Here is a 144,179-nt window from a genome sequence, read left to right on the forward strand (position 1 = left end):
CTGATAATGGCACTTCTGCTATGCTATCTTGCTATCCTGATGTCTCTCTCCTGAAAGCTGGCGCTTCTGGTTGTAGGTGTCCACTGTGTAATGCAGGCTTTTTAGGAGTTGACCTGGCCTAGATATGATCTGAGTTGATGGGTGTCTTGGCCGTAGTTCCTCACCTATAGCAACCTGTATAGCTATAGTTGCTGGTCCTTATGCTGATTGTAAAGCTGTAGCTTTTCAGAATATATGTAATTTTGTCTTTGAAGTCTCTCTGGAGTAGTAGTCTCATAGATGAGTTGGTTCTCTGGTCCCTAAAGCCCTTGGAGCAGAAGCAAGAGGATATGGTTTCTTCACAGTCCTAGCGAAGACTCCTTTCTCTTGGCAGGAAGTAGAACAAGCCTAATCCTATCAAGAGGGGAGGAATGGTGTGGTTATCCCCATTCGTGATGCCAACCATACCTCACATGCTGGTATACAGTACAAACATTAAAGAGGACCTTTCATGGGTTCAGACATTATGAAATAACTACCAGGATATGTAGGGCATAGTGCACTCATGTAATATTGCTTACTATTTTTTCTGAATCCTGCTCCATTCGCCCGCTGTGCCCCCTTGCAGTTTTCCCGGCTGGTATGCTAATGAATATCATCGGTACAGGGAGGAGGAGACTGTCCTGTTTCTTAATGCACGTCTCCTTCTCCGTGGCTGTAGCGCGGTCTAATCATAGCAGAGAGCATCACAGCGAGGGAGAAAAAAACACTCACCTTCTCCCTGGCTGTGACTCTCTCCGCTGTGATTGGACCTCACTAAAGCCTAAAGCCAGGGAGAAGGAGACGCCCATTGAGAAACGGGGCAGTCTCCTCCCCCATGTACCGATGCTATTCATTAGCATACCAGCCGGGAAAACTGCAGGGGGGCACAGCGGGCAAACGGAGCAGTGCCCAGAAAAAATAGTAAGCAATATTACATCAGTGCACTATGCCCTACATATCCTTGTAGTTATTTCATAATGTCTGGACCCATGAAACATCCTCTTTAAATAACATTACAATAGGAACAAACCATTTCCAGAGACCGCCTGTACTGGAGTACTGCACATGTTCTTCAGATGTATGTGGCACTTCTTTAGAGGCAGCCACAGTACACAAATGTGCATAGAGAGGGCAGGAGTAGTACAAAAGGGGGTGCAGCTGCATAAAAGAGGTGGGACATGGCCCAAAAAATTGCTGCAACACCCTCTTTCCTGGAGACTACAATCATGAAGTTTGCAAGTATGGCATCACATTCTTAGTAATTATCTCAAGTTGCAAGTGTTTTTCCCCATAAAACTATATTGAACTCACATTGATTATTATTTCTTGGAATCATAGACAGGACTGTTCCTCTGCATCTTGTTGAGGTTGCTAAAGAGACTTTATTCTCCTAGAAGACTTTGTTTTGTGAAACTGCCAGACTTAATGTGCTGTAGAGAACTGTCATGGGTATTGCCAACAACCCCGCTTGCGGCTACTGAATTTTGCCACGCTCAAGGAAACTTGTCAGCCCATGAGGGGTTAACCACTCAGGGCCATCTTTAATATTGATTGGACCCTGGGCAAGAGTTTACTTGGGCCCCCTGGATCCCGCCTTCCCACACCCTAGCATGCAATCACGCCCTCCACCACAACACACAACACACAAAAAAATATTCCACACACCTCGTAGAGTGTGGCCACTAGAGGTGTTGAGTGGCCACTAGAGGTGTTCCTTGGCAGTAATGTAAATACTGCCTTTTTTCTGAAAAGGCAGTGTTTACATTATAAAGCCTGCAGAGACATGCTATAGACACCAGAACTACTACGTTTACCTGTTGTGGTTCTGGTGACTATAGTGTCCCTTAATATAGAGGAAAAATAAAGAATCAGCACAAAAGTATCAAATAAAATGACTGTATCATTATTCCAAAAATTAAAAAAGCACAACTTCTGACACAAATATATAGTATTTTGCGGATTACTTTTATTTTTATTTATTTTTTACAATGTGCAGATAGTACTGTACTACTAACCCCTCCATCCACCCCTACATACAAACAGGTTAATACAGCTCCACATTCCTCTTACATCCAGTGACGTCTCTTTGATGTAGATGTTTTCTTTCCTCATCTTCTCCTTTCAGACCTTCAGACCAGACCACCATTTTTCAGCCATTTCTCGTCTCTGCAGTTTGAAAAAAAAAAAAATCTTAGTTTACTACTTTTCCATCATCCGCCTATCTTTTGGACAAATCATCCTACCACTCCCAATACTGTGCGGCTGTGCTCCCCAATACTATACTGCAGAAACGTATAAACCCCCTGATAATAGTAGTACCATGCAGATAGTGCCCTTCAATAATTATTGGCACACAGTGCCCTAAAATAACTGCACCCAGCAAATAGTGCGCCTGACATTAAAAGTGTAAACATAACGTCCCTCAAAAATAATTGTGGTAAGCTGATACTGTGCCAATGGGCCCCCACAGTAATAGTGCTCCCAAAAGTCCAACCAATAGGAATAATTCTTTGCTAGAGCACACATGGTAGTAATAGTGCTCCTACAGTGCCCCCAACATGTCCACACTTTGCCCCAGAAGTAATCATGCTCCCATAGTGCCCATACTAGTAATCATGTTCCCCATAGACCCTCAGTAGTAATAAAGCCCATCATAATACCCCCCAGTAGTAATAATTCTCCTTATAATGTGCCAGTGCAAAAAATACCCCCTTTTAATGCTTCCAGTTAAGCTAATGTCCCCATAGTGCCCCCATAATGTGCCAGTAAAAATACCCCTATATAGTGCCCCCAGTAAATGCCTCATAGTGCTCCTCTCTCCCCTTCTTCCTAGTACCCCCCATAATGTACCCAGTATATAATGCTCCATATATAGGGCCCTAGTAGATGCCCTCAGTGTCTCCCATAATTTGCAAGTATACCCCTTCTTAGTGCCCCCCATAGATGAGCCCATAGTACTCCTCTCTCCCCTTCCCATTAGTACCTACCATAATGTGCCCCAGTATAAAATACCCCTATACAGAGCCCCCCATATAAAATACCCCTTCTTTGTGGCCTCAGTAGAAGCCCCCATAGTGTTCCTCTCCCCCCTCCACCTATATAAAATACCCCTTCTTTGTGGCCTAAGTAGATGCCCCCAATAATGTGCCAGTAAGAAGTGCCTTCATAGATGCCCCCATAGTGCCACCCAATAATGTGTCAGTAAAAGGTGCCACCAATAATGTGCCAGTAAGAAGTGCCCCCATAGATGCCCCCACAGTGCCCCCCAATAATGTGCCAGTAAGATGTGTCCCCATAGATTCCCCCAAATATTGTGCCAGTAACAAGTGCCCCACATATGCCCCCCAATCATGTGCCAGTAACAAGTGCCTCCATAGATGCCCCCCAATCATGTGCCAGTAACAAATGCCCCCATAGATGCCCCCCAATCATGTGCCAGTAACAGGTGCCCCCATAGATGCTTCCAAATCATATGCCAATAACACGTGCCCAAAAGATGCCCCCAATCACGTGCCAGTAACAAGTGCCCCCATAGATGCCCCCCCAATTATGTGCCAGTAACAGATGCCCCTATAGATGCCCCCCAATAATGTGCCAGTAACAGGTACCCCCATAGATGTCCCCCAATCATGTGACAGTAGTAGTACCATATAAAAAAAATATATGAACATTTATACTTTCCTCCATCAGGCTGGCAGCAATTCGATGCAGGCTTCTTCCGGCCTGTGTCCCGCGCTGTATGGCTCAGATGGCGTGATGACATCTGTACGGCTCAGGCCGCAGCACTTCCATCTGTTTCGCTGTCCTGAGGATGGCGATACAGATGACTATGGAGATGAGCAATTCCACAATGGAAGCGCTCATCTCCCTGTGCCCTGCCGCAGCCCCCCCCCCCCCCCACATCACCAGTGGTCAGCAGGGCTCAAGAGGCAGCTGCCTTGGGCCACCCGGGGCAGCTGCCCCTTTTGCCCCGCGTTAAAGATGGCCCTGTAACCACTAGAATTTGTTCTGCACCCTAACTGCACAGAGGGGGAAAATTGGTGCCACGTCTCCCTCTCACAGCGGGGGAAAAAAATCTGTTTCTCTCACCAAGAAGGCCCCTAAGATCCAGTGTCTTGAAACTCATATAGTTCTTCAGCACAAGCATAGACATATTGCCCTGAAAAAGCAACTTACTAAGAAAAGCTAGGAAAAAATAGCAGACTATGCCAGGCAGTTGACTATGCCAGAATCTCGCCCCTGACGAAGCTACATGCGAAACCTGGGTCGGGCTGTGAGAAAGACCATTGTTGTAATGACATGCTGAAAAATTACTTTCTTTCTGTGAGTATAATAAAACGGAAGATTTTAACTGTGCTGGTGGTACACTCACTATTGTGCGGTTTATGACATCTTGCAGATAGCCCACGACGGCTTTCCAACCTGCGTGGAAGTATACTGCGATTTAATCTAGAGGTGTCTGTCTTGAGCCGGATTAAGTGAATACCTGCATTCGAGGAAAAAAGCTCTGTGTGAATGAGGAGCAGCGCGGTCCCACCAGATTGACATTTTATAATTGTGAAGAACTCACTTCATTCAAGGAGACCAGCAGTGCAAGTACCATTGAAACCTAGCGACTTATTTTACTCTTTTTTGCATAGAATAAAGACATGCATGCTGCTGGGATGTAAAACAGACAATCAAAAGGTGGAAAAAAGAATTCTTCTCCATGTAGACACCATCCCTGTGAGTGAAAAGCTGTCAAAAAAGCTACTTTTCTAAGAACCAACCTCTGAAAGAAAGAAGCATTGAACTTTTGCGGATGGTGAGGACCAATTTAAAGGGACAATGCTTGGACAGAGACAGTAAAAGTAACGCAAATAAACAGCTGTAAATTTCTCTGCATGTGGTTGGATTATCTTGCTTATGCCCTCACTGCACTATTGAGACAGACTGCCCATTTCATCTACGTCTGCACCCCACAGTTGGGCATTGCAGAAAATATTGAGAGTTATTGCACACCTTTGATAATTTGAAAAGATTGCTTGTATCAGAGGAAACAGACTCAAGTAGAACCACCATAATACCAATCGCTATACACAGCCTTTGGGAAAAGTCAACTTTGTGAGATACTTGAAAACTGTGCCCAATGCTTGTATTTGTACTGTGACAGCTATCATCTGCAGTAAAGAGACTGTTATCTGCTTTAAAGAGGACCTTTCACCGATTATGACACTGTGAACTAAGAATACAGACATGGAGAGCGGCGCCCGGGGATCTCACTGCACTTACTATTATCCCCGGGCGCCGTTCCGTTCTCCTGCTATTCCCTCCGGTATCTCCGGTCACTAAGTTATGGTAGGCGGAGTCTGCCCTTGTTCTTCTGTAGCGCTGGCCAATCGCATTGCAGAGCTCACAGCCTGGGAGAAAATAACCTCCCAGGCTGTGAGCTCTGCGCTGCGATTGGCCAGCGCTAGAGCAGACTCCGCCTACCATAACTTAGTGACTGAAATCCCTGCCTACTATAACTTAGTGAGCGGAGATACCAGAGGGAATAGCGGGAGAACGGAGCGGCGCCCAGGGATAATAGTAAGTGCAGTGAGATCCCCGGGCGCCGCTCTACATGTCTGTATTCTTAGTTCACAGTGTCTTAATCGGTGAAAGGTCCTCTTCAACTAAGCTGGCCTGGTCGTTTGTCTCCACATTCAATCTTGGTCTCTGTTCTTCTACTTTGCACCTCCGTTACCCATCCATCCAACATGAAGGGCACCCCAGTCACCACCAGGCAGGAGACCCCAAAGTCCAGGGTGTGCCGAAAGAAAAAGAAGGGTTGCCCATATCACCATTATAAGAGTATGTTCACATGTGGAAAACATGAGAGAACATGTTGATGAGATATTAGAAAGTAAAGTAAGATAACCAACAGTTGGTGCAAAGGTAGCTAGACAGTATAATGATGTGCTAAATTTTTCATCCACACCGTGATAAATTTGGTACATCTTTACATGTTCTAGTATCAGGGCCCATTTACATGGTCTGATACACAGGGCAATAATCGGGAATGAAACGTTCCTTCCTGGTAATTTCCCACTCCATCAGTTGCATTTACAAGCATGAATCATCTTCTCTGTATAGAGATAAATGATCATTACTACGATCATTCATCCTTATATAGTCTCATTGTTGTTTGTCAGCACATCCCAATGAGATGCCAACAAACAATGATTTTAAGTGCCAAATAACAATAACTCACCGACACGTGAACATTTTGCTCATTTGTTGGGTGAGCACATTGATATGGGTCTGTTTTCAGGAATGAGCTTCTGTAGGGTAACTGGGCCCATGTAAATATTAGACAGGATTAGTAAATCTGCCCAATTGTTCGCTGAACCTGTAAAGAACATTTTTTCATTTCTCATGTAGGACACTGATATTCCTGTTCCCCAGATTAGCTGTAAATTATATATACAGGGAGACATCACAACGTATTGACATTTCACATTGATGAACTGACGTGCTGATAATGCAGTCATTGATATATTGATTCATTGACATTTTGATGGGATATTGTGATAGATATTAAACTGTGTCCAGTACTGTATTTACCATAGGCTAGTTAGATACTTATCTAGGATGGCACAGTGTATAGGAAGAAGAGAGCATTACATAGTACTGCGGTGATCCTATATATACATCCACCTTCTAATGTTACATTTTATCTATATTGAGGGAGATTTGCCAAGGTAAATGTGACAGAATTATGGTGAGAATTTTTTGCCGCCTGACTAGACAGTTTTAAAACTGCATCTAAAATGGGTGTGTCTTAGGCAAAAAAAGGAGTGGCTTAATGCACCTAAATTGGACCAAAATTTTGGACTAAGACACCAAGAGAGCTTTAACAAGAGAAAATAATCCAACATGTCTAGCAAGATGCCCCAATTCTATCTCACAGCATAAACCACTGTAATAAATTTGGCACATCGTCTCCCTGTCTAGTCTAGTTATAGGCGGTAAAATTTAAGACAGTAATAATAAGTCTCCCTCAAACACTGGAAAATGGGGTGCAACAAATTCACTTATTTCCTGGATTTAACTTTAATGGGGTTAACTCGTGAAGGTAATGCATTCTATGTGAAGCCTCCATGGAGTAAACTGGAACCATGTACAGATCTGTATCAATGTACTTCAACAAAACACTCCCTTAAAGGAATAGGTGACACCCTTCCCTCAAGGCAAAGCATGGTCACTCTGTGTCCACTGAAGATAGCCGCTCTTTGAACTAGCACTCCTGTCTGGTTGATAAGGGGGTGTCCAGAGAGGGCATTGCCTCTATAGTGTTCATATGTCCTAATAGATCTTATGGACTTGGGTTCTAACAAGTGGACCACCTCTATAAGTGATTAAAATGTAGACTTCCTCTTACATTTTAATACAATGAAACTTCTTTGAGATTCCCTACCAAAAAGTGCATAAAAAAATGGTTGTCTGGGGGGAGTGGTCCTTTGAAAGGAGGTGACCAGAATTCATGTTTATCAGGGAACTGAAAATTTGGCACATGAAAACTGTTCTGTTCAGGGGGTGGTTTTCTCAAAGAGGTGGTGTTTTGGAGTTGTTTCACTGTATAATTTGGACCCCCAAATCGTTGCTGGAAGATCAGAGTTGATTTATAATTACTTAAGTGTTTACATGGGATTGTCCATAGGGGCTTCTTATCAATTTAAAACCTATTTTGCTGTGAGCAGAGGCCACCTTGTTTATCCTCAATAATTTGACAGGTATGAAAGAATCTTAGTGATCCATGATCCAAGTTCTTCATTCCATACATTTCGTGAAGTTAAAACCACAAATGCAAAAAGCTTAGAAAACACAAGCCATAGAAAAATTCAAATGTCTACAAAACGCATGGGGGAATCTTTTTGCATTGTGTGCCGTAGCTTCTGCCTTGTGATGTTCACTGTATCATTGCCTTGTCTGCCGTTTAGCAGTTTGATGATAACAAGCATCTTAAGATCACACCGAACATACATCATCCCTGAATCCTGACAGTTGTATCTTGCCCTTCTTGCTATGTTGCGTTTAAAGTTAGGAGTGTGTCCCCAGGTTTGACTGAAGATATATTGCTAGTGAGCTCTCATCCTCAAGAACACCCGAGGAGATAATGCTATGGGGTCGTGGAAGGTTTCTGAAGTCTTATTAAATCACCAAAGGGGCTACAGAAAATCTTGCCATCAATGCCATTGTGCATGTTGTACTGCTGAAGATATTAGGAATGTTTAGCCATTGCAGATAGAAATAATGTAACAAAGTACAAGCGGGAATTGCTGTAAGATCATAGGTGGCTCTACATAGTGGAAAGGAAGCGTAGTTAGTATGTATCTGCAGTGCTTTGTAAAAGTATCAACAACCTGGTATTAAGATGGATTTTTTGGGGGTTAAAATCATTTAATTTACACAAGATGCCTGTTGAAGATGCAAAATACCGTACATTTGACTTTGACACAAAGCATAATTAAGACACAAAAACTGAGAACTTTAAGTATTCATCCACCTTCCCTCCCCCCAAAAAAGTCAATACTTTGTGGAGCCACCTTTTTAGCCCAATTACAGATGAAAGTCTCTTGGGTTATTTCTTTGCAGCACCCCAGTATCTGTCAATGTTTTGTTTTTTTTAAAGGCTATATACATTTTTTTTAACAATTGCATTTTACTCATTTTGGGCTAAAAATCTTTTTTTTTCAATTTGTCTTTATTAAAAATATTCAGCTGTTCTGTCAGATAGGGTTAACTGTTTGTCTAGCTGTGTGAATAATACTTTGACTTTCACTAATCAACTAACAGCTGATAAACACTTATTTAAGCCACATTTGTATAAGATTAGTACCATCCTTGCCTGGTCTGTGAATTTGATGTGTGGCCTTCCCTTGTCAGATTTGTTCGTGTGCCACATTCTATACATCTTTCAGAACCTAACCCTGATCTATACTTCACAACTTTGTCTCTGACCTGTTTGTGGAGCTCCTTGGTCTTCATGTTGCTTGCTCATTAGCAGACCTGGGCCTTTCAGAACAGGTGTATTTATACGGGTCATCTGACACTTTGCACACAGGGGACCTTATTCAACTAATTATGTGACTTTCGAAATGAATTGGTTTGACCAGTCCTAATTATTTAGGAGTTTCATAGCAAAAGGGGTTATTACATTATGCCCTTTTTTTTTTCATTCCACTTTAAATATTCAAGCTACTTTGTCAGGTTCAATACATCAAATTTATAGTAATATCCTCTTAAATTCCAGGTTGAATGCAGCAAAACAGGAAAAACACCAAGGGGGTGAAAAATTCTCCAAGGTAGTGCATCTATCCTATGGGAATAGGTGCCGTGTGTCAAGCAAATGCAGCAGTACAACATAAAAAAACACATATGGTCTGGTGAGCCATGAGCGAAAACAAGTACCGGTAGAACCGCAAGAAGAAGGTAATATGACATGTCCACAGTAATAAAGCCGAATAGGTAATAAATAGGATTTTGTATATGGATGTAGTAAAAATAAAGTGTCACTTTTACCTATGTTTCCCGTAATTGAAGACCAATTTGTTTAAATGTAGTTGCGAAGCATATTTTTGGCTGTCAATCCCAAACATTACTGGAGAGGTCTGTACAAGCTTCATTAAATTCATTGTTCAGCTCATTCAAGGTGTACTGACTCTGTCAGGAAGATAATGTAGGGTTTTTCAAAAACATTGGCCCGAACATGGGAAAACTAGAAATGAAACCTAAAAGCCTGATGTAAAAATATTCCATGGTCAAATCAGCAGGACTTCATATTCTAAAAACCACACATAAATGTATGTTCCTATGAAGAAAACATTTATTGGAGAAATTGCTGTGACCAAATGGTGGTTAAAATAGTCAAAATAAGAGATGTTGACTCAATGGAATACAGATAAAAATGTTGCAAAAAAAAAAAGCCATAGAGAATAGTTGGCTACAAAAAACAACTTTCTGTCTAGACAGCCCATTGGCTTCAGTAGGAGCCGTGTAATGCTTAATTTCCCCTGTGGAGGCACTGTAGGGATATTGAACACTTGCCGCTAAGTTCCCTGACAGATTACAACTGATTCCTGGAGACACCATTAGTGGGAATAGCTTATTGGTGTTACAAAAATAAAATACTCACAAATGGACATTTCCATTAAATATAAAAAAAAAAAGTAAAACAGAATGAAAGAAAGAATTACAATATTTTGATGATAACTCAGCCTATGTGTGTGAACTTGACGTCCACCTGAACAAGTTACTGTTTAAATGTTTAGTGTGATACAAAAAGACTAGAGTTCTGTCTGCCTTCTTAAACCACCAAGTATTTTTGTGCCATGCCTGGATGAACCAAGCAATAGTTAGGCCGCTGCAGACAGCGACATTATCTGCGCTACATCTCCTATGTAACGTGTGCGCATCCCAAAAATATCTGTGACATCCAGTGTACTTTTTCCGTAGACGGTGTCCGCTGCGGATGGTAACATTAGCTGTGCTACATTTCCACATCCCAAATACCTGTGACATTCCCTGTAATTTTTTTTTAGCCGCTGGTGACATCAGCGACATTATCTGCGGTATTTCTCCTGTGTAACGTTTCCACATCCCAAATACCTGTGATATTCCCTGTAATTTTTTATTAGCCGCTGCTAACATCAGCAACATTATCTGCCACGTCACGTTTCCACATACCAAATACCTTTTTTTATTTTTCTGTGCATACACCTACAAATCCTACGCTACTGTACGTGTGACATACTTTCAAGCATATATAACATTCAATATGAAGAAAGCAAGCAGTAAGGGACAGGGAAGTGGCCGTGATGCTGATGGTGCACGCAGAGGCCGTGGCTCTGGGCACGTTGAAACTAAGCCTGCTGCCAGAGCACAAGAAAAACAATCATCCATGATACCTAGCTTCATGTCCCAGTTTGCAGGGCGGCGCAGGACAATGCTCTTAAAGTCAGACCAGTGTGACCAGGTGGTCGGTTGGATTGCAGCAGATAATGCTTCCAGTCGGTTAAGCACCACCCTGTCTTCCCCCAAGTCCAGTCTCAAAAGCCAATAGTCTGCTCAACACAATCCTCACCAATCCTCACCCTGATCCTCCTTCCTCCCACCATGGAGAGTCTTGCCAAACAAGTGATCCCTCACTCGGATATTCTGAGGAGCTCTTTTCAGTGCCATTCCTTCATTTGGGCCTCTCGACAAGCCCGCTTGAAGAGAAACATGAGATCTTGTGCCCTGATTCCCAAACTCTTGAGCATCCACAGTCACAAGAAGATGACGGTGGGGAATGGCAATTAGTGTTTCACGAGGTGGATGATGATGATGAGACACATTTGCCAATAAGTCAACAGCAATTAGTGTCTCAAAAGGTTGATGATAAGGATGAGAGACAGTTGTCAATAACTGAGGTTGTTGCTAGGTCAACAAGTCAGGAAGATGAGCAGAGTGAGGAAGTGGAAGAGGAGGTGGTGGACGATGAAGTAACTGACCCAACCTGGGAAAGTGGCAAGCCGAGCGAGGACAGAGGGGGAGGGATCCGCAACACCGCAACAGGCTGGAAGAGGCAGTGGGGTGGCAAAAGGGAGAATGTGGGCCACACCAAACAGGCCAGCAACTGTTCCCCGGAGCACACCCTTGCAGGAATCTCCCCTGCCAAGGGGTAGGTGTTCCGCAGTCTGTCGCTTTTTTGAGGAAAGTGCAGACAACTAAATAATTGTAATTTGCAACCTGTGCCATACAAAAATAAGCAGGTGTGTGAACACTAGCAACCTCACTACCACCAGCATTATCCGCCAATAGGTGGGCCGAATGCCTGGATCCACAATCTGTGTCTGCGGGTCACACCACTGCCTCCTCTTCCCCTGTGTTACTAGCTGGCCAATCCCCTGTCGAAGGCGCAGGCCCGGATGCCTCCCGCCTGGCACCTGGACCCTCGCAAGCACCATCAGCGACCACATCCACTTCCGTGTTCCAGCGCAGTGTACAAATGTCCTTACCCCAGGCATTTGAATGCAAGCGCAAATACCCAGCCACCCACCCACAGGCCATAGCACTAAATGTGCAACTTTCCAAATTACTGGCCCTGGAAATTGTGCCATTTAGGCTTGTGGACACTGAGGCTTCCGCATCCTGATGTCGGCGGCCGTCCCTCGTTACGCAGTCCCCAGCCGCCACTATTTTTCACTGTGTGCCGTGCCCGCCTTACACCAGCATGTGTCCCGTAACATCACACATGCCCTGACGAACACAGTTACTGGGAAGGTCCACGTAACCACTGACACATGGACAAGTTCTTTCAGCCAGGGAAGCTACATTTCCCTGATGGCACACTAGGAGAACGTTGAGGAAGCTATACGCGAAACGCGCGTCGGGGCTACTGATAATCACTCTGGTATTTATTGAATTATTTATTTATGATTATGTCTATTTACACCGCCATTTTCTTGTACTTTGCACGTTGCACTTTATATACTTATATGTACTTGGCTTAGTGTATTGTCCTTATGGTCTGAGGTCAGGATCGTTTCACTTTATACCTGTTTGGGTATCTGTTACTTGTATTGGTCCTTATGTCCTCTATGACCTATTTATTCACTACATGTCCTATTATGTAATCCAGGTTGTGGTTTTCTATATATCCTGTGTGTTTTTTATCCGCTGCTGTATTGTATGTATTTTTATTTATTCTATTGTTGAAATAAAGTGGATTCATTATTAGCTGTGCTATGCTTGTGTATTGGTGCTGCTAATCTAGTTTGTTGGCGTAGTACGCATACTTATTTTGAGCCGTATGCTATAGGTGTGTATAAATGTTGAGAGTAGTAGTAGTAAGAAGGAGGAGTCGGTTGTTTTAAACCAGTTGAACATTTACTAAAGAATCAATAGTCTCTGGACAGTTGGTACAGTTCATCAATGGAAAGCGTTTTGCATAGTATAAGTAATAATAAGTTGACTTGTAATCCTATTATCAGGCAATGGCAGTTGTCAATGGAGGGATTCTTCTAATGCTGATACTTTACAGGCAAGGATCCCGGTGGTTATGCTAAGTTCACAATTTACTGCACTCTGGCACTAAAGATGCTGATACGTATGTATAGTTACTATGAGCTATCCTTTAAGGGCGATCTCCCTTGTGGCAGGCAAACACATCTACTTGATTTTTTGGCAGGATACTCTTATAAATAGGTTTTTCCACTGACCCGGAAGGCTTGTGTAGTGGATAAGGACAATTATGGCCCTAATCATCCAGTTGTGTCTAGGCACTCGCAAAGCTACTCCTGGTCACTTGTGCTAAGGAGGTCCATAAGCTAAGTTTAGCTGTTACCCTTGCTAGGCTCTCTGCATCTTGGTGTATAGACTCACTGTCTGGTGCTTGGTTTCTGTAGTTATCTTCTCCAGGCTTGATCAGGGCTCAGAGGAAAGGAACACAGCTACATGGTGACTTTAGCCTGTCTCTCTCCTCCTTGAAGCTGCTTCTCCTTACTCTGACTACATTCTAATGACGTTCTCTCAGGCTACTTTCACACAAGCGGCACGGACCTCCGGAAGGCTGTTCCGTCTGGTGAACAGCCTGTCGGATCCGTCCTGCTGCTAGTGACCGCGTGCCCCCGGGCTGCTGCTCCGTCCCTATTGACTGCTGCTGGAATAAATGTCGGACATGTCGTAGTTTTATTCCGGCAGCCTCTCGCCGTGTTCTGCCATGCCTCCGCCGGAACTTCGCCTCCGCCCCCATTATAGTCAATGGGGATGGAGCGGCAGTCCGGGGGCACACGGTCACTAGTGGCAGGACGGACCGACAGGCTGTTCACCCAATGGAACAGCCTGCCGGAGGTCCGTGCTGCTAGTGTAAGTAGCCTCAGCTAGACACCCCCCCACTACATATATTATGTGGTGCCAGCACCACCTAGGGGCGAATGGATGTAAATGAACTTGCCAGCCAGATAATAAAGAATACCATACATTGCAATTCAATACATATATATATTCAGATGTTTGAAGTGTCTCATTTACACACATATGTGGGACGCTGCACATGGTCGTTGCCTTTCCAGTCAGCTTCCACTGTTCACAAGCGAGGTGTGTGCACGGATGTCTGACCTCTGTGAGGTTTTAAGAAACTTTGAGGAATCAACACAGATGGTGATCGGCGATAACTCTATTATCAGCGTCACATCCCACTTCTGTGTCTACACAAAAGCTCGCTGCTCAAAATTAAGGCCTACGCTTTGCATGTGGAAGAGGTGGAAATGGGGGAAGACATTACACAGGGTGATAGCCAGACAACTCTCAGTTCGTCTTCTCAGCACAAATTAGATGATGAGGAGGAGGAGCAGGAGGAGCAGGAGGAGACGGTTGGGTCTGCTACAGAGGGTAGTACCCATGGAAGTTTAATTCCATCCATTCAGCGTGGATGGGCAGAGGAGGAAGAAGAGTATGAGGAGATTGAGAGTCATCCTCCTGATGACGACAGCGAAGTCTTGCCTGTAGGGACTCTGGCACACATGGCTCACTTTATGTTAGGCTGCCTTTCCTGTGACCCACGCGTTTTACGCATTTTGGACAACACCGATAACTGGTTGTTCACCCTTCTTGACCCCAGCTACAAAGAGAACTTCTCATCTCTCATTCCTGTGGTGGAGAGAACGAGCAGAACGGTGCAATACCAGAAGGTTATTGTGGAAAAATTGCTCCAAAAATTTCCAGCTGACAACGCTGGCAACAGAGTACGTAGTTCCTTGGGCAACCGAGGAGGGGAGATGAGGGGAACACACAGCATTTCCAACAGAGGCAGGGCAACACTCTCCAAAGTCTGGGACAGTTTCATGACACCTCACCAGCACCTTCACCCTGATGCGTGGCCTAGTGTCACAAGGAGGGTGGTGAAGGAGTACGTAGCAGACCGTGTCAGCGTTCTCAATGATCCCTCTGTGCCTTACAACTACTGGATGTCCAAGCTGGACAGGTGGCACAAACTGGCGCTCTACACCTTGGAGGTGCTGGCCTGCCCTGCCGCCAGGGTTTTGTCAGAGCGGGTATTTAGTGCTGCTGGGGGCATAATAACTGATAAGCTCATCTGCCTGTCAACTGAAAATGCTGAACGACTGCTGATCGACTTAATTTGGGGAAGAGAAAGGGTAAAACTTAAGCAAAAATATCTCTGGTTGGCAGAAGAGGACGGAGGGCTATCGGTTTCTTTCTTTCAGGGGTATTATTTAGCTGCTCAAGTTCAGTGGATAAAGTCAGGGGGAAACAACATAAAATAATTTTTGGAACGGAGCTTTAATGGCCCAAAATATGGTATATTTAGCATATTGGAGACGGGATTTATCATAAATAAAGGTAAAAAATGCCCAATCTGTCGAATGGTGGATTTGTCGTGGGGGAAGATAAAAAAAAAATGTGGGAATTTTTAACACTTCAAATTTTTCACCTCTGTGGGGTAACAGCAATATTCTAGAATTTCAATTAATCACAGATTATAAATATTGGGCAAATCACGGTATCATTTACGCTTCACAATTAGTTAAAAGTAGGATTATAAGAACATTAAAAGACTTATGTCCTGGAATTAGCACAGATTTAATGAGTCAATATCGGTATTATCAGTCAAAACACGCATTTGAAGCCACACAAAACAGGGATTATTTTATCACAATAAATCACGAATTTATAGACTTCTGTAATAAAACACACGACTGCAAGGGTGACCATTTCTCAGGTTTATAGGTTAATAAGGAAGGGATTGGCGAAAACACTAAAGTTTAACAGTGAAGAAAAATGGGCAAAGGATATAGGATTAGATATAATTGAGTGGGGTAACAGCTATAGAAACATTAAAAAGACTACGATATCTAGTAACTTTAGGATTATCTATTTTAACATTATTCAAAGAATATATTTGACTCCAATATTATTAAGTAAGATCTATAAAGAGCGAAAACCAAAATGCTGGAGGTGTAGTCAAGAGCCCACTGACTATATCCATATGATAGGGTCCTGTCCGAATATGCAATCGTACTGGCGAGGGGTATTTAGCTCCTTAAGTGCAGAGTCCTCAGTATCCCTCCCATGTAAGCCGGAAGTAGCTGTCTTAGGGTGTTCGTTATCATCAATCAGTGAAAAAGGGAAAAAAAGGATTTGGACAAGAGGCCTAATGGTGGCAAGAGTTATTATAGCCAGGGAATGGGGAGCAAAAACAGCACCTAGTATCAGGAAATTGAAAAATCTTCTGGTAAAGACTGAGAGATATGAGGAATATGCAGTAGGCACCGCATGATTGACCCAGCCACTGGGTAGTGGGTGGGATGAGTGGGGGGAGGGATTGGAGTGACCATTGGCGACATCCACCGAGACAATCATCGTGGAGGGGAAGGGGGAAAGGGGGGATAAGTCATGCTGGCAGAAGCTGTATTGATGCATTTGGACTCGGCACTGTCAAATCTTTTTTCTTTTTGTTATAATTTTGTGTAAGAAAATTAATAAAGGAACTAAATTAAAAAAAAATAATAAATAAAACACCCTTTACTTCTCGACTCCACCAGAGGAAAGTGGCTGAACATAAAGGCACTTTAAATGTGTCTTTTTTATAATGGTGTATGGTGTATTCCCATGCACCCCTTCCACCACAAAAAAGGGTACATGGTTCAATCTTCCTTTTCTCGTCCTCCTCCTCCTCTTCAATCATATCAACATGCTTATTAGTCTGCCCTCGCTCCTAATATTGTAGAGGGTCAGCTCACCTGCAGGCCCTCGCATATAATGTTTTACAGGGTCAGCTCACCAGCAGGTCCTCACCTACAATCTTATAGAGGGTCAGCTCACCAGCAGGTCCTCATCTACAATCTTTTAGAGGGTCAACTCACCTGCAGGCCCTCGCATATAATGTTTTAGAGGATCAGCTCACCAGCAGGCCCTCACCTTCAATCTTTTAGAGGGTCAGCTCATCTGCAGGCCCTCACATGTAATGTTTTAAAGGGTCAGCTCACCAGCAGGCCCTCACCTACAATCTTTTAGAGGGTCAGCTCACCTGCAGGCCCTCGCATATAATGTTTTTGAGGGTCAGCTCACCAGCATGCCCTCAACCATAATGTTTTAAAGGGTCAGCTCAGCAGCAGGCCCTCACCTACAATCTTTTAGAGGGTCATCTCACCAGCAGGCCCTCGCATATAATGTTTTTGAGGGTCAGCTCACCAGCAGGCCCTCAACCATAATGTTTTACAGGGTCAGCTCACCAGCAGGCACTCGTCCATAATTTTTTTTAATGGTTAGCTAAGCATCAGGCACTCGCCCATAATGTTTTCAATGGTCAGCTAAGCAGCAGGCACTCGCCCATAATTTTTTAAATGCTCAGATCAGCAGCAGGCACTCGCCCCTAATGTTTTAGATGGTCAGCTCAGCAGCAGGCCCTCGCCCGTAATGTTTTAGCGGGTCACCAGCAGGTCCTTGCTCCTAATGTTTTTGAGGGTCACCAGCAGGCCATCAATCATAATTTTTCAAGGGCGTATGATGCCCTCCTTTATGTGTAATAAAGGGTGTATTGAAGTCCCGGTTCCTCATAATTTTTGGAAGCCCTTTCACTTAGTGCATAGGCTTTATGAGTGTAGGAGTCCCACTACCTGAACGATTGTACCACAATGTGAATGAGGCCCTCCATTATGTGATAAACAGGTTGTATCAGAGTGCCTCTTCCTTGTAATTTTTGGCAGCACTTGCACCTTATATACAAGTAAATATAAAGAATGTTTCCTAACAATTTTTCTTCTAAAATCAATTTTATCTTCGGTTTTGTGGGTATTATTGTCAGTCTGTAAAAGTGGCGTACTACTCGGACAACATCGTTCCTAGCAGTGACCTGGGAGTCCAAGAAGCATCCAGACATCCTCCCCATGCTGTTCTCCAACTATTTTAGTGTTGTTTCCATAAATTTCTGACCTTTTCCTATGAACCAGACACCCTCCACTCTTCAGAGCAGGAGGTGCCTGGTTTAATGCTCGGGTTCTCCCATTGACTTCCATTGTGCTCGGGTGCAACACTAGTGGTGACCAGGTATATAATTTCACCAAATTAATCTCAATGCTATTGTTGCCACCATTCACAAACCATTATATTCTGAGCCTATTTCTTTAAAACATAATTTCCTATTATCACATTGAATAGGGCCATGATGGTAATTTAATCGTGATTCGTGAACAAAAGACTCTGAAGGGTCGAAAGATTATATTGGCCGTGTACACAAAGGAACTGGTCACCAGCAGACAGACCATAGTTAAATAACAAAGCAGAATGTTCAGTAGGCAGCAAGGTGAAATTTCAAGGGCTGGAAAGGTTAATGAGACAGAGGTTACAAATATATACAGATATAACAGCCTGAATGTACATGTCAGCATGCAGAACATCCAATTACCATGAAGGATACAAATTGGCTTTGCAACACGGAGCTGGTTTTGGTGATCTATGACTTGATGTTCAATGTGATTGTGTACACTTTGTTTCTTTTATAATAATAATAAAATAATCAAAATGACTAAACTCAGGGATGGTCTTAGGCCTGCATGGCTGGTGAATTTGCCCTCCATGAAGGGGACGCTGCCATCTTTGTAAGTAGTGCAGCATAACCAACCATCCCAGCAACTGTTGCCAGCACCAAGCTAAGATTTTAGTAAGTCCAAAAATGCACTTTGCAGTACACATCACTTGTCCACCACACCTCAGCATCCCCAAGAGAAGCCCCCTCACTTGTCAAGGGTCATTACAGGTTATTAATGGAGACATTTTACTTTGGCCACATGTACATTTTTCATTTATGTTCATAAAAACTGCAGAAAAACTGCAGATTTTTTTATTTTGTATTTCCAAAAATCATGGCAAAAAACTACAATAGACCTCTAGGAGTCTACATGTAGTGGCTTTATTTATATTTTCTTGCAGTTTTCCTCAGATTTTTGGTTTTCACTCTCCCAAGGGTTTATTTATATGTGACACTTTTGTTGCATTTTGTTGCATTTTATTGTCTGTCATCTTTGCAAAATTGGGGCCGAATTTTTCCAAATTGTTCTGTTAAATAAGTGAGTTGGTGCTCCTGCATTTGTCGAAAGTCTCTTTCAATTGCCATTCGGGGTGCCACAAGAAAGCTTGCCCCTATGCAACCTGAGTGTGCCTCTCAGATGATTGGATAAGCTTGGCCATAAGGGTACTTTCACACTTGCGGCAGAGGATTCCGTCAGGCAGTTCTGGCAATCCGAACGCAAATGGATGGCAAATGCATTGAAATACCGGATCCGTCTCTCTAGTGTCATCTGGAAAAACGGATCCAGTATTTTTATTTTTTTTTGCATTTTTAAAGGTCTGTGCATGCGCGGACCGGAAGAACGAATCCGTCAATGCAGCAATTTTAATGGCACTAATACATTTCAATGGAAATTAATACCAGATCCGGCATTCCGGAAATTGTTCAGGATTTTTGGCCGGAGAGAAAAATACAGCATGCTGGGGTATTTTTTTCAGCCAAAAAACGTAAGAGGGACTGAACTGATGCATCCTGATGCATACTGAACGGAATGCTCTTGCCCGCGGCAACGTGTTGCTGTGAGAGCATGCGGTGGCAGTGTCTCGGCCTTCTGGGTGATTGCCTTGACATGGTTGCCACGCATGCTGTTGCCGGTGGTAACGTGTTTGGTATGCTTGTGTGCGCACTTCCCCTTTAAGTTGTAGCCTCCCTCTGTCTGGTGCTTTAAGGGTTAACTTCTTGACTGGGTGTGGTCACTTGGCTTATATCTTCTGTGGTTTCCTGGCTGGAGTGTGTTGTACTTCAGCTGTGGTTGGTGCTGGAGCTCTGCTCTAGTCCATGGTGTTCCATCTGTCCAGTGAGGGCATTCGGGGGTTAAAAGCACTTGCTAGCTTTTTTTGAAGATGTCTATTCTTAAAAGTATAAAGTCTGAGAATACCACAAGTACTCTGTTTCATTGGGGAAGAAGGAGCTATGGGGAATCTTAGGCACCAGGTAAGCTATTCAATCCCTATAGCCAAACTACTAGAATGGAACAGGAATCTTCTCTACCTTAAAGCGGTTGTCCCTGCAGATCTGATAATGATGACCTATCCTGAGGAAACTGGAAATTCGACAACCCCTTTAAAGGGAGTCTGTTACCTCCAAAATCAGTTTCAAAGTAAGCATACCTTCATGTAGGGTAAGTGCTCTGAAACATGAACATACTTTCATTGTGAAAATCTGGTAGGTGCCCACCATCGGTGCGCCAAAAACCTTATTTGCATAAAAATAAAAAGAAGCATTTCTCAGGATTAGAGGACTAGATTTGGTTATGGTTATGTTTCAGGGCACCTACCCGATATGTAGGTATACATACTTTGAAACTGATTTTAGAGTTTACAGACTCCTTTTAAGCCATCAGTACATGCAGAGCAATTCTCTTCTCACATTGCCCTAATATTATTAATGCCATCCTTTTTAATGATTTTATTTTCAGCATTGTTGAATACCTTATGCTTATTGTTTTCCAGCCTATGCAATCCCCACCGGCAGCGGCTCATGTACAAGTTACTGTTCTATTTATCACAATGTTTGTAGCTCCAATAAATTGTCATTTATATTGCCCGACTAACTATGTGTTGTCCAACTTTCCAGCCTCTGCACTGAAACCCTCAGCAAATGGGAGGAGGATGTGTAAGAGCGGAGGGCCTGGAGATTATATGCGACACGTGCAATAAACTCTTATTATTAAACAAATCTAGGATTCTTCCTCCCTCATAATGAGCAAAGTCTGTTGCACTGCTGAAAATACATCATCCTGGGCAATGCATTATTACAGCCTTGCTTGTCCCTTATTTTAGAAGACCAAATGGAACATACATGTTCCATTTTGAAACCAGGGAACAGAGAAATGTTTCCAATGACTTTTTCTGCACAGAGCTGGTATATGGCTACTAGAGATGAGTGAATCGAAGCTGACAAAGTCGAATTCGTTCAGAATTTCAGTAAAAATTTGATTCTGAACGAATGCGAATTTCCTCACACTTCTTGATAACGAATCGCATTATTTACTACAATGGTGGGCGGCTAAAATGGCGTCTAAAATGGTGGCTACACATGTGAGGACATGGGGCAAGGAACTCTGGGAAGGCGGGATGACCCATGATGCCATGCATGCAGCCAATCAGCAGCCAGCCAGCCCTGTGATATCACAACCCTATAAACACGACGGGCATCTTAGATGCTGCCATTCACCATCGTACATTGTTCAGTGACAGACGTGTATGCAGGCGCTAGGGAGAGTGAAAGAAAAACTGTTTAAAAAAAAAGGAAAGATGCGATTTACTAGTACAGGGAAAGGATAAGTGAGAGGAATAATTTCACAGTCAGGGAGAGACATGTGCAGATGCTAGTAGGGAGAGTCATCGGAATTTCTTCATTGTGAAAACCAGCGATTTACCAGTGCAGGGAAAGGACAGGGAGAGGAATCATTTCCCAGTCAGGGAGAGACATGTGCGGATTCTAATAGGGAGAGTTATAGTAAATTCCTCATTGTGGAAACAATCGATTTACAAGTGCAGGGAAACATTACCTGGGGATTCAGATACCTGGGGAGTCTCATAATACCTCTCTGTCATTCCAGCAATTAGTTATTGGGGTGCAAGTGCTATGTTGAAAAGTCTTTAGTGGCTTTTATCTGTGGAAATATATAAATATATACGCAGGTCACTTTTGTTGTTAACTGCACTGATATCATTTAGTGGCCTATTTCAATACAATACAATACAAGAAATATATACACAGGTCACGTTTGTTGTTATTTACGCTAAAATCATTTGCAGTCATTTCTGGTGAAAGAGCATAGGGCGATATTTCAGTAATACACAAATCATTTAAACGCACTGCACGGTTGCATTCATTTCTGGTGAAAGAGTATAGGGGCTTTTTTCATTAAAAAAATAAAAATACATACGCACTGCTGGTGAAAGCGTATAGTGGCCTATTTCAGTCCAAGAAGAAAAATATATTTTCAGGTCACTACTGCAGTTATTTCTGTGGAAAGCGTATAGGGGCGTATTTCAGTCCAACAAGAAATATATATTCTCAGGTCACTTCTGCAGTTATTTCTGGTGAAAGCGTATAGGGGCGTATTTCAGTACTGCAAGAAAAATATACTCTCAGTTCACTGTTGCAGTTATATCTGGTAAAGCCTTTACTGGCGTATTGCAGTATAAAAAGAAATATACATTGGCCATTCGCTGCTGCACTTATACGTAGAAAAACCTTTATTGACGTATATCATTAGAAAAGGAAATATACATTCGCTATTCGCTGCTGCACTTTTATGTAGAAAAATCTTTATTCACGTATAGCAGTAGAAAAAGAAATATACATTCACCATTTGCTGGTGCACTTATATATAGAAAAACCTTTATTCAAGTATAGCAGTAGAAAAAGAAATATACATTCACTACTGCACTTATATCTTAAAAAAACGTTATTCACGTATAGCAGTAGAAAAAGAAATATACACTCGCTGGTGCACTTATATGTAGAAAAACCTTTATTGACGTATATCAGTATAAAAAGAAATATACATTTGCCATTCGCTGCTGCACTTATATCTTGAAAAACTTTATTCATGTATAGCAGTAGAAAAAAAGATATACATTCGCCATTCGCTGGTGCACTTATATGTAGAAAAACCTTTATTGACGTATATCAGTAGAAAAAGAAATATACATTAGCCATTCGCTGGTGCACTTATATGTAGAAAAATCTTCATTGACGTATATCAGTAGAAAAATAAATATACATTCGCCATTCGCTGCTGCACTTATATCTTGAAAAACATTTATTGACCTATATCAGTAGAAAAATAAAAATATATTCAGCGTTCACTGTTGCAGTTATATGAGGTAAAGCCTTTAGTGGCGTATTTCTGTACAAAAATCAAGATATATTCAGCGTTCAGCACTGCAGTTATATGTGGGAAAGTCCTTTTTGCGGTATGGACTAAATTACATTGTGTTGAAATTTTGTATTTACGTTTCACACACTGCGCACTTACGTGACGACGTCCATAAGAGCGGCGCACCAATACAGGGGAATACACTATGCACTAACCCTGCACAAAAATGCAAAATTATTCACACCAGCCCGCATTTATCTATGGTATTGCTTACTGGACACTACTGGGACTTTTCTGCAGCACAGAAACCACACAAGGTCCACGTCTCACTCTTCCAGAGCAGACCTACTTCCTGTGCTACGTCCCGTTCACAGAAAAAATCTTGTATTCTGCCTTAAGCGCTGCACTGATATGGGCTAAAATCGCTTTTTAAATATTTGGGTGGAAAAAAAACTTGTATTCGGCGTTAAGCGCAGCACTAATATGCGCTAAAATTTCTTTTGAAATATTTCGGTGGAAAGAAATCTTGTATTCGCCGTTAAGCGCTGCACTGATATGCGCTAAAATATATTTTGTGAATTATTTATATATAATTAATAATATATACAAATTTCCACCTCCTCCATTAACTTTTTGACCTCTTCATTAACATGGGACATACTAACTTTACCTCCCCCCAGCTACATATATATGTGGTTCCTGCACCACCTAGGATCGAATAAAGGTAAATGATACTGCGAGCCTGTTAAAGGGAACTACAGCATGATATCACAATACATTTGATATGACATTTAGCAAGAGTTTAAGGTGCCCACATATAGCACATAGTAGGACACTGCATCAAGATGAATCAGGTGTGGATCAGCCAGGATTTCAACACAGCAATGCCTGATGCATCAGACTAGATCATCCATGGTGCCACACCAACATTTTGATAAGAGACCATTTTCTTCTGTCTACCTGCCTCAGCTACTATTCTGATGCTGTTACCCACCTGATGCCAAACATCTGATGCCAAGAGCTCCTTCTTTAACCCACCATCTTCAGCGAGTACTAGTATTGCCACCCACCTCCACACTGTCACCTTGCCACTCTGTGGCCTCCTGGTGCTACTATGTCACAGTGCCACTCTGTTGTATCATGCTGCTGCTGCCATGTCAACACCATGTCACCTTGCCACTCTGGCCTCCTGATGCTGCCATCTCCACACTATGTAACCTGGCCACTCGCTGGCCTCCACATACTGCTGCCAACTACATACTCTGTGATTGTGCCACTCTGTGGCCTCCTGATGCTGCCGCCACCTCCAGACTTTGTCATTGGGCCACTGTGTGGTCTCCTCATGCTGCTTCCACCTCACCACTCTCTCATAGGGACACTCTATGGACTTCTCATGCTGTTCACACCCTCCCCACTTCATGACTGGGCCACTATTTTGGCTTTTGGCCTGGCTGACATCATCATTTATTTGACTTTTCTTCTGATCTGTCAGAAGGAAGGAGAAATGAGACGCACAACAGATCCTGTCTGTGTGGCAGCTCTAAGGCCTGTATGGTCCCATCAGAATTGGCTTATGATTTGCTAGCCAAAAGCAGGAGTGAGTACAAACACAGAAGACATGTAAATATTCCAATCACGTGTCATTTGTGTTTCAGATCCATTCCTGTTTTTATTAGCATTAGCAATACTGAGCAAATCCTGACTAAATGAAGGCGTATGCTCCAAAGACAGGATCCGTTTTTTGGTGGGTTATTGTTCTGACGGATCAGAGAAAGGGCAAATTATTCAGTGACGTCAACACAAACTTACTGCTGACACCCTCTCCACTCTGTCGGGGGGGATCTACTTGTATAAGCGTTTAATAGAACAGGTTCGGTAGACATCTATGTGGAATCAGCTGACAAGGGTGTAAAAGGAGTGCGCTTCTTCTTGACGCTAACATCGTAACATCGACCTATAAAGCAGAGTTCATACTTAAGTTATCAGGCCAGTTTTGGAAAATTTAAGTATACTTTCTTATAATTTTAATAAAGTTTTGGTTTAATAAAATTTATATTAAAATAGTTAATACATTTAATAGTAAAAATTTAATGTTGCGTAAGAAAGGAGGGAATCGGCCAGTCTTCTGTTTATTAAATAATGTGGTGCTGCGATGGAGAAAGCATTAAAAAAAATTAAAATAATCTCCACCTGGAGCCGAATCCTGTCAAGATTGATGCAAGTGCGGTATAGAATGTGTCGGCAGATAAGAACCATTTGGTCCATCTAGTCTGCCCAATATACTGAATACTATGAATAGCCCCTGGCCCTATCTTATATGAAGAATGGCCTTATGCCTATCCTATGCATTCTTAAACTCCTTCACTGTATTTGCAGCTACCACTTCTGCAGGAAGGCTATGCTTAGGCCTCTACTAGCGACAGACAATGAGAAGAAGACTAAGCTTCAAGATTGCTTGAGTTGTGAATTTAATCACGATTCAAACCAACCATAGCCCAGTCTCTTCGTCAGGGGTTCCCAGTCATCATGGAATGGAAAGGAGGGCAACCCTTTTATATTTAATAAATTTAATAATAAAATGTTTAATATATTTTATAATAAAAATTACATTTTTCCTAACACAGGAGGAGGAGGACATCCTGTGGTGCACGGAGATGGAGATGGTCTTCGGATTCCCACAAAGACGTCTCAGAAATGAACCATGGCTCCCTAAACCAGCTCCTGGGAAGATCAGGAGCATCCCGATCATCCGTCATCTATTCGCCCCACTTTATTTTGGAAGTGTGTAGAACCAGTGTGGGACCCCCAGGCTGCAGATTGATCATGGAGACACCGAATTTTATAATATATATGGAATCAATTTCATAATAAAATGTTTAATAAATTTAATAATAACATTACATTTTTCTCTTAAGAGAGAATTGGCTAGTCTTCAGTTTATTCAACGACGTGGATGGTGTTGCGATGGAGAAAGCATTCTAAAAAAACTATTCCTCTACATCTGGAGCCGAATCCTGTCAAGATTGATGCAAGTGCAGTATTGGCTGCTCATCCAGCAAGATACTTCTGGGGGAACCTGCCTGGCATGCTTAGGCCTCTACTAGCGACAGACAATGAGAAAAAGACAAAAGCTTCAAGATTGCTTGGAGCCCGGAAGAGTGCGAATTTAATCATGTTTTAACCCAACCAGGGCCCCGGTCTTTTTGTCAGGGGTTCCCAGTCATCATGGAATGGAAAGGAGGGCATCCTATTATATTTAATACATTTAATAATAAATGTTTAATAAAATTAATAATACAAATAAAAAATTTCCAAACACAGGAGGAAGAGGACATCCTGTGATGCACGGAGATGGAGAGGGTCTTCGGATTCCCACACAGAACGTCTCAGAAATGAACTGCAGTGCCCGACAGCAGCTCCTGGGAAGGACATGGGGTGTCCCGGTGATCCGACATCTATTCGCCCCACTGAAGGATTATTTTCAAAGTGTGTAGAACCCGTGTGGGAGCCTCATGCTGCAGATTTATCATGGAGACACCGAATTCTATAATATTACTTTAAATTTTTGTGCATTAGCAATACTGATGGATTACTGACCAAATGCTGACCGAGTGAAGGCATATGCTCCAAAGACAGGATCCGTTTTTTGGGGGTTATTGTTCTGATGGATCAGAGGAAGGGCAAATTAATCAGTGACGTCAACACAAACTTACTGCTGACACCCTCTCCACTCTGTCGGGGAGGGGGGGGGCTCTAATTGTATAAGTGTTTAATAGAACAGGTTCTGTGGGCATCTATGTGGAATCAGCTGACGACGGTGTAAAAGAAGTGAGCTTCTTCTTGCCACTAACATCAACCTGTAAGGCTGAGGTTCACACTTGAGTTATTTGGTCAGTTCTGGCCCTGTGACTGCCCAAATAAGTGAAGTGTGCAGTGATTCTAAGAGCGACGCCTGTCATCTGCATGTCATACTGACTCACAGTATTATTTCACTACCCCAGCACAATCCCTATATGTGTTACTGCAAGGCAAAGTGTTCCACATCCCTATAAAGGCTCTCTATAGCCCAGAAATAGACGTTTTTTAACGCGATTCTCTGCTGATATATTTGTATCGAAGCAAATATTTTAGGAAAATTCGGCGGACCAGCCGAATCAAATTTTTGAGAAATTCGCTTATCTCTAATGGCTACCATAGAGGTCCATGAGCCCTCTATTTAAGAGAAGAAACTTCGTTTCTCCTTCTTATCCTCTAGCATTGTGGTTCACCTTGTTGATAGGGATATGGGATGCGGTGGGGCCCTCAATTCACATAAAAGCCCCAGGCTCTGTCCCTATGGCATGCAAACCATTGTCTTAAAACCATGATTCAGTTTGATTGATCAATTTCCTCATAGGCAGCATGCCTTTTTATCTCTTGTAGACTTACTGTTGTCCTTCTTATGCCTGCTGTTTGCAAGGTTTTTTTGTGCTGTTTTTGTATGCCATGACCCTTGTTAACCTTCTGTTTCCAAAATGGCACACTTGTTCTTTTTCTCATTCCACCCTCCCACTTACTCAATAGCAACACAATAGCTCCAAAACTTCAAGCTTACAAATGTCACCTCACTCTATCATTTCTGAAGAGGGAGCGACTTGGCTGACAACCACTGTATTGAACTGCTCGATTTGAGGTGATCAGCCAGACTTGTGGGCTTCAGCAAACACCAGATGTTGATGCTCATCTGATTGAGCTGTTAATTTAACTGGAGTTTATTGAACAGTAATTAGGAGGAGGTCTATTAACATATAAGAGGATCAAACACACGCAGAGGCAAAACAGCACTGTAACAAAGGGGTAACATGAGGCCAGCTGTGTTTTCCCATAATCTGAAAGTGGAGAACAGTCGATGGAATTAACATGACGATATATAATTGAATAGCTCATTTCTGGGTGTAATGTATTGCTTGCATCTCTAGGTCTGCCAATAAATTTTGACAAAATGCTAGGAATGAAAAAGAAATACAATACCTCATTAGGTGGAAAATGTATTTTCAATTATGACGGTTTCTGATATTTTGGTTGCATTATTTAAAACCGAGAAAATCCATATAGACTGTAATATAATTACTCTTTCTGTATAGAGCCAAGTTAGGACACAGGACTCAAAGGATGGAGGAGGTGGACTTGCAGGGAGGGTGAAGCAGAGATGAGCAAGGGGATTGGTAACGCAGTGAATTACATCCACACCCAGTGTTATATGGATCCAGCACCCATAGTCTGATCTGGGTATATAAGGTACCTATTTGCGGTGGATCCCGGGTAGTTAGGAGTGGGGCCAGCCCACATCTAACCTCCTACGAGGGCTGAGCCAGGGATTGTTAATCTTGGGTTTGCCATCCATACACAATATACAACATGGTAATATAATACATTACATAACATTTAAGAACAAACCTATTTGCATATACCCTCTGCACTGGGGTACTGCAGTAGTAACAATAGGGGTAGTAGTTACTCGCAGTGGCAGTCCTCAGCCTGGCACCCCCCTGGGCCATGCAGTAAAGGGAGGGTGCCTCCTTTCTTTCCTTGGGGCACACCCAACCTACTTAAAAAAGTGGCATAAAACATACATGTGCAGCATGCCGGACCGCAGGGGGAAGCACATGAGGTTCACTGTGGGCCGACGGGTGCAACAGTCCATCGGGTACTCACGGTTAGCAGATGCCTCCCTGGGTCAGCAGTCCAGTGAGGGGGAGAACAGCACCAGATTCTCTGGGGCACACTCTATTACAGGGACACCGGCCAGATGGTGATCGAGGTACCCTTGATGGTGATTGGATTTCCGGGTGCTTATGCGGCTGGGCCCCTGAGTTAGGTAATGTCGTGACGCCAGCACCTTGGTGGTGCAAAATGATGAGAGTGGTTGTAGTATGGAGATGGAAGAATGAGAAAGGGTTCGAATCCAACTAAGAACTTTACTGTAAACAGGGTCTCGACAGCAATTCACATCCAAATATAAACAGTCTCTCATGAATATGGTGGTTGAATGCTGTAAATCCAGGTAACAGGCTGTATATGTGGCTATATCTCAGGCTATAGTAGGAGGTTGTGTACTCCCTGGTATTTAGTCCAGAATCTGGTCCTGGTCTCAGTAACGGTGGTTTTATCATCCAAATCTTCTACTTCAGTGTTGCTACAGATGCCTTTCTGTACTTGCAATAGTAAACGGTGAGGCTGCCAGAAGCTATACGTCCTTCACCTGTATACAAAGGTGCCTGAAAGCCTAATAAAATGGCTATTGTCCTCCTTTGTCTTTATATTGAAAATATTATTTCACTGGGCACCCCAGAAGGGTGAACTATAAAAGCAAGGTCCCACCTTTTGCCTATTCCTTGGCGTTGATAACTGAGATAGGTCCGGGCTATTCTGGGCCATGGAGCTCCAGAGACCTGAGAGGAGGGAGGTCCTCTCCTTCCCCCTGCTCCTCACTCCTCCTTCTGCTACATCTCACCAACTACTTCTCCCTAAAGTAGGCCTGAGCTGAGTTATATATACTATGGTGCTATCCCCATCTAGTGGTGGAATAAGTGTAGTGCACCTAACAGCCTGTTAACAGGAATCTTTATACAAATGTGCAATACAACATGATACAACATACAATATAACAAGATTTGTAGTGCCCACGTACAAGAGTGGGAAGCTGCACATGCTAATTTTCCCGGGATGTCAAGGAGGTTCCCAGAAAAAGGAGACACTTCTGAGGCTTGGTAAATCTCCCCGGCAAAGCATAGTGGCATGCTTTCAGAAAGTAGACATCTAGTACTGTAACTGTATGCAGTTGCAGGATTCTGCATTCTGGGGTATAATAGGCAATCCCCAAAATGGGTTAATCGGCATACAACGAAAGCAACACACAAAATGGGTGGAGCATCATACAAAGGGGCCAGGGATACACAAAAGGGTGGGGAACTGTAGAAAGGGGGCAAGTCCGGTGCGCTATGATAATTGCCCCACAAGCCAACTTTCAAATGGACCTGTAAGAACTGAGTTATTACAATATATAAGCTACTGTCATAGATGGTATAGGCACTTCAAAAGATCTTAAAATTATATATATAAAAAAAAGTTAATTTTCCAACATAGTTAAATAAACAAATCTAAATTTGATTGTAATTGCTAGTTAACTGTTAGTCATGATGGCAGTCGTAATGACTTATGTTGCCCTAGCTTTCTGATCCCTGCGGTGCCATCATGGGGGAACAACTGTAAGTCCGGCTGACACCAAAAGTAAACATCAGCACAGTCTACGTGAATTGAGCAGCATCTACAAACCTACCTAGGGGACTTATGGTACTTTGTATACCCCACATAGGCCAATAATGACTGTCAGGTCAGGAGACAGTCATAAGCTAGAAGATCAGGTCAGACAAAGGATATCAGCACGGCACGGCAGTATTTGGGTGAGTCATGTATTATTGTATAACCATTGGGTTTGAGGACGCTGGGTAACAGCCCTGTCAAAGGTGTAATGGCGGAGATATTGTTAACGTTGTACTATGAGTGCAAGTTCTTGATGCACAGACCCGTAGTGCCCCTTTCAACAGTATCAGAGGATGCATCCTTGAGCGACTACGTAGGTCACACACCCCAAAGGTCAGCCCTGAAAACTGCTTGTCACCCAACATTTTAAGCAAAGGGTACAATATTTATTCTGCTTACAAATGATGAATTCATACGTGGTGGCCCCTGACCGTAGTGGAATGGTTTGGATTAGCTTTGAACCCTAATTCAAGTGTTTCCTCTCATAATTACATTTGACAATGTACTTTTTTACCGTGTTTCCCTGAATATAAGACATACCCCGAAAATAAGCCATAGTGATGGGCATGGCTATGTACCGGCGCAGAGCGGTAAAGAAGACGCGGGCAGCCCTTCTCATCTGCCGCATCGTGACAGCCGCTGTAGGTGCTGTCTCATCTACTGTACCCCATCGTGACAGCCGCTGTAGGTGCTGTCTCACCTACTGTACCCCATCGTGACAGCCGCTGTAGGTGCTGTCTCACCTACTGTAACCCATCGTGACAGCCGCTGTAGGTGCTGTCTCACCTACTGTACCCCATCATGACAGCCGCTGTAGGTGCTGTCTCACCTACTGTACCCCATCATGACAGCCGCTGTAGGTGCTGTCTCACCTACTGTACCCCATCGTGACAGCCGCTGTAGGTGCTGTCTCACCTACTGTACCCCATCGTGACAGCCGCTGTAGGTGCTGTCTCACCTACTGTACCCCATCGTGACAGCTGCTGTAGGTGCTGTCTAACCTACTGTACCCCATCGTGACAGCTGCTGTAGGTGCTGTCTCATCTGCCCCACATCTGTAGGTGACGGGAGCGTTGCGGGCAGCCCCATCAACACGGTCGGCTCCCCCGTCAGGTCCCGTTTGTTCTGTGCCCAGCAAGCTGGGGGAGAAAGTGAAAGTAAAAGTCTCCTCAGCTTCAGTGTGCAGATTGGACCTGGTTCTCACTGGATCCCTGATAAATAAGCCATAAGACATCCCCTGAAAAAAAGCCATAGTGTGTTTTTTTTTAGGAAAAATAAATATAAGACAGTGTCTTATTTTCGGGGAAACACGGTATTTAGTTCCTTATACATAAATTCTAACAAAAGTTACTCAATTATTTGGGGGGTTTCGGAAAGAACAGCTGATCCCACACTATCTGCAGCATCTTCTTACTGCTGAAAATAAGCAAGGTGCTAGCCAAAAACGTGTAGCTACTGGCCAGGACTGGCTTATTCATTTAGCAGTTTATTTTCCCCTGCTGTCTGTTAAAACTCAGCAACACAAACAGAAGGGTTCTTCCCTGCAGAGATCTACAGACGCTTCTTGGCTGCTTGTCATGGTCTGAGGTAAAACCCCATTAGCAGGGAGCCGTTTTAGAGCTATTTAGGTACTTGTAAAATTGTAATCAGATTTTACCAAGTTCTGTTCTGTGCCTTCTGGTTGGTATTTTTCAGTTCCATGTGTGTCGTTAAATAATGAAATTTCGAACGGAGAACAATAATGGATTAAATATGTCTAAATGGATCCCAAATTCAGTTCCAGAGCAAATATAGATTCATATAGAGCACTTTTGTTTGTGGGAATATGAAATGGTGTCCCCTGAAAAAAATCTAAATGGCTCCCCCTCCCCTCTGTGACGGTTTGGGCATCTTTTCCCATCTCGGGAACGGAGGGTCCAATGTGTTTACCTCCTATTTTCTTACCTTTCTCTTTATTCTTGCAGTTTATGTGGACACGTGGATGGTACCTGAGCAGAAGGACTGTCTTGTTTGGTCCCCATAACAGCTATGTGATCCACTTATATTACACGTACATACTTGGTGCATACATACGTGTAGGGCTGAAACGATTATTCGAATAACTCGATTAAATCGAGTCAAAAAATTCATCGATGCAGTTTCCCTGCATCGAGGAATCGTTTAAATCACGTGATCACGGAGCGGGAGTGAAATTAAGCATCTCACTCACCGCTTCCGTGTCCTCCGGAGGCCAGAGAGGCAGGACTGAGCGGCCGGCACAGCGGAGGAGGAGGAGGAGGGAGGAGGAGGAGGAGGGAGGAGGAGGGAGTCTCTCCCTCCCCACTGTGCGCGGCTGCCGCTGAAGACCAGTCTAGGACGTAGGAGGAGGAGGGGAGGGACTGTGGCCACTGCACTACCAATGAATCTGCCGGCCATATCCCACAGGGTCCCCCTCCTCCTCCCCCCCCCATATATCATTGGTGGCAGTTTGCAGTTCCGATCAGAGCCCCAGCAGTGTAATGCTGGGGCTCCGATCGGTTACCATGGCAGCCAGGACGCTACTGAAGTCCTGGCTGTCATGGTATGTTAGTGAGCAGAGAGCAGCGCATTATACTCACGTGCGCTGTGGCCGCCGGTCGCTCCTTCTTCTGTCTGTGCGGCGGATTGCTAATGCTTACAGCATTAGCAATGCGCCGCACAGACCTATGAGAAGGAGCGACCGGCGGCCACAGCGCACGTGAGTATAATGCGCTGCTCTCTGCTCACTAACATACCATGACAGCCAGGACTTCAGTAGCGTGACTCCTGGCTGCCATGGTAACCGATCGGAGCCCCAGCATTACACTGCTGGGGCTCCGATCGGAACTGCCACTGCCACCAATGAGGGGGGGGGGGGGAGGAGGGGGACCCTGTGGCCACCGATGATTAATACTGGGGAGGGAGGGTTGCGTTACCCGAGGGGGGAGGCAGATCAGAGACTGGAGGGAGGGGGGGGGAGGCAGATCAGAGGCTGGAGGGGGGGGGAGGCAGATCAGAGGCTGGAGGGGGGGGGAGGCAGATCAGAGGCTGGAGGGGGGGGGGAGGCAGATCAGAGGCTGGAGGGGGGGGGAGGCAGATCAGAGGCTGGAGGGGGGGGGAGGCAGATCAGAGGCTGGAGGGGGGGGGGAGGCAGATCAGAGGCTGGAGGGGGGGAGGCAGATCAGAGGCTGGAGGGGGGGGGAGGCAGATCAGAGGCTGGAGGGGGGGGGAGGCAGATCAGAGGCTGGAGGGGGGGGGAGGCAGATCAGAGGCTGGAGGGGGGGGGAGGCAGATCAGAGGCTGGAGGGGGGGGGAGGCAGATCAGAGGCTGGAGGGGGGGGAGGCAGATCAGAGGCTGGAGGGGGGGGAGGCAGATCAGAGGCTGGAGGGGGGGGAGGCAGATCAGAGGCTGGAGGGGGGGGAGGCAGATCAGAGGCTGGAGGGGGGGGAGGCAGATCAGAGGCTGGAGGGGGGGGAGGCAGATCAGAGGCTGGAGGGGGGGGAGGCAGATCAGAGGCTGGAGGGGGGGGAGGCAGATCAGAGGCTGGAGGGGGGGAGGCAGATCAGAGGCTGGAGGCAGATCAGAGGCTGGAGGCAGATCAGAGGCTGGAGGCAGATCAGAGGCTGGAGGGGGAGGCAGATCAGAGGCTGGGGGGGAGGCAGATCAGAGGCTGGGGGGGAGGCAGATCAGAGGCTGGGGGGGGAGGCAGATCAGAGGCTGGGGGGGGGAGGCAGATCAGAGGCTGGGGGGGGAGGCAGATCAGAGGCTGGGGGGGGAGGCAGATCAGAGGCTGGGGGGGGGAGGCAGATCAGAGGCTGGGGGGGGAGGCAGATCAGAGGCTGGGGGGGGGAGGCAGATCAGAGGCTGGGGGGGGGAGGCAGATCAGAGGCTGGGGGGGGAGGCAGATCAGAGGCTGGGGGGAGGCAGATCAGAGGCTGGGGGGGGAGGCAGATCAGAGGCTGGGGGGGAGGCAGATCAGAGGCTGGGGGGGGAGGCAGATCAGAGGCTGGGGGGGGAGGCAGATCAGAGGCTGGGGGGGAGGCAGATCAGAGGCTGGGGGGGGAGGCAGATCAGAGGCTGGGGGGGAGGCAGATCAGAGGCTGGGGGCAGGCAGATGGAGAGAGAGTGGTTAATGGAGGCTGCAGGCACCACCTTGGTTTGTATAAAGTTATTGGTTTAGAGAGGGGTTAATGAAGGCACCTCCAAGGTGCTTCCATTAACCTCTTCAAACCAATAACTTTATACATGCCTAATGCCAAGGTGCTTCCATTAACCCCTCCAAACCCAATGGGCATGTATAAAGTTATTGGTTTGGAGGGGTTAATGGAAGCACCTTGGAGGTGCCTTCATTAACCCCTCTCTAAACCAATAACTTTATACATACCTAATTACGTACGTTACTTTAAGTAGCTTTTTCTTATTAGATTACTCGATGAATCGAGAAATATAATCGATAGAATACTCGATTACAAAAATATTCGTTTACTGCAGCCCTACATACGTGTTGCATACTTTGTTATGTACACAGAAAAAACATATCCATATTTCTTGCTGACATACAATTGGTTGGTGACAAAGGAATAGGAGATATGACTGCAGGTTCAGACTACGCAGTTTCTTTGTAGTCTGTTGCCATAGAAATATACAGGTCTTCACAGGAGCTGCAGACACAAAATGACAGAATTTCTTTTTTAGAGGACTGATCACTTTATACCTCAGAGCATATAGTGTTTATGCTTGTAAGGACAGCAATGAGGAAAAAGATTCAAGGATCCTAAGGGTACGACCAGGGGCGTAGCGTTCAGCTTGGGCCACCCTTCACTCAGTGCTTTGTCGCCAGGGAAGCACATGTAGCCTTCGTGCTGCCTGAGACAAAAATTAAAACGTCACCCCCTCCCTCCCCCAAATTCTTGACCTAACCCCTTCCCTCCAGCCAGAGGTGTGACTTGACCATAAAGCACCGGCGTCTTCTTATGTGGCACAAGGCTCTTTAGGCCCCTTCAGGCTCCTGGGCCCGGTAGCGACTGCTACCTCTGCACCCCCTATAGCTACGCCCCTGGGTACAAACATACTGCGCAGTGTAAACTTGGTAATTTTATATTGACACTGCTTTCTGGAGTAAATATATGATGATACTATATACATTTTCTGCATCACATTTTCTGTCACATGCAAATGTCTCTGTAAAAGACCAACCTTGATTCATTTATAAACATTTTCCTCTTTTTTCCACTTACAGAGTTAAAGGGAACTTGTCACCTCCCAAAACCACCCCAAGCCGCCAGCAGTACCTGCGTGTAGCCAGCAGCGTGTTTATGATGATGCCTTTCTTCCTGAAGGCAGATGCAGCAAAAGTACTGAAAACGTTGCTTTATCCGCTGCCCGGCGCGCTTCTCCACACATGCTTGAAGTCACGGAGGCAGCGGCCTCCTTGCTTCAATTCACGGTAACCGTGCCCCCTCTTCCCTGCTCCTTCACTGTGACTGACAGTGCTTATGCACGAGAGTTCGGCTGCCTTTGCCCAACAGCCGGCTGTCAGTTACAGCGAAGGGGCAGCGAAGAGGGTGGTTACCGTGACTTGAAGCAAGGAGGCCGCTGCCCCCGTGACTTCAAGCATGTGTGGAGAAGCGCGCCGGGCAGGGGATAAAACAACTTTTTCAGTACTTTTGCTGCATCTGCCTCCAGGAAGAAAGGCATCATCAGAAACACGCTACGGGCTACACGCAGGTACTGCTGGCGGCTTGGGATGGTTTTGGGAGGTGACAGGTTCCCTTTAATCCTCTGCAAGATTTTCAAGGGTTTAATATTGATGACCTATACTCAGGATAGGTCATCAATATCTGATTGATAACAGTTTGACTACCAGCAACCCCACCGATCAGCTGTTTGTACAGGCTGCGGCCTCTTCACAGCTTACCAAGTACAGCACCATACATTGTATAGCAGCTGTACTTGGTATTGCAGCCCAGGCCCATTCACTTGAATGAGCTGCAGCTAGGCCAGTGATGGCGAACCTTTTACAGACTGAGTGCCCAAAGTGTAACCCAAAACCAACATATTTATCGCAAACTGCCAATATGGCAATTTAACCTGAATACTACAGTCCAATATAGTATGTCTTCTATGTACTCTATCATTTAGCTAAAATAACCTGCCTGCATTCAATGAGCTGCTTGTGCGGTTTAATGTGCGCCCTGCGCCCGGAAAATTCTAAGAAATATCGGTACACCATAGACTTTTTCCAGGGTTCACCACCACTGAGCTAGGCCATGTAACCAAAGAATGTGATATCACTGGCCTAGGAGGAGGCCACAGTGTTCACTAGAATGCCACAAAAAGCTTATTGGTGAGGGTGCCTGAGGTCAGACCTCCACTGATCAGATTTTGATGACCTATCAGAGGGGAGGGCTGGCAGCCTTAGTCCTGGGGGGCAAATGCAGTCAAGTGGGCAATTTATTAGCCCCGCCCATTATTAAAAGCCCCTCCTACATATAATAGGCCACTCCCAACAAACACTGTACCGCTGACATTCTATTGTTAAGGCCTGTCTCTACACATCATAAGGAGAGGGGAGGACGTGTCTGCTTCACATTATACAATAAACAGCAGCCGGCTACAGCCAGGAAGCTCCTCCGCTCTCCTCCCTCCCCAGATCCTGCTCAAGGCCTGTGGTTCCCCCCACCATCTGTCACCCGCCCATGGCCTGCTGCCCCCTTTGGCCATCCTCACCCCGCTCTGAATCCTCCTTCTTACATCCAGTGATGTCACCTTTGTTGTAGACGTTCTCTTTCCTCATCTTCTCCATTCAGACCAGACCGCCATGATGATTTTTCAGCCATCTCCCGTCTCTACAGAGATTGACAAACAGATATTAGTTTCCCACATTTCCATCATCTTCACATCTTCTAAACACCCTTTCCTGCCACCCCCAATACTATACTGCAGAAACAATTCTTGGCACACACTGCCCATACACTAATAGTATAAAGATAATGTCCCCCAAAAATAATTGTGCTAAGCTGATACTATGCCAGGGTGCTCCCCAAAATCCCACCAATAGAAATAATTCTCTGCCAGAGCACACTTAGTAGTAATAGTGCCCCTATAGTGCCCATACTAGTAATCATGTTCCTCATAGCCCCCCAGTAGTAGTAAAGCTCCCCATAATACCCCCTAGTAGTAATAATTCTCCCTATAATATGACAGTACATGAAATACCCCCGCTTAGTGCCTGCAATTGAGCTAATGTCCCCATAATGTATGCCAGTATAAAATACCCCTATATAGTGCCCCATTAAATCATAGTGCTCCTCTTCCCCTTCCACATAGTATCCCCATAATATGCCAGTAAAAAAATGCCCCTTCTTAGTGCCCTCAGCAGATGTCCCTAAAGTGCTCCTCTCCCCCATAATGTGCTAGTAAAAAATGCCCCTTCTTAGTGCCACTATATGCCCCAATAGTGCTCCACTCCCCCATAGTGCCCCAAATAATGCCCCATAGTGCCGCTCTCCCCTATAGTGCCTCCCATAATGTGCCAGTAAAAAATGCCCCCTTAGTGCCACCAAATGCCATAGTGCCCCCCATAATGTGCCAATAAAAAGGCCCCTTTAGAGCCTCCACTTCCCCATAGTGCCCCCAAATAATGGCCCTATAGTGACACCAGATGCCCCATGGTGCCTCTCATCCCTATAGTGCCCCCATAATGTGCCAATAATTAAAAAAAAGCCCCTTTAGAGCCCCCAGATACCCCCATAGTGCCAGCTCCCCCCATAGTGGCAGCCCCCCCCATAGTGCCAGCTCCCCCCATAGTGCCAGCCCCCTCATAGTGCCAGCTCCCCCCCATAGTGCAAGCCCCCCATAGTGCCAGCCCTCTTCCCCTTATAGTGCCAGCTCCCCCATAGTGCCAGCTCCCCCATAGTGCCAGCCCCTGCATAGTGCCAGCCCCCCCATAGTGCCAGTTCCCCCATAGTGCCAGCCCCCCCATAGTGCCAGTTCCCCCCATAGTGCCAGCCCCCCATAGTGCCAGCTCCCCCCATAGTGCCAGCTCCTCCATAGTGCCAGCTCCCCCCCATAGTTCCAGCCCTCCATAGTGCCAGCCCTCTTCCCCCTATTGTGCCGGCTCCCCCATAGTGCCAGCTCCCCCATAGTGCCAGCCCCCCCATAGTGCCAGTTCCCCCCCATAGTGCCAGCTTCCCCATAGTGCCAGCCCCCCCATAGTGCCAGTTCCCCCCATAGTCCCAGCCCCCATAGTGCCAGCTCCCCCCATAGTGCCAGCTCCCCAATAGTGCCAGCCCTCTTCCCCCTATAGTGCCAGCTCCCCCATAGTGCCAGGCCCCCCCATAGTGCCAGCTCCCCCCATAGTGCCAGCTCCCCCCGCAAATAAAAAATAAAAAAACACTAATACTTACCTTCATCAGCAGCGATGCAATGCAGGCCTCTTCCGGCCTGTGTCCCTGCTGTGTGCTGCCCGGCTAAGGCGGCGCGATGATAATGACGTAATCGCGCTGCCTGAGCCGGCATTAGTGCCTGCGGCCTATCAGAAGAACGGGGGAGGGAGACGCCTCTCCCTCCCCTGCCCCACAGCACAGCCATCTGTATCGCTGTCCTGGGGACGGTGATACAGATGAATATGGAGATGAGCGCTTCCACAATGGAAGCGCTCATGTCCTACTGTCCGCTGCCACTGCTGCCTCCCGCAATTGCATACAGGGCCGCGCCGCCTGTGGTGATCGGCGGTGCGGCCCTGAAGAATTAAAAAATATATATATATATTTGTTAAAGACGGCCCAGCGGCCGTTTTTTTAGGGTGGCCTGGGGGGCAATAGAGATCCCTTCAGCACTCAGTCCGTGGAAGCGCTGCAGCGGTAAGGGGCAGTCCCCAATAATCATGTAGAGAAGAATCCTGGCAAACACTTCAAAAGTTTATGCTTTTATCATATCATGCAGAAAATATACACAGGACACGTTTCAGTCCATCCAGCAATTAGTGTTTAGTGGGATTCTTCTCTACACTATCCTCAGGATAGGCCATACATATTAAACTCCTGGGAAAAAAAACTCTTTCAAAGAAAGCCAGGTTGGACCTTGCCCCCCCCCCCCTCCCCCCAAATTAAGTAGAAAACTTATATAAATGAGCTGAACTTAGTCAGTTCTCAAACCTCTGCCACTTTTCCCAAAACATCTGTATGCACTGGAAAAGTGGAACAGAGACTTTTTAAATATGGTGTTCTGTGCATAAGGGTACTTTCACACTTGTGTTGTTGGATTCCGGAACTGCCTGCCGGATCCGGCAATCTGTGTCTGTATGCAAACGGATACCATTTGTAGATGGATCCGCATCACAAATGCATTGCAATACCGGATCCGTCTCTCCGGTTGTCATCCGGACCCAGTATTTATGTTTTTCACATGTTTTAAAGGTCTGCAGATGCGCAGACCACAAAACCGGACCTTTTTTATCCGAAACACTTGAAGTCGGATCGAGAATTAATGTATTTCAATGGAAATTAATGCCGGATCTGGAACTTTGGCAGGAGAAAATACTGCAGCATGCTGCGGTATTTTCTCCATCCAAAAACCATACAGTGACTGCACTGAAGACATCCTGATGCATACTGAATGAATTGCTCTCCATTCAGAATGCATTAGGATTTTCCGGTATTGAGCCCTTTGGACGGAACTCAATACCGGAAAAGTTTAACGCAAGTGTGAAAGTACCCTTAAACTGTACAGGGTGCTTCAAAAACAAGGACCTATTTGAAGCTGCTATATGTCTGCAACCACAAACCATCACAAGATGGTGACCCCAGTTCAGCGAGAATGGATCCACATTTGCGGTGCAGCATATGTTTCAATGATGTTTTGGCATTAATGCGCAAATATGAAAGAGGATTCGTCATTGATGCTGACAATTTGAGAAACAAGGCAACCATGTACTTCATTGGAAAAGTTTTCCCAATCATTTTGCACTCGAGCCCGCTTAATAAAAAGAAATGAAAAAATTTTTTTTAAACGTTTGCAAATTTACTAAAAGGAAAAACTAAATTTTGCAAGATTATAAGTACAAACCCTCTGCTTTCACACTTGAAATTTAGCTCTGGGGGCCTCCCATTTCTCTTGACCATCTCTTAGATGTTTCTACACCTTGAATGGAGTCCACCTGTGGTAAATAAGGTTGATTGGACATAATTTGCTTGTTTCAAATCTGTTTTTATTAATAAAAGAACATGAGTACAAATACAAATATGCTCTCACAAGGAGGATATTTACAAAAGTGGATAAAATAGACAGACTCAGCATACTGGAGATACAGTTATGACGGTTACATCACTTAGTGACCATAGTATCCTAGTAGAAGATGCAGAAAAAGGACGACTAGGAGTTAGTATAGGACCTGAGGTCTATTGGCAGCTGTCTTATTCCAACGCCTCTTAAAAGAAGTAGCGCAATAGCTCTTTGGCAAAACAGAGGCTACATGAACCACTGAGGTCCGGTTGTCTTATCACATTGTGTGCGCTGAGCTCCATAGTACAGAAAGAGTAGAGAGCACAATGTAAACAGAACAATACAACTATAAAAATAAGAAATAAAATAAACAATAAAATAAACAAATCACTCCATAAGTGTCCAGTATACATGTCCTGAGGACCGGGAGGGGGAGGGGTGGGGGGGGGGAAGTTGGGGAAGGAGAGAAGGGGAGAAGTATAGGAAGGGAGGGTGGGGTATAGTCATTGGAGTTTTGAGGCTGCGCCCTAACTGGGGCTTAACAGAGAAGCCTCATTCCTCCACCTCCATTCTAGTGTAAAGAGCTATGTTCTTTTATCTATAAAGTCTAGCCATGGAGTCCACATCTGAAGATACCTTGTTCTGGTGTAGGACTCCCAACCCGCCAAATCCTCCAATCTGCAAATTTGGTGCACTTTGTTAATCCATTGATCTAAGGTCGGGGAGAAGTTGACTGCCAGTGAAAGAGGATCAACAATTTGGTAGCAGTGATGAGTGAGGTTATGAGATAATTTTTGGAGGGCTCGAAGGGGCCCGTGTGAGCCAGAGGAGGATCAATTCCTTGTCTAAGGTGACCTTGGCACCAGGGCAGATCTGGCGTAATGCTCCCTCCAGGTCCGTCCAAAATTGTTTGAGCAGTTTACACTCCCATGGTCACCACATCTCCAGCACATATTATCTGGGGAAACCCCAATTCTGAAGAGATAGTCCGGTGTTCTATACCAACGGGTAACAATTTTCAATGTGTTCTCCTGTATTTTTACACATCTAGAAAACCCATTAGAGTGAAGGAGGATTGTGGATATCTCCTTCTGTGTGAATGTACGATTGAGGGCAGGTTTGCGAATAATGCGGTCCTTAAGTAGGGTTGAGTAAATCTTGGAGAAGAGCATAGGAGGCGGGGAGTCAAGAAGTGTATAGTTCTCTAACCAGGTTGGATCAAGTTTATGATCAGTACTTTTAAGCTTAAATTTGTGAAGTGATGAAAAGAGATCAAACGAGTGTAATCTAGAGAGTAGTGGGCCTGAATGTTGGTTGATCAGGGACAGTAGAGCCACCTCTGTGGGAGCTCTGATGGCTTCTGTAATTCATATGTCAGGAAATGAGTCCCACCATGTTGGGGTATCTTTATTTGCAATAGTTGATGGTATAGTACTCCGGGGTGCTAGGGGAGAGGCCAGACTCTTAGACAAGGATAGGGTGGGGTGGGCTCTGCATACCTTTAACATGCCCCGTGTCATATCACTGGGCACGAGGGTAGGGCTCAGGGGTAGATGTCTAAGCCACAACCAGACTTAATATCTAGATGACAATACCTCTATCTCTCTCGATCTCCAGGTATGGATTTTTCAATTGGGGTTAGCCAGTAGCGTCCAGCGTGCCAGTTGAGTAGCTTGGAAGTATAGCGATAAGTCAGGTAGGGAGATGCCTCCATTGGATGGTTTTTGAGTGAGATGGAGATAGGGAAGTCTAGCTCTTTTGTTGTTCCACAAAAATCTTCTAAATAGTGTTTGAACTCTCGAGAAGAAGGAAGCTGGTATATCTGTAGGCAACACTTGTATCATATACAATAGCTGGGGGAGAACAAACGTGGAAATAATTTTCTTTCTCCCAAACCAGGAGACATATGGGACTTTCCAGTCTTGGAGGGTTTTTCCTATTTTCTGGAGTAATGGAGGGTAGTTAAGACGAAACAAGGAGGTCAGAGCGGCTGGGATACGGACACCTAAGTATTTGATGGCATCTGAAGGCCATCGAAATGGGGAGATTTTTTTGACTAGGGCCAGCTGGGAGCCTGAAAGGGACACATTCAGGGCTTCAAAATTGTCAAAATTAATTTTGAAGTTGGGCACTCTGCCGAAGTCGGCAAATATCTGTAATATAATTGGGAAGGCTTCCAAAGGGTTTGTGATAAGCAATAAAAGATTGTCTGCAAATGTGGCAGTTTTTTGTGTGAAGGTGCCCAGTTTGAGGCCTTTGATCTGGTCAGATTGGCGTAACTTTAGAAGAAGCATCTCCACACACAAAACAAATAATGAGGGGCATAGGGGGCAAACCTGGCGCATTCCATTTTGTATAGAAAAGGGTTACGAAAGGGTGCCATTTATCTGTATTTTAGTCGTAGGGTAGGTGTACATTGAGAAAACTGCTTGGATAAATGGGTCAGGAAAATGAAAGGCTTGTAGTGTATGTCTCATGAACTCCCAACTGACCCTGTCAAAAGCCTTCTCTGCATCCGTACCTAGCAAGACCAATGTTATTTTCTTTTGTTTGGCATGATATGCAGCATGTAGGACCCTAGAAACATTGTGCTTCCCTTTTCTTCCCTGAACAAATCCCACCTGCTCCTCTCTGATAATCTTAGGGAGGAGACAGGACAGTTTATGCGCAAGGATCTTTGCCCACCATTTGAGATCCGTATCTATTAAAAAAAATCGGGTGATACCTACTACAGAGCTTGGGGTCTTTACTTCTTTTATGGATAATTGTGACGCAGGCCTCAAGTGATTGAGGGGGGGGGGGAAGTGTAGAACCGTGCATCAGGGAATTGGACAGTGACACAAATTTAGGGAGTAGGGTCTTCTTAAATGTTTTCTAATATATAATAGGGAAGCCATCTGGTCCCGGGCTTTTCCCAGGTAGAATAGTACCAAGGACCTTCTCAGCCTCCTCCTCTGATATGGGGGCGACCAGCTGGGTCCGGTCCTCAGTCGACAATGTGGGGATATCTATGTTGTGTAGGAAGGAAGTAATCAGGTCATCTATGGGAGAGTGGTCAGAGGTGTCAGAGCCATCCCTAGTAATGGGATGAAGGTGATAAAGTTCTGTGTAGAATTGATGGAACTTTTGTGCTATCAAAGGGGTTGAAGTAACTCTTGAGCCTCTAGTGGTTTTTATAGACGAGACAAAGGTTCTGGTTCTCAGTTTTTTTCAACAAAGAGGACATTACCCTAGTTCCCTTGTTCCCATGAGTATAATATTGATAACGTAGGGATTGGAGGGTCTTTACGGACTATATATTCTAAGAGAAACTAATTTCTCAAGGTCAAGGGCTGAGTCAGATATTTTGTGAGTGTTCTCCAGATGGGTAATTTGGCTAAGTAGGAATGTTTTTCTCTTTTAAGCCAACTGCCCAATGCAATTCATTCCACCCTGATGAAGGCCTTGTGGGCTTCCCACAAAATAGGGCGGGAAATGGCTGGATCTTCATTAGTCCGAAAGTAAGATTCTAGCTTTTGGGTTAGGGATTGTATGTGGGATGGAGTATCTGGGATTGTAGTATTAAGTTTCCAGGAGGCAGGCCGGGAAGATGCAGCTTTACAGAAACGTGGGCTTGGTCAGAAATAGTTATCTGAACTATTTGGGCAGAGACAATGTTAGGGGGAGAAGGAACAAATATATAGTCTAGGTGGTAATAGGTGCCATATGTATTGAAATAGAATGTATAGTCTTTGTCATCTATATGTACTGTGCACCATGCGTCTACCAGAGCCATATCTGAGAGCAGCATTTTTAATCAGATAAGTTTCCTAGAGGTCGATTGAAAAGTGGCGGTCGAGTGCAAGTAGGGATTTAAAACTACATTGAAGTCTCCTCCAAGTAATAGTGTGCCAACTGAATAAGTTTTAATGAGGCTAATGGTCTTCAAGAGCCATGAAATGTGGTGGGTGTTAAGGGCATAAACATTAGCTATAGTTATTGTTTGGCCACCCAGGGTGCTTATCACAATTAGGTATCTGCCCTCAGGGTCTGTGATGAGGGATGTTATTTGAAAAGGTTTGGAGAAATAAAACACAATCGACACACCTCTAGATGCTGAGGAGTGGTACTATGGTACCATTGAGAGTACGTTCTGGTAGGCAATGGGGGAATGTGTCTATGGCGAAAATGTGCCTCTTGGAGTAATAGTAAAATAGTGTCTCTTGGAGTAATAGGAAATCTCCAATCTCCCCACGGAGGTTCTAAACATCTGGTTTCGCTTTTGCAGTGTGTTTAAGCCCCTAGCGTTAAAAGAGACAATATTCAGAGTTGCCATATTAAATGGGGTAAGGTAGGGTGCTGGCGTAGCTAGAAGTACAATACAAACAGGCAGTGGTGTATCTTGGTTTTATGCTGCCCTAGGCGAGACTAAACTCGGGCACCCCCCTAATATAAATTTGACCCACCCCTTCCTGTCAAGGCCAAACCCCTTCCTCTGTAAACCCCATCCCTTCCTCTTTAGGTTCCACCCTTTCCAGTTAGAGCTAGTGATAGTACAGTATTAACCCCTCCCTAATTCTCCCCCCTCTAACCACCCAACGGGTCCCAACCCCCTTACCCCATAAAACAACTAAGTAATTCATGTTTTGTGAATTACTGTAATTTAAGTACTTACAGTTTTTGAAGACAGCAGGCTCAGGGATCAGTGCATTGGTGGCCGGGGCCTGGCCTCAGTTTTCACGGTGACCGTGTGCAGGATCCGTTCTGCACTTGGAGGAGATAAGGCTCACCCTAGCGTTGCCTGCCCGTGACTCCACCTCCGTGGACGCAAAAGGCAGGGGAGGTCGGGAAGAAGTCAGGAGGAAGTAAGTCTTTCAACTCCTTCACTATGCGGCGCCGGCGATGCCGCTCGCATAGTGAAGGATCGGATCGGACAAGGGGACAACAAAAATATTTTGCATATTGTGTAACTATCACTAAGCAAACAAGGCATTTTGCCGCCCCATTGGCAAGTGCCGCCCTAGGCAAATGCCTTGTTTGCCTTGTGATAGATACACCCCTGCAAACAGGGACATAGCTAAAGGCTCACTGGCCCTGGTGCAAGAGTTCAGCTTGGGACCCCATTCCCTTAGTGCTTGTTGGCAAGGGGCAGGGTAGCACATAGCCTTCCTACTGCCAGAGGCAAACATTGAAAGGGCACCCCCTTATGCCAAATTCTTGACCTAACCCCTTCCCTCTAGCCAGAGGTGTAAATAGACCAGCATGCACTTTCTATAATGCCAGTGTCTTATGTGGCACAAGGGTTTTTGGACCCCCTCAGGCTCCTGGGCCCGGTAGCAACTGCTACCTCAGCACCCCCTATAGCTACGCCCCTGAATATAAAGTAACCCAAAAGAACATAAAGGAACTTAGGGTACTTTCACACTAGCGTTAGAAGAATCCGGCCGGATCCAGAAACCTGTATGCAAACGGATATAATTTGTTTCTGGATCCGGATGCGGATCCATCTGACAAATGCATTGCAATACCGGATCCATCTCTTCGGTGTCAACCGGAAAAACGGATCCGGTATTTATCTTTTTCACCGATTTAAAGGTCTGGAAGCTGGAACAGTTTTTCCGGAACACTTGGTACCGAATCCGGCATTAATACATTTCAATAGAAATTAATGCTGGATCCGATCCGGCAATCCGGCAAGTGTTCTGGAATTTTGGCAGTAGAAAATACCGCAACATGCTGCGGTATTTTCTCCAGCCAAATACCGTAAAAGGGACTGAACTGAAGACATCCTGACGCATACTGAATGGATTGCTTTCCATTCAGAAAACATTAGGACAAAACTGAAGCGTTTTTTTCCTGTATTGAGCCCCTTTGACGGAACTCAATACCGAAAAACTTTAACACTAGTGTGAAAGTAGCCTTAGTGAGTGTTTAATAAACATGAGAAAGAGGAGTTTCTCTGGGACCCACAGGCCGTCAGTAATGGCCCGGGGAGCCCCAGGGGGGACCTCTTGTGGAGTGGGAGGTGGGTGCCTCATAAGGCGACGGTCATGCACCTCCACCTCTACATGTGTACAGGTACTTATCAGAAAGAGTCCACATGGTAAGTTATTCAAGCGTGCAGGTTATCATTGGTCAGTCCTGGAATTTAGGCTTCCAATAGAAAAAGGAGATCAGCAGCATATCTGGTGTTTTGGCGTGTCTACAATATAAATAAGGAAGAGGAAAAGATAAAAATAAAGATAAAAAAGACAAACAGCGAATCAGACTCTCTTCTGGACAGCTTGTTCTTTCTAACCACTGACCAGACCTGTGACTGAGGTAGCTTCAGGAAATCAGATGGAGAGGATATGGGAAGCCAGGATGGAATGTTCATAAAAGGAATTTCTAGCTTTTCCCAAGCCTGTTCAAGGTCCTCAGGAGAACGTATGATGATCTGGCAGCCTCCCATTACAACAGCAAGTCCAAATGGGTAGAGCCAGCGTATAGGGATGCATTGCGCTCTGAGAGCTTCTGTGAGGGGCTTCAGGATGCGTCTTTTCACCAGGGTACTGTCTGCTACATCTTGGAATATTAGTATGCGCGCCCCCTCATAGAAGATTTCTTTAGCTTCTCGGGCAGCTTGCAGTATAGCAGTCGTATTCAAATAGCTGAGAAGTTCACAGATAATATCTCTAGGGGGGTTGTCTGGTATTTGCTTGGGCCTAAGGGCTCTATGTATGTACTCAATGACAACCTGTTGGGATCTTTCTTCCCCTAATAGCTGAGCGAAGATTGAGGAGACTGCCTGTGGGATGGCCTCTGCGCCAAATGTCTTGGGTCGGCCCCAAAGACTAATGTTCTTCCGTCTGCTATGGTTCTCCTGGTCCTCAATCTGTAGGAGAGCGTGGTTTATATGATCTCGATAGAAGAGGGTGATTGTCTCCAGCATCTCGCTGTGTTGTATAAGCCATGACTGGAAGTCCTCCAGCAAGGACACTCTGTGTCCCAGGTGTTTCATGCCAGCCTTTATGTCCGCCAGGTCTCTCATCACTGGGGTGATAGCCTTTTTGAGGGCCTTGTATAGGCCGCCCTCCACAGGGCTAGTTGCTTTTATTTTGTCCTGTGTGTTGGTCTGACAGGCTTGACTCTATTCAGAGTCTCTCCCTCAGTAGTTGGGGGAGAAATTTGCTGAATTTCTGCTTTTATTTTGTCTTAATGTTACAATTTTCTTTTACAGGTGCTGGCGTAGTACGGCTGTCCCCTGCCTGGCTGGGAGCGTAAGTATGGGGACGGTCTGGCTGCAGGTAGCCGGTAAGTTCAGACAGGGTGTACGCAGTAAGCGGAGCTGTGAGCTCCCTTCCCCCCTTGTCTCCTCTCCGCTCCGCTCCTCTCCTGCCCACTCTCCTCCTACCTCCTCTGTAATCTGCGGCCGGCCCTGAGATTGGTTCTCAGCTCCGGTGTATCGGACGCGAGACCGGAAGTGCGTCATTGTCACTTCCGGTCCGGAAAAAAAAAAAATCGCCGCCGCGATAAAAATTTGCGCAAATTAGCGCAAATTAGCTGATGGTGCTTGTGGAGGAGGGGGGGAGGAGCGAATTCGATTAAGTTGTTAATAAAACTTCGTTTTTTATAAATGGGTCCCTCAGTGGGGAACCTGGAGATTTTTGGGGGAGGAGCTGTTGCTCCTCCTCCCCCTGGCCCTCCTCTTCCTGCTATATAAGGCCAGGCTGCTGGCAGGGTCAGTGTTGCACTCAGTTCCTGTGTGCAGCTGACCTTGACTTTTGCTGATCCAGTGCTAAGGCCGTGAGAGTACCTACTCTGATCAGAAGGTTCTAGGTTGTTCAGAATTCTTAGAGTCATGACATCACCATCTCAAGGTAAGATTGACGTCTGGGCTTGACCCCTTGGGCGCGTTGAAACCAGTTTTAATAGTGCTTACTTCTTTTCTAGGAAAAGTCTCCCACAAGCAGAAGCACCTGGCTTGTTCCAGTTGTGGCACCCCGTTACCTGATAGTTACGAGCTTCATCGTTGTCCAGGCTGCCGTCCTAGGCCAGCCAATCCTGAGCCGACGGGTATTGATGAAGATCAAGCAAGACCAGACCTCTGTGATAGCCATCATCCCATTCTGGCCAAAGAGGTCTTGGTTCACCCAGCTCATGCAGATGAGTCAGGCAATTATTGGAGACTTCCCCTAATACAGAACCTAGTGTACCAGAACACAGGTCCCTGTCTAGATCTGAGGAGGCTCAGTCTGACAGCCTGGAGACTGACCGGTCCCTTCTAGAAGCTAGAGGGCTTTCGGTGGAGGTCCTGAGAACAATCTCTCACTCCAGAGCGGATTCTACGAATCAGAAATATTCCCGCATATTCAGAATATTTATGCGATGGTGCATGGATAGAGAGGTAGTTTCCTCAGATCCTCCTCTCTCTGAGATTCTTCAATTCCTGCAAGATGGTCTAGACAAGGGTCTAAGCCCATCTACATTGAAAGCTTACGTTGCTACCTTGTCAGCATGCCTTGGTAAGCCAATTTCTCAGGACCCCCTAATTAAGAGGTTCCTTAAGGGTGCTCAGAGGCTTAGGCCCAGCATCCAGAGACCAATCCCTGAGTGGGAGCTCCCGGTGGTCCTAAGGGGGTTGTGCTCCCCCCCCCCTTCGAGCCTTTAGAACAGGTGAACTTGAGGTACCTTTCCCTCAAGGTTACCTTTCTCTTGGCCATAACCTCAGCCAAGAGGGTTGGGGAGCTCCAGGCTCTGGGGGCAGCTGAACCATACTTAAGTTTTCTGCAGGACAAGGTCCTGTTAAGATTTCTTTTCATTTGCGAACACCAACCAGACAATAACACTGCCGGTGTTGTCTCCTACCTCTAACTCTCCTGAAGAGGAGAGATTACTTTCCTTGGACATCCCAAGAGTCCTTAGAATTTATTTGAATAGAACGGAAGAGTTCAGGAGATCAGAAAATCTGCTGATCTCTTATTCGGGGAACAATAAAGGGCTCAAGGTTTCCAAGCCCACCTTGAGCAGATGGATTAAGGACGCTATTAAGCTGGCTTTTACGTCCCAAGACTTACCACCGCCATCCTTCTTATCTGCCCATTCTACAAGGGCAGTTTCTACGTCATATGCGGAAAGGAAACTAATCCCCTTAGAGCAAATCTGTGCGGCTGCCTCGTGGAGCACGCAAAGCACCTTTATTGCCCATTACCGCCTGGAGAATAGGCGTTCTGAGGGAACAGCCTTTGGACGGTCCGTGTTAGATGCTGCTCGTCCATAGGTCAGCTCTCTAACTCCTGTGGGATTATTCAGCTACTTAGTGGTAGTCCTTTAGCCCTCCCAAGATTTGTGTGAGGTTCCTTGCTACTTCCCCACTTGTGCTGCTGGTTAGGACGAAAGGGAAGCGTCAATTTTGACGTAAATTTGTTTTCCCTTAGTCCTAACCGCAGCACACAAATATCCCTCCCTCTATGCTGTTATGATTACTTGTTAAAAAAGCAACTAGCCCTGTGGAGGGCAGCCTATATAAGGAGGGGGGAGTTAATTAATTAATTACTAGAGATGCAGAATTTTATTCAGCAAAAATTCCGCCTGTCCTGACCAGCTTCACAGGGCGAATACCCCACTTGTGCTGCTGTTAGGACTAAGGGAAAACAAATTTACGTCAAAATTGACGCTTCCTCATCATCGTGGAAGACGGAGGAGCGCATTTCGGCACCATCTTTGGTCTCCCAGCCATGGAAGCATGTTTCTTTTGAAGGTATGTATCCATGTCAGACTGTTTGGGAGTAGAGGGAACAGTCCCCTGCTTCTCTCTTCAGATTTCAACCATCTCGTGGGTTATGTGGGCGCAAATTGCTTGCGGTGGAGGTGATTCAGCCAGGAGCGCTGCAGTTATGCGGCCATTACACAGCGTGGCAAGCTCTGCCCCAATTGGACATAATTTGGAAAGGCACACCCCTGTCTATATAAGGTCTCACAGCTGACAATGCATATCAGAACAAAAACCAAGCCATGAGGAGGAAAGAAAGTATACAAAAGATTCTGCTGCAATGTAAGTTTCCAAGAGCACAGTGGCCTTCTTAATTCCTAAATGGAAGAAGTTTGGAACAACCAGGACTCTTCCTAGAGCTCACCACCCCACCAAACTAAGTAATATGGGGTTACATGCCTTTGTAAGATAAGTGAACAAAAACCCAAACTTAATGGAGCAAAGTACAAGGATATTCTAAATGTAAACCTCACCAAGAGTGCTCTGGACCTCACACTGGGCCGAAGATTTACCTTCCAACAAGACAATGACCCTAAGTGCTAAGCCAAGACAAAAAAAGTGGCCCAGCCAGAACCCTGACTTGAACCCAGTAGAACATCTCTGGAGATACTTGGAAATTACTGTCCACCTATAGTCTCCATCCAATCTGACAGGGCTTGAGAGGCTCTTCAGACAAGAATGGCAAAACATCCTCACATCCAGATTACATTTCAATAAATTAAGGCTAGTTTAATATGTGTGGCAAAGAACTCCGGCAGGCTGTTCCAGGGAACGGTCTGCCGGAGTTCTCTGGATCTAGCACTGCCAACTACTACCGCCATCCTGCCGGATCCCATTGATTATAACGGGGTCTGGCAGAGATCTGGCTGCTACCTGGCAAATATGGAGAGAATTATCCAAACAAAAAAATGCTGCATGCAGAGCACCCGGCCACTGGTGTGAAAGTAACCTAACAAAGATGTAGAACATTCTGTTTTCACTTTGACATTATGGAGGATTGAGTGCAAAATGATGGGGAACAACTAGAATTTAAATTTTTAATTAGTGGACTTTTTCAGGATAAATTTGATTCACCGCCTGCTTCGTGGTAGTAAATCGATTTAACCTGAAATAGTGTAAAAAACACAAAAAAAATCATACTTATCTAATCCATATGCTCGCAACAGGCCGGCACCTGCCATCCTGCTGGAAAATCTTTCACGAAATCCCATTCGCTGTGACATATGACATCACCACGCTGGCCAGTGCGATGACATCATCACGGGCCACGTGAGATTGAGCACCAGATCTTCAAGCAAGATGGCGGTGGCCGGCCCGTCGCGAGCAAATGGAAAAGGTAAGTATGATTTTTTTCAATGATTTTTTTTAAATTTAACACTGTTATTTGTATCAGATGTTGCGATTATGTATGAACACGGCATCTGAGGGGTACAATGACGGGGGACATTTCCTGTCATTACACCCACTACCTACAAAGAAATGCGCTTCATGACAAAGTAATTTGTCACAAAGCTAATTTTGGGGGAAAATTTGGTGAAACAGCCGAATCGAACTTTTGAATAATTAGCTCATCACTATTTTTAATTTTAGCACAAGTTCTCAAAATAACAAAATGTGAAAAAATAGAAGGGTCTGAAGACTTTCCGAATGCACTAAATATCAATATATGTGTCCCATTGTGTTATCTTTATGTATACATATGAAGCAATTTTCTAATATATATATATATATATATATTTATATTTTTTATATATATATATATATATATATATATATATATATATATATATGTTGTAGAATAACAGTTTTTGCACAAAAAAATTAATTCCAAAGCAAAACAAGATACACATTTCAAATATTCTAAATATTGACACAAACTAAACCATAGATGATCCTCATACAATCCCCTAAATATTCAGTCCCAAAGCTCTAGTTGTTTTATGTAAATGCCACATTGTAATGGAGACGGGTCATTGATTTATTTGTATAATATTAACATCGGTCTTAGGGTATTTAGCGCTAACTTGTCCTTACGATGTAACCAAAAGTAAACATTTACAGAGGCGATGCAAGCAAAGAATGGCCGCCCAGGGTAGGCACTAGATTATGCATTAAATTGTGCTGATTTCAGGTTTTTTGTTTGGTCTGACAGCAAGCACCTGGTGTATTCCTCTCTGTCCATTCCCTCTCCACATTGCACTCACATCCCAGCCACACAAGGAACGCTCGCCACACTCCCGCAGGTCTAAAAATGCAAACATATGTTACCATTATTGTGAAAATCAGTTCTGTAAGCAGGAGTCTCTTTTTATTCATGACTGCCCACTCCCACCCCTCCTTTCTTTCTATCCATTTCCTAAGAGACATATGAGGTCAAGTGGATAACATTATCATCTCTTTCCCTATGGATCTCCAAAGAAAAAAATGAATTAGCCCCATCATTGATAGGGTGAAATAGGACAACAGCAAGTAGTGACCCAGTGGGAATTCGCAGACTGCAGGCAGCATTAAACCATTTTGAAAGAAAATTACCTACTGCAGTCAGACATGGGCTGGTAGTTGGTCCTTTGAACTGCACATGACTGAATATAACTTCCCGGGGCTGTATGTTTTCCTTTAGGTTTTGAAATGGGAAATCCTTCATTGTAAATTAAGCTGTTGACCAATGTTTCTTTATAAAAGTAATTAAAAAAAAAATTACTTACCAGAGGCAAAAGGGAAGTGAAGATGTTAGACATTAGCATGATGGGACTCTGGGGTAAAAGCTTTTGTTCAGTAGGAGGAACCACGATTCAGAAGCCAATGGATTTTCCTCCAGTCGTTTGTATTGTAAGCTTTGTAAATAACAGTTAAAACCATACAAAAACTGATTATTTGATCCCGCGTATCATTCCAGCATGAAGCTAATGAGACCAATGAGATTAGCAATTATTTCATAGATGGGAGAAACATATATTGAGCGCAGTGTTTCAGAGAGGGTGATGCAATGGAAAGAATATCATTTGTAGGGAGATATATAAAATTAATAGTAACGTTGACTGAATTTGCCCACACACATACAATAAAAATTGGGCGAAGTGGCCGATTTTGACCATTTTGGTTCGTCCATCATGTAAGAATTAAGGAATTTATGAATGAAAATTTTTAGTGGCTGACAGAGTTCATGTCAGCTGGAACTGCTAGTGTATGGAGCGATTAGCCAAATTCAACCGATCAGTGTCTACTTTGTGCAAGTCCACTTTGTTATCCGACAGATGATTGATCAGGGTGGACTGGCCATAGACCCTCATGGCCGATGGCCAGGTACATACCAATCTGATTGTCTCAGCATTAATTAATGCTAGGAGCACCAGGTTCTTATGCACCTGGTCAGCAGCTGCAGGTAACCTCCTGAATTCAGCTGTATCATTGTCCTGAGTATGGCCACAGGGAAGCATTTGGTTTTGCTTGGGCAGTATTTTGTGCTGCACTATGGTATTGCTGGCCACACCTTCTTCAGTCATCCATGACTACTTTGGGCTTGCAGTGGCCCTGCCTATTTGTTTTGCCTCGCCTTCTGTCAATCTGGACTTGCCTACAACATGGATGGGACCAATTTGTCAACCTCTGATGATTGATCAGCTACATTCTAGCCGATCATACCCCTATGCTTGACAGAGCACCCACTAACCTTAAAGGCTATGAACACCTTTGGACGCAAATTTTTTAATGATTGCATGGTACTCATTTTTGGCTAAAAATTATACTTTCAATTGACCTTTATTAAAAAATATTGAGCCTTTCTGTCACAAAGGATTAACAGGTTTTTTTAGTTGTATGACTGGTACTTTCACATTGTGCTGGTCATCTAATAAACCTTATCTGTAAACTACTAAGAGGTCATAAACACTTATTTAAGCCACATTCTTACCAGTAAGATAAGACCTGAGCCATAATGAGTGTTTATAAGGTCATAGAGCAGAGATAAGGAGCCCGTCAGCTCCTGGTCTGAAGGAAAAGACAGAAAATCCAAAGGGTGCCACTAGAGCATCTCAGCTCTGTACAGAAAAAGGATGCCATATTTTTAATAAGGACCAATTTAAAAAATATATTTTTAGCTCCAAATAAGTACAATGCAATAATAATAAATAAAAAACATAGCCTAATGTGTCACAGTTCTGTAAGCTTCTGAATTTGTGTTTGAGTTTTTTTATTAATTTTTTGAGGAATCTGAACAATTTCCAGTTTGAATAATATAGCTTTTATTGACATCAAATTGTAAGCTCTTGCGAGCAGGGCCCTGACTCCTAGTGTTTCAGTTGTATATTAGCCAGTTACGTTGTGATGTCCTCTGAATTTGTGAAGCACTGCAGAATATGGTGGTGCTATATAAATATATATATAATGTAACTTGCATTTCTTTTTATCATTTACATAATAAAAATAATGCTGTTTTTGGAGCTAGAAGATGTGGAAAATTAAAAACCGAAACATTTTGGTAGTTTTGTCAGACGTGGTAAATGTGTTTTTATATGGTCACTATGGTATATGATATATATATGGGGAGCCCAGTGATTGCGTTGTCTTGCGGCTCTGGATCAGAAATGAACCAAGAGCAACAACTGCATGAGGTTTGTAAGTTTTTTTCTAGGCTTGTGCAGTTTTCTCCTCATTAAATTTTTTTTTACAATGGGCCCGATGGGAAAATGGGCCTAGTGTGTCCAAAAATAGGGAAATAATGTTAATGGTGTGATCTCTGTACAGCGCTGCAAACATTACATTTTTTATTCCTTCATTATATGCTTGTGCAGAGATTCCTAATCTATTTTTATTGGTTTAAATCATTTTCTGCATTGTGTAGCCAAGCCGGAGACTTTTCTCACTCCAATTGCAGGGCTACAAATCTCATGTGGTGTTAGCCCTGTCAAGAAGCTGTCAAACAAGCTTGATGGCTTCATTCAGCAAGGGTGCAGGCGGCAAAAATCAGATTAACTCTAGGACAGAGAAATGCAAACTATAATCCTAACACAATGCAAAACAATAGACCATGTAATAAAAAGTAAGGAAAACAATCATTTAGGAGTCAAACTGAAATTTGTGGATAGAGATGTACAATTTTTTTCCAGCAGGGATTAGAACTGGAGCGCACAAAATTTTAGAAAAAAAAGTTGATTTAGGGTTTTTTGTATTTACAAGGAAGAGGAAAATCTTGTGGCCATGTGAAGTAGTTGAAGGCTAGGTTGTTATATTTAGGGACTGGTTTGTAATAAATTCATATTGAGGCCTAGGAGCATGCGGTAATGCCTTTGGTAGAAGTGCTTCATGAAAATTTTCAACCTAGATTAATTCTGTAAAATTCATGCAGTGCTATCTGTGGGCAGCACGATATAGAGCCAGAGGAAATTGATATATAGTTTTAGGAGAAATGATTCAGTATATCTTGTATTTAGTTCATTTTAATCTCTGTTCTTTATTTTTTTGCTTAGGACCCCAGTGGGTAGTGTTATTAGTGATTGTCAGCTATCTGTGCACATTGTCTAATCACTGAAAGGCTGTCTAATCACTGAGTAGAACCGGCCACTTGACTCCTAGGCCTAGGACAATCAACGATTAATGGTGCAGTCACAGGGGGTGAAAATTTGCATACTGGGCCCACCCTCATGACACTTAACTGCTCATTTGCATGCAGATTTAAATGATTTAGATCACTAAATGAAAAGTATCATTGCATTCAGTTGAGCTAGCCCTCCAAATAACAGTGAATTTCCAGACAAGACAGATTCCCCTTAAAGGGGTTGTCCCACGAAAAATATTTTACAGTTTTCAAACCAGCACCTGGATCTGAATACTTTCCTAATTGCACGTAATTAAAAATGTATTATAGCTACTCATTGTAATCTATCTGTATAGCGCCACCTGCTGTCTGCTCTTTTTCTAATTCCTCTGTCCTCCTCTCTGAGATGGACGCACATGCTCAGTTCCATCCTTCAACTGCCACTAGCTGCAGCAGAACGGACACACTCCTGAGAAAGCACACTCCCCAAGCTGCCAGCTCGAAAAAAATCTAGCAAATCAATTGGAGCTAATAATGGGGAGATCTCTGGATCCATGTGAAGCGCAGGGCTGGTTCTAACGTTGTTAGAAAGAGCTTGTGATGTACTATATGATTAGAGATGAACGCATAAAATCCAAGTGGAATTCGATCCGAATTTCAGGATAAATTTGATTCACCGCAAAGCCGAATTTCCTCGTGCTTTGTGGTAGCGAATTGATTTAACTTGAAATAGTATAAAAAACTAAAAAAATCATACTTACCTCCTCCATTTGCTCGCGACGGGCCGGCCGCCGCCATCTTGATTGAAGATCTCGGCCGAAATCCCGTGCGTGGTGATTATAGTTAAGCAAATTTTTTTTAAATTCGATTCGCAGGTTTGCTGAATTTTTCGGAAAAATTTGGTTCTATCCGAATATATTTGCTAGAATTACATTCAAAAACGGCTATTTCCTGGCTGCTAAGAGCCTTCATAGTTGTGTAGAACACTGCCTTGTAGTAACACGCATAGGGAGTCTGCTTTGGTAGTGAAATAGTACTGTGAGTCCGTATGACATGCAGATGACAGGAGTCGCTCTTAGAATCACTGCACACTTCACTTATTTGGGCAGTCACAGGGCCAAAACTGACCGAATAACTCAAGTATGAACTCAGCCTTACAGGTCAATGTTAGTGCCAAGAAGAAGCGCACTCCTTTTACACTGTCGCCAGCTGATTCCACATACAGTATATGTCTACAGAATCTGTTCTATGGGACCTTACAGGCCTTACAACTGCTACACAGACAGGATCCGTTGTGCATCTCATTTTTCCTTCCTTCTGACAGATCAGAAGAAAGGCAAATAAATCATGATGTCAGCCAGGCCGAAAGGCAAAAAAGTGGCCCAGTATGAGGAGGCCACCGAGTGGCACAATGATAGAGCCTGGAGTTGGCAGCAGCATCAGGAGGCCACAGATTGGAACAATGACGAAAGATTGTGGAGGTGGCAGCAGCATGAGGAAGCCACAGAGTAGCATGACGACCAGAGATTGGGGAGGTGACAGCAGTATGAAGAGTCCACCGAGTGGCACAATGACCAAGTCTGGAGTTGGCAGCAGTATGAGGAGGCCACCCAGTGGCACAATGACCGAGTCTGGAGGTGGCGGCAGCATGAGGAGACCACAGAGTGGCCCAATGACGAAGTGTGGAGGTGGCATCAGCATCAGGAGGAGGCCACAGAGTGGCACAATGACAGAGTCTGGAGTTGGCAGCAGTATGAGGAGTCCCTCGAATGCACAATGACCAAGTCTGAAGTTGGCAGCATCAGGAGGAGGCCACAGAGTGGCACAATGACAGATTCTGGAGTCTCTTCCAGTCTCTTTTATCAAAGTGTTGGTGTGGCACCATGGATGATCTAGTTTGATGCATCAGGAATTGGTGGTTGATGCATCACAAATTCGTGGTCTGATGCCACAATCCTGGCCGGGCAAGACAGCTTTTCCAGGGCAAACTCTGCTAGTTGCGGCCACAAATCCAGTTTGGCTGCCCAGTAGTCCAGTGGATCTTCAATGTGGCTTGGCAGGGTGCTGTCCAAGTATGCCACCACCTGCTGGTTCAGGTCCTGCTCCAGGTCTAGCTGCTGCTGCTGGTGAGTAGTTTGTTCACTATGCGGGTGAAGAAATCTGTAGACTCAGGCTGCTGCTAATGGAGCTGGTACTGCTCCTGCCACCCCACCCCTCCCCAGCAGCCATGGCAGTGGAATGTGAGCACAGAGGCCCCCCCCCCCGGTCAGACTTGCGAGAGGATGGACGATGGCGCAGATAGACAGCAGCCAACTCACTACATAGGATGTCTCTGTAGTAGTTCAGTTTGTCCTCCCTCTCAGTGGGTGTAAAAAAGGCCTCCATTCTGGACCGGAAGCGAGGGTCCAACAAGATAGAGAGCCAGAAGTCATCCCTCTGCCGAATGGTGACAATTCGGCTGTCACTACGCAAGCAAGTGAGCATGCATCGGGCCATTTGTGCAAGTGACTCGGAGGGACTCCCTGCCTCCATCTCCACTGCATACTGCCACAGTATGTCTGGGTCATCTGTCTCGCCTTCCTCATCGCCCGGTAGCTCCTGCTCCTCCTCTCCTGTCACCTGAGTAGAAAAACCACCCATTTCACTACACATTGCCGGTGCTCCAATGTCCTCCTCCTCTTCCAGTTCAGACCCAACGGGGCTCATGTGGCCGTGAGATCTAGGCGCCACATCTCCAGTCCCCTGACCAGCCATTGTTATCACCATCTGTTCCAGGACATGAAGCAGTGGAATGACGTTGTTCATCCCGTAGTCCTGGCGACTGACAAATAACGTGGCATACTCAAAAGGCCTGAGCAAAAGGCCTGAGCACTGGCTAACATTGAAGTTACACAGGGGAGTACTATCCGCTTGCATCATCAAGAAATCATTGATGGCCTTTCTCTGTTCATATAGTCGGTCCAACATATGGAGTGTGGAATTCCAAAGGGTGGAAACGTCGCATATCAGCCTATGTTGGGGGACGCCATTTTGCCGCTGCAGCTCAAGGAGGGTGTGCTTTGCAGTGTACAAGTGGCTGAAGTGCATGCAAAGTTTCCTGCAAATTTTTAGGAAGTCTTGCAGATGGGTGGAAGACTGCAGGAACTGCTTGACAAACAGATTGAACACGTGTGCCATGCAGGGCACATGGCTCAGCCCTTCTTGACGCAGCGCCGACACAATGTTCTTCCAATTGTCGGTCACCATCGTTCTAATTTTGAGTTGTCAGGGAGAAAGCCAGGATTCAATTTCTTGACGAAGGACAAGGAGAAGTTCTTCCCCTGTGTGACTCAGTTCGCCCAGGGAAACGAGGTGCAGAACAGCGTGACACCGCCATGCCCTGCACATGTGGTATGCTGGAGGGGCACTGTGACTTGTCTCTGCAGTGGAGGCTGAGGACATGGTGGAGAATGAGGAGGCAGAGGCAGACATTGTCGCAGGACCAACGGCGTAACAACGTGGAGGCGGAAGCGGAGTGACCTGGCAAAGTTGCTGGCTGTGCAGGAACCACATTCACCCAGTGGGCCGTAAAGCACATGTACTGTCCCTGACTGTAGTTACAGCTCCACACGTCGCCGCTGCCGTGCACTTTGGCAGACACTGACAGGCTCAAGAACTCGCCCACCTTCTGTCCTCGGCTAGGCACAAGCCATCAGTTCTCTGAAAGGTGCAGTCCACCACTTGAAAAGGGAGAGACTGCAGCACCAGTAACTTGGACAGGAGCACGTTCAGCTTCTGCACCGTTGGATGCGTGCACGCATACTCCTGTCTCTTGGCAATCGCAATCGGTGATCGATTGCTGACGGAATGACTGACGAGGAGTAGGAGGAGGAGAAGCAGGAGCATCTGGACCATCAGAAGATGGGAATGACAGACAGCTCCCTTTGTCTGACGTGGTGGAGCCTTGACTGGCTGAAATCGGGTGCGTGCCATTTGGTGATGCAGCGGTTGCTGCGGCAGGCTGGACCACCACATCAGAGCCACGGTTCTCCCAGGCCACTGTATGGCGACGCTGCATATGTTGACGCAGGGCAGTAGTGCCAAGATTGGCACCCTTGCCACGCTTCACCTTCTGCCCACTGTGACACAGTGAGGGATTATGTCTGGCAAGGCAGGTATTTTCCTCCCAGCATGTGTGGCTGGGCTGGTTTCCAGCCAGGTGAGGTCAAATACCGGATTGGAGTTTAAGTGCCGGTCCGGATTTTGGCAACACCTGGCTGTCCTTAAATAGGCAGCTGGGATCAGCAGAGGTGTCTCTGTTTTTGGGATCGGAGGCTTTGTGCCGTGCTGGAAGGCTGAGAGCCGCATGCTGAGGAAACAGGCCCCCTAAAGCCTGCTGTGGACTACTGGAGGCAGAACTGCCAGCAAAGTGACTTGTGTTATGTGTACTTTCCATTGTGTGTGAATTAACACCAAGACTGCAAAGTTACGTGCTGTTTTGTGCAATTAGCTTAAGTGTGAATAAACACTGACATTTTGAGTTAAGAACTTGTATTTTGCCTCTGTACTGCGCCCGCTTACCCTTTCTACCAGAGCAAAACCCCACACCACATATTCCACATATGGCCAAGTTCACCTCCTCTGGAGGCTTAACATAAACTGCTATACCGCCGAGTAGGTGATTTTCCCCCCAACAGTCCGTACTAACTTATTGCTACCGCCGCTGGCTCAGTGAATCCCTGCACCACTACTTCCCGGGCAGGTAGACAGGTGGTCTACCCCGGGCACATTTGGCTCCCGACCTCCCACTGCTGCCACCTTGCTGACTCCTGGGATCCCTAGTGACTTGCTTGATCTGCCGCTGGCTCACAGGCAAGCTGCCACCCTCTTCTCCCAGTGATGATGAAGCCCCTTTGTCCCCCGGCTCCCAAGTGCGACCGGCTTCATCATTATAGAGTAGTGTCTGCACATCACTGATGTCCTCCTCAATGGTCTCTGGGCACTCGCAACACCACCTCCTATGCCACTCTCACTACTTGCCCACCTAGCGGAGGAAGCGGCGGATGTCTCCTCCATATCTTGGCTGGCCAGTAGCTGTCCTCTAGTAGCTCGTCCTCGCTGAAAAGTGGAGCCAAGCCCACAGCATATAATACTTCTTTGGGTTAGGGAACAGAAAAGGACAGAGGTAGGTTGAGGACAGGTGAGGGCACAGGGCCTGCTCCTGGGCCATGCCAACTAAGGGTTGTGTCTGATGAACTCATCGACTGTTGGCTTGGGGTGTCTGATGTCACTTGGGATGAAGTGGATGACCGAGTTAACCAATCAAGAACCGCTGGGTTGCTGGTCGAGACACAACCGCTAGATGACACCGGAAGCTCAGGTCTCTTGCTGCGACTTCTTCTGCCACGCTCCCTTACTCTGCTGTGACCTCTGCCTGCGCCAGAAACATTTATGCCTCTGCCACTCCTCTATGCATGGCCTGACACTTCTCTGACATACTTTTACCTGAACTAAATAAATTAAAAGCAAATTAAAACACCCCTAAAAACGACAAAAATATTTTACTTTTTGTACTGAAATAGGCCACTAAAAGCTTTCACCACAAATAAATGCACCAGTGAAGTGTATATATTTTTCTTTCTGTACTGAAATAGGCCACTAAACACTTTCAACAAATATAACTGCAGAAGTGAACTTAGAATATATTTTTCTTTTTGTACTGAAATAGGCCACTAAACGCTTTTAGCAGAAATAAATTCACCAGTGAATTGCGTATATATTTTACTTTCTGTACTGAAATAGGCCAATAAACGCTTTCAACACATATAACTGCAGAAGTGAACTGAGAATACATTTTTATTTTTGTACTGAAATAGGCGACTAAACGCTTTTAGCAGAAATAAATGCACTAGTGAAGTGCGTATATATTTTTCTTTCTGTACTGAAATAGGCCACTAAACGCTTTTGCCACAAATAACTGCACCAGTGAAGTGCATATATATTTTTCTTTCTGTACTGAAATAGGCCACTAAATGCTTTCAATACATATAACTGCAGAAGTGAACTGAGAATACATTTTTCTTTTTGTACTAAAAATAGGCCACTAAACGCTTTTAGCAGAAACAAATGCACCAGTGAAGTGCGTATATTTTTTTCCTTTTTGTACTAAAATAGGACACTGAACGCTTACACCACATATAACTGCAGAAGTGAAATGCGTATATATTTTTCCTTTTTGTACTCAAATAGGGCACTAAACTCTTTCACCACAAGTAAATGGAACAATGAAGTGTGTAATTTATTTTCCCTTTTTGTACTTAAATAGGCCACTAAACTCTTTCAACACAAATGTTTCCCTGCACTTGTAAATCGCTTTTTGTTTTCACAATGAGGTTTTTCTAGCACTGTACCTAACGACTTCAAACGTCTCTCCCTGCACTAAGATCCTTTGAAATTATTCCTCACTATCGATTCCCTGCAATTTGAATAATGTTTCCCTGCACTTATAAATCGCTTTTTTTTCACAATCAGGTTTTCTGTATAACACTCCCTAGCACCTGCAACGTCTGTCCCTGCACTCAGAACGCTGTAAAATGTCTGAATCCAAGATGGCTGCGGGTATTTATAGAGCTGTGACATCACATGGCTGGCTATTGATTGGCTGCATGCATGGCATTATGGGTCAGCCCGCCTTTCCAGAGTTCCTTGCCCCATGTCGTCACAGGTTTATCCGCCATTGCAGCCACCATTGAAGCCGAGGAAATTCACATTCGTTGCGAATCGAAATTTTCCTGAAATTCAGATCGAATTCCACTTCGTCAGCTTCGATTTGCTCATCTCTAGTAGTGATGTATGAAGTCACCACGCCGGCATGATAATGTCATGTCGGGCTGTGCAAGATCTTTAAGCAAGATGGCGTCGACCGGCCTGTTGCGAGCAAATGGATGCGGTAAGTATTTAATTTTTATCTGTTAATTTTACACTGTGTTATTACTCTCTATATATAATGTCTGCTTTTCATTTTTTACATTAATCATGGGATAACCCCTTTAACGTCAGCCTGGATTGGAATAGTAAACTGGAGTGCTGAACTTTACAAATTCCTGGTCTGTTAGATGCGAGGTTTAAGGCGTTGAATTATCATTGCATATGTCTTCTTGCATTTGTAGTAAATTTGCATTGTAATTATGAGGTGTGAACAGAAACCTGTTAAATGTATTATGCAGAATAATGCTGTCCAAGCTTCTGAAGACAAAAATGTTATATTCTGTCATTGAATTAGGTCAGGCCTGTTGCATTGTGGGATGCTGGAATAACGTCTGGAATTGGACATTTTCTTGAAGTTTGTTTATTAAATATGGATTAAGGATTAAATATTAAAGCAGGTTAGAAATCAGATTAGTCATTGCCTACTTTGGAGATATAAATGCTTGGTTTGCAATTCTGTTTTTCTTCATGAATGAATAAAAGGGCAAAATAAAAAGAGATTATTTAAATGTACCTTAAGGTGTTGAGGCATTTCTTTACTTTTATCCTTTTCTTAAATCTTCTCGTGTAATATCCTTGTGTGTTTTAGCGATCCATTGTATTTATATAGTATGACAAAAATCAGCCATCATTCATGACACTTGTATGAGCTGTAACTATTCTTCATTCGGAAATCTAATGCCTCAAATTCTTGCTACTTCAGCAGTTCCAGTGCTGCATTGGAAGGAAATAACCACACAATATGTGTGCAAACCCACAAAAAAAACATGCAAGCTGTGGTCTCAGCATCAATATAACCCAGTATTAGTAGAAAATGCATGTTTTCACCGGAGATAAACAATGAAGATGTCCATGAAGGATCCGCGCTTGGTCCGTGTCTTTTGCTCTCGACAAGTCATCCGTCTTTTTCGAATATGGCAAAAATGAATTCCCTGAACATCTCTTAACAATGATCTATGAAAGTCATGGACCAAACATGGATGGCATCAGTATTGTGTCTGTGATTTGGGAGGGATCCGTAATCATGGGCAAAAATCCTAGGGAGGTCAATGGCTGAAATCTGATTGGCTGTTGTTGTCTTGCCCCTTTTTTTCCTAATTGTGAACCACCCAGAGAGGGTGGGTCAAATTATTAAAGTACAAGAATCCAAGGAAGGCAGCAGGCGCGCGGCAATAACCCACTCCCGACTCGGGGAGGTAGTGAAGATAAAGAAAGGCAGTTATTGGACTGAGTAATAAAAAATTACAGGGAATGTCACTGCGGTATTTTGGATGAGGAAACGTTATACAGGACAGGCCCTGCTGCCATTTTGTTGACTCTAGATAACTTCTGCCTGATATCTTCCCTATCAACTTTCCATGTTCTTTCATGTGCCTAACATGGTGACCACCGGTAACGGGGAATCATTGTTAGATTTTGGAGAGGGAGCCTGATAAACGGCTACGGCTACTACTTCAATGTAAGGCAGCATGAGTTGCGGGTCTGCAGGTGAGCTGACCCTGCAAAAGATTTGAGTTGCGGGCCTGCAGGTGAGCTGACTGAGTAAAAGGTTTTTAGGTGCAGGCCTGCTGGTGAGCTAACCCTGTAAAACATTATATGCGAGGGCCTGCAATTGAGCTGGCCCTGTAAAACATTATATGCAAGGGCCTGCAGTTTAGCTGACCCTGTAAAGCATTATATGCGAGGGCCTGCTGCTGAGCTGACACTCTAAAACATTAGGGGAGAGGGCCTGCTGGTGAGCTGACGCTCTAAAACATTATATGCAAGTGCCTGCTGGTGAGCTAATTCTCTAAAACATTATATGCGAGTGCCTTCTGGTGAGCTGACGCTCTAAAACATTAGGGGCGAGGGCCTGCTGGTGAGCTGATGCTCTAAAACATTATATGCGAGTGCCTGCTGGTGAGCTAACGCTCTAAAACATTAAGAGCATGGGCCTGCTGGTGAGCTGATGCTCTAAAACATTATATGCGAGTGCCTGCTGGTGAGCTGATGCGCTAAAACATTATATGCGAGTGCCTGCTGGTGAGCTGACGCTCTAAAACATTATATGCTAGTACCTGCAGGCAAACAGATGCTGTAAAACATTATATGTGATTGCCTGCAGGTGAGCTGACGCTCTAAAACATTATATGCGAGTGCATGCTGTTCAGCTGACCCTATAAAAAAATTGGAGTTGAGGGCCTGCAGTTGAGCTGACCCTATAAAAAATTTTTAGTTGAGGGCCTGGAGTTGAGCTGACCCTATTAAAACAATTAGAGTGGAGGGAATATATACAATCTGGATGAGGAGTAGGAGAAAACAAGATTCAACCATATACTCTTTTTTTGTGGTGGAAAAGGTGCATGGGAATACACCAGAAGTCAAATAAAAACTTCTTCTTTATTGCACCTTATGTACAATGCAATAACTTATGTGATTACCGCATGCTTTGTGGTTGTGTCTGCTGATGTACATAAGTTGCAATAAAGAAGAAGTTTTTATTTGACTACAACTTCAGTGTCAAAACTATTTCTTTCACTTATTTCTGTTATACTGGGACACACCCAAAGGTTTCTGGACACACGGAAGTACAAAGGCCAAGGAGGTGATCTGCATCTTGGCTACAGAGACTGGACTTGGAGGGTGGTGCTTAACCAACTGGAAGTATTATCTTCAGCAATCCAACCGACCAACTATTCGCACTGGTCCGACTTGGAAAGTGTTCTCCTGCGCCGCCCAGCTAAGTTGGACATGAAGCTGGGTATGGTGGATATTTTTTTTTCTGGTGCACTGGCAGCAGGCACAGTTTCATTGCACCCAGGGCCACGGCCTCTGCGTGCAACATCAGCATCATGTCCACTTCCCCGTCCCTAAGTGCTCGCCTTCTTTATATTAATGGTTTTGTCACTAGATGTGGCACAAATTGTTTTACAGTCCGCTAAAGACACAGTTTTCTAATACAGGACAGTATATGTCACAGATGGCGTACTGCATATGTCACAGAAAGCCACACACTATGGATCGTAGAGTAGGCCCAGATTATTGGAATTTGCAATACAAACTCAGTTTTTGGAGGCAGGACAGTATATGTCACAGAAACACACAATATATGGACACTATATTAGGCCCAGATTAGTTAAATTTGCCCTAAAGAAACAGTTTTTGAATGGCGTACTGTATATGTCACAGAAAGCCACACACTATGGACCGTAGATAAGGACCAGATTTGGGGAATTTGCAATACAAACTCAGTTTTCGTATGCAGGACAGTATATGTCACAGAAACACACAGAATATGGACAGTATATTAGATTATTGGAATTTGCCCTAAAGAAACAGTTTTCGGATGCAGGACAGTATACAGTTGCAAGAAAATGTATGTGAACCCTTTGGAATAATATGGATTTCTATTGGTCATAAAATGTGATCTGATCTTCATCTAAGTCACAACAATAGACAATCACAGTCTGCTTAAACTAATAACACACAAAGAATTAAATGTTACCATGTTTTCATTGAACACACCATGTAAACATTCACAGTGCAGGTGGAAAAAGTATGTGAACCCCTAGACTAATGACATCTCCAAGAGCCAACTGGAGTCCAATCAATGAGATGAGATTGGATGTGTTGGTTACAGCTGCCCTGCCCTATAAAAAACATACCAGTTCTGGGTTTTCTTTTCACAAGAAGCATTGCCTGATGTGAATGATGCCTCACACAAAAGAGCTCTCAGAAGACCTAAGATTAAGAATTGTTACTCCAAAAGCCTTGCTGTTCATCAGTTCACGGTAAGACAAATTGTCTATAAATGGAAAAAGTTCAGCACTGCTGCTACTCTCCCTAGGAGTGGCCGTCCTGTAAAGATGACTGCAAGAGCACAGCGCAGACTGCTCAATGAGGTGAAGAAGAATCCTAGAGTGTCAGCTAAAGTCTTACAAAAGTCTATGGCATTTGCTAACATCCCTATTAGTGAATCTATGATATGTAAAACACTAAACAAGAAAGGATTTCATGGGAGGAGACCACAGAGGAAGCCAATGCTGTCCAAAAAAAACATTGCTGCAAGTTTACAGTTTGCACAAGAGCACCTGGATGTTCCACAGCAGTACTGGCAAAATATTCTGTGGACAGATGAAACCAAAGTTGAGTTGTTTGGAAGAAACACACAACACTATGTGTGGAGAAAAAGAGGCACAGCACACCAACATCAAAACCTCATATCAACTGTGAAGTATGGTGGTGGGGGCATCATGGTTTGGGGCTGCTTTGCTGCGTCAGGCCCTGGACGGATTAGTATCTTCCCTTTCTTTCTCCTATTGCTCACCAGGTGGATACTTTCTTCCAAGATTAATAGCCATGACGCTCGATACGTGGATTGCTCTGAAAATAGAAGTATCTTTCATTAAATGAAGCTGTCAACTTGCCAACAAAATATATATCGTAGTGACATACAACTCCAGACGCGTTTTAGAGCTACAGTTTGTTTTTAAAGTTGACTCATAGTCATATATGTCATTGCCACTTTTAGATTACTAATGCTATATTGGCATTAAAAATCTTGAAATGAGTTGCATACAACCTTAGGAGATCCTAGAATGTCATCCACAACCTTTCAGGGCAATTGGAGCACTTTTGATTTGGGTTGCATGCATTCTGACCTAAAGTGGCGTTTCAGCCAAATGGAGTCTGAGCCAAATTTCAAGAAATTAGAATAGAGCTGCAATACCAAGCACAGCCACTACACAATGTATGGCACTGTGCTTGGTATCCTATGAAGGGGCTACAAAACTTGTTTAAGTTCTGCAACCTCTTTAAACAGCTGACTGGTGGGGGTGCAAGGAGTTGGTTGGACCGTCAACCTGAGGATAGTCTATCAATATTTAATTCTTGGAATACCTCTTTAAGGTATCCAGCACTCCTTCTCAAACTACATGCATACTTTACAACTGTAGTCCAAGATAATGCCTACTTGTCCAATCCTGCTCTTCGATTGGCCAGTTCTGCTCATGTGAACAATGTTGGCCAATTTGAGGACAGCCAGAAACTTTTTTTGGAATACCCAATGCACAGTGTCAATCAGATAATCTGAGAAGCTATGTAGCCATCTTGGGTAGCAGAAGAGAAGCATGGAAAATGATGGATATGCAGCTGATACAATGAAGGGCATGAGATATGTGTTTCGTTCGTTCTCCAGTTAATGTATTTTTTTTTTTTTTTACTTAAACTGAATGGTTGCTTTAAGATTCCAGTTTACAATTACCAATGAATTTTGGCCTAATATTGATAACATAGTTAAAAAGCAGTGTACATACAATGTATATGCTGGGAAAATCTCACATACAGTACACTGAGATATGGCCCAAATGTACAGTGCATTTGGAAAGTCTTCAGACTCTTTTGATTTCTTCTAATTTTGTTATGTTGCAGCCTTATACTAAAATAAAAAATTGAAAAATCAGCACTCAACCCCCCTTAATGAGAAGGTAAAGACAGAAATTTAGAAATTTTACATTGGACACTTGAAATTTACCTCTGGGGCCTCCCATTTCTCTTGATCATCTTTGGAGGTTTCTAAACCTTAATCGGAGTCCACCTGTGGTACATTCAGTGGACAAGACAGGATATGGAAAGACATAGCCCAGTCTATATAAGGTGACAATGCATGTCAGAACAAAAGCCAAGCCATGAGTAGGAATGAACTGCCTGTAGAGCACAGAGAAAAAAATTCTGCTTCCCATCATTCTTAGGCCTCATGCACACGACCGTAAGTTTCTTTCAGTGTTTTGCAGTCCGTTTTTTACGGATCCGTTGTTCCGTTTTTTGTTTCCGTTTCCTTTCCGTTTTTCCATTCTTCCGTATGCCATATACCAGGGCTGGCCAACCTGCGGCTCTCCAGCTGTTGCAAAACTACAACTCCCACCATGCCCTTCTGTAGACTGATAGCTGTAGGCAGACTGGGCATGCTGGGAGTTGTAGTTTTGCAACAGCTGGAGAGCCGCAGGTTGGCCAGCCCTGCCATATACAGTATACAGTAATTACATAGAAAAAATTGGGCTGGCCATAACATTTTCAATAGACGGTTCAGCAAAAACGGAACGGATACGGAAGACATACGGATGCATTTCCGTATGTGTTCCGTTTTTTTTGCGGACCCATTGACTTGAATGGAGCCAAGCACTGTGATTTGCAGACAAGAATAGGACATGTTCTATCTTTTCACGGCACGGAAATACGGAAATACTGAAACGGAATGCACACTGAGACACTTCAGTATTTTTTGCTAAACCATTGAAATGAATGGTTCAGTATATGTTCCGCATACTGAACTAAATAAAGTCCAGTATACTGAACACAAAATACTGTCGTGTGCATGAGCCCTTAAATGTAAGAAGTTTGGAACAACCAGGACTCTTCCTAGAACTGGATGCCCTAATATACTAAGTAATAAGGGGGTGGGCATTGGTAAGAGAAGTGACCAAGAACCCAACGGTCACTCTGGCTGAGCTCCAATGATCTTGTGTGCAGATGGGAGAGACTTCAATTATCACTTCAGGGCTCCACTGTCAGAGTGGTCAGAAAGAAGCCTCTTCTCAGTAAAAGACACATAAAAGTTTGTAAATCACTTGAAATACACTCAGACTGTAAGAACCAAGATTCTGTGGTCTGATAAAACTAAGTATTTAACTGTTTCCCCTCAATTCTAAATGTCATGTTTGGAGAAAACCAGGTACTGCTCATCACCTGCCCAATACCATCCTTACATTGAAGCACGGTGGTGGTGGCAGCATCATGCTGTGGAGGTGTTTAGGGACAACTCTGTGCATGTCCTTGAGTAGCCCAGCCAGAGTCCTGACTTGAACCCAATTGAAGATCTCTGGAGAGATCTGAAAATGTCTGTCCATCGGCAGTTCCCATACAACCTTACAGAGCTCGAGAGGATCTGGAGAGAAGAATGGCAGAAAATCCCAAAATCCAGGTGTGCAAACCTTGTGGCCAGGGGCGTAGCGTGGGGGGGGGGGCGGAGGGGCCGTTGCACCGGGCGCCAAATTGCAGGGGGCGCCAGGCAGCCGAAATTTCAATGAGGGCTACGGGAGCCTATGGCTCCCGTCCCCTCCGTTATGCCTCATAGGCTTCAGGCCACTAGGCCTGAAGCCTATAAGGCAGTAGAGCGATGCAGGAATCGGTCACGATAACCTCACTGTGACCTCCTGCATCGGATCTCGCGAGATGACGCGATGACGCGGCGCAGGAAGGCACAGTTAGGCGTTCGTGACCGCCTGCGCCGGGACGCCACAAGCGGGGATGGAGAGAGGTAAGGATGTTTTTTCCCCCATTCTCCATAGTGGCCCCCATGTGTGCCAGTATATAAGACAGGGTCACCAGTGGATGTCCCATAGTGCTCCCCTCTTCTCCATAGTGCTCCCCATGTATGCTAGTATATAAGATATGGCTCAAAAAGTGCTCTGCCATGTGCGCAATTTTTGGCTTGCCCCGGGTGCTGGCAACCCACGCTACGCCACTGCTTGTGGCATCATACCCAAGAGGACTGGAGACTGCAATCTCTGCTTCAACTAAGTCCTGGGTAAAGGGTCTGAATATTTATGTTAATGCAAAATGTTAGTTTTTCCTTTGTAATAAATTAGCAACAATTTCTAACATTCTGTTGTGGCTTTGTCATTATGAGGTATTGAGTACAGAATGATGAAGAGGAAAAATTCAAATTTTTTAAAATTTTAGCACAAGGACACAAAATAACAGAATGTGAAAAAAGTGAAATGGTCTAAAGAATTTCCAAATGCACTGAATGCATCTGTATGTATGTAGTTGAATATATCGCTCATTACTTTAAGTTAGATATAGAACATACCACACATGCATCCAATTCGATTTGAATTTATGTGTCCATATTTAATAAGTTGTTTTCACATTTAAATAAAAAGTCAATATATATTCCATGGTTCAGCTACGTGATTTCCATTTTCAGATAGTTTTTTTATTGACAATTGTGAGCTAATGAATTGTCTTATGAACCATTGATCGCATTTTGTCAAATTATTTATTGGGTTACATCCCACTTTATCTTCTGGCATTGTGCAACAGAATGCCACTGGAGACAGCCAAGGTCTTTCATCTTTGACCTGAATATAATTGGAAAAAGAAAAAAGGTCACCATGTATTCTCTTGGTTAGAAGATGTCAAATTGTCATTTGTCACCTTCGGAGAAAATATGCATGCATTGTACAGGGCAACACCAGGTCTGTACATCCATGGGAATGACAAATTTCTTAAGAGAAATGAGTCAAAATGTGTAAATAGTTCTAAAACTAATCTTCTGTAGCAAAAGGGACATGGTTTAAATTACTGCCAACTTTACAACCCTCTCCCACAGAGCAGACAGTTCCACTTCGTAGACATTTTTTTTGCATAAAGGGGTTGTCCAGCTGGTAATATTTTCACCTTATACCACCTCACCGATTCCCAGCTGCTCACGTTCTGAGGCTTCTGAGGTCCCCACTAGTGTCTACTTCCTGGTCCTTCTACAAATAGCCAATCCAGTGGCGGATACAGACAGCAGAGGGCCCCTGTGCAAAGAAAGTGCCTGCCAAATTCTCAACAAAACCTATTCCATCCTAACATTACTTATAGCAATACAAAACCTACAGGGTAAGGCTACTTTCACACCTGCAGCACTACGCTCCGGCCACCTGATCCGGCAAAGAATGCAAGGAATTGGCCGGACACAAAATCAAGCATGCAGCGGTTTGTGTCCCGCTGATTCCCAGCATTTTTGCTGGATTGTGGCCGATCTCTGCCAGACCCCATTATAGTTAATGGGGCCGGCGGACATTCTGTCTGCATCCAGCAGTGCAGGAGCATTCCAGCAGGCTGTTCTCTGCTGGAAGAGCCTGCCAGATTCACTAACTCAGATGTGAAGGTAGCCTAATACAGGTCCACATACCTCTCACATCCAGTGACGTCTCCTTTGATGTATATGTTCTCTGTCCTCATCTTCTCCTTTCAGACCAGACCGCCATGATGATTTCTTACAGCCATCTCTTCTCTCTGTAGAGTTTGACAGACAGACATCTTAGTTTCCTAGTTTTCCATCATCCTCCCACCTAATTAACACCCTCTAATATTGTGCCTGCTGTGCTCCATATACTAGTTACCCACAGATAGTTCCCCTTCAATAATTATTGGCACACAGTGTCCTAAAAAATAACTGTGCCCAGGAAACAGTGTCCCTGACACTAATAGTGTAAACATAATGTTCCCCAAAAAGAATTGTGCTAAGCCGATACCATGCCAGGGTGCCCACCAATGTAACAGTGCTCCCCAAAATCCCACCAATAGAAATAATTATCTACCAGACAACATGTAGTAGTAATAGTGCCCCTTCAGTAATAATGTCCCCACTGTGTCCCAGAAGTAATAATGTTCCCATAGTGCTCATACTAGTATTCAAGTTCCTCATAGTCCAACTGTAATAAAGCCCACCATAATGCCCCCGGTAGTAATAATTCTCTTTATAATGTGTAACAATAGAAAAATGCCCCCTTATAATGTGCTCCAGTACATATAAATGCCATGTTGTGTGGCAGTATAAAAAATACCTCCTCTTAGTGCCCTCTGTAGAGCCAATGTCTCCACAGTACCCTCATAATGTGTGCCAATGCCCCCTTCTGTGTGCCCCAAAACAAACTCTTAGTGCCTCCCGTTGAGCCAAAGTCCCCATAGTGCCCTATAATTTGCGTTAGTATAAAATACTCCTATATCGTGCACCAAAAGTGCACCTCCCCTTGTCCCCATGGTGCCTGACAATGTGCCAGTATAAAATGCCCCCATAATGTGTGCCAGTATCATGCACCTATATAATGACCCCAATAGTGCTCTTATTCCCCCATTCTCCATAGTGGCCCCCATGTGTGCCAGTATATAAGACAGGGTCACCAGTGGATGTCCCATAGTGCTCCCCTCTTCTCCATAGTGCTCCCCATGTATGCTAGTATATAAGATATGGCTCAAAAAGTGCTCTGCCATGTGTGCCAGTAAATAAGATAGGACCCCCATAGTGCTCCTCCCCCTCTATAGTCCCCCCATGTGGGCCAGTATACAAAATAGGGCCCCAATAGTACTTCCCCCTCTATAGTGCCCCCCATGTGTGTCAGTATTTAAAATAGGTCCCCCGTAGTGCTCCTCCTCCTCCATAGTGCTCCCCGTGCGTGCCAGTACATAAGATAGGGCCCCCAGGAGATGCCCCCTTGAGTGCCAGATAGGGCCCCTAGCAAAGTGTAAATAAAAAATAAATAAACACATATACTTATTACTTACCTCCTTGCCGCTTTCAGCGATGTGATGCAGGCCTCTTCCGGCCTGTGTCCCAAGCTGTATGGCTGAGGCAACGCGATGACATCATTGTGCCGCCTGCGCCAGCCTCTGATAGGCTGCAGGCCTAGTGCCTGTAGTCTATGAGAGGACTAGTAACACCTCTCCCCTGCCCCGCCGCAGCATCCATATGTATCGTCATCCTAAGGACGGTGATACTGATGAATATAGAGAGATGAGCGCTTCCACAATGGAAGCGCTCATCTCCCCCTGCCGCCATTAAGAAGGGGCCCCCTCCTGCACTGGGCCCTTGTGCAGCCGAACCGGCTGCACAGGCGGTACATCCGCCCCTGAGCCAATCATTGTCCATGGCAGTGGCACGCCTCTAGCATTTCAAGTTTCTGATGTTGGTTATCTAATTTCTGCAGGCATCTCCCTCCTTAGATTCTCTTTTTATGACAAATAGAACCAAATCCCCTGCATAGACAAAGATTTAAACCATAACGTTCTGAGCTGCCACCAAAGCAAGATGACTCTTTACCGCATTCAATACATAACCAGCGTATGGTAAGCTTCTATTCGAGGTGGCTACAGCAGGACTATGCAGTACATTTGAAACTTTGCAGCTGAAAAACATAGCACTATATGGATGTAATAGGAAATTCATAATCACAGAATACTGAACCTATTTAGATAAAAAAAATATATAAAAAAACACAACAAAATGATGTTTAGGGTGGACATTCACATAAGAGCTCTACTTCTACAGACAGAAAGTGGTATAACTAGAGCACTGCATGTATTTAGAGGTCAATATATCCTTCCAGAAGATGTGTTGACAAGTAACTTCATAAATGACTTTCTTCGTTGCTGATGAATGGACTAGTCACTATCACCTTCTATATCTGCCTAGGGGAGTCCTAGGATAAGCAGAATATGATACGCTGGACGACATACATCCACTTTAGGTAAATGTTTATAGGGAACCTGTCACCATGAAGATTCAGTGCAACCTGAAAGCAGCATCTTATAGAGCAGGAGGAGCTGAGTAGATATAAAGATTTGTGGTAAAATATTCAGTAACTTGTTTCATTCAGTTAAACCTCTGCTCTTTCTAGTCTTAGGAGTCCAGTGGGCGGTCCTACTTAGTGACTTACAAGTGGAAATGGTTGCTGAGGCAGCAAATAAAAAAAAAAAACAGCACGCTGCTTCCAGTAAAAGCTATTTATAGAAAAAAAAGTTAAAGCAAATAAAAGCTACGTGTTTCGGTGATGCTGCCTCAGTAACAAGTTCCACACGTTTCTTCCAGCGTTCCTGAAGGTCCGACCGGATCTACAGCGCAGCAGGATGGAACGTCAGCCGCCCGGGGGTAATCTTGCTTCATTCTAGAGTTGTGCCCAGCTTGCACAACTCAATCTGGTAAGGTACAAATTCACCAACATTTTGCCTCAAGGTTATCACATCAGGGAGCGCCCCCTCTTTATTCCTCTGTTTACTTAGTGATTAGCAGACATCTCTGTATAAGTGTGCATATAGAGTTAGCTGTGGACCGCTCACTGGACTCCTAATCCTAGAAAGAGCAGAGACTTAAAGGGAATCTGTCAGCAGGTTTGTACCTATGACACTGGCTGACCTGTTACATGTGTGCTTGGCAGCTAGAGACATCTGTGTTGGTCCCATGTTCACATGTGCTGCACTGCTAAGAGAAATTATGTCGTACTGTATGCAAATGAGCCTCTAGGAGCAACGGGGGAGTTGCCATTACACCTAGAGGCTCTGCTCTCTCTGCATCTGCCACACCCTCTCCACTTTGATTAACTCGTAGGATACCAGCACTGTACATGTACGGCACTGGGAACTGGGTCTCAAATCTCAGCGGCGTACAGCTACAGCGGGCTGATCGGCTGATCAGCTGCAGGGGTCCAGCAGTCACTGATAGCCGGACCCCTGCTGTATGCGCTGGCATCGGTGAAAACACAGATGCCGGCGCATTAACCCTCAGACTGCCGCGGTCAGCGCTGACTGCGGCATGTATGGTATCCTGAAGGGTCCAGGGTGTCCATCGGGTTTCTGCGCTGCTGTTACGGGGACTCAATGGCTTGGACGGCAGCCTGATGCCTTCCTTAGACATCGTGGCTGCCATCCCTGTGAGCCTGTGAGATCCAGCCCCCTGGATCTCACAGGAAGCAGGCTGTAAGTGTATTACACTGGTAATAGACTTACAGCCAATGTATCACCATACAGATGTATTGTAATGCATTGTAAAGAGGATCAGACCGCCAAAAGTTGAAGTCCCATAGTGTCACGACCGCTATCCCAGCAGCAGTCGTGTCGCACCAGATGGGGGGGAAGGGGGACCCTTATCTACGGATGGGAAATAGAACGGCCACCCCTGACTAACCCTAAGCTGGCACCTGTCTGCCCTGATACCCTAGACGGGGTGTGAACCCGTGCGGCGAGCAGGATGCCTAAACCCTCAGTCACCCTAACAAGACTAGACTGGGGAAAGGCAGATGGGAGCACTAGTCACCATCACTCATGTCTAGGAGAACAACAGGGGAAGACACCAACAAACAAACAATCTACAGCAGAGATAGACTTATCCAGTCACGAGCAGAGAAGGTGATCCCAATAACGACAGTCCACGCCGGACAAGAGCTCCACAGCAATACCGTCAAACGATCTCCTTCAAAGGTCAGAATAGCACTGGAAGTAAGGACTATATCTGGCAATGACTGCAAGTGAAACTGAAACTAATATAGTAGCTGGGAGTGGCAGACAGTACTCATCTGAGAAGGATGCCTACAAACTCCCAGTCAGGACAAAAAGGTTCACAAGGCAAAACCCGGATGACATACCCTGAACCACGGAGCAAACTCACAAGCTATCGCGAGTAGCAAGTCGCTGCGACCTTCTCCTCCCAGACCTGTCTGGATCAGTCACTGTCGTGACACATAGTGGGACAAAAAAAAAAGGTAGATTTATCACACAATCAGATATCGGTGGTCAATTACTTGTTATGTAATGGGTGACCCAATAGTGATAAATTTACTACTACCCAATTAGTGGGTGACTTTCCTAAAACTTAGCTTTTAATAGATATTCAATTAAAAATAGGCCCATATACATATATCTCAAAATATCTCATACTAATTCCACAGGATGTCCCCACGCTTTCCAATGACCAACTGCCAAATCATCAGGGGACTGGTATATCTGCAGTGGCAACCAAGTGCCAAATAGCCGTAGTACAAGCTGCGTATACAAATCAACTGTTACTGAATCAAAAGTCAGCTATGATCAGTCGCTGGCTAATGTGATACTTAACGGTCCATATGTTGGAAACCATGGTTCAGGATTCCATCCTGTCCTGCATATGGCAGCGACCAAATTGGTTAGAGTGTACACTTGTTCTGTGGTACCCTGATGAAGCTGGGCAGTCATCGCCGCCTTGTAGGGACAACTAGGGACGCATAGAGAGGCGGGAATTGAAGGAAGCTACAGGGACACTTAGGTGAAGAGACCCAGTACCTGGGTCCCTTTAACCTCTTTCCCCCAACGACACTATATGCTATCCTCCTCTCAGTCTTTTATCTTTCACTATTTCTGTATGCACTATATGCATGCAGATATGTTGCACTATTTTGTGTTATTTTGAGATATATGTACATGGCCCATTTTTTTTTTGAATATCTATTAAAAGCTAAGTTTTAGGAAGTAGTAAAAAAAATATATATTTTTTTAAATAGGGAAAAAAGAAAAGTAGACATATTAGGTATCGCCGCTTCCGTATCGACTGGCTCTATATAAATATCACATAATCCACCCCGTCTGGTGAACGCCATAAAAAAAGAAAATATATCAAAACAGTGCCAAAATACGTTGCCTCACAAAAAGTGTAATACCAAGCAATCAAAAAGGGGTATTTATTTGGTACTAATCAAACCGTCATCTCATCCCGCAAAAAACGAGCTCCTACCTAAAACAATCAGCCAAAGAATTAAAAAAAACTATGGCTCTGAGAAAATGGAAACACAAAAACAAGATTTTAGGGTCCATTCACACGTCCATAGTGTATTGAGGATCCGCAAATTACGGATCTGCAATACACCCGACCGACACCCCTTTAGAAATGCCTATTCTTCTCCGCTATTGCGGACAAGAATAGGACATGTTCTATTTTTTTCGGGAGCCGCGGACTGGAAATACGGAGCTGCGGACCGGAAATGCAGATGCGGACAGCACAGTAAGTGCTGTCCTCATCCTTTCCGTCCCCATTGAGAATGAATGGGTCTGCACCCATTCGGCAGAATTGCGGAGCGGATGCGGACCAATTCTAAGGATGTGTGAATGGACCCTTATTCTGTTCAAAAAGTCTTATGTACCCCAAAATGGTACCAATCATGCCATCATCTCATCCCACAAAAAAATGAGACTCTACCTAAGACAATCGCCCAAAAAATAAAAAAAACTATGGCTCTCAGAAAATGGTAACACAAAAACAAGATTTTATTCTGTTCAATAAGGCTTTACCAAAAATAAAAATTATAGACAAAATAGGTATTGGCGCATCTGTAATAACCTGCTCTATAAAGATATCATATTATATGCCCCCTCATGTGAATGCTGTAAAAAATTATTTTTTTAAAACTATTCCAAAACATAAGACAATCACTTAAAAAATAAAAAACAATGGCACCCATAAACCAATCCATGCCATGTGCCCCCACAGCGGTTTACCACCACATATGGTCTGTTGCGAGAAAGTGGGTGACAAATTATGGGGTGCTTCCTGTTACCCCTTGTGAAAATGAAAAATTTGGGGCTAAAGAAACATTTTATTGGAAGAAATAAAACTTTTCATTTTCACAGCCAAGTGTTTTCCAAATTCTATAAAACGCTTATGGGGTCAAAGTGCTCAGTACCCCCTTAATATAATATAATTTTCTTTAAGGGGTGTAGTTTCCAAAATGGGATTACTTTTTGAGGGTTTCCACTGTAGGGGTACATCAGGGTCTTTTCAAATACAAAATGGTGCCTAAAAACCTTTCTAGCAAAATCTGCCTCCAAAATCCATATGGCGTTGCTTTCCTTCTGACTGCCACGTGCCCATAGAGCAGTTTACCTCCACATATGGGATACTTCTGTAAACTGCAGAATCAGAGTAATATATATATTGAGGTTTATTTTGGTGTTAACTCTTGCTGTGTTGCAAGAAAAAAATTATTAACATAAAAAATCTACCAAGAAAGTGAAATTTTAAAATTTCACCTTCATTTTCCTTTAATTCTTGTGAAACACCTCAAGGTTTAACAAAGTTTGTAACATCAGTTTTGAATAATTTGAGGGGTGTAGTTTCTAAAATGGGGCAATTTATGGGTTTCCATTACGTAAGCCACTCAAAATCACTTTATAACTGGATTGGTGCTTAACAAAATGGTTTTGAAAATTGTGTTGAAAATTTTAAACATTGCTTCTAAACTTCTAAGCCTTCTAACATCCTAAAAAAAATAAATGACATTTACAAAATGATGCCAACATAAAGTAGGCATATGGGGAATGTTAAGTAATAAATATCTTATGAGGTATAACATTCTTTTTTAAACGCAGAGAAATTTAAATTTAAAAAATTTCGAATTTTTCAAAATTTGGGGTAAATTTGGGATTTTTTCATAAATAAGGGGGAATTTATTGACTCAAATTTAAATTGACTCACAAGAAAACAATCTCAGAAAGGCTTGAATAAGTAAAAGCATTCCAAAGTTATTATTGTAACACTGCTTAAAACGGACAAGAATAGGACATGTTATATTTTTTTTGCGGGGCTACGGAACGGACATATGGATGCGGATAGCACACGGTGTGCTGTCTGCATTTTTTGTGGACCTATTGAAATGAATGGGTCCGCATCTTATCCGCAAAAAAAATGGAACGAACACGGAAACAAAATACGTTTGTGTGCATGAGGCCTCTCTCTCACACTCTCTTTCTCTCACTCACTCTCTTTCTTGATCTTGCTTTCTCTCTTGCTCTCTTTCTCTCTCAAAACAGTTGTAAGCAAGTAATAAGGCATTTGGTGTCTCCCAGTTGGGGGCCAATGCCCAACAGGATATAAAGATTTGAATGTTGGCTCCTTTTTGTTTATTTGAGCCTTTATTTCAAAACTGAAAATATAATCTAAATCACAACAAAAGTTTCTTTAATGGATGAGAATGATGATTATTATTTGTCTGCAGGCAGAGAGATGTGTAAGACAGCAGAGTCATTGGGTTGTCAGTCTCACATGGTCCGTTACCAGTTGGAGAGTTTATGACTGTAGGGGTCTTCCTCAGAACAAGAAGCATTGGACATTAGAAAGATGTACAGCTGTTGTAACAAATACTTTATCCCAGCAGCTATTCAAGTCATCTCCCCTACTTGACATCCCAGGTCAGGGTTATCGAGGCCTTTGTCTTGTTTTGTCCCATATCACTATGAATACATAACTTCACAATGGCATTATCGCTTCACACTCTTCCTTAAAGCACTCAGTGGCAGAACATAAGAAAAGCGACACTTGGATTTAGATTTATGTATTGGATACTGCCATCCATCCAACAATCTAACGCCTATAGGGGTGACAAAGGATGTGGGTTGTCGTGGATGGAGTTTTCCCTTTAGAGATGAAGGGGAGCCGTGTAGGTCTGGCAGCCATTTATCCTGCTGCTAGTTGGGAAAGGGGGCGAAGAAAAAAACACCTAAAAATGCCTGATTTGGTCATTGTTTGTTGTACCCTTTGTAGACATTTTTGTAGTGTTTTGCTCATATAGTGGCATCTTCAATGCATTCTTTGTATGCCTTGTTTGGACAGGGAAGTATGTATGTCAATTTGTCTGTAGAACAGAATGGAGAAAATCCATTGCTACATAAAATGCCAAAACACACTGCTTGTGTGCTTTAAAAAGCTACAAAAAATCCAACGAATGTCTAAGGGAAAAACACCAGACAATGAGGGAATGAGAACTTATTTGTCCTGCGTTTAATATCTTGTATAGATTTTCAGATAACATCTGTATCTGCTGTTTTTGTCTTAAAAATGCTGCAAAAAACATCAGCAAAAAAAAAAAATACTCACTGCGAAACTGCCCAAAAACACCAGAAAAAAAGCTATGCGGCAGATTTACTAATCCTATAGATTTATCAATACCGCAATTAAATTGATCAGTTTTGATTTTGCACATCAGGATGCATCCGTTCCATTAGGATGCGGTTGTGTGAAATCAAGACGGAATAAAACGGATCTGTTAACTAAATACCGTATATACTCGAGTATAAGCCGACCCGAATATAAGCCGAGGCCCCTAATTTTACCCCCAAAAAATGGGAAAAATTATTGACTCGAGTATAAGACTAGGGTGGGAAATGCAGCAGCTACTGGTAAATTTCAAAAATAAAAATAGATACCGTACCAATAAAATTACATTAATTGAGGCATCAGTAGGTTAAAGGTTTTTGAATATTTATTTCAAAGAAAAACAATATGGTATCAACAATAACTTTAACAGTACAAAAACCAACTAAAGCGAATATTCGATTTTCGGGAAAATACCAGTTCATGTGAATTTTTATGCGAAAATTTTAATGCGATTTTTTTTGTGAATTTTCGCAATCAAGACCTAGACTTGAGTATAAGACGAGGGGGCTTTTTGAGCACAAAAATATGTGCCAAAAAACTCGTCTTATACTCGAGTATATACGGTACATTGAAAGTCAATGGGTGACGGATCAGTTTTTTTAAGGCTCAAAAAAATGGATCTGTCACCATTGACTTAGGCCTCCTGCACACGACTGTATGGCTTTTTCAGTGTTTTGCGGTCCGTTTTTCACGGATACATCATTCCGTTTTTTGTTTCTGTTGTGCTTCTGTTTCTGTTCCGTTTTTCCGTTCCGTTTTTCAGTATGGCCTATACAGTATACAGTAATTACATAGATAAAATTGGGCTGGGCATAACATTTTCAATAGATGGTTCCTCAAAAAACGGAACGGAAACGGAAGACATACGGATGGATTTCCGTATGTGTTCCATTTTTTTGCGGACCCGTTGACTTGAATGGAGCCATCGAACGTGATTTGTAGGCAATAATAGGACATATTATATCTTTAAACGGAACGGAAAAACAGAAATACGGAAACGGAATGCATATGGAGTACATCCTGTTTTTTTTGTGGAACCATTGAAACAAATGGTTCCGTATACGGAACGCAAAAAACGGCCAGTAAACGGGGGGAAAAAACGGTCGTGTGCAGGAGGCCTTAGATTGTTTTTGTTTTTTCGTGACGGATCCGCTTTTTTCCATTTTTATGACCAGACACAAAACCACAGCTTGCAGCGGTTTTGTGTCCTCCGGTCACAAATTGTAATGCTGCTGGAACGGAAGACGTCCTGATGCATTCTGAGTGGATCTCTTTGCCTTCAGAATGCATGAGGACTAAACTGAAAAGTTTATTAATTTTTTCCCTGGTATTGAGATACCGGAAAACAACAACTCAAGTGTGAAACAGGCCTTACTTTGACACCAAATTTCATGTCAGAATTGTGCTGCAGTTTTGGCCTAACCCTAAGTTCACACCTGAGCGTTTTACAGCGCGTTCAAACGCACTGTAAAACGCTCAACACATGAAAACCAATGCTTCCCTATGGCCCTGGTTCACACTTGAGCGTTTTACAGCGCGTTTGAACGCGCTGTAAAATGCCCGACGCATAAACAAGTTCTTGAGCTTTTTTTGGGGCGTTTGTCGCGCGTTTTGGCCCATAGACTCATTGGACAACACTGCAGTCAATCACACAAACGCGCGTTAAACGCGCGTTTACTATTGCAAAAAACGTGCATAAAAACGCGCGACAAATACGCGCGTGAAACGCTCAGGTGTGAACCCAGGGTAAAAGGTTGCATGTTAGACCTCACTCCCATACTGTGAAGTTACGCCCCTTCTCACTAAGCCTTGCACCCTTTTTGAGTCAATTGAAAAATGTTGAGAAACCATAGTTGTGCCAAATGTTGCCAAAATTGCACCAATTTGCTCCTCTTTTTAGACCTTGAAAATCAAATCAAATTTTTTTTCATGTGAAAAAAACACAAAGCTATTAAGGTTTTTATTTTTTAAGTAGTAATTGAAATTAAATTGAATGAAATGAAATTGTAATAAAATTGGTATAGTTTAAAAAAAAAAAAACCTTCTCTGGCTCTTCTATTGCTGTGATGCGCTCCATGGGACTTTGTGGTTATGGAGAGGGTTACAACCTCCTTCCACCTGACAACTGTCATGTTCTTTTGCACTATGTAAGTTACACTAGCAAGCAATAACTGGGCGCCCAAGTTGACCCGTCCTAAGGCCCATGCACACGACCGTATTTTTTTTTTCTGCATCCGATCATTTCATTTTAATGGGGACGCAAAAATGTGTGTCAACGTGTCTGTCCCACCAAGAGGTAGAACATGTCCTATTCTTGAAGAAAGGAATATCCTGGTGAGCTGACTACATGTGTGTACTTGAACATGGCCTATTCTTGTCCGTTTTCTGCATCAGAATAGGTATTTTGACAATGGGGCCTGCAGGAATTGTGGGATGCAAATGGCCAGTATTCATATTGTGCAGATCTGCGGTTTCCAACAACAAAATATATACGGTTGCGCGCATGAGGCCTTAGGCTGCTTTCACACAGTAAGGCCTCATGCACACGACCGTTGTTTGGGTCCACAAAAACGGCGGCTCGGATGCGGACCCATTCACTTCAATGGGGCCGCAAAAGATGCGGACAGCACTCCGTGTGCTGTCCGCATCTGTGGCTCCGTTCCGCGGCCCAGCAAAAAAAATATAACATGACCTATTCTTGTCCACGGTTTGCGGACAAGAATAGGCATTTATATTGCCGGCGCCCGCTCCATTCCGCAAATTGCGGAAGGCAACACAGGCGCCTTCCGTCTTTTGTGGATCCGCGGTTTGCGGACCGCAAAAACCGGCACGGTCGTGTGCATGAGGCCTAAGTGTTTGGTCAATGATTTCCATCAGTGATTGAGAACCACAACCAGAAGTGTAGCCTCCACAGGGATAAGGTATTTGCAGTTTTTGCACTTGTTATGTGTTTTTGACCCGCACTTGGATTTGGCTCAGAATCATCGATGGAAATGACTGATCAAACCCTGACTGTGTCAAAGGGACCTTAGTCCTCATGGACACAACCACATTAACAGTTTCATAGACCTCTGTGGGACTCTGTTGTGTGTCTGGATGCCTCCAATTTCATACGGTTTTGTATTCTCCATTGGACACTCTTCCCAACCTAGAAACCAATACAATAGAGCATACAATGGTTACCCACATCACCTTATAACGGAAGCATACCTTTAAAGGGGATTTGTCTGTTCTCCTGACATGTCTGTTTTAGTAAATGCTTGCATTCCACATAAGATAACAATTCTTACAGTGTCACATTGTGCCATCCCTCTGTTATTCCTCCTAGAAATCTATGAATAAACAACTGGTTGGGGGGGGGGGGGGGGTCTTACACAATCTTATACTGTCCAATCAGTGCTGACAGTATAGGCAAATATGTTTCAAAATGACCCACTGGACCCAGGAGGTCAAAATAATAGTTCAATAGTCTAAGACTATAAATTCCTGTTTCTGATCTTTTATTTAAAACATAACTTTTATTTAATAAAATAATGAAATAAAAGTTATGTTTTAAATAAAAGACCAGAAACAGGAATTTATAGTCTTAGACTATTGAACTATTATTATGACAGTATAGGCACACGCCCCTCTGACACAGAGAATTGTAACCCCCACAACCCAGTTGTCAGCCTATTTAAAAATAGGAATCACTGAGAAATTGCACTACGCGGAGTTCCATGTAAAAAAGCTCCAGAATCATTATTTCATGGAGAACACAAGTATTTGCTAAAACAGACATTCCAGGAGAGGTAACGGATCCCTCTTAGGAAGCAGTTTTTTTGTTTATGATTGCATTTTACTCATTTTTGGCTAAAAATCATATTTATAAAAAAAAATATAGAGCCATTCCGTCACAAAGGGTTAACAGTTTTTTCTAGTTGTATGACTGGTACTTTCACTTTCCCTTTGGGTCATCTAATAACCCTTATCTCGAATTTACTAAGAGGTCATAAACACTTACACTGAACAAAAATATAAACGCAACACTTTCAGTTTTGCTCCCATTTTGCATGAGCTGAACTCAAAGATCTGAAACATTTTCTACATACACAAAAGACCCATTACTCTCAACTATTGTTCACAAATCTATCTAAGGCCTCATGCACACGACCGTTCAGTTTTTTGCGCTCCGCAAACCGCGGATCTGCAAAAAAACGGAAGCCGTCTGTGTGCCTTGCGCAATTTGTGGAACGGAACGGGCAGCCCATTGTAGAAATGCCTATTCTTGTCAGCAAAACGGACAAGAGTAGGAAATGTTAATTATTTTTTTTGCGGCTGTCCGCATCTTTTGCGGCCCCATTGAAGTGAATCGGTCCGCATCCGAGACGCAAATACTGCGGCTCGGATGCGGACCAAAACAACGGTCGTGTGCATGAGGCCTAAATCTGTATTAGTGAGCACTTCTCCTTTACTGAGATAATCCATCCCACCTCACAGGTGTGGCATATCAATGTGCTGATTAGACAGCATGAATATTGCACAGGTGTGCCTTAGACTGCCCACAATAAAAGGCCACACTGAAATGTGCAGTTTGATCACACAGCACAATGCCACAGATGTCACAACGTTTGAGGGAACGTTTTGCCCATGGAATGAATGTTAATTTCTCTACCATAAGCCATCTCCAAAGGCTTTTCAGAGAATTTAGCAGTACATCCAACCGGCCTCACAACCGCAGACCACGTGTAACCACACCAGCCCAGGACCTCCACATCCAGCATGTTCACCTCCATGATGGTCTGAGACCAGCCACCTGGACAGCTTCAGCAACAATTGGCTTGCATAACCAAAGAATTTCTGCACAAACTGTCAGAAACCATCTCAGGGAAGCTCATCTGCATGCTCGTCATCCTCCTCGGGGTCTGGACCTGACTGTAGTTCGTCGTCGTAACTGACTTAAGTGGGCAAATGCTCACATTCGATGGCACGCTGGAGAGGCGTTCTGTTCACGGATGAGTCCCGGTTTTCACTGTTCAGGGCAAATGGCAGACAGCGTGTGTGGCGTCGTGTGGGTGAGCGGTTTGCTGACGTCAACATTGTGGATAGCGTGGCTCATGGTGGCGGTGGGCTTATTGTATGGGCAGGTGTATGGTTTGGACAACGAACACAGGTGCATTTTATTTATGGCATTTTGAATGCACAGAGATACCGTGACGAGATCCTGAGGCCCATTGTTGTGCCATTCATCCACGACCATCACCTCATGTTGTAGATGATCATGATAATGCACTGCCCCATATTGTAAGGCTCTGTACACAATTCCTGGAAGCTGAAAACATCCCAGTTCTTGCATGGCCAGCATACTCACCGGACAGGTCACCCATTGAGCATGTTTGGGATGCTCTGGATCGGCGTATACGACAGCGTGTTCCAGTTCCTGCCAATATTCTGCAACTTCATACAGCTATTGAAGAGGAGTGGACCAACATTCCACAGGCCACAATCAACAGCCTGATCAATTCTATGCGACGGAGATGTGTTGCACTGTGTGAGGAAAATGGTGGCCACACCCGATACTGACTGGTTTTCTGAACCCCCCTCTAGTAAGGCAAAACTGTGCACATTTCAGAGTGTCCTTTTATTGTGGGCAGTCTAAGGCACACCTGTGCAATATTCATGCTGTCTAATCAGCACCTGGATATGCCACACCTGTGAGGTGGGATGGATTATCGCAGGAAAGGAGAAGTGCTCACTAACACAGATTTATACAGATTTGTAAACAATATTTGAGAGTAATGGGTCTTTTGTGTATGTAGTCTTTGAGTTCAGCTCATGCAAAATGGGAGCAAAACCGAAAGTGTTGCGTTTATATTTTTGTTCAGTGTATTTAAGCCACAGTCTTATCAGTAAGATCAGTAAGATAAGAACTGATCTGTAATAAGTGTTTATAATGTCAGAGAGCAGAGATAAAGAGCCTAGCAGCTCCCCAGATGACGGATGCTTCTAGAGCAGGCATGCTCAACCTGCGGCCCTACAGCTGTTGCAAAACTCCAACTCCCAGCATGTCCGAACAGCCTACAGCAAGGCATTGTGGGAGTTATAGTTTTACAACAGCTGGAGGGCTGCAGGTTGAACATGCCTGTTCTAGAGCATCTCAGATCTGTACAGAAAAAGGACTCCAAATTTTATTAATGACCAATAAAAAAAATGATTTTTAGCTCAAAATAAGTACAATGCAATAATAAAAAAAAATGGCCTCAAATGTGTACATAGCCTTAGCTCCTGAACTACATGGCAAAATCTGTAACAGGGCCCCCACCTACAGTGTGCCCTGCGGCAGAGGGTCCTTCGGTCCTTCTCATACATCAGAATGTTACCTCTGCACCCCCTACAGCTATTCTGCTTTCTCCTGATTATGGATGTGTCCAAAGTCATAGAGGTGATTTACAATAGGATTTATACAAATTATTGCATTATACAAATTAATACATTATTATTATTTATTTTTTTGCTATAACTATTTATCTGCAGTGTATGTACTGAACATATATATTATATATATATATATATATATATATATATATATATATGTATATATATATATATATATATATATATATATATCGGTATATAGAGTGCAGCAATACAGCAGCACTGACATATAAATGGCTCTGAGCAGACAATACGTATTTGTTGCTGGAGCATTTTTCGGCGATTACTTCTCCCATAACTCCTCTCCTAGACAAGAGGGGGCTTCCCCCTAGTGGTTTCATGGAAACATGGCATCTGGAACAAGAGGTGCAATTAATCATTCATTTTCTCCACTAATTTGCTCACGTCTAAAGAAAATTGCAATGTCCCTCTAAGTAAGAGAAGCAGCAGCACATGGCATTAGCAAATCACCTCCGCACAAAGAAAACCAAGCATTAATCATTTTCACATTATTATACAATGTTTAAAGGCTACTGCCGATAAAAAGCCATTTGACATCACGGGACCTGCACACAGAGGAACAGACAATAGACAAAGGGAAATCAGGGGCGTTAGCAACGTGGTGCATTTCCGTACCTGTATCTTAGTAAATCTGGGTGGATTGTACACCGTTTGCAATGCTTTTTGTGGGTTATTATATGGGTATAATTGGGGTGTTTTCGTGCAGGCGTACAGACTGAATCAAGGCGCATTCGGTCTTCACTTGTCTAGTACAATTTATTGCCATTTATTACATTTTACTACAATGAGAAGACGCTGGGATGAATCAATCATCATCATCACCAGGAATATTTAACAAAAGGGGATTTTTATTGTGACATTTTGATGATTGTATGGACGTATATCTGTAAACCACCATAACTTGATATGAATAACCCACAGAGGAGCAAGGCTGATCAGAAGGACGACATGCTCCACCATACATCAGGGCCTTGTGACTTGAAGGGTGTTTCCAGAATTTAATATTAATGGCCTATCCTTGATTTTTGTGGGTCCCACTCTGCAATCAGCAAAGTGATGTGGCTACACCTTCCTACTGTTTGGCTGTGCCTTGTACTACTGTTCCATACCATTTACTTGAATGGGACTGAGCTGCAGTACCAGACACAGCCACTACCAAATGTATGGTGCTGTGCCTAGATAAACAAGGGGGCAGTGGACTTGCTTGTGCAAAGTGATTCCTTTATTTGACTTGACTGATGGGCAGGGCTACTGGGAGTCATATCTCGAATGGTTAAATATTGATAAGCTATCCTCTGGATAAATATGCCCTGGAAAATTCCTTTAAAGGGGTTGGCCACCTTTTTTTTTTTTTATTTGGGGGGGGGGGGGGGGGTAGCAACCTTCCCCACTCCTTGATAGAACTGAAAGGGAAGCAGCCTATTGGGCACCATGTAATTGATCATGTCCCCTGTTGACTGTTGAGGCACTGCAGTGGAATTGTGTCACATGACCAATTGACATGACTCATGACTCTGTGTGCTGTCCGCATCCGGTTCTCCGCTCCGTGGTCCGCGAAAAACAATAACCTGTCCTATTCTTGTCCACATTTTGCGGACAAGAATAGGCAGTTATATTAAAGGCTGTCCATGTCACTCCGCAAATTGTGGAACGCACACGGACGCCATCCGTGTTTTCTGGACCGCAAAACACACAACTGTCGTGTGCATGAGGCCTTAGGGTACATAAACTAATCTGCAAGAGACCCCGTCACAAGTGTACAATTTCATTGTAATGCCTCAAAAGGGGAAATGAAGAATTAGGTCTAGTTCACACGAATGTATGGCTTTTATAGTTTTTTGCGGTCCGTTTTTTCACAGATCCGTTGTTCCGTTTTTTGTTTCCGTTGTGTTTACGTTTCTGTTCCGTTTTTCTGTTCCGTTTTTCCGTATGGCATATACAAAAAATTGGGCTGGGCATAACATTTTCAATAGATGGTTCAGCAAAAACGGAACAGATATGGAAGACATACGGATGCATTTCCGTGTGTGTTCCATTTTTTTTGCGGACCCATTGACTTTAATGGAGCCACGGAACGTGATTTGCGGCCAAATATAGGACATGTTCTATCTTTCAACGGAAAGGAAAAAACGGAAATACGGAAACGGAATGCATACGGAACATATTCAGTTTTTTTTGCGGAACCATTGAAATGAATGGTTCCGTATACGGACCACAAAAAAAAAAACGGACCGTACACTCGCAAAAAAAACGTTCGTGTGAACTAGGCCTTACACGGTACCCAATAGGCTGCCCATATAATGAACAGACAGGTGGAGTCTTCCCGTCAAATAGATGGTGGTCCTGATGAACAAGGGTCTCCAATTTATCACCTTGTAAATGCCTGAATAAAGTAATAAAGTATTGCCCAACATATACAATCCTGGATCTAGGGTTGTTTCGATACCAAAATTTTTATTAGGTTTCGATACCGTAAAAAAGTATTGCGATACTCAATACCATTCGATACCACTCAATACTACACGAATAAAATAAAACACCAAAAAAGCTGTGTGCATTCCGCATTTTATGGAACGTCCGGCCCATAATTGAACAGTCCTATCCAATTTTTAAGGGGGGCAAGGTGACAAAAAAATATTGCGAATCGTGCATTTTTTATTTATTTATTTTTTCTGTTATGGCGTTCACCGCATAGGAGTTTTTTTTAAATTTTAATAGTTTGGACTTTTTATACGTGGCAATATGTAATATGTTTATTTATTGTTTATATATTTTATATGTAAAACTGGGAAAGGGGGCGATTTATACTTTAATAATTTGGTGTGTTTTTTCTACTTTTTTATTAATTTAATAACTATTGCCCTTAGGGGCTAGATCTTTTAATCCCTTGTCCTATTCACCCTAATAGATCTTTATTAGGGTTAATAGGATTTAACACTGTCGCTGCTGCCCTGTGCATAGTACACACAGCAGAAGGGAGCTTACCATGGCAGCCAGGGTATCAGTAGCGTCCCAGCTGCCAAGGTAACCGATCGGCGCCTCAGGATTACACTGCTCGGGCTCCGATCACAAGCTGCCTCTGCCACCAATTACTTTAATACTGGGGGATGGGGGGGCGCACTGTGCCACCAATGATAATTAATCTTTAATACAGATACAGAAGGCGGGTACTGCCAGCACCCACCTCCTGTATTTGTATTAAAGGTTAATTATCATTGGTGGCACAGTGGCCAGGCACCTGCTCTGCTGGCTGCTTGACACTGGGGAGGACACTCAGGAGGAGGAGGCTGCTGCCGCTGCCGCCGAGCTCACTTGCTCAGACGGCGCAGCAGTGTATTCCCTCCCCCGTCCCGCCTCCTGCTTTAATTTAGTGGCACATTCATTGGTGGCAGTGGTGGGGGCAGCTTCAGAGCCCGCTCACTTTCATTGGGCTCAGCATCATAGGAGAGAGAGACTCCCTCCCTCCTTCTTAACTGTCTGTGCGCGCGCCGAGCGCCATAAGAGGAGGGTCTAGTTAGTATCGAAAAAATGAACATCCTGATACCGAATCGATACTGGCATAAAAGTATTGATTGGGTATTGAAAGTTTGATACCCGAAACAACCCTACCTGGATCCAGTCTCTGCTTAGAGAGAACGTTGTTCTGTGCTATGACAGAAAGAGAGAGGACGTACATGTGCTTACTCCTCAGAACTAGGCCTCGGCTCAGAGAACCTTTATCTCTGAGGTTTCTACAGCTAAAACACAACTGATCCAGGAGAAGTTAGAAGCTCCAGAATCTACAAGGCATGCATTGGAGTCAGTCAGCAAAGTATCATACTAGTCTATGGCGGAAAGAGAGACCTTACTGTAGTGAGAGGGAATATCACTAGCATGCCCTTACACACTTTGAGACAGCTTGGCCAACCGTATCTGAATTCTGTACCCCTCAGCACTGGAATTACAGAAACATCTTCTAAGAACCTTATTTCCAGCCTTCAGTTCTGCAGAGAGAGAGAGATGCTGGAGAGACAGAAAGCAGGAATACCACCACCCTCATCAACCCCAACTCTCATCATTGCTCTATACATTAGGAAGATTTCAACTGTGAACTGCTTGGAACTGTGCCTTGACACTGCTGGATGTACTACTACTCCTATCCTGCACTTTAGTAAAGAGAAACTTCTTATTTTTCTACCAGTAGCCCGGTTTCTGACTCCTCCATTATCTGCAGGCTACTTCATCCACACTCCTGCCTCGCACCATGCCAAAGCATCTAACACCAAGGACACCCCAAGGGAAGATGGGCTTCAGGGCCCTAGGAGGCATCTGTGTGCGGATTGCCACTGTGTGTACAGCTACCAGTGCCAGAGGTACTACCACTCCTATCCTCAACTTGCTTCTCCTGGCCTTGCTGCACAGATTGCATCCATCTGAATGAATGTGCAATGGTGTTGATGTGGAAAACAGGATCCCAGCAAGTCCGCCGGAGAGGAAAGGAGTCTTCGTAGGTCCTCAGTTCAGGCTAATGAAGGAATGGGGGGCACAATTTCACATTTTGCTGCAGTCACACATTGCTGATTATGGGTAATGTGCATTGAGCAGAATTCTGAATGTTGCTCTGGGTTATAATACAGATGTAACTCAGGACTGGTATAATAAGTGATGCAAGGTATTTACATAATGATATCTTTTTATGGAGCATATATGTAGATGTCTATAGCATTAGAAGGTTTAAAGCTTATTTCACTTTGAGGTGTTCTTGACTAGATGATGACTGTTATGCCCTTATTGTCTATTTGGTCTGGGTGGTCGGTATGTAGAAGTTTGATATGGAAATATAACCTCAGGGGTGTAGCTATAGGGGCGCAGAGGGAGCAGTCAGATTTAGTCTTAGGGCTTGTTTACACGACCGCGCTGTTTTTTGCGGTCCGCAAAAAAAAAAATGCCGCCCGTGTGCCTTCCACAATTTGGGGAACGGAACAGGAGGCCCATTCTAAAAATGCCTATTCTTGTCCGCAAAACGGGCAAGAATAGGACAGGACTCATCATTTTTGCTGGGCCACGGAACGAAGCAACGGATGCGGACAGCACACAGAGTGCTGTCCGCATCTTTTGCAGACCCATTGAAATGAATGGTTCCATATGCGGAACGCAGAAAACGGTCCGTATACGGAACGCAAAATACGTTTGTGTGAACGAGCTCTTAATGTCTGGTGGAGACCAAAGGTTCATTAAATTAACACATAAGAAGACAATAGTTTTATAAAAGGTACATGGCAGATGGGGCCCTGTTAAATATATCAACAGGGCCCAAGAAGTTCACATTTTGCCTCTGCATAGCCTGGCTATGAGCTGTGCGCTGCGATTGGCCAGCAGTGCAGCAAGGGACACGCCTCCTACAAGAAAACAGTCAGAGGGAGCGCAGGCACCGGAGCCTATACCGGGCGAACGGAGCGGCGCCCAGACTTACTAGTAAGTGCAGGGGGACCCCTGGGCGCCGCTCTGCCCACAGGTATAGTTAGTTTTTCGTTTGTAGAGTAGTGAAAGGTCCTCTTTAAAGGGGTTGTCCCACGAAAAATATTCTACAGTTTTCAAACCAGCACCTGGATCTGAATACTTTTGTATTTACATGTAATTAAAATGTAGCATGGTCATTGAGTTATTCAATTAAATCCAGCTGTATAGCGCCACCTGCAGTTTGTTCTTTTTCTTATTTCTCTGTCCACTTCACTGGGGTGGACACACATGCTTGCTCAATTCTATCCTTCGGCTGCCTCCTGAGCTGTGATAGGGAGAGAGCTGCAGCAGAAAGGACACATCTGGGAAAGGACACTTCCCTAAGTTGCCAGCTTGAAATAAATCTAGAAGAGCAATTGCAGCAATGAATGAGGAGATCATTAAATCCATGTGAGGTACAGGCCTGGTTCTAGCTTTGTTAGACTGTCATGCACTATATGATGTCCGATTTTCATTTTTTACATTAATCCTGGGATGACCCCTTTCATAACTGTTCTCATTCACAGGCATATATCCACACTAGTGGTGGGCAGGCCGCCTAAGGCTACTTTCACACTTGCGTTCGGAGCGGATCCGTCTGGTATTTGTACAGACGGATCCGCTCCTATAATGCAAACGATGGTATCCGTTCAGAACGAACCCTTTGGCATTATATTTCAGAAAAAAAGTCTAAGTGTAATTTGTATTCAGACGGATCCGTCCAGACTTTACATTGAAAGTCAAGGGGAGGGCGGATCCGTTTGAAAAATGCACCATATTGTGTCACCTTCGAACGGATCCGCCCCCATTGACTTCCATTGTAAGTCTGGACGGATCCGTTTGCCTCCGCACGGCCAGGCGGACACCAGAACGCTGCAAGCAGCGTTCAGGTGTCCGCCTGCTGAGCGGAGCGGAGGCTGAACGCTGCCAGACTGATGCATTCTGAGCGGATCCGCATCCACTCAGAATGCATTAGGGCAGTACGGATCCGTTCGGGGCCGCTTGTGAGAGCCTTCAAACGGAACTCACAATCGGAGCCCCGAACGCAAGTGTGAAAGTAGCCTAAGTTGATGAAATTGATTGTGTTCTTAATGACTGGTGGTGAAAAAATGCTGGAAAAATGGTCTTGAAGGTAAAGGGCTTTTTATCGTCCACAAGAAACTAAAAACAGTCCTGTAAGAAATTTCAGAAAAGAGGATTTTAAAGCGGTTGTGCGGGCAGTATATATTGATGACCTCTCCTCAGGATAGGTAATCAATATCTGATCGGCGGGGGTCTGATGCCCGGCATCTCCGATGATCAGTTGCTTGAAGAGGAGGTAATGCTCACATAGAGCGCCACTTCCTCTTCAAACAGCTGATCTGTAGGGTTGCATGGTGTTGGACCCCCGATGATCAGATATTGATGACCTATCCTGAGGGTAGGTCATCAATATATACTGCCTGCACGACCCCTTTCAGAAAGGATCGGGTGGTATCTTGAAACAACAATCTAGGTTTCCATTGCCATCTCAACACCATGATGTTTCTTCCTACTGCTAGAGCTGAATGTGCTCATGTTTCCAGGACAATTACCAGTGGATTTGCACGTCTGGACTTCTGGGACATCAGGCTAGTTGTGAGGCAAGGACTGAATAAAACACCACTTTCTTCAAACGAGCAGCTGGAGAACAAGGGGCCCTTATGTTGTTCTTGCACTTGGGCTCTTTGTTTTCTATGCTCCTGAGTGCAATTTGTCTGTTTAAACCAATCGGTACAATTACACAAATACACCGACGTGCCTTACATGCAGATATACCTGATCAGCCTCTAGAGGGCAACACATTTTTGCACACCACGGTAAAAGAAAAGGATGTAGAAAATAAAATTCCATCCATTTTAATTCAATTTGCTTGATTACATTTTCTTCCTCATAAAGTTTGGAAGTTAAAGTAGTTAATTATAAATAGAAATTTATATCTACGGCACTGTGCTTTCGGCAAATGCTGCAAAGTAAGAATGCTCTAAAAAATAGAAGTGTTAGTAGTTTAAATATAAATTTATTCAGCAGCAGGACAATGGCCCCAAACCTACACCTAATGTCATTAAGAGGAGTCCTGGAAGTGATGACATGGCCAATACTGAGCCCTGATCTCAACATCCTCCAGTCTGTCTGGGATCACATGAAGAGGCAGAAGGATTTGTGTAAGCCTACATCTATAGATCTGTGGTTAGTTTTCCAAGATGTTTGGGACAACCTCCCTGCCGAGTTCCTTCAAAACTGTGTCCAAGTGTACCATGAATAATTCGGTTCTGAAGGTAAAGGGTGGTCTCTTTTGTTTATTCACTTTGCATTTTTTTAATTGCTAAAAATAAACTATTGAAAACATTCTTACGTTGCATCATTTTTCCCACATCTGCATAAAAGTTTTACACAGTACTTACTGTACAGTATACATGTAATACAGAATCCAGTAATCCAGAAGATTTGATCATCTAACATTTAGGCCTAATGTCCACAGCAAAGCGTATGCACGGGGCCTGTATGACATGAAGTATCTATAGCTCCATCCATACTATAAAGCTACCGTGTGCTGCTCTATGATGGCTCTGTACAGCACAGAAAGCTTCTAGGGCAGGACTTCTCAAACTTTTTCTACTGAGACTTTACCAGACAGAATATGGTGATGCCTGGGTCTCACCATTGGTCATAATTAGGGATGAGCAAACTTCTGTTTTTGAAGTTGGTGTTCCAGTTACCACATTATCTATGGTCACAAGATCCATAACGCAATTCTGTGGTAACCGGAACCCAAACCTGAACGCGAACTTCTAAAACAGAAGTCATAATCCAAACCAAAATTCTCACTATTGACTTATTTTACAATTTGCTTTCGTGAACCCAGAAGAAGAACATTTGCTAGTTGCTAAACCAAAGATTGCTACAGCCATAAAAAAGCCCCTTCAGAATAGTCACTTATGTTAACACTGCTCACCAACAAGTGGGGGGTGCCTCACCAATGAAGTCCGACTCACAGTTTGAGAATCAATGTTTCAGGAGACAATACTTCTATAATACAAGAAACTATGTGAAAAAATATGCACTCCTCATCCAGATTCCCACTATGTACACCTATGGTTGTGAACCTCGTGTGTATTACAGTCTCCGAACAGACTTGCCGAAAATATTAATGTAACTTATGAGGGACCACTATATCATGAATCTAGGAATAGCCAAAACCCTGAGACCAAACCGTTCCCCAACATCAAGTAGATGGGTAAATTGGTCAAGTAGATGGGTAAAATGTATCTCTTGCGTGTATTACACTATAATAGATACTACTAAAATGACAACAAAATACATTGAAAATAAATAAGAAAAATATATAATAAAAATAAAAAATAGAAAAAGGAAATTAAATATAACATTAAGGCCTCATGCACATGGCCGTTGTTTTGGTCCAGCGGCTCGGATGCGGACCCATTCACTTCAACAGGGCCGCAAAAGATGTGGACAGCACTTTGTGTGTTGTCCGCATCCGTTGCTCCGTTCCGTGGTCAGCAAAAAAAATATATAACATGTCCTATTCTTGTCTGCGCTTTGCGGACAAGAATAGGCAGTTATATGTAAAGGCTGTCCGTGCTGTTCCGCAAATTGCGGAACGCGCATGGACGCCATCTGTGTTTTGCGGATCCGTGATTTGCAGACCGCAAAACACACCACGGTCGTGTGCATGCGGCCTTACAGAGCAAGATCCGAAGAAGGAGCAAGACCGAACAGCCGGCTGTCAGTCACAGCGAAGAGGCAGGGAAGAGGGCGCGGTTACCGTGACTTGAAGCAAGGAGGCCGCTGCCCCCGTGACTTCAAGCATGTGCGGAGAAGCGCGCCGGGCAGCGGATAAAACAACGTTTTCAGTACTTTTGCTGCATCTGCCTTCAGGAAGAAAGGCATCATCAGAAACGCGCTGCTGGCTACACGCAGGCACTGCTGGTGGCTTGGGATGGTTTTGGGAGGTGACAGGTTCCCTTTAAGTACTTCAACATCAAGCTAAACTGAGGTACATGACTATTGATCGCTATGATATCACAGCCATTCCTTTTATGTGATCAAGCACTTTGGACAATCCAGCAGCGAATCTGGCAGGTGCCGTGTGGGCAAATGTATAAAATGAGCCCTTTCTGATTGCCTGACTGCATATGCATACACCAGCTACCTTAACATTAATATCTGACCTAATTGGGTACTAGCACCCATACGGATGACTTTTTAACAGTTGATATAATTTTATATTTCATTTCCCTTTTATTTTTTTTATTTTTTTATATTTTTCTTATTTATTTTCAATGTATTTTGTTGTCATTTTAGCAGTATTGATTATGGTGTAATACACGCAAGCGATAAATACCTATGTTTTGGAGAGAAGGAGTGTTTGTCAAATAGCGACATATTAGTCAAGTTCCAATGGAATTTACCCATCTAACGGTTTGGTCTCAGGGTTTTGGCTATTCCTAGATGATATAGTGGTCCCTCATAAGTGACATTAATATTTTCGCCAAGTCTGGTCCGAGACTATAATACACACGAGGTTTACAACCATAGGTGTACATAGTGTGAATCTGGATGTGGAGTGCATAATTTTTCACATAGCTTCTTGTATTTATCTTAGTGACAGGGTGAGTCAATCAAAACAGTGCACCCAATCCATATCAAACAGCGGGAGAGCCACTCTATACATCAGTCCTAAATAATTTATTTCTATAATACAGCCTCCATGATTATGTCTGCTAGATTCCATCTAAGGCTACTTTCACACTTGCGGCAGTGATCCAGCAATCAGTTCCGTTGCCGGAACTGCCTGCCGGATCAGGCAATCTGCATGCAAACGGACAGCATTTGTAGACGGATCCGGATGCGGATCCGTCTCACAAATGCATTGCAAGAACGGACAAACGGATCCGTTTCTTTTCTTTTTTTTGCATTTTTACTGGTCTGCGGATCCGGCATTGCGTTATTTTTAATGCCGGGTCCGGCACTAATACATTTCAATATTAATTAATGCCGGATCTGGAATTTTGGACGGAGATAATACGGCAGCATGCTGCGGTATTTCCTCCGTCCAAAACGCTGTTCAGTGACTGAACTGATGACATCCTGAGGCATCCTGAACGGATTTCTTTCCATTCAGAATGCATTGGGATAAAACTTATCAGTTATTTTCTGGTATTGAGTTCCGTGACGGAACTCAATACCAGAAAACAAAAACGCTAGTGTGAAAGTACCCTTAAAAAAACTCTGAACTCTGAATTGGAGGCATATGATGGCACTTCTGGGGCTTATAAACTTTCACGGTTGCCGCACTACACGGTTTACTAGAACTTGTGAGTTGTGTATGATTCCTTTCCTCCTGAAATCCTACTAAATTCGAAGAGAACCTCACCTTGAGACAAGTGCAATGTACTTTTCTAGGGCTGTCTGATAGTCCAGAATTTTTCGTATCAGGTCCCTTTAATTTTAGTTAAAGTGTAGATCATTTTTAGGGATGAAGAACAATCTTCCTTATCCGGGCAATCTATAAACGTTGGTAGATGTAAGCAGTGATTTGATTCAGCATCAGTTGACAGTAACAATGCCTACAACCTGCTGGTTTTAATATTGCGCTCTGATTTAGTAAACTAACGAAACATGGAGAGTGAAGGCATTTATTCAGATCTGTATGTGGCTACAAAGCCCGCGCCTGTCTCTATGAAGAGCGCCGCTCCGTTAATTATTGGATATAATGGCACATTTTCTATTTAGCATTTTTCACTACACAATAATAAATTACACCCTTTGACATTAAAGGCAGCACTAATCAATGTGCACTTCTCAGTGGCAACTCTATATAAAGGCCCCTAACTCAGGACAGATTGTGCTGCCTTTGGCCGCTATGATCGAAAGGGCCATAAATCAGTAATTGCGCACATTGTATTCTCCAGAGCTACTCTTCTTAGACTCTCTGTCAGCCATGCTTTTCACAGAGAGGTGGAGACTCACTCTTATATATTGATTGCAAGGTTGTATACACCATAGAGAGGGACTATGTGGCTGTTAAGGGGCCCTCAGAGAGAGAGAGTGCCTAACCATGGTTGGTCCCATCATCTCTGCTTCGTTATGGTGGAAAAATAGCCAAAGAAAGGACCTGGAAGTGGTGATACAGACAGCAGAAGGACGTGGAGGTGGTGATACAGATAGCAGAAGGACGTGGAGGTGGTGATACAGATAGCAGAAGGACGTTGAGGTGGTGATACAGATAGCAGAAGGACGTTGAGGTGGTGATACAGATAGCAGAAGGACGTGGAGGTGGTGATACAGATAGCAGAAGGACGTGGAGGTGGTGATACAAATAGCAGAAGGACGTGGAGGTGGTGATACAGATAGCAGAAGGACGTTGAGGTGGTGATACAGATAGCAGAAGGACGTGGAGGTGGTGATACAGATAGCAGAAGGACGTGGAGGTGGTGATACAGATAGCAGAAGGACGTGGAGGTGGTGATACAGATAGCAGAAGGACGTGGAGGTGGTGATACAGATAGCAGAAGGACGTGCAGGTGGTGATACAGATAGCAGAAGGACGTGGAGGTGGTGATACAGATAGCAGAAGGACGTGGAGGTGGTGATACAGATAGCAGAAGGACGTTGAGGTGGTGATACAGATAGCAGAAGGACGTTGAGGTGGTGATACAGATAGCAGAAGGACGTGGGGGTGGTGATACAGATAGCAGATGGACGTGGAGGTGGTGATACAGATAGCAGAAGGACATGGAGGTGGGGATATAGATAGCAGTAGGACGTGGAGGTGGTGATACAGATAGCAGAAGGACGTGGAGGTGGGGATATAGATAGCAGAATTACCTCTATGAGTGCATGCACTGAGCGTGATCGGCTGATGTTCAGCTCCGGAGGCAAAGTGGATGCTCACAGCTGAAGAAGCGGTCATCTAGATAAAGCCTTTATGCACACCACCATATGCGTTTGTCGAGCTTCAAACCACAGATCCCGGCCGTGTGTGAGCCACCATTTTTTTTCAGACTCCTGTAGGAATGTCCTATCCTCATCTGGAAAACTGACAAGAATAGGACATGTCCTATCTTTTTTGTGGGGAAAAATACAGTAGTGTGCATGAGGCCTAAGCCAGGCGAATGCTGCCATCTTACATCCTTTAGATGTGGAGACCACCAGCCCCCAATGTTCATATCGCACATAAATGGGCAGCAGGAGGCCTTCCATCTCAGGGCTAGGGTAATGTATGAAGAAAACTTTAGCTGTATGCACCAGTCAATGTCCTTATAGGAAATTTTCTCATTAACGTGGACAATAACTTAAAAATGAAAAATGTTCTTCTCTTTCTCCAGAAACAGTCCCATTTTTGTCCAACGCCAGTGTCTAGTATTGCAGCTCTTCCTTTCCTGAGTAACAGCTCCACTCTTGTCCGTTGGCTGTGTCTGGTATTACAGCGTTGCCTGAATTGAATTAGAAGGAGCCACGATGCCAGATATAAACCATGGACAAGAGTGCTGGTCTTTCGGAAAGAGGAATTTGGACAAGATATATACTATATATATATATATATATATATATATATATTACTAGGGGGCCTTAGCTATATTACTATACTACTTAGATATTAATGACCTGTCCTCGGGATAGGTCATCAATATCAAATAGATATTCCACATATCCCCTAAGCTGGCAGCCTGAAGACAATCTAGCAGAACATTTGGAGCAATGAATGTGGAGATCTCTGGACCCATGTGAAGTACAGGGCTGGTTCTAGCTTTGTTAGAAAGAGATTGTCTTGTCCTGCACAATGTCTGATTTTCATTTATACATGAGTTATGGCACAACCCCCTTGCCTTCTTTTTCTAACGCTGTACAACCCCTTTATGAAACTGTCTAAAACATCAGATCCTTAGACAATGATATAAGCTGCTTTTGTAAGCAAATAGGCCTTTGTGGCCTTAGCATGAAAATGCACTGTATGGGGCCCGTTTATTAAGACCGGCGTTTCCCATGCCGGTGTTAAGTCTGTCTGTGCTGCTAGAGGAAACGCTACTTTTTCACATCTGCGATTTCCTTTCTGCTTTTGAGATCCGACACAGAATCTTAAAACCAGAGTCAATGGGGACAAAACTGAACGGAACGTAATGCACCAGAATGCCTTCTGTTCCGTTTTGTTGCGTTCCCATGCCGGACACAAAACTGCTGCAAGCAACATTTTTGTGTGCGGCTTGGGATACTGATCAAGATGGATCCAGCATGAAACACAATGTAAGTCAATGGCGCCGGATCAGTTTTTTCGGACACAAAAAAAAAACTGGATCCGCCAACCATTGTAGGTTTTAGTCCTGTATCTTTCTTGTTCATTTTAGACATGATACAACCGGATCCATCTTGAACAGATGCACACGGTCGTATTATTGACCGGATGCGTTTTTGCTGATCCCTTGCCGGATCCAGCAAAAATGCTTATGTGAAAGTAGCCTTATGTGGAGGCGCAGGCCTTGCGACAGACTAAGGCTACTTTCACACTTGCGTTCAGAGCAGATCCGTCTGCATTATATTGTAAAAAAAATTCTAAGTGTGAAAGTAGCCGCAGACGGATCCGTCCAGACTTTACATTAAAAGTCAATGGGGGACGGATCCGTTTGAAAATTGAGCCATATTGTGTCAAATTCAAACGGATCCGTCCCCATTGACTTACATTGTAAGTCTGGACGGATGCGTTTGCCTCCGCACGGCCAGGCGGACACCCGAACGCTGCAAGCAGCATTCGGGTGTCCGCCTGCTGAGCGGAGTGGAGCCCAAACGCTGTCAGACTGAGGCATTTTGAGCGGATCCGCATCCACTCAGAATGCATTAGGGCTGGACAGATGCGTTCGGGGCCGCTTGTGAGAGCCTTCAAACGGAACTCACAAGCGGAGCCCCGAACGCAAATGTGAAAGTAGCCTTACATCTACACCAGCTTCCTTGCTGCCGTAGATTAAAGCCATTTTCTACACCAAAAAAAAAACGTCTTCCTCTCCCACACCACGACCCTTTTCTCGATCTGTTGTAAAAGTGGCGTAAGAGCGAGAAAAGTCACCGATTTTGCTGCAAATTGCCATGCGACAAAACCTGCAACCGATATACGACACAAAACTGTTCCCTGTATTTCTATCCTATAGGATCCCATTCCCTGTTCGGCGATACGTTCTGCCACTTCCATTGCGTGTCGCAAGCCTGGATTTCCGTAGTCACATTTCCATCTGAAATAAATCCATGCCTACCAAAATTCGGCCCAGCCAAAAGCCTGGAAATGAGCGGCGTAGCGTCTCCCAAGGCTCCAAAACACGGAATCGGACTATTTTTTTCTCCATACTTATCTTACACCGTTTGGTAGCCACACTTGTCATATAAATCCAGATATAATTCTCTCTTTTCTGTTAAGGTAAAGAAAATGGACGTGTAAGGCTGTTACTGGAAGCCAAGCTTTGGGACTGCTTTAAATTCTCCCCTTATTGAGTCTGGGCTGAAAATCATTCAATTCTGCTGAGGACACACAGGCAGCGTATATAAATATCTCTGACTCTCCAGATAGCCGACAGATTTATTCCACTGCCAAGCCTGCAGAAAATTGACTTGCTTCATGGAGGCAGGCTATTGACATATTACCGCGAGGAGGGTTAAGAGAGAAAAGAAGCGAGACCGGCTCCCCTCTATTATACGATAATGTAATCAGCAGTGTGGGAAATGGCTGTGGGTAAAATGGCATCACTGACATTTATATTAGAGGATATTGATGGTAGGAGCTGTGACCGCATCTATCGTGCCTCCCGTTTTCCAGGGATTGACACAAAAGCGCTTGTTGGCTCCTCTTTCTCTCTCCCTCTCTCTCTCTCTCTCCTTCCATCCTCTTCTTCTGAGCTCGCTTGCCTGACGCTGTCACAGCAGATAGGTAATTGAAAAATGGATCTCACCTTTTCAGCGAGCGGGAGGGGTTCAGGCAATTACGGATGGGGTTATCTACTCAATCTCAGACCTCGTCTCTCAAAAGAGATTCAAAGGAAATTGAATTTTACATGGATGTTTTATTCTACCTGTTTTCTTTTTTTTTTCTTTCTCTTTTCTCTAACAAATAAAGCAAAGAAAGAGACAGGAGGCGAAAGGAAAAAAAAATAAAAAACGGAAGGAGAGGGTAGAGAGCTGACGGTGCAGAAGCCTGTGATATGGACTGTGGTAATGCAGCTTTTGAGCCGCAGGGGACCCTATTTCTCCCCCATTTCAATCAGTGGCTAAAAGAGGTGAACGTTTTCCTGCGCTGCCCTTGAAACCTTCACGGCGCGCATGAGTGAAGCCACCGCCGCCTTCATTCACGGACGGTAGCAGAAATGATCTGAAGCACAGACGTGCGATCTCCCCATGCCTGTGGGTTATTATTCCTCATGCAGAGTTCATTGTGGCGGTGAACTACAGAGTCATTAAAAGCCGGCTCAAGACATTGTGCTTCTGAATTTTAAGGATGTTGCATTCCCTTTAAGTAGTTGTGATGACCGGCGCAATATTACGTATTGCAGGTGTCTCCAGGGTGACCTGCTTAAAAGGGGTTATGTTATGACTGATGGAGGAACTGACAATCAGACATTATATATAGCATGACAATCTCTATCTAATAAAGCTAGAACCAGCCCTGTACCTCACATGGATCCAGAGATCTCCCCATTCATTGCTCCAATTGTTGTGCTAGATTTATTTCAGGCTGGCAGCTCAGAGGGAGTGTCCTCTCTCAGGGGGTGTGTCCTCTCTCAGAGGGAGTGTCCTCTCTCGGGGGGTGTGTCCTTTCTACTGCAGTGCCCTTTTCTGTAATTGTCACAACTTCTAACAGTTGATACTGTTGGTGGCAGTTGAAGGATGGAACGGAGCACGTGTGACCACCTCAGTAGGTGGACATGCACATTACTAGGAATGAGCGAATTTCAGGAAAAATTTGATTCGCAGCGAAGCCGATTTTCCTCGTGCTTCGTGGTAGAAAATTGATTTTCCCTGAATGGCGATAAAAAATACTTACCTTATCCGTTTGAGCGTAAAGAGCCGGCCACTGCCATCTGGATTGAAGATCTTGCATCTAATCCCGTCAGCGGTGACGTATGACGTCACCACGGGCCGCAAAAGATTTTGTGCTAGATCTTCAATCAAGATGGCAGCGGTCGGCTCCTCGCGAGTAAATGGATGAGAGCAAGTATGATTCTATTTATTTATTTATTTTTTTACACTGTAATACTGCTGTTGCAACCAGCCAATAACGCGACATGTGAGGGGTACAAAGATGGGGAGCTGCGCAATCGCCAATCCCTGTCATTGTATGTGCTACTTACAAAGAAATGCGTTTCATGACCAAGTAATTCATTGCAAAGCAAATTTTTTTGTAAAATTAAGCGAAGAAGTTGAATTGAACTTTTGAATACTTCGCTCATCTCTACACATTACTATACGGATTAAACACCAGGGGGCGCTATTAAAGTGCAGTGAAAGATAAATACCTGACAACTGGAGCATTTTTGTAGAAGAAAGTAAATTAAAAACTTGGTTTTCATGCTGAATTATAGTAAATAACATTTAATGGTGGGCCAGCCCCTTTAAAGGGAGTCTGTCACCTCCGAAATGGTTAAGCATAACGTCATGTAGGGTAGAAGCCCAAAAACATTTCTTGTAAAAATCTTCTCTAATCCTGAGAAACACTTCTTTGTATTTTTTTTTTTTTAGCAAATACAGCCTTCAGCTCACCATGGGAGAAGCATCTCCACTTGTTGAACCACTGATCTTCCAGTAAGGCCTCATTCACACATACGTGGATTTTCACGGTCCATGAAAACCCGTCCTGCTGAGTGCACAAGCGCACAGCGTCATTAGTTGCTATGACACCGTAAGCTTCGTGCCATCGCGACTGTACAGTAATACACTCGTATGATCTATATAAGTGTATTACTGTACAGCGGCGGTGGCACGAAGCACGCCCCGTCATAGCAACCAATGACCCCATGCACTCGTGCACTAAGCAGGACTGTGGTCCATGAAAATCCACGTACGTGTGAATGAGGCCTAAGGGAGAGTTCACATCTCCGTTTCATTTTCCGTTCTTCTGATCCTGTAAAAAAAACTAAAACGATCCTGCTGCACATTTGGCATAAGTTTCAGCCATCTCTATTTATGATCCTTTTTTCAGACGGAACAAAAAGTCCTGCATTCAGTACTTTTTTCCGTAAAAAAACAGATCTCAGATGGAGATGGCTCAAACGTATGCCAAATGTGCAGCAGGATATTTTTTTTTAACAGGATCCATTTTTTTTTCTGTTCTTCTTACAGATCAGAAGAACGGAAAATTAAATGGACATGTGAACTCTCCCTAACACCAATGTAAAAAATGAAAATCAGACATCATATAGTCCATAACAACCTCTTTCTAACAAAGCTAGAACCAACCAGCTTTGTACCTCAGAGTCACAAGGATCCAGAGATCTCCACTTTTTTTGGTCTCCTAGATTTAAAGATTTAGATATAAAGCTGACAGCACAAGGGGAGTGTCTTTTCTGCTGCAGTTAAAGAGAACCTTTCACCTGGAAAAACATTGTGAACTAAGTATACTGACATATACAGCGGCGCCCAGGGATCTCACTGCACTTACTATTATCCCTGGGCGCCGCTCCGTTCTCCTGGTATGTCCTCCGGTATCTTTGCTCAGTAGGTTATAGTAGGCGGAGACTTAGGACTCTTAGTTATAGTAGGCGGAGTCTGCCCTTTTTCTGCTGGGCGTCTCCTCCTCCTAGGCTGTAGCGCTGGCCAATCGCAGCGCACAGCTCACAGGTTTTTTCTCCCAGCACTGCGATTGGCCAGCGCTACAGCCTAGGAGGAGGAGACACACAGCAGAAAAAGGGCAGACTCTGCCTACTATAACCAAGTCCCCGAACATAACGGAGGGCATAACGGGAGAACGGAGCGGCGCCCAGGGATAATAGTAATAGTAAGTGCAGTGAGATCCCTGGGCGCCGCTGTATATGTCATGATACTTAGTTCACAATGTTTTTCCAGGTGAAAGGTCCTCTTTAAGGGGGCGTGTCCATGCTCTCCCTATCACAGCTCATGGGGTGTGTCCATGCTCTCCCTATCACAGCTCATGGGGTGTGTCCATGCTCTCCCTATCACAACTCAGGAGGCAGCTGAAGGATGAAACTGAGCATGTGCGGCCATCTCAGTGAGCAGGACAAAGCAATAAGTAAAATAACAAACAGCAGTTGGCGCTATAGAGATACATTAGATTAAATAGCTCAGTGGCTTGGCTAAATGTTTAATGCAATTTACAAAAAAAATCTGATCCAGGTGCTGGTTTGAAAACTGTAGAATATTTTTGTGGGACAACCTCTTTAATTAACAGTCCCTAACATTTCTGAGCCAGTAGCAATGATATTGGGGATGACAAGTGCACCAGAGCCGAAAAACTTATTTGCACAAAAATAAAAAAGCAACAGGATTAAGGGACCTTCATTCAAAAGAAAGGGTAAAGTTATATTTCACAGTACTTACCCTTCACGGTGGTATGCGTACTTTGAAATTGATTTTGGAAGTGACATGATGGCATATGAAGAAGATGCAGAATAGTGAGGCTGGAAAATTAGGAATTTATTAAGTCTATTACCATAGAATACAATGGAAAGTGCCTAGCTGCCAACAGTCCCAAATTTGCTGGGAATGTCCTGAATTTTCAGAGACAATCACTGCAAATTCAGCATGTCCAGCCTGAAAAATGGATAGGACTTATGTAAACCAAGCCCAGAAGTAGGCATGACAAGCAGGTTTGGGGTGTGTCAGGGGCAATGTCTAAATGCCAACAAAAATGTTGGTAAGTGCACAAGTGGGAGACCATGTTGATTATATAATTCTTTTGGGGCTCACCAATATACAGTTGCAAGAAAAAGTATGTGAACCCTTTGGAATGATATGGATTTCTGCACAAATTGGTCATAAAATGTGATGTGATCTGATCTTCATCTAAGTCACAACAATAGACAATCACAGTCTGCTTAAACTAATAACACACGAAGAATTAAATGTTAGCATGTTGTTATTGAACACACCATGTAAACATTCACAGTGCAGGTGGAAAAAGTATGTGAACCCCTAGACTAATGACATCTCCAAGAGCTAATTGGAGTGAGGTCTCAGCCAATTGGAGTCCAATCAATGAGATGAGATTGGAGGTGTTGGTTACAGCTGCCCTGCCTTATAAAAAACACACACCAGTTCTGGGTTTGCTTTACACAAGAAGCATTGCCTGATGTGAATGATGCCTCGCACAAAAGAGCTCTCAGAAGACCTACAATTAAGAATTGTTGACTTGCATAAAGCTGGAAAGGGTTATAAAAGTATCTCCAAAAGTCTTGCTGTTAATCAGTCTACGGTAAGACAAATTGTCTATAAATGCAGAAAGTTCAGCACTGCTGCTACTCTCCCTAGGAGTGGCTGTCCTGTAAAGATGACTGCAAGAGCACAGCGCAGACTGCTCAATGAGGTGAAGAAGAATCCTAGAGTGTCAGCTAAAGACTTGCAAAGTCTCTGGCATATGCTAACATCCCTGTTAGCGAATCTACGATGATACGTAAAACACTAAACAAGAATGGATTTCATAAGAGGATACCACAGAGGAAGCCACTGCTGTCCAAAAAAAACATTGCTGCACGTTTACAGTTTGCACAAGAGCACCTAGATGTTCCACAGCAGTACTGGCAAAATATTCTGTGGACAGATGAAACCAAAGTTGAGTTTTTTGGAAGAAACACACAACACTATGTGTGGAGAAAAAGAGGCACAGCACACCAACATCAAAACCTCATCTCAACTGTGAAGTATGGTGGTGGGGGCATCATGGTTTGGGGCTGCTTTGCTGCGTCAGGGCCTGGACGGATTGCTATCATCGAAGGAAAAATGAATTCCCAAGTCTATCAAGACATTTTGCAGGAGAACTTAAGGCCATTTGTCCACCAGCTGAAGCTCAACAGAAGATGAGGGTTGCAACAGGACAACGACCCAAAGCATAGAAGTAAATCAACAACAGAATGGCTTAAACAGAAAAAAATGCACCTTCTGGAGTGGCCCAGTCAGAGTCCTGATCTCAACCCGATTGAGATGCTGTGGCATGACCTCAAGAAAACGATTCACACCAGACATCCCAAGAATATTGCTGAACTGAAACAGTTCTGTAAAGAGGAATGGTCAAGAATTACTCCTGACCATTGTGCACGTCTGATCTGCAACTACAGGAAACCTTTGGTTGAAGTTATTGCTGCCAAAGGAGGTTCAACCAGTTATAAAATCCAAGGGTTCACATACTTTTTCCACCTGCTCTGTGAATGTTTACATGGTGTGTTCAATAAAAACATGGTAACCTATAATTCTTTGTGTGTTATTAGTTTAAGCAGACTGTGATTGTCTATTGTTGTGACTTAGATGAAGATCAGATCACATTTTATGACCAATTGTGTGCAGAAATCCATATCATTCCAAAGGGTTCACATACTTTTTCTTGCAACTGTACAAGCTAAGGAGGCAGGTAAGTCCTCAAGCTTTTCATTCTGATGTAATCATACTTATTAATTGATTTACGTCACTAAATACATTTTCATTTTAATGTAATTTTTATATAGATCCGATACAGCATGACAATGTTTTTTAGGCCAAAATATACCAGAGAGAGCTGCAGCAGTAAGCACGCGCCCCCTTAGCTGCAGCAGAAACAAAACGCCAGCTTGAAATAAATCTAGTTGAAAAATTGGAGCAATAATTAGGGAGAACTCTGGATCCATGTGAGGTACAGCACTGGTTCTAATTTTTTTAGAAAGAGACTGTCATTTACTATATGATATCTGATTTTCATTTTCTACAATAATCACGAGATAACCCCTTCTAACTACTTGCATAAACTTAAAAAAAACTTTTTTGTTCTGATCATGTTTGATGTAGAAAAATCTGTAATAAAAGACCTGACCTTACCATATACCACATATGCTATGACCCATCCAAAGGAAAGGTGTGGGGGTACTAGCTGAGACCCCTTCCTGCTGACTTAATCCTGTTATATGACTTCTGACTTTTAATGACTTAACTATAAAGAATTATAAAATCCAGCTCTGCGGATGAAGAAATGTGATCCGGGACCTGCGTTACACCATGTGTAAACCATGTTTTACAACAAGATTAAATGAAGATTAAATACAGTAAAATGTTGACCCTTTGAAGTTTTTATGGAAAGAAATCTGTCTTTATTGAATTTTCCAAGTCTTTTTTAAGAGGAAGCACACGCTGTTAAGAAGTCTCAGTTATTTTCTCTTTTATCACCAGGAATGAAATAAGGTATAAGTATCCAGTTCCATATTTGCATTGTGTATCAGAAGAAGCAAGATTGTAAACTTCATCAATAGACACGAGCAAATAAATTCTATGGAATCATAATTTGACTTGAATTTTTGGAACCAGAATGTTGTGTATAGCTTTTCAAGGCAATTGAAGTGCTTTCTATTCGGGTCAAGTCGATTCAGAAATGAGTTCATAAATAAGCACTATTCTTATAAACCTGTAAGTAAATCAATCTGCAGAATTAGCTTGAAGGGTGCAGTATATCCACCATTGTTAAATAAGTAAGTAATAATTAGTGTTGAGCAAATCGAAGCATCCGAAGTGGAATTCGATACGAAGTTTAGGCAAAATTCGATTCGCCATGAAGCTGAATTTCCTCGTGCTTCATGGTAATTAATAATTTTTCCTAAAATAGGGGCTAGAGTTGTCTTAGAAAGAACGGAAAAAAAAATACTCACCTCAGTCCGCTCCTCTCTTAATTGAATAAGGCCTGCCAAAGGACCTACGTAGAGTTTGATTATGTCACAGCGCACATCCAGCGTGATCACGTGATCATGGTGGGAGCACATGGTGACATCATCACACTCAGCGCAGGTTCTTTGGCAGGTCTTTTTCAATTAAGAGAGGAGCGGACTGCGGAAGCAAGTGGATGAGGTGAGTGATTTTATTTTTTAAACTCAAAAGGCCATATTGCATTAGCGTATTACCGGTTTTAACGACTGTTATATGGGTCACTGGCCGAGTGCATGACACAATTTTTTCACTTCTATAGAAATGTCCTATCCTTGTCTGCAAAAGGGACAAGAATAGGACGTGTACTATCCTTTTTGGGGGGCCGCGGAATGGACGTGAGACTGTGGACCGCACATGGGGTCCGCATCTTTTGCGTCCCTACTGAAATGAATGGCTCCGCATCCGATCTGCAAAAAATGCAGATTGGATGCGAACAGAAACTACAGTCGTGTGCACGAGGCCTTAGGCTGTTAGAAATGTATTTGAAGATAAGTTTGATAACCAATGAAAACTAAGCAGATTTGAGAATGCAGCTCTGGATAATACATTTTCCCCAAAGTTTGCTGCTTCAGTGTTTTTGGATCTTTTTGTCAAATTTTGGTCAGATGTTTCTATGACATACTGAAGTGCATTTATAAGCATTTCATTATTTTTTTTTACTTTTATTGACTAATAAATCGAGTTTATGCAAAGACTCAACATTTCCAGTGTTGACCCTTCTTTGTCAAGACTTTGTCCTGATATGCTGGATATCAGCTTCTTGGCCAAATCAGACTTATGGCAATCCATTCTTGCTTAATCAGTCTTTTTGCATGTCGGCTCGCTTTTTAAGAATTGACGACAGGTTCTTTATGGGGTTGAGATCTGGGGAGTTTTCTGGTCATGGACCCAAAATTCCAATGCTTTTGTTTATTAAGCCACTTAGTTATCACTTTTGTCACGTGGCACCCCATCATGTTGGAAACGGCATTATGCATCACCAAATTACCCCTGGATAATTGGGAGAAGTTGCTCTAGCAGGATGTGTTACTATTCTTGATTGTTGCCAGTGTTCTTAGGCAAAATTATGAGTGAGCCCACTTCTTCTGATGAGAAGTAACCTCAAAGGTGAATGGTCTCAGGATGCTTTACTGTTGGCATTACACAGGACTCATGGTAGCTCTGGGAAATAATTTTTTGAGATTTCCCAAAAAGTCTAAAGGGGGCTCCATCAGAGAAAATAACTTTACTCAAGTCCTCTGCGGTACAATCGCTGTACCTCCTGCAGAATGCCAGTCAGTCCTTGATGTTTTTCTTGGAGAGTAGTGGCTCCTTTGCTGCCCTTCTTGACACCAGGACATCCTCCATAAGCCTTCACCTCACGGTGCTTGCAGATGCACTCACACTGCTGCCATTCCTGCGCAGGTTCTGCTGTGACCCGATCTCATCGCTGAATTCTCTTTAGGAGGCAGTCCTGGAACTTGCTAGACTTTCTTGAGTGCCTTGAAGTCTTCTAGGCTTTGGGCATTCTGAGTAATGCAAAATTATTATTTTTTTTAATCAAAGCTAGTCACCTCGGGATATCATGGCCCAAGAGGAAAGGTAAGGAATGACATATCTGGTATGAGAAGCATGAGTGGGTCAGATATTAAAAAGCACAAGAACAGTAAGGCTACACACAGTCCTTTGTTGGCCATACGAAAGATGCACTCATGTTGCATGTGATTTACATAAAATGTTTTTTATTTTGTGTCTTCCTTGATATGTCTTTGCTCTCCAGAAAACGGACCAATGAGTACTTTTTCAAAAACATCTTTGGATCTAGATTTGTTGAGAATCCAGGGCCTATTACAGCACTACAGAAAAATATCCATCTGTAAGTTTGTTTTGCTAGAAGCACCTGCTAGGTAATAGAACATCGAGAGAAAATGTAACTGATCTGCGCTAAATCTGAGAAAACAGAATCTCAGCCTCCCCCACAGAGCAGACTTCAAGGAAATAACATGCAGCTGGCACTGAGGGGACGATGGGGAAGTCACTGTGAGAATAGCAAAATCCCAGGTGCAAACTGGAAACCATGTCAATCATTTGTCTTCTATGTAAGTGACATGACATTGAGCTTGGGTCTTGCCCTGTTTGCCCCAGCATTAAGCACCATGAAGAGCTCTGCTGACAAAACAGAACAGGATTGTAGCGTCCTGATGATCTCCTTTATCACTTTTTTGATGAAATAAAATACCAAGCACTGCCACTATACATTGTACGGCGCTGTGCTAGGAAAGCAGCCGGGAGCCTGCATCGCTCACCAGAGCACCAATAAGCATGACGGCTCCCTGAAACAGTTAATCGGCAGGGGCCCTGGGACTCATACCACCCACAATGTGATAACGAAGACCTATCCTGAGGATAGGTCATCATTATCAATTCTTAGATAATGCCTTTAACTGCTTATATTTCGTATGTAAGACCCAGACGCTGTATGGTTTTACTGAACTGCATCATAGATTGGAGATGTAGAATAGGGTGTTGACTATGCAGGAACCTGGCCCTGTCAATCAAGAAGAAGAGGGAAGGGCTGGCAGAGGAGGCAGGAGGAGCAAGGGTGCAGCAAGTGGCTTTGGCCAGCACTCAATGCACTTAACTTCTTATTGGCATATGGATTAAAAGTACTTTTTCTCCAGAATTAAGCTACGGACCTCCAAGTGAAAGTTATCATTACATTCAGCTAAGCTAGCCCTACAAGGCGTTGTACCTAACTTATCAGTGAATTTCCTGGTGACAGGCTCCCTTTAAGGAGAATAAGTATAACTTATCATTTTAAAGAGACACAACACACCGTCATGAGCTACTAGCTCCATCTCCCTCCAAAATGTATAACTGACAGCAGTAGATGTGCCATCAGACAGGTCCGTCTGCTCTCAAGGCAACAGTATGATGCCCAAAGATACTCCTGCAGAGCTCCAATTTAATTGGTATATATATTATAAAACTCGAACGCATGCATGCACATACATCAGCCTTGGTCAATAATTGGATAACTTTTGTTTGTCCCTTCTTTCCTTTGATGAAATTAATCTAACTCAATGAAAAACAATATAGAAAGGCCATGCATCTTGGATATGATTTTGTAGAGAACCCAAAGATCCATATCCAGAGAGGACCTCTTAATCAGTAAGAGTCTTTCTTAAAGGGCTTATCCTCTTTATTTATATTGATGACCTATCCTCAGGAGTCAGAAACAGAGCCAGTGGTAGTAAATAAGTCTCTCTTTACTAATGTGCAGTATCAAGGCACAGTTCTAAGCCGTTCCCAGTGCATATCTTCTCCAATAGCAATGTATAGATAGCAGCAACAATGAGGTTTGTGGTATTCCTGCTTTCTGTCTCTCCAAAGTCTCTCTCTGCAAAACCAAAGGCTGGCAATGAGGTTATTAGTAGATGTTTTTGTAATTCATCGGCTGAGGAACACCTAGCCGACTGTCTCCAATGCGTGCCTTGTAGATTCTGGACCTTTTAACTTCTTCTCTTTCTAAAGCACTTTAATGCAGCAGTTGTTCTTCAGCTATAGAAACCTCAGAGGTGATGATTCTCAGAGCTCAGGTCTACTTCTGGAACCAAGCACTTGTAGAACCTCTCTCTTTCTCAGAATCACAGAGCAACCCTCTTCCAAAGCAGAGGCGGACCCTAGTCAATCTCCATGCAATTTAAGGGGGTGTAGTCATGCTGTTAACCCTGACTTATCCATACAATACTATTGGATATACAAATTCTAAAAAACAGAACATTACACTTAACACACGATTACATCAATTTATCCTTTTGCAGTTACCCTAGTCCAGGACACTGCAGGGCCTCACTCAGGATGTTTTGCCCCTCCCATGATGTCCATGTGCCCTAAACAAGAGTTATCTTCATCAGGCATCCCGATTGATATCACATTTTCCACATGAAACAAAGTCATAGTATATGAGATTGCACCATTTGTGGCTGGAGTTGTGTGATCACCCCAAGTATGTTGAAGAGATGTGGACTCCACACACCAGAAATCCACTGTGGGTGCCCGTGAGAGTTGTACAGATATAAGGTTAATCCACGGCACTCCAATTCATGTGCAAATTTTTACATTTTATTATGTTTACAGATTATCATTGTATACATCCAGATTAAATGATTAGTATGTAGCCACATAAATCATAGTTCCCAGACGTTTCGGTCTAATTATGACCTTCCTCAGCGGGATCTTAGTGGCAGTGCAGTAGGTATGACGCTGGATGCACCGCCACTAAGATCCCGCTGAGGAAGGTCATAATTAGACCGAAACGCTCGGGAACTATGATTTATGTGGCTACATACTAATCATTTAAATCTGGATGTATACAATGATAATCTGTAAACATAATAAAATGTAAAAATTTGAACATGAATTGGAGTGCCGTGGATTAACCTTATATCACCCCAAGTATGACGTACGTTATAGCAGAAGTATCTACATTATTGAAGAAATAAGAAATATGTTCCCTAAATTATTAAGTCCAATGGAAGTTAATGTATCTAGAGTCTTACCAGGGTTAGGAAAAGTTTTGTTGGGGCCCAATGGGGAGATTTTAGAATGTTCACAATTCCCTGCAATCGTTGTTGTTCAGTATAATAGCTATTGGATCGACACCCATTATTTTGTCCCTTATTATACATTTCCACAATAATCCCTGCTGTTCTAGTTGATAGAGGAAAATGCTGATAGGAAGAACATTAGTTTAGAAAAAAATTCCAAAATTGCATCCTCATCTCAATAGAACCTTAGGAAACTGCTTAGGCTAGTTGCACACCTATGTTTACCGATTCAGCAGGCTGTTCCAGCCGGGACCAGCCTGCCAGATCCGGAATTGCTAGACTCTGCCATAATGCCGTCCAGCCCCCATTAACTATAATGGGGTCCGGTGGTGATCCGGCCACAATTCGGCAAACATGCAGAGAAATGGCCGGACAAATAACACTGCACGTAGTGGTTTATGTCTGGCCAATTCCCAGCATTCCAGTGTGAAACAGGCTTTACTCTGCCTAACCCTTGTCTGGCCAAGGAGCCCTATGGTCAAATTGAGAAGACATTAGATTTGGAAAACAAGTTATTATAAAATAAAATGTTAACATTTTAGAAATTTTTGTTCAATAAACACCTGTCTGTAGTCGAGAAAGGAGCAAGCATTGCCTAACTAACCAACAATTCTATCAAAACTTAGAACGCTGCAATTTACCTTCTGTCACAAGACATCAGCAATAATATTTTAGTTTTTGCTCGACTTAAAAAAAAGAAGTATTCCTATGATGTGATAAAAATCTATTCTATCTGTCACTAACCTCTTTTGGGTCACATCTGTTCAGCGAGAAAATGATTCATATAAAAGTATTTCTCTTTCATCCTATGTTACTTTGGCAAAGTATTCAGCACACAAAAGAAAAAAACTGAAAACAAAAATACCGCCAACTCCAGTTACTGTGACAACCTTAACTTCATTTGATGATGTCATTAAATATATTGGTGCACTTGTACTGCAGCCGAGAAAAAAAAGCGACTCCTGTGCTCAGGGGCTAAAAAAAATTACATTGCCTTGTTATTTAAAAAGCAAAAACAGGATCCAAGTGAGCTGTCAGTTCAGCTTATAAAGACAATTTCTCATCCGAAACTTACGTCTATAGTGTTCCTCTAACACTTTCGTCACAGTGGGAATACACGGTTTTACATTTTCTAAATCTCATCTGATGGCGGCAAAAAAAAAAAAAAAAGATACAGGATTAAATGGAAGACTTATTAGTAAATTATTTTTTGACATGCTGCCGTTAATAGACTGAACATATGTGGCAAACCTAATTTTGTTAAGTCTACTTACAGAAATATATCACAATCATGTTATTTTTATGATATTCTGTGAATTATTCATTAAATGCGGAACAAACATTTACAATGGAAGTAAAATGAGATCTGTAAGTGTCTGGAACATTAAATACTAAGTAAATTAAATTGCAGTAAACCCCTTCTTTTAATATGGATAAAGGCATCAGTCTTGACAGTCGTTCGTTTTATAGAATGAAGCTTAAATTAAAAGTTTTAAAGCAGGCGAAATATTTAGAAATGGAGTCGAAGAAGTTGTTGCCAGACTGAAGGACTGAATTTGTTCAAATGGGTTATCTCTTCACCAGAACCCCTTTTCATATGTCCTATTAGGAAAGTTGAACCTCAAAGAGGGTGGTCCCCTGCTTGTGATCACCTCGATTAGGCAGAACAAAGAGTCACTGACATTATTTGAATGAATAGCATGTAGTACTACATTTTACCTGTAGTGGCCGCTCTAGAGAATATGTGTGAAAGCCGCAGAAGGTGGTGCTCTGATCTGATGATAGCTGTGGTGGCTTCGGCGCTCTGTGATCTGGTGTCCGCCCCAGCCCTTACTTTGTGCCTATGTGTGTTGGATGAATAAAGAAGCTTTTTAACTGCAGTGGTGAGTGTCGCCTGTCATTTCTTCTAAATGTTCAATCTAAAAAAGGATTGCCTTCATGGGACATCCTCATCAAGAGCTTTTCCACCAATATGATATCGTACATAACTTTAATAAAGAACTAGGTAGATGTTAGCATTCCTAAATACAACATACAGATCAGGAGTAAGGTCACTTCTTCCAAATGTTTACCATGTGCACAAGAGCAGGTTCCCAGAGAGCTTAAAACCACGGTTGACACTTTTTTTTACCTATCTTCCAAATCTAGGTAGTCATCTAGGGAAGGTCAACCTGTAAAAGGGTTGGTTTGATGATATATTGCCTTTAAGAACACTTCCACTCACATAACATGTTATATGGGTGCAGGCTCATGTACAAACCGGATTCCCAAAAAGTTGGGACACTATACAAATCGTGAATAAAAACTGAATGCAATGATGTGGAGGTGCCAACTTCTAATATTTTATTCAGAATACAACATAAATCAAAAGTTTAAACTGAGAAAATGTACCATTTTAAGGGAAAAATATGTTTAATCAGAATTTCATGGTGTCAACAAATCCCCAAAAAGTTGGGACAATGCCATTTTCACCACTGTGTGGCATCTTTCCTTCTTCTCACAACACTCAACAGATGTCTGGGGACCGAGGAGACCAGTTTCTCAAGTTTAGAAATAGGAATGCTCTCCCATTCTTGTCTAATACAGGCCTCTAACTGTTCAATTGTCTTGGGCCTTCTTTGTTGCACCTTCCTCTTTATGATGCGCCAAATGTTCTCTATAGGTGAAAGATCTGGACTGCAGACTGGCCATTTCAGTACCCGGATCCTTCTCCTACGCAGCCATGATGTTGTGATTGATGCAGAATGTGGTCTGGCATTATCTTGTTGAAAAATGCAGGGTCTTCCCTGAAAGAGATGACGTCTGGATGGGAGCATATGTTGTTCTAGAACCTGAATATATTTTTCTGCATTGATGGTGCCTTTCCAGACATGCAAGCTGCCCATGCCACACGCACTCATGCAACACCATACCATCAGAGATGCAGGCTTCTGAACTGAGCGTTGATAACAACTTGGGTTGTCCTTGTCCTATCTGGTCCGGATGACATGGCGTCCCAGATTTCTAAAAAGAACTTCGAATCGTGACTCGTCTGACCACAGAACAGTCTTCCATTTTGCCAAACTCCATTTTAAATGATCCCTGGCCCAGTGAAAACGCCTGAGCTTGTGGATCTTGCTTAGAAATGGCTTCTTCTTTGCACTGTAGAGTTTCAGCTGGCAACGGCGGATGGCACGGTGGATTGTGTTCACTGACAATGGTTTCTGGAAGTATTACTGAGCCCATTCTGTGATTACAGTAGCATTCCTGCTTGTGGTGCAGTGTCGTTTAAGGGCCCGGAGATCACGGGCATCCAGTATGGTTTTACGGCCTTGACCCTTACGCACAGAGATTGTTCCAGATTCTCTGAATCTTCGGATGATGTTATGCACAGTTGATGATGATAGATGCGAAGTCTTTGCAATTTTTCGCTGGGTAACACCTTTCTGATATTGCTCCACTATCTTTCTGCGCAACATTGTGGGAATTGGTGATCCTCTACCCATCTTGGCTTCTGAGAGACACTGCCACTCTGAGAAGCTCTTTTTATACCCAATCATGTTGCCAATTGACCTAATTAGTGTTAATTGGTCTTCCAGCTCTTCGTTATGCTCAAATTTACTTTTTCCAGCCTCTTATTGCTACTTGTCCCAACTTTTTGGGGATTTGCTGACACCGTGAAAATTTGAATCAACGTATTTTTCCTTTAAAATGATACATTTACTCGGATTAAACGTTTGATCTGTCATCTACGTTCTATTACAAATAAAATATTGACATTTGCCATCTTCACATCATTGCATTCAGTTTTTATTCACAATTTGTTTAGTGTCCCAACTTTTTTGGAATCCGGTTTGTAGTTAGCATCACGCCTACATTTGACACCACAAGTATTTCTGGTAAGTTCCTTCTTCCAAACAAAAAAGTAAATTGCCAGAGAGATTAGAACAAAGGTTGTCATGTTTTTACTTGATGTATAAATCTTGATCACTGAGTGTGGAGAAAACCATAATATGGTGTGTCATCCATACAGCACAACCGATTGCAAGTTTAGTATTTGGGTTGACGCATTTATGTGATAACTGATGAGGAGCCTATTATAATGCATTTGATTCTTGTACCCAAATTAAATAGGAATATTTTACATACTAAATAGTGTTGAGTGAAGCGAAGCATTTGAAATGGAAATCGGTCCAAAGTTTACGAGAACTTTGATTTGCAAATGAAATTTCAGAATTTCCTCAAACTTAGTGGAAACAAATCAGTTTTTCCTAAAATGGTCGGCTGCACGTGTAACAAAGTGAAAGTAAGAAGCCCGTGAACATGAGATCACCCATAATGCCATGCAGCCAGCCAATCCACAGATAGCCATCCCCTGTGATGTCACAGCCCATAAAACACTCCTCCCGCAGTCTCTGCCATTGTCCTATGAGCTGAGCATAGGGAAACACGTGGCAAGCGCTCATGTGCTAGGGACAGTGTTGCTGAGAATGAGTAATAGAAAAATATTGGAGAGTTAGAGTGCAGGGAGAATGCTGGGAGAGCGCAGGAACACTTGTTCTGCGTGAGTTTTATTTATTTATTCCTACATTTACTTATTCCTAAATCAGTTGTAAATGTAATTCAATACTAATAAGATGGAAGTCTTTATTACTCCACTGCCAGCGTGCCAACCAATACCATCCAGTCTGCACTCCTTAAGGGGGCCAGGTTTTAATGATGACCATCCTCATCTTTTGCTGGCTTTACTTCATTCAAATCAACCTTCAAAGTCTCCATGTCCTAGAAAAGCCAGTAAGATGCAGAGAGAGGAGAAGCTGGATGTTCCTGATGAGATATTCTCATCAATATTAGATGATTTGGAAAAGGAGGGAAAAACAGATGGCAGAAGAAGGGCTCTCACCTGTAGGGCAGCAGGGCGCTGGGGTTGGAGATATGAGTATGCCAGAGCTGATTAATATTCAGTGTTTACTGTCAAATAACCTGCAGGAGATTGCAGGCAAGGACAGCAATAACATGCATATTGTGCCCCACCTAACCAGCCAAACCCCATACCAGCAACAGTCCCTGTTTAAAGGTGTCAAATGGCCATTAACAATGAAGAAGGACTATACAGTGTGGTCTTCATTATTAAATAAAAGGCAGCTGCGCACTAATTGGCTACACAGTTCTTCACCACAGCATGGCTGCAACCCACCTTCAGCGTGGCCGCTCAGTGTGGCCATACCCTAAAGCAGAGTGACCTGGATATTCCTGATTTACCGTATTTTTCGACCTATAAGTGGGGGGAAAATAGCAGTGCGCCTTATGGGGCGAATGCTGCATTTTTCCGAATTTTCAATGATGCGCCACGATGCCGCGCGGCGGGTGTATCATCTGAGAGGGAGGACAGGCTGGGGGCCAGTATCTGCTTTTATAATGACAGCGGGGCCCGTGCAGTGACTGTATTCTACTACACGGGCCCCGCTCACTGTATATAATCTTATCTATAATTGTAGGCATTGTTAATATATAAAAGTTCAAGGTAATAAGCGCCTGTATACCGTACTTACAAGCGCTCATAGCAGAGAGGAGAGAGGAGGCAGGCCTGGAGGACGGGCGCTGGCAGCGTGAGTCACCATAACAGTGTCCTCAACAGATCCCCCATAATAGTGTCATCCACAGACCACCATTAGTTCAAAACCCACCAAAAGCACACATTTTTGTTCAAAACTTTTTTTTTCTTATTTTCCTCCTCAAAAACCTAGGTGCGTCTTATGGGCCGGTGCATCTTATAGGGCAAAAAATACGGTATAGCGATTTGTGACGAATTACACTGACAAGCAAAAGGGTACTACAGCTTTGAACGTGAGACTGCCATAATTTTATAGACAGTCATCTTGGCTATCTCTCACATAAATTGGACCTGCAGCTATTTAGCATATGATTAGTCATGCAGATTCTTGTCATGTAATTGCATTGTTACTGTTTTGCTCCTAAAATTCTAAATTAAAATTTTGATTATTTTGTTAGTATTTTGTAAATCCACCTTTGGCTTTCAAAGCTGCCTGAATCCTTCTGGGAGTGCTCTCAATCAGATTCAAGCATGTCTCGACCAAAATCTGTTCCTAGGTCTGTTCTAAACATTCCCAATGTTGGTGAATACTGATTGACCCACTTGGGTAAGAATACCGCTTTTTCTTAAACTCTACCCACAAATGTTCAATTGGGTTGAGGTCTGGAGACTGTGGGGAGCTATCCAAAACCTCTATTTCCCAATCTCGACGTATGCTTCAGGTCATTGTCCTGCTGGAACACCATGTCGCCCTTTTCATATCCATAAGTACTCGAGTGTACGAAGTAACTCATCTTGTAAGATACTCACATATTACAAATATCCAATATATATGTGAAACAACCCCATATCACCAGGCTTCCTCCAACGAACTTGACAGTTCCTTCACTTTCTCAATCTGCTAGCCCCCTTTTCCCTTATTTCTTCCAGACCCATTTGTACCCATCAAAGCCTAGTCTATTGACTTCTGTATATCGCTCCAAATTACAAGTTTCCAATCTTCTACTGTTCATTGTTCATGCTTGTTTGCAATCTTGAGCCAATGCTTCTTACTACGATATTAAAGTCAAGGTTTCTTCACCTTTTTCAGGCTCGTGAAATGCGTGTCGCATGGTGCTTGCGAGGATGTCTGTGATCTCACTATTACGAAGCATATGAGTCACCACCACTGCCGTGTTTGTCACACCAGAACTGATTGAGCTGACTTGTTGACTCTGATATTTTGCTTGGACGTCCACCTCTTATCTTTTGAATGGATAGACAGACTTCATTTTATATTCTTCCAACTGTCATGGTGCACACATGATGCAGTTTGGCAATTTTCTTTGCTGAGATACCACTATTGATGAGCTAGATGATGCTGTTTCTCTTTTCTTGGGAAATCTTCTTCATGACTGCTCCTGGATTCGGACCAGTGACCTTTCGCTTGGGAATAAACCTAATAACACCCTGAGCTATAAGGGAATGTGAAAACAGGTTGTAATGTGTAGTATATAAAAAGAAAAAGATTGTTCCACCACCGGGAGTAACAATACAGTGAAATGACAAGAATCTGCATAACTAATCATATGTTAAATAGTTGCAAGTCCAGTTTATGGATGAGATAGCCAAGATGATTGTCTATAAAATGATGGTAGTCTCACGTTCAAAGCTGTAGTGGATGGTGAGATATGGCGCCTGAAATTCTAAAGTTCCAAACATTGTTAACCTTTTGCTCGTCAGTGTAATTCATAACTAATCGAATCTCTCGACAAACTTCAGCAAAGTTGCATAATTAAATTTTTCGAAACGTCACTCATCTCTACTACTCAATGGACCAGTGGTCATCATAAGAAGATCAATCAGAATGCAACAGGCTAGAGGACGAGATGAGAACATGATGAGTAACAGAGCAAAGGGCTAGCAGTAGAACAGGTACCAGGTAGACAATCTGATGTGTAGGCAAAGGCATAATGAGGTTAGGATCGGCATCACATTCAACAGTCAAACACCATATCAGGAGCACCTGACCAAGAGCTAGGATAGGATGAATCTTAATCAACAGGCCGGGAGTGGCACGAAAGGCCAGCAGATCTAAAATCATTTTGAGTGCTGCTTAGCTTAGCAATTTGACGCTCTTTTGCATACAGCAGAGCCGTGTTCCATGCCAGCAGGATGAAGAAGGGGAACTTAAGCAGGAGCAAACGAAGATTCTAGCAGGAGCCATGGCCTATCGTTGGGAGGAGCCCTGGAACTGAATGTATTGTCTTCCAAAATACTTTAGCAGACGTCATTGTTCTGAACTTTTGTGGCTTTTACTTCTGTGGACTAAAAGTAGTCTTAGCTCTTTCAAGTCATTCAACACTTTTAAAAAATAAATAATTGACTTTTCGCAGAGCAATAGTATTCTTGTGTTTGTAGTAATATACAAGACATTTTGTAATGGAATGTAAAGATCTCTTGGGGGCATCTGACATTGTCACATACAGTTGATTTTTTAAGATCCCAACTTCATAAGTATTTAAAAACAACAGCTACTCAACAAGAGACTTCTTGGACCTACCAAACATTTGCTGTTAAGCAATACCAGGAGAATCCAATACCAGGAGAGTCAACCTAAAGCCAAATCAGAAACCGGAAAACAGAAACATACCAAGCCAAGAAGTCAAACAAGGAAGTCTCATCATGTCCAAATCATCAGGCAAAAAGGGTAGTATACATAAAACACTGAGGTCAAGAGGTCCAGAGGTCAAGGTAGCAGGGTATGTAATGAGAACACCTTAATCACAGGCAACTGTGGCCAGCACTTGTCTGTTTAAATAAAGCGCTTCCTAGATCATGTGGGACACTTACCCATGTGACCTTTGACACCATGATTGTGCTCCAACTCATAGAGTCCCGCCAGTTACCTAAAAAACTGGACGCCAGCAGGGCAGCCCACAATGAAGTGCACCTGCCAGCATAAGTGGAGCCAAGATGCCGGTAGTGCAGCAACAAGCGGAGCGTGCCCACCTGCCATGAAGGACAGTTACCTGGCAACAGGACACTGGCAGCACATCACCAGGAGTGCTGACCAATGACAAAAGTGAAAAAGTAGATTTTGGAGTCTTTCTTCTTTCAATTTCTTTTCCAAAAGTTTTTTATTTTTTTTATTAACTTTTGGGGTATTGAGGTATTCTTTTTAGTTTTTCAGAGTTTTAGTAGACTCACACAGATTTTAATCTGTTGAATGTCTGTTTCAGGTCCTACTGCAACATCTCGTTTGGGCTCCATTTATGACTTGGTCTATCCAAACCATTAAGTTGATTTCTCATCATCCATTGAATTGCTCACAAATGTATGTTTAGAATCAGAATGACCAACAGAGAGTATTGATTGTTATGGTTATATCATCTATATCTGGTAGCTTTGGACTTGTCCAGCAGAACACCAGAGGACCTTCTGATGGGCCGAAGGCCTATATATATATACTGTATAGAGAGAGAGAAAGAGAGAGAGATTTCACTTTTTTTCACATTTAATTATTTTTCCCCCATAATTCTGCACTCAATACCCCATAATGCGAAAGTCAAAACACAATTTTAGAGATGTTTGCAAATGTTGCATTTCCCTTGATCTTCTTTAAAATATTTCTACACCTTGATTGCAGTTCACCTCTGGTAAATTCAGTTGACTGCACATTTGGATTTGATTTGGAAAGATACACCTCTATCTATATAATGTTTCCCAGCTGACAATGCATATCAGAGCAAAAATCAAGCCACGAGGAGGGAAGAACTGCCTGTAAAGCTCAAAGACAGAATTGTGCAGAGGCACAGATCTGAAGAAGATTTCTGCTGCACTGAATGTTCCCAAGAGCAGAGTAGCCTCCATAAATTCTTAAATGCAATAAGTTTAGAACAACCAGGACTCTTTCTAGAGCTGGATGGAGCCAAGTACAAAGATATTCTTAATGAAAACCTGTTCTAGTGTTCTCTGGGTCAAAGGTTCACCTTCCCACTAGACAATGACCATAGGCACACAGCGAAGACAACAGAGGATTGGCTTAGGGACAACTGTCTGAATGTTCTTGAGAGGCACGGACAGAGCCCTGACTTGAACATATTTTGAACATCTCTGGAGATACCTGAAAGACCTTGAGAGGATCTGCAGAGAAGAATGGCAGAAAATCCCCAAATTCAGGTGTGCAAACCTTGTGGCATCATACCTAAGAAAACTGGAGACTGTAATAGCTGACAAAGGTGCTTCAACTAAGTACTGAGTAAAGGGTCTGAATATTTATGTAAATGTTTTAATTGTTCCTTTTCAATAATATAGCAAACATTTTCAACATTCTTTTTTCACTTTGCATTATGGGGCACTGTGTGCAGAATTATGGGGAAAAGCTAGTTTATTTATTTTCATTTTAGCACAAGGCCGCAACATAACAAAATATGGAAAAAGCTAAACAGTCTGAAGACTTTCCAAATACATTGGGCCAGATTTATCATGACTCTGACAGCTCACTCCACTTTCACATATGGCTAAAGTCAGTTTTAGCCAAGTCCGATTTATGATCGGCCCTTTAAGAATGTAATAAATGTGGTTTGACGGTAGCAGTTTATCCGTCGGTAAGCAGCTTTACAAAAGTCGCACATCTTTACGAAAAAGTCGCACGTTTTATGAAAAAGTCGCATGTTCTATTAAAAAGTCTCTCAAGATAAGCATGGTCCTCACTGGAGTGAAATTGCAACTTTTTTGCGACTTTTTTGAGACTTTTTAAATAGTCCCAATAGTAAATCTGTCTAGAGAGTCATTTACATAAGAAAGCACGCCCACTTTCAGAAAACTGGCGAGCATAGCGCAGAGCAGAAAAAAGTCGCAAATTTGTGCGCAGTTTTAGCGTTTGGGACTTTTTTGGGACTTTTTCACTCCATTATTCTGACCTGAGCTAATGATAAATCTGGCCCATTGTGTATATATGTTCCTGCTTAGGTGTTGAAACTATCAGATAAATGTATCGGTGTGCAAAGTTATGGTAATCACTAGTGTTGGGCGAGCATGTCAGCCAAATATCGCGTGTGCTCGAGCCAGTGTATTTAAATCTAATTTAGCCTCTATTTCTGAAATGTTTCTGGCAGGATTTCAAACTCACAACCTTCTACATTATAGCCAAGAATGTTAACCACTGCACTATACAGCTGCATGGCCAGTTAGTCTAAAAAAAATACATATATATATATAAAAAAATATGAGACTTCTGCTGTTACTAGTAGTAAGTATTCCTATACAGCAGAAGTCTCATATCTTTTTTTTAATAACAAGCCATTCAGCTCTATAGTGTAGCGGTTAACATTCTGGGCTGGAATGTAGTTCGAATCCCATCAGAAACTTTTCAGAAATAGAAGCTAAATTTAATTTATATATTTTATATTTTTTTAGTAATTGAAAAAAAAAATTAATTACTAAAAATATATATATATTCATATAAAATCATACTTCTGATATATATGAATTAATAATATGTGGGAAACTACTACTGACGTGTTAGCCATATATTCTAATATATTATATAATCAAAATATATAATAATATATGTAAATATATTATGGCTAAAAACGTATATATATATATGTTTAAATTAAATTTAGCCTCTATTCCTGGCGGGATTCTAACTCACAACCTTCTACATTACAGCCCAGAATGTTAACCACTACACTATACAGCTGCATGGCTAGTTACTTTAAAAAATAAAAATAAAAAAATACTTCTACTGTATAGCAATACTAACTACTAGTAACAGCAGAAGTCTCATATTTTTATTTTTTTTAAATAACTGGCCATGCAGCTGTATAGTATAAAGGTTAAGATTCTTGGCTGTAATGTGGACAGTTGTGAGTTCGATTCCCGCCAGAAACTTTTCAGAAATAAATGCTAAATTAGATTTAAATACACTGGGTGTCCCCAAGCACTGACTACATATATGGACATAGCTATATATGGAGTCAGAGCAGGGACTCCTAAGCCGAACTAGAATCCTGACACCCTCCTCTCTTCAGAGCAGGGGGTGCCTTGTTTAATGCTCGGGTTCTCCCATTGTCTTCCATTGTGCTCGAGTGCTCTGTAGAGCACCTGAGCATCGGGAAGTGTTCTAATCGAGCACAAAAGCACTTTGGTGCTCGACCAACACTAGTGATCACCATGCTATTCAATGTATTAATTTGCATTCCTAATACATGGTCTTCAATTCTTCCTTGATTCCTCCTGTGGACTTGATGCTCTTCTGTGTACCAGTTAATAGAGTTGTTCTCCGCTTGCTGAGGAGATCTCGAAATTCCATTAGAATATTGAATTACTCTTAGCTGAACTGCAGCAAGAGAAGCTTCCCGTATGTCATTCTGACAGATAAGATGTCATTCTCCGTCTAAGCTGTCTTTAAAAAAATAATGTGTGGAGGAAACTAAAAGGAGGAGTCTGAAGCGATAAATACGCTGATGCTAAAAATCCTGAAACAAAGGATCTCAGAATATAGATTGTCATATACTGAATAATGCTTTAATATTATAGGATGTATTTTCACTAAACTTAAGGGGGTTGTGTCATCATGCATTGGTGGCATATCGTTATGTGTAGCCAGATTGTATGCACAGCAAATGGAGATAAATAGAGATGAATGAATTTCCCAAAATTTGTTTTGGGTCAGATTCAGTCAAAACAGCTGCCAGATTCTATTCAGTCTCAATAAACTTGGAAGTGCCCCAATTGCCCTGAAATGTTGTGTATATTACTATGAGGTCTCCTAGGACTGTGTCCAACCCCTTTTTGAGCTCTTGAACACCAATACAGCATTAGTAATAACAAAGTGAAGCCAAGCGGATGGAAGCCTTTTTTAAAACTCTGTCAAATTTTTTTAAATTAACAAATGCTCCAAATATTATTCTTTTTTGGTGGATGATACCTTCTTCTATATCTCCTGAACTGTAAAATAGCATCAGCCATTTAATGTGATTTATGTGGGACGAATGCCAAATATATCAGATCTGAACAGTATTGAAGTTTTTGGGTAAATCGTAGCGAATTCGATACGTTTTAGAATCACCTCGCTCATCTCTAAAGAGAAGAAAAAAATTTAGGTTTAGTGTCCATTAAACACACTTACAAGATTCCATGGAATTAATGTGGATGGGCTTTTATATGCTGACCAGCATCACCTTTCCATCTACTTGCTGAAGCTTCAACACTAAATTTCCTCGCAATTCAAATTTTTGTAATTGTTTGCTATTTTATCAAGGAACAGAAAGAGTGAGTAAAGTCTAAATGAGCACTTGTCATGCAAATTGGCTCTTGTGTTTGCCCCAACACTCAAACATTTTAGCATATTCTTAGAACAGTAGTAATAATCTTGATGAGGAGCAGATGGAGAGTGACAATCCATAGGAACTTTTTTCAGAAAGCTTTCTGGATATGGATTCTAATAGCTTTGTTTAAAGAATGGTAATGTCTACGCCATACCTCCTCAGAATCTGTTATTTTATAGGAGAGATAAAGTAGGATTGAATTGAAGATCCACACTTTGTCTAACAAAGGATAATATACAGCACTGAATGAGCAAGGTGACCTATGGGCCACTACTGTATAAAAATATTCTAATATAGGATATAATATACTGCTGTGTACCCTACTGTCAATAGTGGCCTAAGAAGTCCACTGGCACAACATATCAAGATACACACAAAATTTAGAGTAGCAATACAACCATAATTGTGACTGAATACTTAGACCTTACTCAATTAAGCAAGGTTATATTCATGCTTTGACATAGATAGGATGTGTTGGAGATTCAAATGAAGGCATTCGGTGAAGAAATGAGGAAAGAAGATAATTGGTAAAAAAAAGTCCTAAGGGGGTCCCCATTAAGGCATAGTATGTCAATAAGACCAAGTAACATCATTGGGGTACAGGAGATGGGACCTCCGCCACGGGCCATAAAAAAAACTGGCCATACCTCTGCTTTTAAGGATGTAATCTCTATAGATGGACCACCACCTTTTTATTGTAAAATATGGGAGTTTTATAAACCTATAATTCTGAGCACTCCTTGACATTTCGTACTTCATAAAAAACCTGAAACTAAGCCTATGGTTTTCCTTATCCTATTTTGTAGTTGACTATAATTAATGCCTTAAGAGCAACCATTTTGAACTAGCAGGAAGATAACTCTTGTGTTCCTCAATACAATATCTAACAGGAAATCCACAAAAAAATGTTTAACCCCAAGGTCCCTATACTGTCTTCCAATTTCTCATGCTCAAAATATTCAGAACATTGACATATCAGAAGAAAGGAGTTACTACCAGGGTAGCAAACAAAGCAATTTATATGGCTCCCAGACTGAATGGGCCAACTGAGGATAATCAGGGGTCAAAGATACTTAGCATTTGTTGTGCACAAAGAAATGAAAGGAAGACATTAAAAGGGTTAGTTGTTCAACACAACCCTTTTGAGATTGAAGCCACTCAGTGATCAGCTTTTCTTCCCAAACTTTTGGCAAAGCATCTATTTTACATATCAGTCAATTAAAAGAATGGCTAATCATGTAATACATTGACAAGCATAAACTGTTTAAGCCAATCATTTATTGGCACTCTACTTTGACCAATAAAGGGGGGCAGAGTAGGGATACCCATCTATGACATTCACTTGCTCTTCAAGAGAGAACGCTTTTACATGTGCAAGAATAGTAAACTGCGTTAAAGGGGTTTTCCAGGAGTTTAATACTGATGACCTATCTTTTTTTAATCAGTTTTTTTTATTCATTTTAAAACATATAAAACAAAAAATTGAAATACAAAGAGCAACCCCTCACTTTTACTTTTCAGTGCCTTCCTTAGAGTGCAGCCAAAAAGAGATAAAAGTTCCTGATATTCATCATGCATTCCCAGAAGAGAAAGAAACCATAACATCTAACAACATCTAAAGGTCATAAATGGAAAGCCATGATTAAATACAGGGATATACAGTATAGAACAAAACATTATAGGAGGGCCATCCACCATCTCCAATCTGCTCTGTAACTCAGAGACCTAAGGTTTTATTAGGAATTTAATAAAATAAAATTACTGAAAATACTTAAATATTACTTTATTCGAAATATATTCCGAAATACCTTTTATTAATTATAATGGCTTGCTTTGTCTTAGGAGAAAACATCAGGGGAAATAAAATGGCCACAGTCCTATTAGTACATACAAAACCTGTCCTAATGACAAAGGAGGATTAGGATTGTCTGAGATTATGATCCTGTATACAGCTGATAAGATCTTCAGCTAAATCTCTGTAGAAATGGCGTTCATGAGGAGACATGAATTATAGAGAGGATGGTGTGCATGTGACTAATGAGCAGCAGCACTTGTATGAAGTCGGCTACATTACCACTGCCTCACATTACCACAGTCTGTCCTGTCCCTCTTCTCTGTACTTCAGCTGTCTCCTCATGAACTCCATTCCTACAAAGATTCAGCTGAAGATCTTATCAGTTGTATTCAGGATAGTAATCTCTGACAAGCAGAGAAAAGGCTCAGGCAGCTCTTTAGCTCAGTGAGATGGTATTTGGGTATATATATATATATATTTAAAAAAAATAAGAAAAACAGTGGCAGCACCGTCCCTGGTATGAAATAGTGGGTGCAACTGGCCCAAAATGGATTAAAGCCAATCCAATAAATACAAAATAGAAAAAGGATGGGCAGCACTCCAAGAAATATAAATAGCAAGAAAACTTTATTTACCCCAATGGAGCATGCAACGTTTCGGCTCTAGACAGGAGCCTTCCTCAAGCAGCTTGAGGAAGTAATATTTAAGTATTTTCAGTAATTTTATTTTCTTAATTCCCAGAGAACCTCTTTAGGATAGTCATCAATATTAGAAATGTAGGACTCCAGCTCCCCGCCTATTTGCTGTTTTTAAGAGCTGCCATGTGCCAGAACCAGGCTCCCTACCCTGTGTACCCTATAGCACTGCTCCCATTCACTTGAGTTGGACCTCCACTGATCTGATATCAATAAGAATAGGTTGTCAATATTAAGCTCCAGGAAAACTCTTTTAAAGCCAACGGAGTTATAACTTTCACAATGTTTAACTCATGGTGGATTTTACAATGTAGCCCTATAATAACTTGTTACCCCCCGATCACAAGAACATGTGACCCTGGAGGCAATTTTAATATTTTTAATGGTCTTATTTGACCTTTTGCATTCTTCCACAGGCAAAACACACCCAAAAGATATCATGTGCTATAAATTGTATACATATAGACATTTATAGTGTAAAAAACAGCATGCACTTCCTAATACGGACTTCTCTGGATTAAATTATCCTCAGGTGCAGCAACAGTAAGGAGTTTAATGGAAGAATTAATTCATTCCCATGGCACAGGCAATGTATATATGCCCTTCCATAGTCTGCGCTGGGACCTTACTGCACCAAACCCATGCATGTAACTTTGTTTCGTAGCCTTCACTTTCCCTTAGGCCCCATGCACAAGGCCGTTGTGCGGCCATTCCGTGCATTAGGGAGCGCAATTTGCGGTCCCAATGCATGGGCAACGTCTGTGCGGCAGCCGGGATGGATCGAGACACATTCAGTGATCCGCCCGCACCGCAAAAAAATAGAACATGTTCTAATTTTTTGCGGTGCGGAGGCACGAACAGTAACACCACGGAAGCACTCTGTAGTGAACGGGTCCGCATCCGTGATGCAGAGAGCACACGGCCGATGCCCGCATATTGCGTATCCGCTGTTTACGGGCAGCGGCCGTGTGCATGAGGCCTCACTGCGATTGGCCTGAAAGTGCGAAATTTTCAAACAGATGGAATTTCATCTGAGCCTAGAAATTTGCAAGATTAATCCGAGGTCTGCATTCAGGTCTCATGTTTTCTAAATAAAAACCCAGTTGGAGGAAAAAATGTGCTTTACTTATACACTCCTAGTAATAACGGTATGTAAATTTTGAAATATGGTCCTTTTACTATTCAGTTATGAGGCAGGCTTTCTGCATTCATACACATTCATAACATTCAAATTTATAATGTAATCTTACTTCCCTTTCCATATTTATGAGAATTTTTGATGGGTATTTTTTATGCGATAATATCAGGCAGAATGCTAACCCATTGCCTAAAACCACTGTAAAGTCATTCAGTTACATAATTGACATCGGCATATTCTTTCATTATACAAGATTTAGCATGCATCTGCTCGGAGATCTCTTCAAAATAGATGACTTTTTCTGCATTCCATATTATCAATTCAAATTAGGCTCGATTTCCTCAAGCTACTGTATGGATTTTACAGTTGACAGTAAGGAAAAACATTGAATGTAATGACTGTCTTAAATTATTCAGGCCTAGTTAAACCCAGTTCAGTCTGATCTAGAAAGTGAAAGGCGTAAGGGATGGGGAGGGGAACTATAGTATAAAAACCAGCCATCTTTACAGTGAATTATAGGTATGCCATCTGCAAAAAGCCTGGAAGTCTTTAATCAACAAGAAAACTCTGTCATATTAGAGCGCATTCATTTAGTTAGTGTAATTGGGTTCAGGGAGAGGCTAAGCAGAAAAGTTAGCACAGACAGTAGATTTATCAAGTTTATCTTTTGACAAGATGAATATCAATTCCTTTCCTATCCAGACGGCGCGGGACCTCTGTTGCGCCATTCCTCTTACAAGTCACCTTCAGAAAACTAAGTGTTTATGTTCATGGTAGAGATATTTGCAGTTCATAGATCCAGTCTGGATTTGCTGTAATGCCTGTGACACAGTGAGTGGTTGTGTCTGGCAAGGCAGGTATTTTCCTCCTAGCATGTGCGGCTGGGCTGGTTTCCAGCCAGGTGAGGTCAGATACCGGACCAGAGATTAAGTGCCTATAAAGGTTTTGGCAGCACCTGGCTGTCCTTAAATAGGCAGCTGGGCTCAGCAGAGATGTCTCTGTTTTTGGAATCCGAGGCTTTGTGCCGTGCTGGAAGGCTGAGAGTCGCACGCTGGGAAAACAGGCCCCCTGAAGCCTGCTGTGGACTACTGGAGGCAGAACTGCCAGCAAGGTGACTTGTGTTATATGAACTTTCCATTGTGTGTGAATTAACACCAAGACTGCAAAGTTACATGCTGTTTTGTGCAATTGCCTCAAGTGTGAATAAACACTGACGTTTTGAATTAAGAACTTGTATTTTGCCTCTGTACTGCACCCGCTTACCCCATCTACCAGAGCGAAACCCCACATGCCCTAGAAATGTTGGGCAGCAGATCAATGTATTTCTGGTGAGGACCTTTAGGGTCACACCAAAGCTGACTAGAGGTGAGCAGAATAGGCAGCAGTATAGTGGGCCTTTGCAGGAGAAGCACAATTGCCTTTAACCCCTTAGTGACCAGCATGTTTTGGGCCTTACTGACCAAGCATTTTTCTTCCATTTTTCATCGTCACCTTCCAAGAGCTATAATTTTTTTATTTTTCCATCTATGTAGCTGTATGAGGGCTTGTTTTTTTACGGGACAAGTTGTTATTTTTTATGTGGCCATTTTGGGGTACACCTAACTTTCTGATTAACTTTTATTAACTCTTTCTGGGAGGGAGATGGGAAAAACAGCAATACTGCCTCTGAGATTTTATGTTATAAATGTTACAGCGTTCATTTTTCGATAAAAATAACATAATATCTTTATTCTCTTGGTCAGTATGATTACAGCGATAGCAAGTACATATAGTTTTTTTTTTTATGTCTTACTACTTTTGTGAAATAAAACCCCTTTTTTTTAAAGGAAGCAAATCTTTTTGCATCGCCGCTTCCCAAGACCCATAACTTTTTTATTTTTCTTTCTATGGAGTTGTGTGAGGGCTTGATTTTTGCAGGACGGCTTGCAGTTTCCATTGGTATTAGTTTGGAGTAAATCTCGCTTTTTGATCGCTTGTTTTTTTTTCCGGTGGCAACTAAGAATAAATTAGCAATACTGTCTTTTTAAAAAAAAAAATTACGGTGTTCACGATAAGGGATAATTTAGGGGGTATTTTTTTTTTACTGGAATTTTATTATTCAATACATTTTTTTTTTTTACTTTTTCTGCCACTTAATAGTTCCACCAGGGGACTATAAAAGACAAAATACTGATTGCTTTTAAAATACAATGCACTATCCCTACAGTGCATTGCATTTTAATGTCAGCGCTATACTGACATTGACCAGCAGGCTGCGCCAGAGAGGCCCAGCCTACTGGAAAACACTCGAGGCTGGCTTGGGGCCTATGCTGTTATTTCTGGGGGAACTCGTGGCAAAATTTATACGCAGTTACTACTGAAATAGGTATCTGGGCTCTTCCAGAACATGATAGGACCTTTGTAGGTGAGAGTCCTTATATTCTGAGAAATAACATAACATGGCAGCATCCATCCTGTTGTTAAAATTTCCAGAGCTTTATCAGTTAAGCATAAAAATATGCAACATTTCGACCCAGGCAGGGTGTTTTTCTCTGACATGCTTGAGAAAGACCCCTTGTGGGACTGAAACATTGCCTATTTTTATTATGCTTGATTAATAAAGCTCATTAATGATTTTAACATCTGGATAGATTCTGTCTCATTCTGCTATTTCAGGTCGAAGAGTCTTTTTGAGATTTCTGGACTGTGCGGCATGTGGTAATGCTTATGTATTGTGCAGTGGACTTATATTTAGAATCCTCTGTCAGAATTCCCTTATAAGATTTTTAAAAATGGATTTTGGAGACCACACAACCCCTTTAAGGGTTGGCTTCATGAATAAAGTTGATTGATGAGAGCAAAGGATAGGTCATCAATAGTAAAAGCTCGGGAAACCCCTTTAAACTTTGTTGTTACCATTGTACCACCCTAACAAGTGCCTACCACAGGTAACTGTTTCTTAAACTTTGTTGTAACCATTGTACACAAATGAATCTGTTCATAGTAGATAGACCATAGGGGCAAGTGGTTGGCTCACAATTCCCTTCCAAATGGGATTGCTTGACCTTTGAGGTCCATTATTGTGCCAAAGTCTGGGCATACTTGTAGTCTTTTGAGTCTGTCCACCTGTACAATAGAGTCATTTCTAAAGGTGGTCATATACATAAAATATAAGTAGATTGAACTGTACACACAAACGATCATTTCGCCGATGTGGCCATTCTCATTTTAGTCCATATGACAATGCCATGACACAGGGTGATAAATGAACAATCTTTTTGAGAATATACCTTCAAGAAAATATCTTTTGTAATCATGGAAAAAAGATTTTTCACTCGACCATCGCTAAGACATCACTTTCAAGCCTTCTTTCACTTATGTAGACCAAATAGAATCTGATGGCCTATTTAACTTAGTCAGACCCAAAACAAATTTTGGGAAATTCACTCATCTCTTGAATGGGCAGTTGGGCCCCTTAAGATTTGTGCAAGGGGGCAGAATTATAAGATTACAAACAGTGGCGTAACTAGAAATGACTGGGCCCCACAGCAAATTTTTTAATGGGTTTTCCACCAGAAACTTCTTTGCAACCCCCTCCTCTCATGCAACCCCCTCCTCCCATGCAACCCTCAATCCTGTAGCTAGTCAAGATCATTCTATCAGACCAGGCCCAGCAGCCGCTCCGTGCATTTCCTGGTGTCGCTGTATATAATGTTATTGTAATTGTTGACGGGACGGGACCCTGACAATGAAATCTTTTAGTCTTTCTCCTGAGGGGGCACCTTCTCAGTTCAGGCCCCAAAGCAGCTGCTTCCCCTGCTTCCTCTTTAGCTACACCCCTGATTACAAAGTTTGAGGACTGCCAAGCCTTTCAACAAACTTTATTTACACGATCCTAAGAACACGCAATGTAATCTAACATGGCTGAAAACAACTAAATACTTAGAATGAAAATGTCAGTCATTCCTATAAATTATCCTCCACTACTGATGATGGGATCCTGATCATTTCTAATGATTGTTGACTGCATCCTGGTGGCAGAGATGCAATCCAGCTGAAAACACCGGCTCAGTAAATGCCAGGTAATTAGGATGCCATGCTAAAAAAGAGCGTCATGTCAGTGTGGATTATGTTTTAATTGACTGTTAAACCCTGGGCCTGCTCATCAAGAATCACTATGTGGCAAGAGTCCAACATGTACCACGGCAAGTCCAGAGAAGATTATATAGCCTAAGATACCCAAGCCTTGCTGTCATCTTTGACCCCCAATCTTGTCCTTTCACAACTAGACAAGTAATCGTACTTGATGTAGATTTATGTGCTCTGGAGACTGAAAGGCAAAACACTTAGGGCATGTTAGGTCCTATTAATAATTACACCTGCTGCTAATAACAGCATAACCTGCTATATATAGTCCTGGCCTTATTACTTATTGAGGGTAGTATATAGAATAGCGTGGCTTAATTGTGTGAAGTGTATAGAAGCTTTGTGTAATTAATCACCAAAGATATAATGCTGTATATTATATATACTGTATACAGTATAGTAAACACACAAACTATATGAATGGAGTGCAACCTTACTGTACTGTAATAATACTGCAGCTTAAAGGGAGTCTTTCATCTCCAAAATCAGTTTCAAATTAGCATACCATGTAGGGTAGGTGCCCTAAAACATATCCATACCTTTCTTGTGAAAATCTGGTCTCTTAAATTCTAATAAAAATCCTTCTTTTTATTTTTATGCAAAAAAGGTTTTTGGTGTTCTGCAGATGGGGCTCTGTTCGGTGCACCTCACTTCTCTTGCATCATCACTACAAGTTCTGAAATCTCAGGGACTGTCAATAAAACACGAAGGGAAGCCTGGGTGGTGTCACTGATGGAGCAATGGCGCATCAAATGGAGTGGCCATGTTTTAAAAATGTTTCCTTAAAAAGTCCTAATCTGATGGTGGCACATTAATCTGTGCTCATATGTTACTCTAGCTCAGGGATCAGCAACCTCCGGGACGCCAGCTGACTCCAGGAGTCCTCCTTTCACTTCTACTGGAGTTACGAGAACAGCCAAGTAAGTGTGCATGCTGGGAGTTGTAGTTTCACAGCAGCTAGAGTGCCGAAGGTTGCTGATCCCTGCTCTACCTACCTCACTAGGAGGTCCCTAGCTACTGATGTAAGGCCTATGTAAAAACTGCAGATTTGCGGTCTCAGCGTCCATAAGAAGGAAGATGGAGGCGGTTACATGATATACCCAGATGACCCCCTTTTTGGCTGTCCCTGGCTGCATTCTCAAGCGTTCTCAGGCACTGAATGCGTTCAGCACATACACGGTTAGAGGTGACTTTGCTCTCAGTATCTGTATGTGTTCTGAGCAAATCCAGTTACTGTTCAGCCTGTGCAGAAGAGGATGCAGCCAGGGACAGCCAAGAAAGGGGTCATTTGGGTATATCATGTAACCGCCTCCATCTTCCTTCCTATGGACGCTGAGACCACAACTCTGCAGTGTTTACATAGGCCTTACATCAGTAGCTAGGGACCTATAACATGTGACAACCTCCATCTTCCTTCTTATGGATGCTGAGACCATGGTCCATTACAAGGGGCTGATTTCTGAGACTCTGCCAATTATCTAATTAAAGGAAACTATCGTAATGTTTCTCAATGCTTTTAAAACAAATACCAGCTACTGACGACATCAAAGTACCCTCTAGGCTGTGATCATAACTGGCCACACTATATGTAAACATTTAAGGGCCTATTACACTGCCAAAAAAGTGTCAGGCAGTGTAATTGGACAGTCAGTGTAGCCCCAGAGAGACACAGCTTGTACCCTCAGGAGTGCATGTACCAAAGGCAGAAAACCTATGGTCTGCAGAGTTACTTAATGACTTTGGAGCCAATTGTGTCTCTCTGGCCTCCTATATGTGTGGCTGTTCAGATACTAATGTACACTAGTGGCACCAGGTATATCATAGCATTAGTACAAGTTAGTATGGGGGTCAAAAACATATAATGACCAGTTATAGGTGTTTTCTAAGATTTTTTTAACTGATCAGTGGGGGTCCGACACTCGCGGCACCCACCGATCAGCTGTTCGAGAAGGCATCGGCACTCACAGTAGCACTGCGGTCTTTTCTCAGCTCCGTACAATGTATAGTGACTGGTGCTTGGTATGGCAGCTCAGTTCTTTTCACTTCTATAGGCTGAGCTGCTTCTAGGCTGTGTGACCGATGAACGCAACGTCACATGGCCTATGCTAAGTGCCGTTACTGCGAGTGTAAGTGCCTTCTCAAACAATTGACCGCCTGGGGTCCCGGGTGTTGGACCCTCACCGGTCAGATACTGATGACATATTCTCTGGTCATGGAACTCTGCTAAAAATATTTTCAATGGTGCAAGAGTGTGTGGAGAATTGTGTTAGTGACTTCCAGCTTTGTTGAGCTAAAATTTAGGAGAATTCAGCATACCAAATAATTATAGCTCAATTGCAACAGCGAAAAGTATTTTTCACATTTGTATCACTTGTCCTTAACTAAAGATATTTAGTTTTTTACTACTGTCATGGATACTGACAGTATGTGTAAGAATTCCCAAATGGTCAATTGTGGGGATGGGATTTGCTATAAGGAACAAATAATATTACTAGGGTTGATTATTAGAATTGAAGTCTTCAGTTGCTATGATTAAGATCACATCTAATTATAATAAAACATAGAATTTTTATTGAGCCGCGCTTGGAGTGCCTGGAATCTTTTATTAGCTTGAATTCTACATGTGTCGTACAATATATAGAAAACAAAAAACCATCAAAGAACGCAACTGTTTCAAAAAATGCTCCAAACAGGGTCACCAAATATATATACAGTATATATATTTTTTTTTTTAACACTTGAAAAAAAAATCACGGACAGTGACAATAACCTGCACCTTCAAAATATTATGGACACTGGAAAAAAGTCTATTTTTGCAGACAGTCGAGATATGTACAGATGAATATTTGAAGAACTGTTAGTAATCTCATCTTTGGGAATAAGAATGTCTTGTAGTGTTTCCTGACCATCAACTGGAAAAATCTTGGTTTCAAACACAATTTTTAAAGATAAAGTCAACCCAGAAAAATCTGTTAGGCTCAGCGATACCTTCAACCCAAGTTTTTTATTTTTATTTGAGGTGGATATGGATTTTTGGTGATTCAATTAACGTAAACTTTGGAGAGAATGAGTGAAGAATAAAAATTTTAAAAAAAGTTAAAAACTAGAGAAAAAATAGTCCTAGCGAAACCTCAGAGCATCATCAGGCCAATTAGAGCACTTTCGATTTGGGTAGAGTTGATTAAAACCAGAATTGAATCTGTCAACTATTTCCATTGAATTGAACTCAAATCAAATTTTGAGCAATTCACTAATCTCTAGTTGGGACCCATGTCCAATGAGTAAAGTAAGGATCAGATAGAGCAGTTACCCACAGAGGTCAATCCGATTATATCTATCATATTTTGCAGCTTAGATAATGAAAAATGGAATTTGGTTGGTACTTGGCACAATGAGCCCTGGGTCCATACAGTAAATACAGAATAAAACTCTTAGAAAAGTTATTCTTTTAAGGCCTAGTATAGAGTTGGTCTTGGAGCTCCTCATACATCCCCCTCAATGATTAATGCTTCCACTGTCTAAATGGGTGCTCTTTCTATAAGGAAATTTGGCCCTTTGGCCAATATGGATGCCTTCCAATGCAACTAAAAAGTGGCTCTGTTACTATAGTGTATATTTTTTCCTTTTTTTGTGTCTATGCAACATAATGAGCACCATTGCAAAAATAAAAACATTTGAAGTCCCCTTAATTGGGGAAAATTGGCTTGTACATCACAGTTGTTGTTTTTTTGCCTTCCTCTGGATCAACTTGCAGGATAACAGGCCGAACTGGATGGACAAATGTATTTTTTCAGCCTTATATACTATGTTACTATGTAAGTCAAAATCTCTGTTTATAGCTAGCGTCAAAAACTCTTGACATATGGGAGGTAGTAAAGAGTTAAATTGATTAGGTGTGTTTCAATTTTCGGGGAAAAAAATAAATAAGACTGGCGCTGTCAACGCACCAGCTTGAGAGACTCATCTTTCTGTAATTTATCAAGTTCTTCTGGCTCATCAGCAGACGGATTTGCAACCAGCGCCATAAAATGACCTCCCGCGGGCTGGGGGAAGACGTTGAAAGTGTCAGTCGTTTGTTTGGATATGTTTGACGTTGCAAAAAATCCATTGTTTACAAGTGATTGCAACTTCTCGGATCATTATCAAATTGCAGTGGCAACAAATATCCCGCTTTAGTTGCAACTTATCTAACAGAAGTAAATCTGTATCATGTAACCGAACAGAATGTCACCGTTTACTGAGAGAAGTGCTTGAACGTGTTAAAAATCTCAATCTGACAAATGACACCTAACTGCGAGTTGGATGTACCGGCGTTCCCATTGGGTGGTCATTTGTTCTGCTTTTATTCCATACTACAGGGAAAAAGTAAAATGACAGATGTCAGTTCATGCCTAGAGGAAATGTATGCTGATCTAATTGTTAAATCCTTATGTCACAGGGGTATGCCTACTCATTTTACCCTCACTATTTACTTTTTCCCACTGCTAGAAAACGCACAATGTTCCGGTTAAAGTCCCTATAAAGCAACAAGAAAAGATATAACTTAAGAACTATATAAAGTAAACTTAATATCCCATATTGCTAGTATAGTTTGACTCATCATCAAGCTATTGCGTGTTATACCTAACAAGAACTTTGACTGTCCATTGAGCAACCTTGCATTATGCAGTAGGCTCCCACTGTAAGGGAGAAACTACCACATGCTATAGATTTTTTTACTCCATGCCGTATACTGTGCTACTCCATATAAGAAAAAAATATACTGACATATACCAGCCCGATGTTTCCCAAAAGAACACTCTTTTGATGTCCATTTGTGAATGGGGTATTATACATTTGATGTATGCGCAAGGAAGCTTTCCCAATGTATACAGCAAGTAGATACTTTGTGAGAGAAGCCTTACTCTAGAGGTTCCAGCACATCCAGAATTATAAGGGACAGTTCATTCATTTCAATTGGAACTTTGTAATGCTGCAATTCCCTGTGGTGGCTCTGCAAAATTCTTTTGAACCTGCTGCCCAATTCCCCCACAGATAATAGGATACCTTGTGATCACTATTGTTGGGGTATGGATTGTCCTAAGAGGTGAAGTTGCATTACACCGTAAACAGGCTTACGTGATTATTATTTTGCAAGGTCTTGTGAAGAATGTTCTTTTAACTTGATTTTTAGAGAAATTGCAGTTTTGATAGTAAGGAAGGAACTAAATAGGACATCTAGTTGAGGGTCATTCAGATTGGCATTTTAGGGTCTTTCAAAGTCCATCCATCAAAAACAAAAACTCTTAAAGGTTTCCACTCAAAATATAATATGGCCTTATATTAGTAAATCTGAAGTTAGATAAGTAGCCAAAGTCGGGTAGATACTTTTATAGCGTAACAAGGTCTCTGGTAAAGTGCTAGAAGGGGTTTATATCTTGCCCAGATTGCTCAGAAGAGTGAGATGAGAATAATCAAGGAGGCTGTACGGTTTCAGGAAAGTATAGTTTGCTAGAGCTGGTTTATTCAGACTTTGTTTAAGGGCTGGATTTTTTATGGAATGGAGGATAGGTACTGGTAGAGGAACCTGTCATTCCACCCCACTCCAGTACAGCTGATCTCCCTAGCCTGAGAGGTGGAGTCACTGGGATGATTACTGGGGAATAAATAGAGGCCTTAGCCTGGGTCAGAGCCTTGAAACTGGTAGACCTGTCTCCTGTGAAAGTCTGATCTGCATGGGATTTGTACCAAGGTTAGTTAGAAACCACTGTTTAGTTAGCTCCCAGAGGAGCCAGGACTTTAAGTTACTGTTTATGTGTTATGTTGGTGCCATGCTTTCACCCTAAGTGCTTGTATACCTTGAATGCCTTGTTTTGTGCTGGTCACAAAATTAAGCGAGTTTGGACTTTTAATGCTACTGAACCCAATGATGTCTGTCATCACCGACCTTGTTCACACGCAGATTCCTACAATATTTATACTATATACAGATATACTAACATGTGTGTGCCTTTCGTGACAAAAAGTGTCAACAGGAAGTGTAGCCATACTGTTTGTCACTTTATTACAACTTCTCAGAATGTGATGGCAATCTGTAATTTTCTTTCACTTTCGGTCAATTAGTGAATGTTTTACCATCAGTTTCTTGATGCTAATTCATAATTGACAACCAATAGGCTACCAGTAACTAAATGGAATATGGATTTATATTCACAAAATGAATAAAATACCACAAAATACCTCTATATAAGACAAGTCTCAAATTCTGCATTACTCTATTACTTATATGACTAAATAATACACACAATCCATATTTATAACAAGTTAAATGTGTTTTTGATCAGTTGGATTCTCTTCTTCTGTACCTCTTACAGTATCACACAAAAGGGTTGATAAAAAAAATAGCTGCACAACATTTCACATGCAAACAATAGAATTGAGAAATGGGGATCATTCTAGATTAAAGTGGTATTATACCTACAGTACAGTACTATACTCTGCTCAGAAGCCCCAGGCCGATGGGCGTTGCTCAGTCTAAATCGAAGCGCTACCCTCAATATATAAAAAAATGGCTGCACAACATTTCACATACAAACAAAGAATTGAGAAATGGGGATCATTCAAAATTAAAGTGGTATTATACCTACTATAAATGAAAAAAATAAAAGCTCTTTGCGCACATTTTTGATCAAATGTGTGTCGGGCCCATCTACCAGGTGTCAAGGTGGCTTCCGCAGATGGGTACCTAACGCTAATATACCGCCTCTCTTGGACTTACCTAAGCCTACAAATTTCAGGGCAGTGTAGGAACCAGCTACATTTATACTCTGCCTGGGGCTTCTGAGCAGAGTATAAATGTATCAATTTTCACTTAGTGGTGTACTCACTTCTGTTGCCAGCGGTTTAGACATTAATGGCTGTGTTGAGTTATTTTGAGGGCACACCAAATTTACACTGTTGTACAAGCCGTACACTGACTACTTTACATTGTATTAAAGTGCCATATCTTCAGTGTTGTCCCATGAAAATAGATAATATATTTACAAAACTGTGAGGGGTGTACTCACTTTTGTGAGATACTGTATGTAACTTAAAGCCACAGTCCCTTTAGACATATCTTTAAATTCTTCCAAAAGGTCAGGCTGTGTCATCCTGCAAACCCACAATGCTGAGAATTTACTGACATAGTTCCACCATAGCATGCTGGATGTTAACCATGTTTTATCACTAAATGTAAGAGCTGTGGTAATTTCCATGATACAAAGCAATGTTTTCACTTCTTTGTCACATTAATAGTTGTGTATCCTACTGCCTCTTCTTACTTCTCAAATGCATTTATATTATCTTATTGTTTTGTGTATACAGCACCTATGCAGACCTATGAGAATCGGGCAGATACAACTGCTACTCTAAGGCCATAGACCTTATATAAATACCCACTACTTTTGTCAGGTCTGGTTGACAATCCAATGTATATGGGGGCCTCTTGACTCTCCCCCAATGGCAGAGAAAATAATGTTCAAGCTTTTATAGTTCAACTGCCCGATCATTTTGTTCCCAGGGGAGATAAGTCCTTGCCTGAGCAGTATGGCATCAGAGTCCTCCCCTCTTCCCATTCATAATACATGCATTCGCAGCCAAGCCAAGTGGGAATGTGTAGGGGGGATCGGAAGAGATAGCTGTTGGCTGAACAAGCAATCAGCCAACAAATATCTCATATGTACTGCTGGCCTTACTCCACTTCTTGCCTAAAAATGATGGGCCATCTACTGCCCCCCCATTGGCCCGAATAATGAGTAATGTAAGTCAAAATACATACAGTTACAACTGTGGTATATTTCTGCATAATAGTACATAAATCGCTAAAACACTACCAATGTTTAATAATATAATGATTATATCTTAAATGACTCTTAAAGCAAAGCTTGACTTTAAAAGTATGTGCACCCCCATCTAGCTCAGATGTAATTGTTTCTAGATATTGTTCTGGCCATGTTGTCATAGGTTCAGAGAATTGTTCTGCAGGTGAATCCATAAGCCTTCCTTTCCCATTGTGGATTATAGTCAATATTGAATTTTTTTTCAACAGGGAAATAAGGCACAAACATAGATGACAGGCTGTCATTTCAAAAAAATCATTGGCTGTCAATCTCTCTCCCCGTAAATTTTGTTCCTAATATCATTTAAATCTTGTTACGGTGACTTATTGTCTGTATGTAGCCGCTGACAATACAATACCTGCCTGTCTGTGCTTAAACTGCTCCCTGGCTCCCTCTGGAGAGATGTAACACAGACATTTTGCAGCGTTCAGACTGGAGGATTTAAGTTACAGCTTCCTATAAATGTACCTGGCAGTATCTCAGCTCACAACAGCATATTAGTCTCGAAACTGGTCTGCTGGTGAACATAGAAAAACATCCGTTCTTCACATTCACAGCCAAGCATCCTCCAAATAAATGAAGTAGGAATAAATCCTGACATACATGTACTCCCCCTAGAAATCATTACAATTTATTATATATGTAGCTTGAGTTGATGGCGTGAATAACAAAAATATTCACTATTGCGGTTATATTTTGGATTTGTACTTTGAAAAAAAGAAAAATTCTTTTTTTGGGGGTATAAAATTGAAACAATCCTATCCTGTTGACATAATCATTATAGGGGTCGATAGATGTTGCTTCTCTATTAATACTGTTACTTTAGCATCAAAAACTGGAAATAGACCGAACTCAGCCCAGTGATGCGGCTGACTACAAAAATCCTGATTAGCTGAGGTGCCATTCAAATGTAGGGCTGACTGTGTAATAAATAGATGGCCCAGATCCCCCACATTGGCACACTCTTGGAAATAGTTTTCCTCTTTACTAGAAGGAGGTCTTGTTGACCAAATGGATAGGCTAGGTCCCCTACATTGGCACACTCTTGGAAGAGGCTTACCTCTCTACTAGAAGGAGGTCTTCTTGACCTTGTGTGTTATACTTTGCTCTATGATGTCTATATGCCCAAAAATTGCATATTGAAAAGGGTAGAGCTGTCATACTGTTATTCAGATTCTACTATCTACTATTATACTAACAGATAACATATTCCCATCAACGCAGCAGTAAAAAAACACTGGGTTCCCTATCTATATAGGAGATTTATCTATTTGTGCTGACTGCTACAGAAGGACAACATATTGTTTTTTACTAGAAGGAGGTCTTGTTGACCAAATGGATGGGCTAGGTCCCCTACATTGGCACACTCTTGGAAGAGGCTTACCTCTCTACTAGAAGGAGGTCTTCTTGACCTTGTGTGTTATACTTTGCTCTATGATGTCTATATGCCAAAAAATTGCATATTGAAAAGGGTTGTTTTCATGAGACACCCCCTATATAGAGACAGATGCAATAATGCAAAATAATCTATTCCATGTCTCCTTTCCGAGAGTATTGCCAGCACAATTTTGCTTTAGATCATTTTTTTAATCCAGAATTATTATTTTTTGTCCCAGTATACTATTATAATTTTTGGAAATCTTAAGAAGGGAAGTTCCCAGTGGTGCATTTTCTATGGGTACCTGAATTCTGTACTATGCTATCTCCGCCAGCCTCGCAATGAATGGAGCCCTGGGTGCATGCTCAACCTGCTGCTCCATCAGATCAGGGGAAAGGGACTCCCCACTCTCAGGATCAGTGGGGGGTCCCAGTGGTCAGATCCCATGTGATCAGTTAGTTATCCACTATCCTATGGATAGGGGATCACTTGCAAACTTGTCACAAACCCATTTATGATAATTGCCTGCATAAAGCCCATTACATATTCCATAGATCTTTTTGAGGCATTGGTCTTTGTGGCTAGCCATCTGATTTTTAAAGGAAACAGCACCATTTGACAGAAACTTGCAACTGAATAAACTTGAATGTAATGCATACTAATGTAGCCGGTATGACCTGTCTGCAGATCCTGGTGCAATATTTTTTGTGACTATTTAACAAACCACCACATTATTAAAATGCTGTAGC

Source organism: Bufo gargarizans, chromosome 6 (genome assembly GCF_014858855.1).
Source record: "Bufo gargarizans isolate SCDJY-AF-19 chromosome 6, ASM1485885v1, whole genome shotgun sequence".
NCBI lineage: Eukaryota > Metazoa > Chordata > Amphibia > Anura > Bufonidae > Bufo > Bufo gargarizans.